The 141,068-nt window shown below is 46.1% G+C and overlaps 4 protein-coding genes, 1 long non-coding RNA gene and 2 pseudogenes across 22 annotated transcripts; 3 read left to right on the forward strand and 4 right to left on the reverse strand.

Annotated features, from left to right (window-relative positions):
• The first annotated feature begins 18,809 nt into the window (after positions 1-18,809).
• Positions 18,810-19,379, forward strand: LOC118657887 (annotated as a pseudogene).
• Positions 19,380-35,556: 16,177 nt separating this feature from the next.
• On the reverse strand, positions 35,557-41,418 carry LOC118659003. The gene is made up of 4 exons (XR_004968426.1): positions 40,982-41,418; positions 40,264-40,605; positions 37,977-38,063; positions 35,557-36,220 (listed from the first exon to the last, which is right to left on the reverse strand). It is a non-coding gene; the product is annotated as an uncharacterized LOC118659003 (long non-coding RNA).
• GNPDA1 (glucosamine-6-phosphate deaminase 1) lies at positions 39,132-49,059 on the forward strand. 5 transcript variants are annotated; one of them, XM_036314932.1, is made up of 7 exons: positions 39,132-39,404; positions 40,248-40,406; positions 41,410-41,511; positions 42,949-43,131; positions 44,100-44,284; positions 46,415-46,589; positions 47,244-49,059. In XM_036314932.1, exons 2-7 carry the CDS (start codon positions 40,283-40,285, stop codon positions 47,342-47,344), a joined length of 870 nt encoding a protein of 289 aa, XP_036170825.1. In that variant the 5' UTR covers positions 39,132-39,404; positions 40,248-40,282; the 3' UTR covers positions 47,345-49,059. The 5 variants fall into 5 exon arrangements, with proteins under 5 accessions (XP_036170825.1, XP_036170826.1, XP_036170827.1 ...); XM_036314933.1 differs by having other exon boundaries at positions 40,277-40,406; XM_036314934.1 differs by lacking the exon at positions 39,132-39,404 and adding an exon at positions 39,860-39,956.
• RNF14 (ring finger protein 14) lies at positions 45,748-74,642 on the reverse strand. Of its 13 annotated transcripts, none has more exons than XR_004968425.1 (10): positions 70,706-70,878; positions 69,134-69,303; positions 67,478-67,629; positions 64,178-64,705; positions 62,124-62,352; positions 58,186-58,358; positions 56,233-56,363; positions 54,595-54,690; positions 48,809-48,867; positions 45,748-46,453 (listed from the first exon to the last, which is right to left on the reverse strand). XR_004968425.1 is itself a non-coding variant. In XM_036314922.1 (10 exons), the coding sequence occupies exons 4-10, from the start codon at positions 69,285-69,287 to the stop codon at positions 54,630-54,632; spliced, it is 1,428 nt and encodes a 475-aa protein (XP_036170815.1). In that variant the 5' UTR covers positions 69,288-69,303; positions 70,706-70,878; positions 73,413-73,500; positions 74,305-74,642; the 3' UTR covers positions 53,226-54,629. The 13 variants fall into 13 exon arrangements, 11 of the variants coding, with proteins under 11 accessions (XP_036170820.1, XP_036170819.1, XP_036170815.1 ...); XR_004968424.1 differs by having other exon boundaries at positions 46,423-46,558; XM_036314922.1 differs by lacking the exons at positions 45,748-46,453; positions 48,809-48,867 and adding exons at positions 73,413-73,500; positions 74,305-74,642 and having other exon boundaries at positions 53,226-54,690.
• On the reverse strand, positions 71,384-72,551 carry LOC118659002 (annotated as a pseudogene).
• A 9,649-nt stretch (positions 74,643-84,291) lies between the features above and the next one.
• Positions 84,292-99,196, forward strand: PCDH12 (protocadherin 12). Its single transcript, XM_036314096.1, has 4 exons — positions 84,292-87,488; positions 90,628-90,725; positions 92,838-92,989; positions 97,130-99,196. The coding sequence occupies exons 1-4, from the start codon at positions 84,609-84,611 to the stop codon at positions 97,600-97,602; spliced, it is 3,603 nt and encodes a 1,200-aa protein (XP_036169989.1). The 5' UTR covers positions 84,292-84,608; the 3' UTR covers positions 97,603-99,196.
• Positions 99,197-100,815: 1,619 nt separating this feature from the next.
• DELE1 (DAP3 binding cell death enhancer 1) lies at positions 100,816-115,581 on the reverse strand. 2 transcript variants are annotated; one of them, XM_036314098.1, is made up of 13 exons: positions 115,404-115,581; positions 114,304-114,418; positions 114,083-114,206; positions 111,523-111,670; positions 110,443-110,604; positions 110,099-110,187; positions 109,901-109,997; positions 106,855-106,997; positions 105,636-105,794; positions 105,451-105,543; positions 104,623-104,782; positions 103,865-104,098; positions 100,816-102,925 (listed from the first exon to the last, which is right to left on the reverse strand). In XM_036314098.1, the coding sequence occupies exons 1-12, from the start codon at positions 115,432-115,434 to the stop codon at positions 103,866-103,868; spliced, it is 1,554 nt and encodes a 517-aa protein (XP_036169991.1). In that variant the 5' UTR covers positions 115,435-115,581; the 3' UTR covers positions 100,816-102,925; position 103,865. The 2 variants fall into 2 exon arrangements, with proteins under 2 accessions (XP_036169991.1, XP_036169990.1); XM_036314097.1 differs by having other exon boundaries at positions 104,617-104,782.
• Positions 115,582-141,068: the final 25,487 nt, after the last annotated feature.

A 141,068-nucleotide genomic window follows, 5' to 3' on the forward strand; every position in this document is an offset into this window, starting at 1 on the left:
AGTAAAGCAAACTTTCAACCAATCCTGTTAGATAGCAAATGAGCAAGCAATTTCTCCTACAAGGAGACACACAGTAGCTCTTGGCAGGGAGGCCCTGGAAGACTGAAATCTCCATTTGCCAGGCACAGCATAAATAAGAGAATTTTCCGGAGCTATTCTGATAACAAATATAAATTTTAAAACATGCAGAATATTTTATCCTTTAAAGGACCACATATAGTCAGATTTCCACAAGGCAAGAGTAAGTAAATTACGAGTTAGGGGTAAGAGTCACACCTCAATCATATAACACCCCACAGCTCTTCACTGTTTGGAAAAGTGTGAAATGTGCAAGTTTCCAGAGAAATAACCCAGCTGGTTTCAAAAGGGCTAGAGACCCTGCTAATCATTTAATGCCTTACCTCATGCGAGAAACACAGGAAAGTCATTGCCAGGCTACAGGATTTTCTCAAACCATTTTTATTCATTCATTCTTTTATTTATTCAACTAAAATAAATTCAGGGCCTACTACATGCCAGTCTCAGTTCTAGGCATCAGTGACACATGAAGCAAACAAAGACCACCTGTTGTCAGAGAATTTACATTTTAGCAACTACTTTCAATTCACCAATAGAAAGAACCCAAGTCCACTTCAGTTTGTAGTTTAACAGAATGAAATACCCTTTTGGGTTAGTACTCAGATTTTCCTGTGTTGATTCATGCTCTCAGCAAATATTTACTGCGTAACTACTGGGCTACTCTGGAATAATACAAGTGTGCGAAGACGGGGATCATGCCTTCATGCAGCTCTCTGTGTAGCTGGAAACAAAACATTTATAGAAAAAAAAACCCACAATTCTGCAAGGCATCAAATGAGCAAGGCAAACAGAATGCTGTGAAAGTTCTGCTTCGTGGAGGAGGTATTAGGTGGCACTTCAATTAGGATTTAAAGGATTGAGCATGATTTGCACATGTAAATGAGAGGAGGGCGGGCATACTAGGATGATGGACAGTCTGTAACTGATCAAGAGTAACTGATCTCATTTTCTAATATACATGTTGGTAAAACAAGATTATAAAAGCTGCTGAGGACCGTGTCTCCCCAATAATCATATGTAGAAGCTCTAATCCCCAGAGAGATGGTATTCGGAGGTGGGGCTCTGGGGAAGTAATGAGGGTGGAGACCTCATATGGTGATTGGTGCCCTTATAAGAGTCATGAGAAAGATTCTCTCCACCAAGCGAGGCTACAGCAAGAAGACACCATCTATAAACCGAGAGAAGGGCTCTCACCAGAACCCCGATTTTGGACTTACAACCTCCAGAACTGAAAGAAATAAATGTTTGTTGTTTATGCCGCCCCGTCTGTGGTATCTTGTTATGCAGCTCAGATGACCCAAGACAAAAGCAAAGACTTCAACTTGCTTTAAAACTTCTTTATCTAAATGAAGCTTTAGAGTAGCTATCGTTCTCACCTGAACTGAACACTCAAGGTCAAACTACAATGAAAAGTCAAAAGAGTGAAAATTCCTTTTATTTCACAGGCCCACTGTGGAACTGGCTGCTAGAATTATTGTGTTGCAAATAATTCTGAGACTGCATTCAGGTTCAGCAGGAAAGGGCCAGGATTCAGAAGTGGTGGTTGATTTATCCACCATTCCTGCGTTCAGGTCCCATATCTCCGAATTGTAGAGTGAGGAATGCTCCATCTTAGGGGTTGTGAAACTGGGCATGATCCCATGCACCGAAAGGTTGCTGGTTTGATTCCCCATCAGGGCACATGCTCAGGTTTTGGGCTCAATCCCTGGTGCAGGGGTGTGCAGGAGGCAGCTGATCCATGTTTCTCTCTCTCTCTCCTGCTCCCTTCCTTTTTCTCTAAAAATCAATTTAAAAATCTTAAAATTAAATAAAGAATGGAACTGTCCTTGTTGAAATAGGACCCTTCTCACTCATCATGAGGCACTTGGAGCACAGCCTGAAACATCACTGCGTTATGAGACGATGGCTTTCTGTGTTGCAAGAAGAACAGCATGTAATAATTTATTCATATTAAATTCCGTAAGAGGGATGATTGCAGAAACTGAGATCCAAAGAGGTTGAGGGCTAAGCCCCAGGTTCATGGCAGATGGTGTGTGATGAAGTCAAGAACCAGAAGCCAGGCTCTAACGCATCACTGCAAACCGCCCCACCGGTTTGGCTCAGTGGATAGAGCGTCAGTCTGCGGACTGAAGGGTCCCAGGTTTGATTTCGGTCAAGGGCATGTACTTTGATTGTGGGCACATCCCCAGTGGGGGGTGTATAGGAGGCAGCTGATCGATGTTTCTAACTCTCTATCCCTCTCCCTTCCTCTCTGTAAAAAATCAATAAAATATATTAAAAAAAAAAAAAAGAAAGAAAGAAAGAGCCAGAAGCCAGGCCTCCACCCTCTTACTTGGGTGTTACCCGTCTCTAACTCTGCAGCTCCATCAGAGCTCGTCATGCCCTGAACACCTAACACCGGGGACTTCCAAAGAAGAGAGCATTGAAATAAACTCAAGGAAGGGGGGAGTGCTGCCTCTCTGTCTGAAACTCTGCCTCACTCTGCCTTCAGCTACATATCATTTCCACAAGCCCTTTGTCAGTGACACATTAGAGGCCTGCAACCCGGAGCAGCTCAGGGCTCCTGCTCAGACTCAAGTTTCCTTCTCACTTTATGAGCCGTGGCAACCTGAGCTTGCCCCCGGCTCCTCTTTCCGCAGCTATGTCCAAGGAGAGCCTGCCAGCTCTGCCTGCCTGGAGCACGGGTGGAGTTACAAAGGCTGACACAGGCTGGTCACAATGAGTCCCTACATAAGGAATTTACAAATCACAAAGCATGTCTATCGTCCCACCAAGCCCATCCCACTCATCACCACCATCACGTCTAGCCTGAACCACAGCGGCTGCCTCCCCTCCCACTCTGGCTTCACCGTGATCCCTTCCATTTTCCACACTGTAGGCAGAGATCTTTGAATAATGCAAATCTGCCTGGCTGGTGTGGCTCAGTGGTTGAGTATTGACCCATGAACCAGGAGGTCACTGGTTTGATTCCTGGACAGGAAACACGCCTAGGTTGCTGGCTTGATCCCCAGTAGGGGGCGTGCAGGAGGCAGCACATCAATGATGTTTCTCTCTCATCAATGTTTATATCTCTCTGTCCCTCTCCCTTCCTCTCTCTCTAAAAAAATAAAAATATATTTTTAAAAAATAATAATTCAAATCTGATTGGGTCACTCCTTTGCTTAAAACCTTCAATAGCTTCCCACTGTTGTGAGCACTGGCTTGTGAGAAAAGGTGTGGGTGTGTGCGCATACACTCTCACAAAGGAGGGCTACAGTATTTAAACTGGCCCGTGACATTAGTACAGGCTCCACCTGCTCCACAGAGGGCGTATTTATTTATTCCTTTACATTTATGTAGGTTCTGCCTCGCTCCACAAAGGAATTGGAGTGGCTGTGTACATTTATGTTTCCTGGGGAGGCAACAACAGGAAGCTTTCTCAGCTATTTTCTGGAAACTTCATCCCGTGGTATGAGCCAACTACAGTACAGAATAATAATAAATGAGTGTTTTATTATCCTAAAACCCCCAAAAGGAAACTAAGGGACGAGATGCCTGCAGAGGTGCTCTGTGGCAGCATCAGGATGACTTCTGGATCACCGAAAGGGCCTTCCGAGGCGCCTTAGGAGAAACTGAGTCATCACCCAAGCCTACGTGTCAATATCATAGCAGTGGCGCCTAGATCCCTAAATCAAGGGAAAGTCCCCCAACCATGTTATTAGAATTTAGAAAAGCGCCCTTTCTAATAGAGTTCCCTTGGTGGCCTAATCTTATTTTTTATTTTTAAAAAAGTACTTATTTTAAATAATGCAACACACATTTCAAAATTCCAAGGGTACGGAGTGCCTATAATAAAGGCTCCACCCCGTCCCTATCTTCGAGCCACCATGTTGCTCTCTCCAGAAGCAATCACCATTACTAGGTCCTGGAAACATGCATACATAAGTCTGCATGGTCACAGTGTTTATTTTCATTCAAATAGTGGAATTCTTTTCACAATGTCCTGTGCCTTGCTTCCCTCCCCCACCCCCCACCTTGCTTTTTCAGTCACCGGTTTATCTTGAGACCCAGCCTCATTACCCGTGACGATCGGGAACTGTGACGGGGCTGAATGCTCCTGATTTTTCAGGGGCGTGACAGACGTGGCTGCAGCTAAACTGCACCTTGGGGCTGGGGAGCTGGGCTGACCGTGGAGCGCATCACCTGGAGAAGGGCAGCTCTGGCGCCAACAGGGCAGGGCGGGCTGACCTGGGGTCAGACAATCAGCCTGAGCCTCCCTCTGCACATCACTCAGGGACACCCTTATTTTTAGAGCTTTTAAATCATTTTTAATGACACAGGAAACACACAAATATATTCCCGCTGGGGGAAAAAAGTCAAACAATACAGTTGAAGTAAAAGCCCATCTGACTCCCCAAACCCACATCCACTCTACCCAGAAGTACCCACTGTGGCCAATTTGGTATTTTGTGTGTTTTGAGCCTTTTTTTTTTTTTTTTTTTTTTTTTTTTTTGGTGGGGAAGGTTGGTTTTGTTCTGTTTTCCTATACAGGGACATATTCAATGTACTCCACAGCTTACTTCCCTCATTTAACATTTTGTCTTGGCCTTATTTCCATTGCAGGGTATGTAGATCTACTCATTCTTTGTAACCACCACATTATGATGCTATTGTAGGGATGTGGCATTGTTTATGTAAGGACTAGGGGCCGGGTGTATGAATTTGTGCACGGGTGGGGTCCTGATGAGGCTCAGGGGAGGGGGGCCAGGACTTGATCAGCCCTCCAGGCAGGTGGTGGGGCACCCTTGCTGGCTTGGGATCCGGATCCGTCCCTCTGATGTTCCCGCCAGTTGTCAGGAGCTACCTGGCCACCGCTTTTATATCCTTTCTTCCTTGTGGAGCGTCTAGGGAGGGGAAGTGGCTGCAGTGTCTGAGGCCAACTTCCAGGAGGCCAGTGGTGCTGTGGGGATTGTGCCGGCGGTGCTAGTCTGTTGGTGCCTGGCCTGTTCTCTGGAGATTGGACCTGCAGGACTACTGAGGGAGGGAGTGGCTGCTGATGGGCTGGTGGGCCGCTGGGACGGGCCTATCAGCTGAGTGCTCCCACTGTGGGAGCACACTGACCAGCAGGGGGCAGCTCCCGTGTTGAGTGTCTGCCCCCTGCTGGTCAGTGCGTGTCATAGTGACCGGCTTTCTGTTCGTTCAGTCGTAATGGTCACTTAGGCTTTTATATATATAGATTTCCTCTTGATGGACATTTAAGTTGTTCCTAATTTTTTGTTCTTACACTCAGTGCTATATGTGAAAACTCTGCACAGGAGAAATAATTTCTCTAAGACAGAGAAGAGTAATGTTGCAAGTAAAGGGTATGCACATTTAAAATTTGAAGATACTTCCAATTTATCCTCTAAAAAGAAAGCTCCGGATCTCCACTAGGCAGTGACACTGTGAGTTGTACAAGATTGCTGTTTTATCCATGCAGACTGTGACTTGAAACTGATGTAGGGCTCACCCAAGCACAAAGAGGCATGCAAACCCACAGGACAATGCAAACGCTAAAACAATAAAAAAGCACCACTTGCACTGTCATCAGGATCAGGGGCAGAGGACAGCCAACATACAGGGGGAGAGCAGCCCCCTCCTTGCTCCTCTCTCCTCCTCTCTGGATGAATAAAGCAATATGGAAACATGGGAGGAAGGGAGGCAGGACTTCAGATGGAGTGATGCAGACATAATGAATATTTGCTCTAAGACTTCAGGAGGGAGGCTGCCATCAACAGACCCTTTGAGCAAACTGCCGATGGCTGACCCAGACAGAATTCTTCATTCCACAGGGTTTCTTTCTGGGGGTGCTGTGCTCCTCAGATTGTGATGCAATTAAATCATGAGTGGTCTGATTTCCTCAAGTTCTCCAGTCTTCACCCATTGCCCATCCTTCAACATCCAAATAAAATGGCTTCTTTCCCCATTTCACACCCCGTGGCAAGGCCAGCTCCCTCCCGAGGACTGCTGCAGATCCCAGGGTAGCTTATGTACTGCCCTGTTTATTGCCTTCCCAGTCTCTCTGTTCATATGTGTACTGTCTGATCACTTTCTGCTCCTGTCCTGTTCTTTTTATTTTTAATATATTTTTATTGATCTGAGAGAGAACGGGAGGGAAAGAGAGATAGAAACATCAATGATGAGAGAGAATCATTGATCCGCTGCCTCCTGCACGCCCCACACAAGGAACCAAGTTCATAGGTTGACACTCAACCACTGAGCTACGCCGGCCAGGCCCTGTCCTGTTCTTGAATGTGCGATCGGCCTCTGTTCTCACCTCTGGGACGTGCTCATCATTGCCGCTGCTATTCCTTCTTTAGTTTCCCAAACACCAACGATTTTACTGAGGGTTGTGGGTAAAGGAGAGGGGTCGTAGCACAGTGTGGAACGAGAAACAGATTACAAGTCCCAGGCAGCACTCTTCTGAAAACTCCTTGATCACTGTATCCTGGCAGGGGCCACTGGCTGAGCTTCTCATGGTAACTTGCTAGGTCACCTCCTCTCTCCCAAGGTCCTTCTGCCATCTCCCCAAACCTTTCCCAATTCCACTGTCCAGGGGACAGTTTCTATTATTTATTCTTATTTGTGCCAGCTATTGAACTCTCTTGGTTTTGCAGAGTGGTTAACAGGCTTCATATGTTCAGATCCAGGCTCTGCCACATGTTTCCTGTGTGATCTTTGGCAAGTTACTTAGCTTCTCTGAGCTCCAGTTTCTTAATATGAAGGGGTTACCTTAGAATGTGTTTAAAGTACCCGATATGTTAGTTCCTATCATGTGCAAGAGGATATTGTTCATGCTGGGAAAGACCCCGCAAGGTGTGCACCTCTCAAAAGAACAGCTACTGCCCTAAGTGAGTTCCGCCACCACCCTAGGACACTTAGCAACTGGTTTTTAAAATGATTATTTTCTTCCACATGAGTGTGTTGTAAGAAAGCTTCCTTTTAGCTTAACTCCTCAGAAGTGTTGCTTACAAAATGCTTTAGTCCTCAGTGGTGTCATGATGGCCATGAAAGAGGCTCTGGAACAACGTAAATAAGCTCCACCCAGGCCGCAGAGCTGAGATTCCGTGCAGTTGCTCCCCTTCGCACCCTCGGACACTTAGGAGTCATCCTTTCGCTTTTCTCCCACCCACAGCCCCCAGCCAGCCCTTTGGGGTTTACCTGCAAATTCTCTATCTCCATCCCCATGTCCCAGGCCAGGCCACCATCAGCTCCTACCTGGGCACTGTACCAGTCTCCTCGCTGGTCCCCCTGCCTCCACTCTCACTTCCCTACAGCCCATCGTCCACCAGACCAGCAGAGTCATGCAAAAACATGCCAGGTCACTTCCCTCTCCTGCTTAAAACCTGTCGGTGCTTCCGGTTGCCTTCAGAGTAGCATGCAGGCTCCACGGCAAGGCCAAAGGGGTTCTGTCTGATCCCTGCTGCTTCTGCAGCTCCCTCCTCTCTGCCCTCACAACTCACCTCCGTTCTCCTCCTCTAAACGCCAGGCCCCACCCATGTGAGCCTTTGCACTGGCTCTTCCCTGGAACAGTCCTCACTCCAGAAGCAACTCCACGGCTGCTTCTCAGCTTGCCAGTCTCCGTGCAGAAAGACTTCCCTGCCACTCACTATAAGTGGCCCACCGCCACCAATTTCCCTGGATGATACCACCCTGCTTATTGCCTTCCCAGTTTCTATTCACATGTGTACCGTCTGCGCCCCACAAAGCAGTGAGCTCTGTGCCAGCAGGTGCTTTGTCCGTCTTATTCCCTGTTCTGGCCCTAGAACCTTGCACAGCAGGTACACAGTATACACTTGTTAAATGAATGAACGAACAAATGACTACATCAACGAGGAAAATGAAGAAGAAACGCCCAGGGCAACTTGTGATCGAAAGAGATGCTCCAAGGGAGGGTCCCAAGGAAGCTACCTGTCCGTAGAGGAGCCTGGTCCTCATGGTGAGACAGGAGTAGAGGGAGCCAGGAGTGACAGCCCTGAGGTCCCCTTGGCCTCCTGAGATGGCAGAGGGAACGTCTCCTCATCACTCAGAAATGCCATGAGCACCACAGCAAAGGGACAGAGCTATTGCTTCCAACGCTGAATTCCACGGAGCCACTGCCTTCCTCCCGCCAGAGAGCCCACCGAGTTGCCATAGCAACAAAGGACTGCGCCAGAGTCCAAATAGGGATGTCTGTATCTCCCAGCACTTCTGGGAGGGCAGAGGGCAGGAGGGGGGTTGGCCCATAGCTGTGTCCTTGCTCTGTCTGCCTCAGGCCTGCCTGCTCTCTCTGAGCAGAGCGCCCTCCCCTGCTCCTCCTCCCCTCACTGAACATCTGAGGGAGCAGCACTCCCTTCAGAGTCTTCTCCATTGTTTCCTCTCTCCTGCTGTGGAAGGAGAGGGAGAGGAGCCGGTGGCCTCATCTTTGTATCCTGTCCAGGCCCACAGATTGGCCAGAAGAACAAAGGAGAAGGATTCTCTGATGGCTTACAGCTCTCAAGACTGCCTTACAAATGTTTTCTCTCTGAACGCCGCGTTGTTAATCTAACTGGTCAGCTCCTGGAGTTTTTTAGCCTCTGTTGGCTGCCTTTTTGGTCCCCCTAAATTTAGCAAAACATGGCTTTCCTCCCCAGAAGCTGAACCCTTTGAGGAAGCAGCTATGAAACAGTTGTGTTATTTGTCAAAACAATGACAATAGCATCTAGCACTCACTAAGTGAGTGTGCGGCATGTATCACTTCTCACAATCCTTTCAACTGCCTGGGGGGAAATGTCTTCATGGTCCCTCCGTACATGTAAGGACACAGGCTCATCGTTCCTGGGGTCACAGAGTGGCTCAGAGGCCTGCTGCCATTTGGACACTGCACCCTCAGACTTGGACACCCATGCCATGGCCACCGCTCTACATTGGGAGGCACAAACAGCAACAGGGAATGGCACCTGTAACTTCCCCGGCCCAGCCAGCCCCTTGGTCCTCATGTGGTCCTTTCCGGGTCATGGTGGCCAGCAGTTGGCTCTGGCCCCACGTCGCATCATCTCCACAGGGATCTGACAGCAGCTCCCTCAGTGAAGGAACAAAGGCATCTCTTTTAGCCCCTTCTTTAGAAACCTTGACTACTTGCTGCATAAGCGGCTGCTTGGATTGGCTGCTACCATGGCAACTGACTGCTGATCTCTGTCCAATTATGTCAGCACAGACCGAAGGGCCTCTGTGTCCATTTCCTGCCCCAGCTTGCCAACCCAGCCCTTCTGACCTCCGGGCAGCTTTGATTGCCTAGGCTTTCTAATTACAGCTGCTTTTCCGTTCCCTGGTCCTGCCTGAAACCTTGGTAATCTGCATTGAACTTCTTCTCCCAACAGTCCATTTGTCCCACCAGGGCCCCTTGCTCTTTATCTGTGGTTTCTGAAGCACTGGTTGTGTATCCAGGCTTGCCCCCAGTATACTTTCGCACCCTGGTCGGCAGATAGCTTGGACACAAAAATTTCAAGCATCCTGGGATTAGTATTAGGCACTGTAATCTTTCTGCTGCAATTGTGACCTTGTAGGGGGTCTATAGTGCCCTAATTTCAAGCCTGATTTCTTCGTTCATACATTTATTCATTCACTGATTCATGAGCACCTGCTATGTCGCAGGTTCTAGGGTTACCACAGTAAATAAGAGAGTGGAACTTTGCATTTTCCTGGGGAAGAAGGGTAAACAGATCAGCAAACAAATATATATAATTTTGGTAGTGGTAAGTGTGAAGATACAGGAGCTAAGAAGCTTTAATCCTCGGGATGGCCTATCCCTCTGTCCTCGTCTAAACTCCCACCTCCAGAGGGAGGGGTATACAGATGATGGGGATGAGGAGACGGTGCATGGTGTCCAGGGGGCACTCTTAGATGCAAAGGGCAAAGACCAAACTTAGGGAAGAGTGTTCTTTAGGCAATGCTGCTGCTGGGGGCCTGAGGCCTGGAAGTCATCAGGACACCCTCACCATCTCCTCCCTCTCTCAGGCCACCAGCTTCCTTCTCCTAGTTGTGGCTTTCCCTACCAAATGGAAAGTGTAGCTTTACTTTCCATAGCCTCAGTCATGGAAGGCAGCCTGACCTCAAGCATTCCTCCATTCCAAGACCAAAACTCCAAGGGAAGAGAAGAGTTGGCCCTGATCAGAGGTCCCCAGGCCTGGGCTAATGAGAGACGGCCAAGGATGGGTCAGAGTTCTAACAAAAAGGCTCCCTATCAGTTAGCTCCCTATGGTTGGGAAGGTGGGTGAGACCCATCTGGGTGTGTGCCCCTCAGTCCCTCCCCCTCCCCCGACCCCTACTCCTACTTCCCCACTTTCATGGTCTCCATTCTGTGCCTGAGAGGCAGCTTTGTGCCAGTGCCCCAGTTTATTCCCAATTCTTAAGGTCACCTTCTGTTCTGGGGGCTTCTACCCACTCTATGCATGCCCTCAAGTCACCACCACCACTAGCTGTTGTGTACAGCAGGTTTTTCTGAAGGCTTGGGGGTGACAGATAGGGGACACCCTGTCGCTCAGAACTAACTTGAACTCCATCCATAGAATCAATTCTCACTGTCTTCTATCCTTAGTGCTCAGACTGATATCACATCGTTTCCTTCTCTCCTTGACCGCTCCCCCAGTACTGGCAGCAGGCACCTTGAAATTCCTGTTTATTTCCCATGTAGAGCTATTCCGCTTTTCGGCTTCCACTCGAATCAAATTCCTGAACCTACTCTGGCCTAAAAACACACTTAGATGCTTTGCTGAGCCAAAGACTCTTATATCTGAGCCTACAAAGGACAGGAGCTTTGGAACTGAAATTACTGGTCTAACTTATCCACTATCAAATTCTCAGGGCTCCCCTTTACACCAAGCAGAGCAAGGGCAGGAGGTGGGAGTGGATGGGGTCATGCATTTTATCAGATTTGGCTGCAGGATAAAGTGCTGTCACCTCAGTGCTGAGCTCTTGCAGGTGTGACTGGGAAACATACACATGGTACATCGCCTTTGAGGTTAGACGGGGTTGCATGCTCGGATCCCTTGGACTTCCTTTGAAGGGTAGACTCAGCAAGTCATACACTAACCCAACACTTTGGGGGTGATACAGAGGAAGAAAGAACAGCTATCCAACTGTAGAGGTCAGGGATGCCTCAGCAAGGAACACAAAATCTATTTCAGAGAAGAGAAAGAGTAGCAGGACCCCTCCCTCCCACTGTCAGTTATATTTTCCAGCTGAAAAAGTTCAAGTCCGTGCCTGCCCTTTTCACTCTCAGTGCTGTGGGGATCAGCAAATGCTAGAATTCTAACCGAGAGATTTCTTCTAAACCTAGCTATTGGGTTGGTGAAGATTCGAGGTGAAGGCCTCTGGAGAGCTGTGCCCTTACATGTTTCCAGCTGCCTGCAGCTATTTCTGTGAACAATCAGAGCTCTCTTTGTGGCCTTGACAAACCTGTTTGGGGGCAGACTGCCCACAAGGACACTCATGCACAGTTCTCGCGTCTTGTTGTCAAGGCCGTTTTTAACTTTAGGGAGGGATGGCAGGCAGTGGTGGGAGAGACAAACTGCCCATTCTGCTCTGTCCTCTTTTCCCCAACGATTTCATATGAGAATTACCAAAATCTCGGTGCTCATTCCTGAGGAGTCTGGTTCCTTCTCATTAACTCAGGGTTCCTGGAGTCTGGACTTATTAATGGACTCCTTCTGACCTTGTGGTTATGAGCAAACTGCAGGCTGCTTCTGCAAATAATTTTACTTTGGATCTAGGGACTGGGCTACATGGTTGTTGAGATTCCTTCCCCTTCTTATAAGAGGGAAGCAACCGGTGTAGGGGCATGAGAATGGGCCAGGAACCAGGTAACTTTGGGGATCTAGTCCTAGCTCTGATGAAGTCCAACTCTGAGCAAATCCCTCACATCTCAGAACCTTGCTCTTCTTATCTGTTAGCTCTATTGTTTGACAGGGGTAGTTTCCTAACCCATCACTAATCTCTACCATATGTTTTGTCATACCTGTACTGTTATATAATGTTTGTTTTTTTATTGAATTGCCTTTTCAACTTGGCTTTATACTAAGCAATATATCCACGGAATCAGATAATAATGTGCTAGTTTTGTTTCTCTACTATTCATTAAAACAAATAGTTATTTGTAATCATACTCATCTGTAAAACTCCTGAGACCATCCTGAGTACCATACATACCACCCTTTGGGAAACAGTGGGTTAGAGCATCACTTCGGCTCCCAAATATTTCTTCACTCCTACTGTGGAATTCTAATAATCCTAAGAGGTAAAGCAATTTCAGATAAATATATATATATATATATATATTTCCTGAGCCAACAGCCAACATGAAGCTTGAAACAAAATGGTTGTGTTTTGACTTTTTCTCTTCCATCAACTTCCAGGCCCAATTCTGACCCCAATTTCCCACCCACTGCTCTTCCCTCAGCATCTCAGAATTTCACATGGTCTACTGAAGGCCTCATCCCAAACTACCCTAGGCCTGCACCTGTATCAGACTGTCAAACCTCAGAGGGAAGGCAGGGGAAGGTAGGAGGATGGGTAAGAGATCAACCAAAGGACTTATATGCACGCATAGAAGCAAAACCAATGGACATAGACAGTAGGGGGAAAAGGGCATTTGCTGGGGGTTGGGAGTGGCCGGGGAGAGGTCAATGGGGGAAAAAGGATACCTATGTAATGCTTTAAACAATAAAGAATTTAATTTTTAAAAAATCACCCAATGATATTCTGAAGTTCTGTGCATTGCACTGTACATAAATTTTACCTAAGTTAAAAAAATACAAAACTAAAAAAGGTATGTTCTAGCCCCACCCCATTCCTACTGAATCAGAATCTCCAGTGGTAGAATCTGAAAAAGTCCCCACCTTCTTCTGACACACAGCCAGGGTGGGGAACTTTGGCTCCTCAGAGAGCTTTAGCTGACTCCCTCATAGTTTACCAGATTTAAGAAAATTATAAAGCAGCTACTAGAACGAAAGATTGTGTAACAGCTATTGCTTATTGAACACTTATTCTGTTCTCAAATTCTTCCAATAACCCAGCAAAGTAGATACTATTTTCTCCACTTGCCAGATTTTTTTAAAAACTGAGAGTAAGACATTTGCCCAAATCAGACAGCTGGGAAGTAGCAAAAGTCCTTAGCCCAAGCCTTCTATACTATAACTATCTCATTCTTTCCACCATGCATTCGTTTCTTTCATTCGTTCATTCGTTCATTCATTCATTCATTCACTGAAACAATCAAAAACAATTAAGAATTGCCTGTCTTCTTGGAGCCTGGCCCAGGGAGCAGGCCCTCTGCTGGGCGTTTTGCCACACCACCTCCCTGAGAAGACGGAGGAGTGATGGGCGAGGGAGATGAAGTCTGTGAGGCAGCATTTTCCTTTGCTTTGTAGACTTGGGGAGGAAATGGGATCCCGGGCCTCTTTTGATTTTAATTATTCAGGTGGCTTGGGGAAAGGCAGGAGGTTTATGGTTATATAAGCATAACTAAAGGAAGCCTCTGTTGCTTGCTTTGGGAACTTTCCAGAAGCTAACACCAATAGCAAATCATGTTAAAAATGGGTTAAAATCATTATCAGATTATGAATAATTCACAAGGCACCCCCTGTTACCCATTACATTTGCTCTACATAATTGCTTCCTGGAAATCTGCTCCCAGTGCAGAGAATTGGGACTATGCATGAAACGGAATATTTCTGCCCTTGACAAGGAAATTCAAACAAAATTGTGACTTAGTTTCAGTCCATTGCTGCCTGTCCCCTTTGAGTTGCTAAGACTGGTCCTTTGCTCCAGAAAATAACTGAGCAAGCAAAAAAGGGTCTCGTTCCTTGGAAAGGGAGGTCAGCCCCAGCTCCCATCCATACCAGGCAGTGCCCATGCCCTGGATGTTGTGGAGGGTTCAGGGCCAGAGGAGGGATGCCTGTGGGGAACCAGAGTCAAAATGTACTCTGGATGGTACAAGATAAAGATGGGAATGGCCAGACAACGAGAGTAATCTTTTTAAAAAAAATTCAGATGTAATCCATGCTTTCTAATGTATACAAGTCACTTTCCCCCAGCCCATTAATCTACTTCTGTTTGCCTTTTATGGGTGTTTCACATAAACAGAATCATGCAATTTGTTGCCTTTTGTGACTGCCATTTAGCATCATATTTTCAGAGTTCATCCATGTTGTAGCATGAACGAGAATTGCACTCCTTTCTATTGTTAAATAATATTCCATCGCATGGATACACCGTATTGTGCTGACTCATGCATCAGTTAACGGAAATGGGGTTGCTCCCCTTTTTTCGCTATTATGAAGAATACTGCCAACACCATTTGTGTATGGGTTTTGTGTGGACATATGTTTTCAGTTCTCTAAGGTTTCAATTCCACCTAGGAGTGGAATTGCTGGGTCATAAGGCATCTGTTCAATTTTTTGAGGAGGTGTCAAACTGTTTTCCACAGTGGCTGTACCATCTCACATCCCCACCAGCAATGCACCAGGGTTCTGCCCTTTTCTAGCAATAGCTCCTTTCTCTGGCAATACCCTTGCTTTATCTCCTCAAAATGTATCTGTTCTCTGTACCATTCACAGCTAATCTGGCTTCATGTGTCATCCCTCTGGACAACACGTTCACAATTTAAGAAGCGCTTCCTGGAGATACACTAATACATTATTCAGGACACTTTCAAATTCTAACTGTCTGAAGAAAAAGAGGAGTTATTTACTTACGTAGCTGAGAAGATAGTGGGGTAGTTTACAGATGTAAGGGGGAGATTATGGGAACCAAGGCTTCAAGGTGAATCTCTTGCCCTCTCACTCTCACCACCCCCACCTTTCCGAATTTCCCTCTTGTTTCTTTTCTTCGGTGCCCTCTTTCCACGATACTCTCTCCATCTCTCATCTCTGTAGCCTCTGCTGGGCCTCATTTAACATCAGGTTCTTTCCAAGTGCAAGAATATGGGGCTACCAGCAGCTCAGACTGACATCCTCCCAGCTTAGTGGCTTAGGTCTAGGGACAGGAACCCTCTCTGTCCCAGCATCAGGTATGTCATGCCCATTCCTGGGTCAATCACATGTTCAGGAAAACGAAGTCCAAAGGTGGGTCCACACTGGCTCCCACAGAAGAAGGGAATGGATGTACAAAGCCAGGGGGTGGGAGGGACAGGCTAGGCAACGGAACATAATCATATTTCAAAGGGGAAGTTCTAGCCCGGCTAGTGTGGCTCAGTAGCTGAGTGTCAACCTATGAACCAGGAGATCACGGTTCGATTCCCAGTCAGGGCACATGCCTGGGTTGTGGGCTCGATCCCCAGTGGGGTACGTGCAGGAGGCAGCCAATCTATGATTCTCTCTCATCCTTGATGTTTCTATCTCTCTCCCTCCCTTCTCTGAAATCAATAAAATTATATTTTTTAAAACACACACAAAGGGAAAGCTCTAGCGTTTGAGATTTCCACCATCATGGCAGACACATAGAAGGATACAGTGGGGCAAGAGGGACCTGAAAAAGACCCCATAGCTTTCTCTGTCTGTGTCTGGAGCCAGCCCTGCTCTGGACAGTTTCCTGGGGTAACAGAAGATACCGAGTCCCTGGGAAACCAACAGGCGTGTCACACACTGTAAGGCCACACGCATCACTGCAGCACACGTGGAGGCCGGGCAGGCCCACGCCTGACCTGATGACTGCCTCCTTTGTCATTTCACTGTGTGCAATTTTAATTTTTCTAAATGAGTGGAACTGAATCTTTCTCAGAAAACGGAGAAACAACTTCAGTAATTGAAAGCATTTTCTATTTTACTTTCAGTGGCTTCTAAAATTTGAGAAGGGCTCTCAAGGGACTTTCAAACCTCCCCAAGAAGGTTAAACAAACAGCTATTAGAACCTACACGTTGAAAAGAAGAAAATGAGCTGAATCCTCAGATGTCAGAGCAGAAGGAGCGTGTGGGACCACCTGGTCCCCCCACTCATTTTATAGAAGGGGCAACTGAGGCCCAGAGGTTGCAGGGCCTATCTGGTCATGTAGATAAGAGCAGGGCTGGCCCAGACAGGCGTGGCTCAATGGTTGGGCATCTACCCAGGAACCAAGAGGTCACTGGTTCTATTCCCAATCAGGGCACATGCCCGGGTTGCGGGCTGGAGGCCTGTAGGAGGCAGCTGATTGGTGTTTCTCTCCCAATGGTGTTACTATCTCTCTCTTGTCCCCTTCCTTCCTTTCTGAAATCAATTAAAAAAATTTTTTTTAAAGAGGCAGGCTGGCACTAAATCCAGATCTCCCAGCCCATGCCCTTTTTTCTTGACTAGGCTTCTTGTCTGCACAAACTTTGATTTAAAAAATACAGTTCCAGATGCATAGTAAGGGCACAGAAGGAGGTGCCGTACAGATGCAAATACTCCAGTTTTGACTCACTTCCTTGGGCACTGCAGGATCCCGCTCTGCGCCCTGGGGAGGATTCTTGCTGAAATCAGCACTGCTTGGGCCATAACAAGCTGTGAGTCACACACTGCACAGGAAGCATCTTAATGAGGTTTCTGAGTGAGAGAGAATTCTTAAGGGGGCGGAACAGAAAAAGGTGCAGACATTTTTGTAACTGAAATAAAGAGCGGAAATCAACAGATTCGACCTGAGTACTGACAATGTGTAATGTTCTGTGGGCAGTACAAAGACATTTCAGACACAATCTTCTTCTTGCCCACTTACAATCCAGTTACCCAGGAGAGGACATATACTCCTGGCACGTGTTTAAGAGCCTATTTTTTAAAAAATATATATTTCTTTATTGATTTCAGAGAGGAAGGGAGAGGGAGAGATAAAAACATCAATGATAAAAGAGAATCATTGATTGGCTGCCTCCTGCACACCCCCTACTGGCCGGAATCGAACCTGGGACCCTTCAGTCCGAAGGCCGATGCTCAATCTACTGAGCCAAACCCGCTGGCTACAGCTATTTTTTTTTTTTGCATTCAATTGAAAGGGCATTTGACACGAGTTTAGTTCTTGTCTGTCTTATAAATTATAAATATTTCTCTCCAGCTTTCAGCTTTTTAAAAAATATTTTTTTATTGATTTCAGATAGGAAGGGAGAGGGAAAGGTAGAAACATCAATGAGAGAGAATCATTGATTGGCTGCCTCCTGATGGGGATTGAGCCCACAACCTGGGCATGTATCCTTGACTGGAATCGAACCCGGGACCCTTCAGTTTGTAGGCTGATGCTCTATCCACTGAGCCAAACCAACTAGGGCCAGCTTTCATCTATTGACTTGTTTTTCTCTTCTGAAGTTTTTAATTTTCATGTGATCATATCTATCAATTATTTCCTTTGTGTTGCTTAAGCTTTGATGTCATGATTCAATATTCTTTTCTACTAGAGAATATCATCAGCCTATCTAATAATAGACAAATAGGGTAATTAGCCGTACCTCTGTTATGCTTCCCATTGGCTAATCAGGGTGATATGCAAATTAACTGCCAACCAAGATGGCGGCCAGCAGCCACGCAGCTGAAACGAGCAGGAGGTTTGCTTGCTTCAGTGAAGGAGGAAGCCAAGGGTCCCCAGCTCTGAGCTCTGAAAGCAACAATGTTTCAATTATAGAAGCTAAACAAACCCCAGATACCTGCTTTCGGCCTCAGAGCTGGAGAGAGCAGGACAGCAACGTTTCAATTATAGAAGCCAAACAAACCCCAGGTACCTGCTTTCAGCCAGCCATGGCCTCAGAGCTAGAGCCAGGCCTCAGAGCTGGAGCTGGCTCTCAGCTCCAGTGACAGCTATAGAAGGTAAATAAATCCCAGAATAAATTTTAAAAAAAGAAAAAAAAAAGAGGCTGGGAGCTTCAGTCATCTGCCAGCCTGAAAACGGCCCTCAGCCCCTCACCCAGACTGGCCAGGCACCCCAGTGGGGACCCTGACCCTGAAGGGGGTGTGACCAGCTGCAAACAGCCATCAGCCCCTCACCCAGGCTGGCCAGGCACCCAAGCAGGACCCCCACCCTGATCCTGGACACCCTTCAGGGCAAACCAGCCAGCCCCCACCCGTGCACCAGGCCTCTATCCTATATAGTAAACGGGTAATATGGAAACTGACCCTAACAGCAGAACGAGTGGGAATGACTGGTCACTATGACACACACTGACCACCAGGGGGTAGACGCTCAATGCAGAAGCTGCCCTCTGGTGGTCAGGGCGCTCTCACATGGGAGGAGCTCTGCTCAGCCACAAGCCAGGCTGATGGCTGCCAGTACAGCGGTGGTGGTGGGAGCCTCTCCTGCCTCCTCAGCAGCACTAAGGATGTCTGACTGCAGCTTAGGTCTGCTCCCCACTGTCAAGTGGACATCCCCCAAGGGCTGCCGGGCTGCCAGAGGGATGTCTGATTGCCATCTTAGGCCCAATCCCCTGGGGAGCAGGCCTAAGTCAGCAAATGGTCGTCCCCCGAGGGGTCCCAGACTGCGAGAGGGCACAGGCCGGGCTGAGGGATTCTCTCCCCCCCCCCCCCCCAGTGCACAAATTTTTGTGCACCGGGCCTCTAGTTTATTATAAAACCACAAACCTTCCCTTAAAAGCTTGAGTTTGCAATAACTTGAACATGACAGAATCAAGAACAGTTGCTCCCAGAGTTTCTAAGGGTCACGTCTGCGAGTCAGGATTCCCGGGACTGGTGGGGGTTGGGTCAGGGAGTGAAGGTGGCACCATGCAAGGCCGGCTGCTGGTGGGAAGAGCTGGCTGTGGGGATTTCTAATGTGCCTCTGCCAGCTTACTCATACTTTAAACCTACAGATCCAGAGACAAAGCCCAGAGGGAATGGAGCCTGAAGGCATCATCGAGAGTGACTAGAATGAGATTGCTGACAGCTTTAATGACAGGGACCTCTCCAAGCTCCTCCCCAGTGGCACCTCCACCTATGATTTTGAAAAACCCTCTGCCATCCAGCAGCAAGCCATTTTTCCTGGTATCAAGGCTACAGAAGGTAGTCACGGCTTTAGGAGATTACATGGGTGCCTGCCATGCCTGCTTTGGGGTACCAACATGCATGCTGAGGTGCAGAAGCTGCAGATGGAAGTTCCCCATATCATCATCGGAACCCCAGGCCGTGTTTGATACGCTTACCCGCTTAACCACAGATACCCGTCTCCCAAATACATCAAGATGTTTGTCCTGGATGAAGCTGATAAAACGTTAAACCGTGGATTCAAGGACCAGATCTATGACACATTCCGAAAGCTCAACAGCAACACCCAGGGGCGATGCTGGCCCAAGACTTCACTGTCTGCCATGCACGGAGATATGGACCAGAGGAACGAGAAGTGATTGTGATAGAGTTCCGCTCCGGCTCTAGCAGAGTATTTATCACCACTGACCTGCTGGCCAAAGGCATTGATGTGCAGCAGGTTTCTTTCGTCATCAACTATGACCTACCCACCAACAGGGAAAACTATGTCCATAGAATCAGTCAGGGGTGGACGTTTTGGCTGTAAGGGTGCGGCTATTAATATGGTGACAGAAGAAGACAAGAGGACTCTTCGAGACATCGAGACCTTCTATTACACCTCCATTGAGGAGATGTCCCTCAGTGTTGCTGACCTCCTCTGAGAGGGGCTGACCTGCCTCCTCACTCCAGCCAGGGTTCAGTCGTTGGGGGACTGAGGAGGAGCAGGAGGGAGTAGGGAAGGGAGCCAAGGGATAGACATCTTGTCGTTTTATTTCTTTTGTCTTTTCCTTTGACTAAATGTCACTTTTTGAGGCAAAGAAGTAACAGTGAACATTTTAGATATTCTTTTCTTTGGGGTAGACTCGGCACCATCTCTTCTCTTAAAAACACTAATCTACTTCCTTGACTTAGTAAACCCCCAAACTCCACAGGCTCTCCCTGCTCCAGCCAACTTCCTCTGAAAATGATCCAAGGGGCCATAATGTCACTCAACCTCATTTACCAGACCAAATCTGGAGGGAGAACCCCTGAGTTAGGTGGCGCAGGGGATTGTACCCAAGTGTGGGGAGGAACAGGGAGAAAAATAGTAGCTATTTTTACATTTTTTTGTATAGTGTTCATTGATTTAGGAAACAAACTCAAAATTCTGAATAAAATTACTTGGAAACTGAAAAAAAAAAAAAAAAAAAGATGAACAGCTGGCCCCATATCTATTCTACTTCAATTTCATCTGAATTTTCTTCTAATACTTTTGTACACTCAAATATTAAACCATATGGAATTTATGTTGGTGTACAATGTGAGGTAGGGATCTAGGTTTCTGTGGTTTTGTTATTTTTTCCAAATGGTTAATCAGTTATCACAACAACTTAATGGCTAATAGTCCTCTTCACTCCCAGTAATATTTTATAGAGGTGCAGACTGGGAAAAAGGAGGCTGGGTTGTTGTTTTAAAATATGTGCATAATCCATGACACTTCCCTTTAAAAGGTGGGATCTAATCCCCTCCCCTTGAGTGTTGACTGGACTTAATAACTTCTAGTGAATACCCAAGAGTAAGGGGATCGATTAAATGATGGCATATCCATAAAATGGAACATTATTTAGCTTTGAAAAAACTATGCTGTAGATGAATACTCACAGATATGAAAAGATGGTGATGGTAAATTACTTAGAAAAAATTTATTGTAGTATGTATAATACCATTCGTATGCACACTGATAAATATATAGATGGATATACATATATATCAAACACTAACAGTAGCTGACTTGAGATTATGGGTATTTTTTTTCTTCATGTTGTCTATATGTATGTTCTACACATCAGCTGGGTGGGTATCTGTTACCTTGTAGAGAAAACAATGGTAAGAATTATTTTCAATTCAAAACGTGATTGCCTCTCTACTAGATGGCTGAAATAAAAAAGACTACGATACGAAGCGCTGGTAAGAATATGGAGCCACTGGGACCTCATCTATGGCAGAAAGGACGTAAATTGTTACAACTGCTTTGGGAAACAGGGTGGGCAGTATTACCAAAGAAAAACATACTCTATCCCATGGCCCAGGGTCATGGCATATACCCAGTTCCTTTCCTGAGTGTATACCAATAGAAATGAGTGTTTATGTACATACACCAAAATACACGTACGAAAGCATTCATTATTGCCTTACTAACAAAAGTCCAACACTGGAAAAACACCAGTGTTCATCAGCAACAGAATGGGGAAAATAAATTGTTACCACAGAATATCACAGAGCAGTGAAAAAGAACAAATGACTACAACATGCTATAATATGGATGAATTTCACAGATTTAACATTGAGCGAAAAAAAGTCTAATACAAAAAAAGCACATACTATATTATTCCATCTACATAAAGGTCAAAAACAGGCCAAGTGAACTGTGGTAGGCAGTTAGACAGATGTGAGCAGAACAAGGACGATGGGCCAGGTACAAAAGGTCACCAGGGCAGAAAGCCGCAGGTGCCTAGCCAGGGACAACTGTAGGGTGGGACCTCACCCCCAGGGTGACCTTTCCTCCCCTAGGATATGAACGGTCATGGGTTTGAAGCCCTGACTTTTCCTCCCTAGAGATAACATCTAGGCCTCAGTTGTATTTCCGCTCCTGGCCCAGAAAAGCAGCAAAACCAGACAAGCAATGCCAAGGCTGACCTCAGGACCAACTGCATTGAATAACGACCCTTGCCCTGGCCCTCTGCCCTGTCACCGACCAATCAATCAGTGGAGATCGGACTCTGAAAGGACACACCCGGAAAGCTGCTGAATAGTCTGTTGAGATCTTCCCCTAGGACCTCCCCTAAAATCTCCACCCTTAAACCCCTTAAGACCCAGCACATGCCAGTGCCTTTCCCTTCCCCGCCTTCTCCACCTGGCACATAACCATTACCTTCCTCACTCCCAAGCTCTACGTGCCCTTCTTTTGCCTCTACAACTTGTTTCCTCAGCCCATTGCTTCTAAAAATTACTCTACCTTTGTGATTTTCCAAATAAATGTTCTCTTATAGTTTGAGTCTTGGCTCTGAATTCTTTCCTACGCAGAACTCAAGTACCAAGGTTGCCGAACCCAGGTCTGAATTGACCCCACCGGTCTAACACCTGGTGCTATTCCCACCGCTCACAACAAGCCTAGGATGACAGAGATCAGAATAGGGTCACCTTTAGGGATGGTACTGATGGGAATGCTCTATACCAGCACTATCCAAAAGAAATACAATGCAAGCTGCACATGTCATTTAAAATTTCCTAGTAGCTATTTAAAAACCTAAAGAGAAACAGGTGAAATGAAGTTTAACGATATGTTTTCATTGAATGCAATAAACCCAAAATATATGTATATTTATTTATTTTTTTAAAATATATTTTTATTGATTTTTTACAGAGAGGAAGGGAGAGGGATAGAGAGTTAGAAACATCGATCAGCTGCCTCCTGCACACCTCCTACTGGAAATGTGCCTGCAACCAAGGTACATGCCCTTGACCGGAATCGAACCTGGGATCTTTCAGTCCGCAGGCCAATGCTCTATCCACTGAGCAAAACCGGTTAGGGCAATATATGTATATTTAACCATTATTTTAAAATTATCAATGAATGATTCCTTTTATTTTTTGTACTAAGTTGTCAGGAGTGTATTTTACACTTACAGCACACCTCAGTTCCAACTAGCCACACTGCAATTGCCTGGTAGCCATACGGTGGCTGGAAGCTACTGTGCTAAGCAGCACAGTATCTTGATCTGAGTGGTGTATACTTACATAACAATTCATCAAGCTGTACATTTAAGATCTAAAAGTTATACATCAATACAAGAAATGTAAAACAAATTTTTAGCCCTGGTGGATGTGGTTCAGTTGGTTGAGCACCTTTCCATGCATCAAAGGTCACCGGCTCAATTCCCTGTCGGAGCACATGCCCATGCCCAGGTTGTGGGCTCGGTCCCCACTACGGGGTGTGCAGGAGTCAGCTGATTGATGCTTCTCGCATCAATGCTTCTCTTTCCCTTCCTTTCTCTCTAAAAATCAATACAAACATATTTTTAAGAAGTGTTTAAATAAACATTTTTATCAAAAGGGCTAGGAGACATATCAAGTAAAGAAAAGCTGCCTGTGGCTCTTCAGCTCAGCTGACAAGCTGCTTGGAGCAGAGGACACTGTTCAGAGTCTCAAGGTCACCTCTCAAGTCAGCTGACTTGCCTGCACTACAGAGTCTTGCCCCGGGGTGTGGCGGAGCAGAGTGCAACCAGCTCCGCTGAAAAGAGGAGAAACAGAAACTTGAGGAGGATATGCAAGTGCTAATAGGAGCGTGGGGTGATTTTAAAAGTTAAAACACAGCGCCTTCTAACTGTGTTTGCCCCACTGAAGAGAACGCTCGGGGACTCATGCAGAAGGCAGGCAGGTGAGATCCCAACTCCCTGCCAAAAAGGTCCTCACGGCCCCAGCTGACCTGTGTTCCACTCAAGCCTGAGAATCCACCTCCGTAAATTTACTCTGAGCACCATAATTTAGGCCTGTGTTCCAAGGTGGGGCACATGTACCTGATGGTTTCAGTATACGCCAGGGTATCGTCCTTGAAAAAATGTGTTTCTAAGTCCGTTGCTAGTGTCTGAGTTTGAATGGGTATCTGTGGCTGAGTTTGTAGCAAAGTGTTTTACACGCATGGATTCCCTTCTTCCCAAATGCCCCGGAGCCTCCTCTTCATCCCCCAGCCAGGCACAGGCTCAGGCCCTGCCTCCTCTGTGGGCAACACCAAGGCAGACCGGGTTGGTAAATGCAACCTGCAATAGTAGTAGAGTCAGAAATAAACAAACGCAGAAAGGAGGGAAGGGAAGGTCAGCCAAGAGGATAAACAAACAGGCTGCACTTCTCTCAATCCAGTCCACACTAAATTAGATACAAAAAAATCAGTGCCTCAAATCCAAATGTGAAGTGATTCATATGAATTTCATCACTGAACTTCACAAGGGGAATGGGTCTTTGTGCGGAGTGACATACAAAGGAGCACCTCTCTGCCTTCCCCACAATGGAACAGCAGCAGCCAAGGCCAGAAGAAATAAGAAGAGTGAGGGGGCTGGAAAGATGGTAGGTCCTGAGGGAGTAGCCTTCTGGGAGCAGGAACGTGTCTGGGGTGGGGAGAAGCAGGAAGAGTGATTCCTCCCCCGTCACGTTCCCCAGAGGTGGAGCCTTAGCACAGTCATGTAATAGTAAGATGGTGTTAATAAGTCAAGTGCATTCAGGATGAAAGTTATGGAGGGAAGACATGCGAGAACAAACTCAGGAACCCCCCTAAAAAGACAGCCATCCATGAGGTACTTTTAAAAAATATATTTTTAAATTTATTTTAGAGAGAAAGGGAGAGGGAGAGAGAGAGAAACATCAATGATGAGAGAGAATCATTGATCAGGTGCCTTTTGCATGCCCCACACTGGGGATCAAGCCTGCAACCCCACATATGCCCTGACTGGGAATCGAACTATGACCTCCTGATTCAAAGGTCGATGCTCAACCACTGAGCAATGCCGGCTGGGCTCAAGAGGCACTTTTTCACCAGACTTTCTTCCTCCCCTGACAGTGACTCCAGCCCTGCCCCTGACTCCTTCCAAACATCTTATATAATAAAAGCCTACTATGTAAATCGACCAAACCACCGAACAACCAGTTGCTATCATGCGCACTGATCACCAGAAGCAGATGCTCAACGCAGGAGCTGCCCCCAGCCCACAGGCCCCACCTGGCGGTGGCGATGGGGGGCAGGGACAGCAAGTAGGTGGTGCTGGGCCAGCCAAGGCAGGTGCCAACAGGGCCCCCCTGATCGCCCTGCCGGTTGCCCTACAGATTGGCCCTGATAGCCGGCCAGGCCTAGGGACCCTACCCATGCATGAATTTCATGCACTGGGCCTCTAGTACTAGAATAAAACTATAGCTCTTCACCAGGAAATGCTAAATGCAGGTTCATGAGCACTATCTCCAGAGATATGGCCTCAGCAGGCCTGGGGTGGGGCCAGGAATCTGCATTTTGACCCAGCTGCCCATGACGGCAGTGATGCAATGGCTGGAGCCCACACTCTGAGCCCTTCTGACTACCCTCAGTGGCAGAGACTCTCTTGGGCTCTCCCCAAATTCCTCTCCAACCTCCTCCCTAAATTCCTGAGATTATGAACAGAAAAGTTGGGGGTGGTGGTGACATTTACCCCATGACAATATGATTCTTCCTTTCCCAAAATAATTTGCTAAGAGATGCTTTTATTTTTTTTTAGGTGCTTGTCTTTATGTGTTTGTTTGCCACACTAAGCATATGGGAGAGGTTTGGCAGATGGCATTCAGGGGAGAGATGGAGAGCCTTTTAAAGCCACTGGCAAACTGAACATCCCTGAGCAATGAAGGTAAAGGAGAATTGGAAGCTAAAGTTACAGAGAGAATAGGAGTTGATTTACATACTTTTCAAGAACACTTCCTTTTATAACTGCAATAATAGTGACTCATGAGACTCATGAACCAGACCCTGTGCCGAGTGCTTTCTTCCTTAATTCATTAAAAATATATTTACACATGAACAAGTACATAAATAAACAAGCACAAAAATATAATCAGAGGCCGCATCTATAGATGGCCGATCAGTCAAGCAGTGTAGCCTTGTGGTTTAGCACAGGAGCTGTAGACAGCCTCACGTTCAAGTCTGGCTCTGTCATTCATCCACTGCGTGACCTTAGCAAGAAACATTCCTGGGCGGGCCTCAGTTTTCTCATTTGTCAAATAAGGGAGCATGTAGCTCATGGAGCTGTTCTGTGGATTGAATGAGATGATACATACAGAGTTCTTAGCACAGTCCTACATATAGTAAAACTGCTAACGAGTGTTTTCAATGGTTGTTATTATTACTGTCAGAGTAGAGTGTGAGTCCTCTGTCCTGAAGTGGGGTGAGTTGATTCTATAGCCACTTCTGACTTCACACGTCCCTACAAAGAGCCAAAGAAATCAGGGGTGGGGTTGGGGGTTGGGGCAGGCAGCTGCCAGGCCAGCATAATCACTGAGGTGTCGTCCAGAGCTGGGAGCAACCTGCCTCCAGCATTCATTATGCTGGCTGACTCTCCAGGACAGAGAGTATGTCCTAGAAACTGCAAAGATTTATAAAATAGGCATGAGGTCGTTTTAAGAATTAAATGAGGTCATAGACAAACAGTACCTGGCTCATGGACAGTATTCAATCATTATTAGTCATCATTATTATCTATAATTTTATAAGACATTTGCTGTAGTGTCTCTAAAAATATGGCCTCATCCTATACAATAAAAGGATAATATGCAAATAGACTGAACGGCAGAACAACTGAACAACCAAAGTGTAATATGCTAATTATATGCTAAGGCTGCTCAACTGCTTGCTATGACATGCACTGACCACCAGGGGGAAGATGCTTTGACTGGTAGGTTAGCTTGCTGATGGAGTCCAGCCAATGGGGACTGAGGGAGATGGGCCGGGCACTCCCTGGAGCCCACCCGTGGTCCTTCCCCAGCCTGATTGTGCACCAGTAGGGTCCCTCAGCCTGGCCTGCACCCTCTCACAATCTGGGATCCCTCGGAGATGTCGAAGAGCCGGTTTCAGTCTGATCCTGCAGGTCAATCCCCTTGGGAAGGTGACAGACACAGGGCTCATAGCTGTGAGTGCTGCTGTGGCAGCCCGAGCCTCTCCCAATCGGGACTGATTGGGCACGAGTCCGCAGCAGGCACAGTGGGGCCGGGATGAGCGGAAGCAGCCGGTAGGAGCTGCAGTCGGCGTTAGACTGCGGGTTTCAGACCGATCCCTGCAGGCCAGCCAGAGGGACCCCACCTGTGCACGAATTAGTGCACCAGGACGCTTGTCTATAATAATAAAAGTGTAATATGTTAATTAGACTGGACAACTGAATGACCTTCCAGACGAAGTGCGGCAGTGGCAGGGGCTGAGGCAGAGGCAGTTAGGGGCGATCAGGCAGGCAGGCGAGTGGTTAGAGGCAATCAGGCAGGCAGGCCAGTGGTTAGGAGGCAGCAGTCCCAGATTGCAAGAGGGATGTCCGACTGCCAGTTTAGGCCCGATCCTATCAGGCCTAAACCAGCAGTTGGACATCCCCTGAGAAGTCCTGATTGTGAGAGGGTGCAGGCCAGGCTAAAGGACCTCCCTCTCCCCGTGCATGAATTTCATGCACCGGGCCTGTAGTTAATAATAATTAGCATTAATTGAGCACCACTCCAAGAGCCATCTCTTGGGTCTGGGTGCCCGATACTTTCACCTTTTCCTGATGGCAGCAGTCTTCTTTCCTTTGGGGAACTTCAGCCCCCCATCCTACGGCCTGGCAGTGCTGCCAATCACAGACTTCTAATCCAGCCCCTGGCAGTCCCGGTAAAGCCTAATTAGCCAGAGGCCACCATGGCCAAGCCTGCAGTCTGGAGTCTGATCTTGACTTGATACAGCGAGGCGGGGCATTCCAGAGGACCCATGGAAGGAGGGCAGCTCTTTTGTAAATGTTGGGTTCCAGCTCAAGAACTGAGTGGGGTCTCAGTGAAGCAGCAATCACTTCTGGTCTGGCTGCTCTTTTAGAGTGGGGATTGAGAAAAACAGAGATTAACTACAGATTGAGTGTTGCCATGAGGTGAGGACAGCTGAGCAGTTGGTTATCCCAGTGATAGATGAGAACAGCAAAGCAGGCCTTTGCTTTTGTCCTAGATCAGAAAGCAGTAGTCACCCAACCGGGGGTCCTCGTGACACTTCACAGCTGCTGCATGGCTTCGGGAGAACGTCAGTTATGTACGTGTTCATATGTCTCCTGTGGCTTTGCAGCTGGCCTTAACTTCCCTCTCCTCCAAGCTGGCTTTTTTCTTTTGCAGTCCAAGCTAACTTCCACTTCTGGTCCCAGACTGGGTTGGGCTCTTTCAGCCCCAATTGTGACTTTGTACAAAGATACCCTTCTTCAAGACACTTGACTATGATTTGCTAAAAAACTGTTATAATGAAATTTCCAACCTCTGATGACCTCGACATAAAGGTACCACTCCCACCACCCCACCCTAGAGTTGTGCAAAGCCCAGCCTGTAATTATAGGCAGCACCCTACCACACATGCCCTGAGCTGGGGCAATTAGGTGGGAGACAAAGGTCAGAGCAGAGACATCTAAGGCACAATGCCAGGGGAGCCAGAGCGAAAGGCCAAAGGCATGGTGCTGAGATGCCTCCTGGCCTCTTCACCGCGCCTCCCGGAGGACCCATTGATGAGCTGTTCTTTCAATTCTGAGAGCTACCCCAATGTTTTTCCAGTACACGAAGCCACTCAATTTCTGCTGCTTGTTACCCCAGAACTCTAAGTGCCATATCTCTTTCTGCAGGCCTTGTATTGGTGACTGGGGAGGAGAGGAATATGATGCAGGCCCGCCTGACTGTACTCACTAACTACTTGTGATTAAAGGGAGTGATTAGTCTCATGACAAAAAAGATTCTTCCCTTTGCAGAATAATTTACTCCTTGGTCCTCATTTCCTTTCCCAGCCCCTCATTCTGTAAACTCCATGATAGCTCACCCTACCCCAGCGCCTGGTCCACAATAAGCCCTCAACACTCACAGAATGAATGAATGAATGAATGAATGAATGAATGGTATGATCATCTCCATTTCTCCAGATAAGAAAACTGAGCCTCAAGAGGCTTATCCTGTAGCTAGCCTCACACATGCAATCAACAGAGATTCAAAACCAGGTCAGCCTGTATGTTCTCTCTACTACACCACACCATGTTTCTTTTATGTGCCTTAGAAAGGAGCACTCCTTTTCTTAGATAGGAGAAAGCCAAGGTGCCAAAGAAAGATTCCAATATCAAAATACCACATTCCAATTTGGTGGGCCCTCAAAAGATAAACACAGAATTACCATATGACCCAGCAATTCCACTCCTGGGTATATACCTCAATGACGTGGAAACAGATACTCAAGCAAGTACATGCACATGCATATTCACAGCAGCATTTTGGCAAAAGCCAAAAGGTGGAAACAGCCCAAAATGTCCACCATTGCATGAATGATAAACACACTGTGGTATATGCATGCAATGGAATGTTATTCAGCCATAAAAAGCAAAATAGTACTGATATACGTTACAATGTGAATAAACCTCAAAAACACTATACTAAGTGCAAGAAGCCAGACACAAAGGAATCATATTGTATGGTTCCGTTTATATGAAATATTCAGAATAGGTAAGTCCAGAAGCAGAACACAGATTTGGTTACCAGGGGTTGGAGGGAAGAGGAAGTGGAGAAACTGCTTCCTGGGTAGGGAGTCTCCTTATGGAGCGATGAAAGCTTTGAATTAAATAGAGGTGGCGTCACATAGCATCGTGAGTGTACTAAATGCCCCTCATTTTTTCAGTTTGAGATGGTTATTTTTGTCATATGAATTTCATCTCCATTTTAAATAACACATTCCAGGAGCTCTGTGGGCACTCGGAAACACCAAATGTCCTTGACACCTCTCCCAGCCCCAGGCACACAGTAGGTATGCAGTGAATGCTTGATGCTTTCCATTGGTTTTGAGGCTGTGCTAGAGAAGCTCTCTTTTGGAGAGAATACGATCAAATGCCTAGAAGTACAGACAGCTCGGGTTCAAACCCCAGATCAGCCACTGCCATGATCTTGGGTGAATTCTGCTAGTTTTCTCATCAGTAAAACTGGAATAACTGTGCCTATCTCAGAGCCTTGTTCTAAGCACGGAGATTGTTATGCATGCAAAGCACTTGAACAGCCCCTAGGACACAATACATAGTCAGTATTTGCTGCTATAACAATGGTGATTATCTGCTACAGTGGGTTCCAACGCTCTCAGCGCCTCTATTTTCAAAAGTTTTTGTCATACTGTCTCCCTGTAGTACATTTTGTGCTGCAGAGATCTGTTTTGCTGGGAAAGAAGCTATTATATTCAAAGTGGACTGACTTGCAAATGAGGAGACCTCCAGCGATGAAAGTTCAAGGACACTCTGGAGGACCCTTCTTGGTTTTTATTTCTCTTAGCAGCAGAGAGCTCCCGGGAACTGAACTCAATGCAGAGTAGCTCAGAGTGGTTCCTGTTCCCTTCGGCTGCTTGTGCAATTTAGTGCATTTCTTGTGAGGTCTTTTCTCCGTTATTTGCTATGTGGGGCGGCACTGCTCCCCTCACAGCCCCAGGCTATTTCCTGTGCCCTGTGATGTGGAGGAGACTTGCGATGTGGGAAACATTCCGCACAGCTGGCCGGCCAGCTCAGAGGCCCACCCTGGTGCAGAAGGGTCACCGGCTCAGAAATCATCCTGCCCCTCCCCCACCACACACACACATATCAAGCTTGTACCCCTTGTCACTGCCCAGTTCACACATTGGATTTTTAGTATTTATTTATTTATTATTATTTTGGGGGTTAATCCTCACCCAAGGATATTTTTCCATTGATCTTTCCAGAGAGAGTGGAAGAGGGAAAGACAGAGAGAAACATTGATGATGTGAGAGATTGGTTGCCTCATGCACAAGCCCTGACCAGAGCCCAGGCCAGGGAGGAGCCTGCAACCGAGGTACATGCCCTTGACCAGAATCAAACCTGGTCCGCAGGCCAATGCTCTATCCCCTGAGCCAAACCAGCTAGGGGCACACATTGGATTTTTAAAAATCATGTTTTAAAATAATTAAACTTGTTTATATAGGTAATGCATTCACAAAGGATGTAGTGGAGAGAAGCCACAGGCTGACCGGGTTTGAAGCCCTGTTGATAAAGTGTGCATAGGCTGGTTGCAAGCCTCTTTTAGGCTGTTTCCTTATCCATGCCGTGTAAGGGAAGATGCTCTCTGCTCCCCGTCCCCAAAGAGATCATCGCAACTGCTTCTTGAATGTCCTTCCAGAGATGGTTTATGCATATGGGAACAAATACTTGTTCCTACTGCCATGACCCCATGCAAACTTTAGAATAAATGATACTATACATGGCGTTCTGCATCTCGCTTTTTTAAAACCTATCTATTAGTTCACAGAGCTCCAACTCCTTTTCAATGGCTATGTTTTACTCCATTTCATAGGCACAAAACTACATCAAACCAGCTCATGACTGACGGATACTTAGGCTGTTGCCAATGTTTGTATTTAACAAGCAGGGCTGCAGTGACTGCACTTCCTTCTGCTACGGGTGGGGCTTCCTCCCTTTCCCCTTGCACTTTCCCACAGGGGCGCCTATGTATACAGGACGTGTCCTGTATTTTGTCCTGCATTCTGTACTGACTAATAGTTCGTATTCAGCTGCCCACCCCCCAAAAAATTACAAAATGCATATGAGCAATTTCCTCCACAGTAATTGGTACTTAGTCACTTACCTAGCAACACTAGCTGAAAAGCATTTCTGCACAAATAAAGACCTAGGCCACTTCTTCTCAACCTTCCTAATGCCGCGACCCTTTAATACAGTTCCTCATGTTGTGGTGACCCCTAATTTCATTGTTACAAATTGAACATCATTAAAGCATAGTGATTAATCACAAAAACAATATGTAATTATATATGTGTTTTCTGATGGTCTTAGGCGACCCCTGTGAAAGGGTCGTTCGACCCCCAAAGGGGTCGCGACCCACAGGTTGAGAACTGCTGACCTAGAGGATTCCTTACAGTTTCCTTCTGGTTTGGCGAAGGGAAGTACAAAAGGGCAGACTGGGAATTAAAGGGACTTATTTTCATATTCAAGAAAGGAAAACACTGTTCTTTGAAAAACCAAGTTCTGAACAGCAACCACCCTTAGTTAATAAGAAATAACTTACGATTTTTGTTCTGAAAATCAGCCAATCAGCAATACTCTCACCCTAGTTAATGCTTCTGAAAGTGAGCAAATCCATGGCAGAACCTAGTTTCTGACAGTCAGCCAATCAGTGACAGCCCCCACATCTAGACACAGCCAATCAGCAAGCGCCTCACTCCAGGACTGTGCTTGAAGTCAGCCAGTTAAAGGCAGCCTTGCCCCAGAGATGCACTGACACAGCTGAAAGGCCTTACATCCCTTCTGAAAGTCCACCAGCCCCTGCGCCAGGCCCAGGTTTCCCCAAACCTTGCCTTAAACCAGTTCTGGCTTTGTGGGAGAGACTTTGCCTTAAAAGTACAGTTCTCACTTTCAGACAAACAGGAAGTTCACCTTCTTTGCATCAGATGTCAAGTTCAATTTAATGAATTTGGAGCCCTTTCAACAATTATGAGTTCAGACTTGTGATAGATGCACTGTTGCCATTGTGAGATTATCAAATTCAATCTCTTTGATCCTTACAATGGTTTCTATTATATATTTACTGTATATTTGAACCCCAAATACTAAAAAGCAAGCAAAAATTTCATGCTGAATTTTCTGAGCAGCGAACATTAAATGAGGAAAAATTCCATTTGAAGCTTTCTATAGTATGCAAGTGTTCATTTAACGTAAAAGATGGAAAATCAGATATAAACCAGCATACGATGCATGAGCTAAGCATAAAAGATGCATGAGTTCCTCAAGTAGTCCTAAGAAAAGTGATAACCTAACACTTTTTTTGATGAAGAGAAATTCAGATTAAGAAGATAAAATAATTGTAGCAGAAATGTAATGGACTTCCCCACTCTATATCATCCTCAGTCTTTCAGCTCAAATAACTGTTTGGCTCAGCTGGTGTGTCTCAGTGGTTGAGCGTCGACTTATGAACCAGGAGGTCACAGTTTGGTTCCCAGTCAGGGCACATGTCCAGGATGCAGGCTCAATCCCCAGTGGGGGGCGCACAGGAGGCAGCCAACCAACGATTCTCTCTCATCACTGATGTTTCTATCTCTCTATTCCTCTCCTTTCCTCTCTGAAATCAGTAACAATATATTAAAATAAAATAACTATTTGAATGTCTACTACCAGAAGTGTTTTCTGGCTCCAAAATTGCAAGCACATTTTCAAAAACGTAATAGCTCCATTTATTATTACAAAGATTATCAAAGATCTAAATGTCTCACCTTTTTATGGCATAGCCACAATGCAGGTAATCACAATGCAGAAACAACTCTTCCTTTGTGCAGTATTTTTCTTTGTCTTTTTTTATATTTTTATCGATCTCAGAGAGGAAGGACACAGAGATAGAAACATCAATGATGAGAGAAACAGTGATTGGCTGCTTCCTGCATGCTCCCCACTGGGGACTGAGCTGGCAACCCTGCATGTGACCTCCTGACTCATAGGTCGATGCTCAACCACTGAACCACACCGGCTGGGCTGTGCAATATTTTTCTTATGAAAAACGTTTGCTTATGAGGCTATTGGGAGAATTTTTTTTCCAGATGAAACTTCAGAAACAGTAGCAAATTTTTGCAGAAACTCTGTTATTACTTGTTAATGATAAACACACGCCAAAAACAAAAGGACACAAAACACTTTTGGAGATGATGTATGTCTATCTTGATTGTGGTGACGGTTCACAGATGTATGCATATGCCCAAACTTAATCAAATTACACATTAAATATATGCAGTTTGCATATATAAAAAAGAGTTAATTTGAAATTTTTTACTACTTAGTTGGAGATAATACAACTTTTGATGAATGTCTGCATAAGGGTACAGTGTTCATTCAAAGTTGAAGCAAAGCATGGATAACTATGGAAGGTGTTGCTTGACCTGCCTACATTCTGCATAATGCTGCTCAATAGTATCTGATTGTGGCGAGCCGGCACGGCCATGGCACGCTCAGCCCCAGGGTGCCTTATGTGCCGTGCCAGCTCAGCCAGGTTCGGTGAGCCTGAGAGGGGGTGGTGAAGGATTAAGAAAGGATAGACAAGAGAATAAAAGCTGGGTCTGGCTGGGACGCTGTCCTCTCTGATGGAGAGCCTCTTTGATGGAGAGCCAGCGACAGCGCCACAGACTACAAGCTGTGTCTTTATTCGATAGCCAGATTCCACGAGGCAAAGTAAGGGCGTGGTCAAGATGTTTACAACATTCTCGTGGGTTTCGATCCTATTCAGCTACATACACCTGAACTCTATCAAGCCCATATCACTCAGACACCTGGGGCCACGTGTTCGGACCATAGGTTCAAGCTTACAACCATAGCTGTTGGCTATAATTGTGCTGGGAGGGCTCTGCCCTCCAAGCTGGGACTTGCACGTGGCCATGAGAGGACTGTGCTCTCTCATTAGTCCAAGGCTTGAACCTATCCAAACACTGTAGCCGCTCTCCACATCTGATGTCGTTTCTCTTGAGACTGAAGTAACTGTCATGAAAGTGTTCTCCTACTTCAGCATTTACACTGTTCTAACTGAGCAATGTAAGGATTTTGGTGGTTTTGTTGGTGTTCAGTATTCTTTATTTCCCTCATATTCAAAGGCCATTGACTCTAACAAATGTCATCGGCTCTGGCCAGGTAGCTCAGTTGGTTAGTGCATCATCCCAATACACCAAAGTTGAGGGTTCAATCCCCGATCAGGGCACATACAAGAATCAGCTATGCCCTGATCAGTGTGGTTCAGTTGGTTGGAGCATTGACCCAGACATTGAAAGGTTGCAGGTTTGATTCCAGGTCAGGGCACATATCCAGGTTGTGGGTTTGATCCCCAGTCAGGGCAGGTAAGGGAGGCAACTGATCAATGTTTCTCTCTCATGTTGGTGTTTCTCTCTCTCTCTCTCCCTTTCCCTTCCTCTCTCGCAAAAAATAAAATAAATAAAATAAATAAATAAATTTTAAAAAATCAACCAATAAATACATAAATAAGTGAAACAAATCAATCTTTCTTTCCCTCTCTCAAATCAGTAAAAAATGTCATTAAGAGAATCCTCCGTTTATATGAAATACTGACATTATACTTTAATTCTAAAGAAAAGGATCCCAAAATTCTGGTTGACTTTTGAAATACTACATTGGATAAAGTCTACTTATTTCTTATTCATCTTTCAATATCAATTTAGCAATAAGACGACACAAAATGAGAGAAAAGCAAACAGTGTCACTGAAGTACTCCATTGCTTAAAGAACTTGTTAAATATGTTAAAGAATTAATGAAAAGTTTATCCCTTTTATTAGCAAGCTGTTCTTAAGAGGGACAGTCTATATAAACAGGAAAATAAATCACAGGTCAAAGTGGATAATTACTGTACCACTTGCTATGACTCTTTTGAAATGAATTTCATCCATTGAAATTTTTTATTATTTTACCTGGATGTTACTCAGTACTCTTTCAGCACGGGGACAGGTGGAATCATCATGTGTAGCACTGAAGACTCAGGGAAAGCCTTGGCAGGAGATTCCAGAAGCAGGGGGAGGGCAGCACAATGTGGGGGCGTGGGGGTGAGGAGTGGAGTGTCTCTGGTGGGTCAGAGGTAGGGGTTGAATCCCCAGCCTATCATCCACTCCCCATGTGGAATTTTTCTGAATATAATGTTACAGAAAACCGGAGAAGAACCAAGCAACGCTTAGAGAGATGGAGTTACATTTATTATTATTATGCGCGGGCTCAGAGGAAAATGTCTCTCAAATTCTGGGCGAAATCACACAGGAAGTTTCCTGTATTTATACTATTTTACCTTCTTTGTCTCCTAAATATGGGGTTTTTCCAGTTCCCTTTGCAAGTTCTTAAAGGGCCCTATGTGCTGGGACTTTGAGACCTCAACCAAAGGCTTGGCCTGAAGCCAGCACCGATAACTTCATCTGGAGAAGGTTTAATGGCCTCTCTGAAATGGGAGTAGTCTTATTTTCCTTATTATTTAAGCCAGCAAGTATTTACAGAAGCCAGAAATAGCAGGGTTAAAATTTCAAACAGCAGTTTTTATAAAAGATGCTTGCTTTAGTATTAGAGACCTATTGCTGCTAACCAAATATTATATAAGTTATCAGCTTAAAAAAAATACAGATTTTTTAAATCTCATAACTTCTGTGGGTCAGGAATTCAGGAGCAACCAAGCTGAGTGATTTGGGTTCGGTGTGTCTCAGGAGATTTTCCTCAGGACACTGACCAGGCCTGCAGTCATCTCACGGCCGTGACCGGGGCTGCTACCCACTGCCGGGGTGGCTGACTCCCGTGGCTGTAGGGAGATCTCATTTTCTTGCCACATGTGCTTTTTCCACTTTTCTCAGGAAGAAAAGTATTTTCTCAGAAGCCGTCCTTTTAATTCCTTGTCAGAACTAAGTTACCTGGCCTCCCGAGGTGAGAGGCAGGGAGCGTATGCGGCTGTCCAGCGTCTACCCTGGAAGCAAGGGAGAAGGAAGGCTGTACCTGGCTGTTGGGTTAGTGTCTTCCATGACTACCCTGCCCTGAACCAATCATGGCCAGCGGCATGGAAGCCTCTAATCCAGCGGTTCTCAACCTTCTGGCCCTTTAAATACAGTTCCTCATGCTGTGACCCAACCATAAAATTATTTTCGTTGCTACTTCATAACTGTAATGTTGCTACTGTTATGAATCGTGATGTAAATATCTGATATGCAGGATGGTCTTAGGGGACCCCTGTGAAAGGGTCGTTCGACCGCCAAAGGGGTCGCGACCCACAGGTTGAGAACCGCTGCTCTAATTGGTAGGGCCAGGTTTATCAAACTCACATGAACCAAGCAGGATTTGGGGGGGAAGGAGCAGGATGTTTGAGCAAAGCAAGAGCGTATTAGAGAGCACAAAAACATCCATCCACACAGCGGTGCAGGGAGTTCTGAGACAGGCTAATACGCCAGGACGAGGGGAACAGGGACACTGAGGGAGAGTTAAACAGCCAAGCAGTTAACAGCCGTCTAGCAAATCGAAAAATCCTATCTTCTGTGACCAAGGACACTTATGAAAAGATCTGTAGTTGACTGGATTTTTTTCTGGCTCCTTTTTCCTGCCTAATAATCAGTTATTTCTTTTATAGTTTTCACCTGGCACACACATGACAGCAGAGTGGAAACAAATCACAAATAAGAGTGTACCAAAATAATCGAAATTGTTTTCATTTTGTAAAAACAAACAAACAAAATGAGTAAATGGTTTACAGTTCTCCTTAACCAGAGAATAAATAGCTTAAATCGTGCTTTTCAGGGAGATATATAGCAGAAATCCAATTAGTGCCATTTGCCAGCCACATCCAAGGACAGAAGAAGTTAAGGGAATAAATCTCATTTTGGCACCTCAGCATAAAACTGATGAATATTCTATTGAGATCCTCCCCTAAACTTTCAGCCTTTAAACCCCCTGAGAAAACAAAGATCCCAGCATGGGCTCTTCCTCCCAGGAGCATGCCTGTGCCTTTCCCCCTCTTCTTCCCCACAGGCACGCACCCTCTAAACTCTGAGGGACCCCACAAGGCTTGCAATCAGGGAGCAGTGGGCAGCGGCAGCTCGTCCAGGGCTAACCCCCTGAACCTGTCCTCAAGGACCCTTTTCTCCGACTTCTTAGTGAACCAAAGCAGCCCAGCCTAGTCCCTCTCCTGTTGTTTCTTCTATCCTAGGCCCTTCCTGTTTCACTGTCCCCAGCTTCAATAAATATCCTCTAAAAATGACCTGGACTTGTAATGTGAAATCTTTCCTGCACGAAGTCAAGAAGGTACACACTACCAGCTGGCCTCGGCAGACCCACTCAGGGCCAGGTCCTCTTTCCAGTAACAGTTCCACTGTGTGGATGAACTCATGATTCTTCAAATTAGTCAGTCAATTTTAGTTCTGAAAAAAGGGGACGGGAGTCCCGATGGGTGTGGGTAATAGTTTAAATCCAGGCATGGAGTGGGAGGAGTGTGAAAGGGGCAGGAAGTCAGGGTGGAGAGCATTTCAGGGTTAGAGAATGGGCTGTAAGGAGAGTAAGAGGAAATAAGATTTAATCACGGCTAGCCATGAATGCCAAGCTATGCTGACATTTCATTTAATACACACAACAGCCACATGAGGTCAGTTTTCCTTAAGTCCCTCTAAACTCCCATGTTCCATCCAGGTAAGAAAATAAGAGCTGGGGAAGGGGCGTCTTTTGCTGGAGTCACTCACCCGAGAAGTGGAGATGGGCTAGACCAGAATTCAAACCCAGGTCTCTCTGTTTCGTCCCCAGGCTGACCTCACAGATTCCAGATTTCCCTACAGACAGGAACATGCCCTATTAAAGTCACATGAAGTCACTCCTCCTGGAAAGATCTGGAAGCAGCTGCTGCATTCCAGCCCATGTTATCTGATGTGTTTGAAGACTAGAGCTGGAACCTCACTGTGAGACATCTGCAATCCTCATGCTGAGATGAGATTTCGGACTGAATTAAAAACAAGCTATACCAAGGCCCTGGCCAGGTGGCTCGGCTGGTTAGAGCATCAGCCCTAGATGCCAAGGTTCGATCCCTGGTAAGGGCACAGACAAGAATGTATGTCAGGGCATGTACAGGAATCAACCAATGAATGCGTAAATAAGTGAAACAACAGATTGATGTTTCCCTCCCTCCCACCCTTCCTCTCTCTCTCTCTCTCTCTCTCTCAACACACACACACACACACACACACACACACACACACACACACACACACACACACAAAACTATACGAACTCTGACGCCAAAGAACAAGTCCCTTCAACTGTAAAAGGCCCCACAGCCCTGTCTCTGCAGGGTCTCCCCAGGTTAAACCACCTCAGTGAAGCTGTTCTGCAGCAGCTGGGCCCAGGGGAGGGGTCAGCCCAGGGCTGTCCACACAGAGCAGCCGCCTAGCTGAGTGTGGAGGCCCGGGTATATTCCCATGTCTGTAAAACAGCATGTAAGTATACTCAAGGAAAAACAGTTTAGACTGGTGGGGAGACCAGGGACCCCCCTTTTTCTCTACTATGCCTTGGGCTTAAAAAAAAAAAGCAGAAAAGAACCAATTACATTTAAAACAACATCATTAGGGGGTCCCCCCATGTATACACATACATTTTTTGATAGCTCAATGATGTTTCTTTTTGTATTTAACCCATTGGAATGAATAATTATTCAACGTGTGTATACATTTCGGGCGGACACCCTGTAGTTGTAATATCTAGGTAAGTGACATAAAAAAAACAAAACAAAACAAAACAAAACAACACAAAGAAACTGAAGGCAAAGCCGGGCCCAACCCAGGAAACCCTAAGGAATGACTGCTCTTCCTCCCCCACCCTCACCGCCCAGCCGCAGCCCGGGGCGTGAACAGCATTCCTGGGAGCCGGCACCTGAGCCTCCAAGTCCCCCCTCGCGCACAGAGCCCGTCTCCGAGCCCCTTCCCGCGCACAGGCCTGCACGAGAAGAGGGGGTGCGTGACCCCCAAAGGCCAGGAGTCAGCCCTTGAGGTGCGGCCGCACTGAGCCCGCCCTGCGGAGCCGGCTCGGGGGGCTGCGGCGGCACCGCGTGACCGCGGCCACGTGACCGCGCGGGGCGGGCCGCCAGCGCCGCAGCTGCTCGTGCGGCGGGAGGTGCCGGCGTAAGTGGGGAGCGGGGCGGCGAGGACCTCCTCGCGGGCGGGGGCGGGCGGGCTTCCGGGCGCGGCCCTGTCCTCCGACACCCCGAGCCGGGACCCCAGCGACCGGCTCGGACGCCCTCCTCGGCGCGGCTGGCGGGCAGTGGGTCGCCTTCGGGGTGGGGGGAACCCTCCTGTACCCCACCAGGGCCGAGGCGGTCACTTCCGCCTCGGGCCTCCCACTCTGGGCGCAGTGCGGGGGAGCGAGTGCCCTCCTGGAACGGTTACCTCTCCCGTGTGCGCTTGGGCGGAAACTGAAGAGCCACAGGCAAGGCCGGCGGGTGGGAGAGAACCGGTCTCCCCAGCAAAGCGCACGGCCCCACCTGCCTGGTGACCCACGAGGAACCGCTGGCCCCTGCAGTTACTGGGGAGCCTGTGGGCAGAGAAGACCCAGCGGGTGGGGGTGGGGGGTGGGGCATGGGTCGAGGGTCGAGCTACAAGGTCCGAGCCAACATACTGAGTACTGTGGTTACACGTATTCCCTTCGTTAGTATTCGCCATCGTGAAGTTGGTCAGGTAGGTACTTATGTTCCCATTTTCACGTAAGAGAAAACAGGCTCAGAGACTCTGGGTCCTTAGACCGAGGTCCTGGTAAAGGAAGTAATTGAGACTAGAACCCAGGTCTGTGCCACAGCGGCGCCTCCTGGTGGGTGATGGCGGCACTGGGCCCAGCTGTCAGTTCCTGTGAACTGAGAGTTAGTGCTTCCTCTTCCCGGCTCAGCCGCCTGGGGACCAGGTGTTGCTGCGTGAGAGGGGCTGCTCCTCTAAGCCAAACACCCGCATCCCTTTCTCCCCGCCCCTTGTTAGCGAGTCCTTTTCTCACCTGCCCCCTGCAGAACACGATGAAGCTCATCATCCTGGACCACTATTCTCAGGCCAGTGAGTGGGCCGCCAAGTACATCAGGAACCGCATCATCCAGTTTCACCCCGGACCAGACAAGTACTTCACCTTGGGGCTCCCCACCGGTGCGTTGTGCGATGGAGAGGGGGCCGTGCGTTGCGGAGTGCGGGGAGAGTAGGGGATCTTAGGGAGCCAGGGGACTTGGAGGAGGACTCTGCGGTACCGGTGCTATGAGCGAACAACTCCCCTGCCTCCTGGACACACAAAACAGAGGACCCAGCTTCCTTTGTAGGTGGTTGGGTTGCTGCCTGCTCCTGAAGACTCCTGGAGCAGGGAGAACTTGGTTTTTGGCTACATCCTAAGTCAGCCCTGTTAGCGTGGGTTCCTTCCCAGGATTAAGTCCCAGCGCCATAAGGCAGACATTTTATGTAATAAATGAATTTCTTTTCTGTGCATCTGGAGTGCTACCATCTAGTCCCACCTCCCAGTCCATTCCTTTGGGAAAAATCAGAATGTTGCCTTTATAGGAAGATATTTTGATCCCAGCTCCTCCAAACAAATATCCAGATTCTTTCTTTCAGAAGCGGTCCTCCTGCCTTTTTTATGTGTTTTATGACTCGCTCTTTAATGAGACTCAACCTGGGAGTTTGCTGCTCCTCAGGGAAGTCTTCTCTGAACCCTCAGGCTGGCCTGTGCTTACCCGTCACAGCTGGAATTACTGCTTCTTGTCCCCACTCTGAGATAGTCTTCCAGGGTGGCTGCTATATCCCTCGCGTCTCTGCATCCCCATCACGAGCCCCTGTGCCTTACACGGAGTAGTTGCTCAGAGAATGTCATGTTAGTAATTAAGTCTGATGTTCACTCAGCTACTAATCACAGTCATTTCAGTCATCAGTGAGCTGCACGCTGGGGATTTAGCAGTGGACAAAACAGACACAGCTCTGCCTCTCTGGGGCTTACAGTCTAGTGGGGAACTAGGCAGTAAACAAGCATGACATGCAACATTTGGGTAGGAATTCAGATCTGACTTGTTTGAAGCAGCCCTGACTCATTTCTGGGTGCCCTCTGGGCTTCCAGGGGTGGGGGTGAGGGGCTGAAGGGTGTTCATGGCTGTGCCCTCTCTTGTAGGGAGCACCCCACTTGGCTGCTACAAGAAGCTGATTGAGTACTATAAGAATGGAGACCTGTCCTTCAAATATGTGAAGACCTTCAACATGGACGAGTATGTGGGTGAGTCTTGCCCTTTCAGTCCTTATCTGATTCCAGGAGAGTCCGAACTCCCCCTCGCAGGCTGGAGAGGAATTCGGAGTGTCAGGAAACCAGTGACATTTGGTGCTAGGCTCAGCTACTGATACCTATCTCTTCCAGGCCTTGGTTTACTCAGCTATAAAATGGGGCCAATAAAACTGACCTCATAGGTTGTAAGCATTAAATGATATCACAGATGTGGAAGCCTCTTATTTAGAGCAAGCACTTAGTAAATATTCTAGTATTTTCTCCTGTGCCTCCTCCCCAACTCCATGCCCTTTCTTTTTAGAACAAATGACTGGAAATGGGATCATGGCCGGGGGTGTCCCTGTATCTGTCTGGACTTTCTCTCCAGTGTTCCTCCTCTAGCGCCCCTTGCTGCCAGGTACACTGGGAGGGGAGATGAGACTGGTGTCTTTTCCGCTACTGAAAAGCTACAGCACCTTGGTCTCTGTCACCTCCTTCCATGCCCGACCATCCCCCCCTATAATTTTGTAATGGTTTCACTTTAAACATTGTTTTTAAATTGTAGCAAAATACACATAACATAAAAGGTACCATCATAGCCATTTTTATGTGTTCAGTAGTGTTAAGCACAGTCATATTGTTGTGCGACCAATCTCAGCTCTTTTCATTTTGCAAAACTGAAACTCTATACCCCTTAAACACCAACTCCCTATTTCCCACTCCTGCAGCCCCCGGCAATCACCATTTTACTCTACGAATTTGACTACTGTAGGTACCTCATATAATGAATCATACAGTATTTGTCTTTTTGTGACTGGCTTATTTCATTTAACATCATGCTGTTGAGGTTCACCATGTTGTAGCATGTGTCAGAATTTCCTTCCTTTTTAAGGCTCACTGTAAACATTCTTGATGTTTAGCATTAAGCATTAAATATTCACTTGAAACATGCTTTTTCTTCTTGACTGAAAAGAACCTTCTGGGAAGCCCTGAGATAATTCTCCCTAACCACCTGGTATTCAAGTGGGGGGTTCAGGCTGAGCAGGGTATAACGAGGGGAGTGGTGGGGTTAGGCACAGGGTGAGGGGTGTGCATGCTTCCTTTCCCGGATAGGTATAGCTTCACCCCCAGGTAGCTAAGCCACCTCCAGAAGCCCAGATTAACTCTGGCCTCCAGCCTAAGGTTATTCTCCCATGAAAAGGAGATCAAAATGAGGAGATTCCTCAGGCCTCTGGGGTGTAGCTACTCTGGCCCAATCCTGTAGTCATAGGTGGAGGTGGTGGGTAGACAGAGACATCAGCTCAGCTTATCCCGAGGGGGGGAGGGTCGGAGGGCTGGTGGCCAGGGTTCCCTGAGAGCATCTCTGGGGGCCTGGGGATAGCCTGGCCTCCTCCCCGAGAGGAAGGCTCTGGCTCCGCCTGGGCATGACTGAGTGTGGCCGCGGCCCCACAGGTCTTCCTCGAGAGCACCCAGAGAGTTACCACTCCTTTATGTGGAACAACTTCTTCAAGCACATTGACATCCACCCGGAAAACACCCACATTCTGGATGGGAATGCAGCCGACCTGCAGGCTGAGTGCGACGCCTTTGAAGAGAAGATCCAGGCTGCAGGCGGGATTGAGCTGTTTGTTGGAGGTGAGCTTGACAGGTGGCTAGGCCAGACCCAGCAGTTAGACACATGCGGTCTCAAACAGCTTCTTCTCTGCTAGTGACTGTAGGAGCCACTCATGACTCTGAGGAGGCAGGGAAGGCAGAGTGGGACCCCTAGCCCCCTGCCCTGGTTCTACTGCTCAGCAGCTGTGTGACACTGGATGTCTCCTCTTTCTGCACGTCAGTGCCTTGTCAGTAGAATGAGGGTTTGAATTTGGACTCTTGAGATTTTGTTGCCCAAAGTTTTATAGCTCAGTCATGGGACTTACCTAAAATCACATGTAGTCCCAGGCTACACTCAGCCCCTGCACGCTGTAGACAGCCAAGTGAACTCCAGGGAAGTTTTGTGATTTGCCCAAGGTTAGCTGGCCAGAGTGGTGGAGACAAGGCAGGCACCAAGGGTGTCCTCGTCTCAGATTCGTGCCTTTGTTCTTACCCTGGGCTGCCCTCTTACATTTCCACGTGTTGCCAGCTCCAGAGTCACCCACAGGGGTGTGAAGTTGGACTGCCTTTTACTGCTCTGGATTTAACTCTATTCAAGATGGGGAGGAAGAGGCCAGGAGCGCTCATATTCTGAGATTATATAAAGTTGGCAGCCCCTGTCCAGGCCCTGTGTGTTTTATTCACTGTGACTCCCCTGGTAGCAGGACCCCTGACTATTAGCAGGAGAGAGAGAGAAAGAGAGGTTACACTTCAATGACCTGGGAGGAAGAAGCTATTTGGAGTCCCCGTTTCCTAGCTTTCTGAGGATGGAAGCAGTTAACAATGGCAGTGTGCGCCCTAGAAAGAAAAGGGTGGGAGACGGAGAGGGAAGGATCACGTGCTTAGGTACCTGCCCAGGAGGAAAGGGACATGGTTTTCGAGTTTTGTGGACCCCGGATGGGGGAGGAGAGAGCGTCCCCCCCTGCAATCTGAGGCCCTGGCACTGATAGGCTGCCCTCTCCCCTGGGCAGGCATTGGCCCCGACGGACACATTGCCTTCAATGAACCGGGCTCCAGTCTGGTATCCAGGACCCGTGTGAAGACGCTGGCCATGGACACCATCCTGGCCAATGCTAGGTTCTTCGATGGAGACCTTGCCAAGGTGCCCACCATGGCCCTGACGGTGGGTGTGGGCACTGTCATGGATGCCAGAGAGGTAAGGGTGCAAGGGGTCCACAGGCCTTCACTGGGGACTGGACTGGTCTGGTTTCAAAAATTTAACTCTACAGGTACCACCTAGATACATTTGTATTAAAAATGAAGACATTATGAGGATAAAATCCCAACTGACCCTTATCAGTGTTCCTCCTTCCTCTTTGGAGGGAACCATTGTTCCCCGTGTGAGGACTGCCCAGGAGACGGCAGGCTCCCTGGCCTGTGTATGTACCCCTTTCGAGCTGCTCACAGAGAGGAGCCCAGCAGTACTGCTGTCTGAGTATGAATTTGCACCTGCCCAGGTCCCAAGGTGGACCCTCTGGTTCCCTGCAGTTGGGGGACACTGTTTGAAGGAAGCTCCTATAGGTCCAGGATGTTGGTGGTTATAGCCCTGAGTTTGGGGATTCATAAATGTGGGAAACATAAGTGTCCTAAACTGAATTTAGTAAGTTTTTTTCCTAGAAAGTTGGGTAACATTTTTTTGTGTGTGTGGCTCTAATTTCCTACTGTCTTTCGTTAGAATTTTAGAAGCATTTTTTCTTCCTGGATTATATTTAGTGGGAAGCAGACACAGACATTTTAACTTTAAGCTTCTTTGCCTAGGCCTGTAAACAAATATCTAAGTCCAAAATGAACTCTTGTGAAAGGTGCAATGGCGCCAAAAGTCTTGTGGGTAGCTTCAAGTCAGTACCTAGGGGCACTCTGCTGTACTTGGCCTTGTGGCTTGCAAACCTCCCTGTCGTGTTAGTGAATGCTAATCTGAGAAAGAGCCTGGGCTGGATATCAGGAAATTCTCTCTTCTAAAATTAGATCTGGAATCCTGAACAAAGAGCTATATTTCCTCTATGCCTCTGTTTTCTCACCTTTTAAGGAATAGTAGCCCTGGCTGGTGTGGCTCAGTTGGTTGAGCATTATCCTCTGTACCAAAGGGTTGCTGGTTCTATTCCTGGTCAGGGTACATGCCCAGGTCTCAGGTTCAGTCCCCGGGAAGCAGCTGATCAATGTTTCTCTCTCACATCCATATTTCTCTCTCTTCCTTCCTCTCTAAAATCAATAAAAACGTATTTAAAAAGAAAAAAGAAAGGAACAGTAAATCCTGTTCATAATTCCATGGTGCAAAAGAATTACAAAGGAAATCCACAGAGCTGAGTTCTTTATGATCACTGTCCACTACTTCCTTTCTTGGTATTTCAGCTGTTGAAGGGAGTCTGTGCCTTTGTTTCATTTAAACCAGCGGTTCTCAACCCGTGGGTCGCGACCCCTTTGGGGGTCGAACGACCCTTTCACAGGGGTCGCCTAAGACCATCGGAAAACACATATATAATTACATACTGTTTTTGTGATTAATCATTATGCTTTAATTATGTTCAATTTGTAACAATGAAAATACATCCTGCATATCAGATATTTACATTACAATTCATAACAGTAGCAAAATTACAGTTATGAAGTAGCAACGAAAATAATTTTATGGTTGGGGGTCACCACAACATGAGGAACTGTATTAAAGGGTCACGGCATTAGGAAGGTTGAGAACCACTGATTTAAACAAAATGCATTACCCCAAGTCACATTAGTAGGTCTAATATTCGGAACTAATAGTGACCAGATTAAATGGCAGCTGTGACCTCACCATACAGATGACTCTCAGCATTGTTTCCAAGGCCCCCTGAGAGATCGGGACTCATCTTTTTGTGACTGTGAAAACTCACAAAACCTAGGACCTCCTAGAACCCAGTATCAAAACTGTTGGGATAAGCGTGGGCCTTTGTAGGGCACATCTGTTCACAGGGCACTTGCAGCCACCATCAAAGGTGCCAGGAGACACTATGGAGTGGTGGTTAAGAACATGCACTTAGGGTCAGAAATGACCTGGGGCAAGTCACTTAGCCCTGGCCCCAACCCCAGCCCATTTCCTGACAGGACAAGGAGTAATGATGCTCCCTACTCAGGCAACTTGTGTGATAGCCTAGGGGGAGCCCAGAGCGGTGTGCTGCATTCTGAAGACTTGCAATGGAATATAGAACAGTAGTCCTTACAGCGGTTTGGGGCGGCCACACGAGAGTTCAGGCGCCTGGACTTCAGGTTTTGCTGCTCCTCCTCTGTCATGGGCTTGTTCTCTGATCCCCAGGTGATGATCCTCATCACAGGTGCTCACAAGGCGTTTGCTCTGTACAAAGCCATTGAGGAGGGAGTGAACCATATGTGGACCGTGTCCGCCTTCCAGCAGCATCCCCGCACCGTGTTTGTGTGCGATGAGGATGCCACCCTGGAGCTGAAAGTGAAGACCGTGAAGTATTTCAAAGGTGAGGGAGGGGTAGGCTTGGGAGTAGGTGGCCAAGTTCAGGATATGCCTAGCTTTCATGCTCTGGACATTTTAATCAAATCCGATTTTAATAAAAATCAAACGCTGTTTCAGAATACACAGTCATTTCTCTTCCATCCATAACTGTGAGGGTCCATTTCTGGAGGCTGGTTTACTCGGAGGAGGAGGAGAGAATGAAAAGTTGTAGTCCAGGGCTGTGTGATGATCTCCGCAGGACTACTGAGCCTCAGGCTGTCTGTCTTCCCTGCTCTCACACAGGCCTTTCCCTGTAGAAAAGGCACTGAACTGTCCTGAGGCTCTTGTTCTTTTACTTTAAAAGGACACACTGCTTTAAGCAAACTTGTATGAAAATCCTTTTACTGAGCAAATTAGGAATTTGTTCTTTGCTGAAAAGATTCTTTTAATGGCCAACTCTCCTGGAGATTGGGTTTACAAAAGTCCTGTGGATTCCAGCATTTATTGGGAATAACAATTTCTTTCCTATTCTTAGTGTGTTTATCATTTGGAGCCACACAGAAAGCATGAATTGGTATCAGTTCTAGGACAAAATTTGAGAGCTCCTGTATTACTGGTGACAGTTGTGGAACTCTGCCTCTACCTCCATTAACTACTTTGTTTTTTATTTTTTTTGTAGGTTTAATGCTTGTTCATAACAAGTTGGTGGACCCCTTGTACAGTATCAAAGAGAAAGAAACAGAGAAAAGCCAGTCTTCTAAGAAACCATACAGTGACTAACCTGTGCTAATCCTAGTGCCAGGCACCTCACCGGGACAGGCAGGTCTTTCTGGAAATTGTCTTGGGGAAGGAATTGTGTTTTTTTCATCCAGTACGATTACTCTGGATAAATGGTTGAACTTAACTGTTCTTGGCTCTGCAGTGTGGAGCCTATTCATGGAGTTTAGCTATAGCAGAAATGACTTGTCTGTAACTTATTAATCAGAAAAAAAATCACTCCATATTTTGATGTCTGCTCTACACAGATTAGGGTTTCGGCTTTGTGTTCTGCCTGACACTGTTCACACGTACAACACACTCCTGTCAGGAATCTCTGGATCATTATGTGCAGATTCTCGGCTGGGGAAACAGGCTTGTGGTATTGGACAAACCCTCTTTGGAGAGGCTTCAGAGCCCCCTTGAGCCGGCTGCCCCTTATTTGAGAATCACTGCTCCAGGTGAAGGGACAAACTCTCAATGGCTAAAGTCAGCATGAGGCAGTCCCTCTGGTTAGTAACAAGTGCCATGGAGAGAAAACTGCCCCTTACTTTCTTTCCTCAGTTTCTCTCTCTCTCTCTCTCTCTCTCTCTCTCTCTCTCTCTCTCTCTCTCACTCAGTTGGCCTTTCCATGAACCCTGAGGACTCCTTGGGGGAGAACTTAGGAGGAGAGGGCTAAAGAGAAGGCTTTGCTGATAAGCTCAGAGCCTTGAGAGGCTCAGCAACGTCCAACTCCTCTCCCTCAGGGACCCTCCAGCACCTGAGGAAGGCGAAAAAGGCGGAAACCCTTTTCCCACCAGAGCCCTGTGTTTTTGTTCCAAGGCCTCCCTGTGGCACCCCCTTTTACATACTCATTAATAGTAGAAGGTCCCCTGGGGCAATAGACGCTGGCATGGTTTCAATGTGTTCAGCCAAGGAGCTAGGGGCTGGACAGGCAGCTCAATGGTGAGTTTAGTCACAACACGAGTGACATGCTCTCCTGCTTCCCTAGGAGCTGAGTGCCAAGACAATATACAAATGCTTCTAAGGCTGCCTTTCCCCACCTAACTGCCCTTCTCATCTCTCGGGTTCATGTTGTGTGCTCTGATGTTTCTAGAACGTCAGGAAATAGAATCCCTTTGTCCCTTTATCCTTTACCCCTGCTCACAAGATGAGTCTATTGCTGTCTTCCTTTTACCCTCTTACACCTCCTCCCCCCACCTTTGTGCCTGTTTCAAGCTGCTGCCGCCTGTTTCTCATGATCTTTGAAAGCCAGCTCAAGCCTGTTTGGTACCAGCATTTTGTCTTTTTGTATGTGATTGTGCTGTCATTCTGTTTTAAGTTGATAGATCAGTAGGCTTGTTTACAATGTTGTATTTTCTATTAAATCCAATGTTTTCAAATTGGTCATTTATGGACTTCCACCACCCCCACTCCCCCAAAGGTTAGAAGATGGTCTGGGTTCATATATATTTTGGGAATAGCTGGTGAACAAAGCTTTATACTCACTCCTCACAACAGCTCTGCAGGAAGTCACAATCATAGCAACTGCTGATCTTTTTCATTTACTGGCAGAAAAGAAAGTATGTCATAAAAGTGAGCTGAAAAGCACCTGTGTGAAAAATGGTAGGAATGAAAAGTTGAGCAATAAATTGTTCATGTTCTAACTGTACTTGGGATCCAAACAAGGATACAGCTGTTAAAAACAATAAGGCAGATCTGTGACCAGGAGGATATAAAAATAAAAACTGCATGGTATGGAAAATAGGTTTAGTTTTTTTTGTTTGTTTTTAAAGTTAAAAATCAATATAATGGCATATCTTAGGTCAATATAACTGAAGTATAAGTAGAAGTTGGAAGAAGGGTTTAATTTTTATCAGTTATATTGACATATAATTTATGTGCTGGGTGGGATTAATTTTTAAGAAGGTATGTTATAGAAAAAATATATTAGAATGAAACGAAAAAGGATTTAGTGACAACAGCCAAACTGGAGATGTCTGTGTGAACTCAGGACCTTAAAAAGCTCTGTCTTGCCCAACTGGCGTGGTTGAGCATTGACCTATGAACCAGGAGGTCACAGTCTGATTCCCAGTCAGGGCACATGCCCAGGTTACGGGCTAGAATCCCCCGTGGGGAGTGTGCAGGAGGCAGCAAATCAATGATTCTCTCATTATTGATGTTTCTCTCTATCTCCCTCTCTGAAATCAATAAAAATATATTAAAAAAAAATATCTTTCCCAGGCCTGTGTTTCCTTGTGGCTCAACAGCAGCGTCATCCTGCTTCAACCAGTTCTTCTGTGGATTCTGGGCCAGCCTGGGCCTCTGATAGACACAGGGCTTCTTGGACAGAAGCTAATCACATGATTTGGGCAGGGATCACAGTGGGCCTGGAATGTCTTGTTGCCATAAAACAAAGGTGCTTTCAAAAATGAGGCAGTAGCCCTGCCAGGATGGCTCCGTGGTTGAGCATGGATCTATGAACCAAGAAGTTGATTTGGGTCAGGGAACATGCCCAGGTTGCAGGCAGCTGATCAATGTTTCTCTCTCATAGGTGTTTCTATCTTTCCATCCCTCTTCCTTACCCTCTGTAAAATGAATAAAAACATTTAAAATAAATAAAAAAATGCAGTATTGAGAGGACGAAGCAGCCTGTTAAATGGGCCTTCAAAGGCCAGGTTGTGACGGTTTGATCAATAAATATTTAATATAGCTAAGTAGAAAGAGTCGAGTCTGAAACCCCAAGTCCGATACTCAGAAAGGAAAAAGATTAAGTATACATGGAGAGCTGTATTTCAGGAAGAGTGGGTAGAATGTGTTTCAAGTGATAAGTGGCAGCACGTTCACACAAATGTGTCACCTCTTCTATTAAATTTGTCGTTTACAAAGTAGAGGTGGATACAAGAGCCTGGCCCACTCTTCCCCTCCAGAATGGCTTAACCCCGTACTTCCTCAGACCTCTGCTCAAATGTCCTTTATCAAAGAGATTTTCCTTGGCCCTCCAACATTAATAGCAATCCCAGTTCTCTCCCCCCCACTGCTCTATTTCTCAAACCTCTACCACCTGGCATGATTTTGTTTCCCACTAAATGTAAGCTTCATGAAAGCAGACTCTAAATCAGGGGTGGGCAAACTTTTTGACTCGAGGGCCACAATGGGTTCTTAAACTGGACCGGAGGGCCGGAACAAAAGCATGGATGGAGTGTTTGTGTGAACTAATATAAATTCAAAGTAAACATCATTACATAAAAGGGTACGGTCTTTTTTTTTTTAGTTTTATTCATTTCAGAAGTTTTATTCATTTCGAACGGGCCGGATCCGGCCTGCGGGCCGTAGTTTGCCCACGGCTGCTCTAAATGCTGCTCTATCCTGTCCCTATCAGTGCCTTGGTTTCTAGAAGACACCCATTATTTGTTGTAAGCCTGACAGTTACCCCCAAGAGTAGTGATCATATACAATAACCAGGGGAAATAACAGCATATTATATGATAATGGATTAGCAAACTGGTCTATTGAAGATATAAATTTGCAAATTTGATGCCTCTTTCCTGGGAATCAAAACCCTTACTATGATGAGATGCATAAGTTTCCAATAAGATATTGTGACAATGCTGAGATCCTCTGGCTCAGAGAAATACGGGAATCCTCGGAATTGTGCAAGATTAGACTGTGGGTGCTGAAAGTTATCATGAACATTTGTTAAGAACATCATCAAAGCCATTTTTCTGACTCAAAACCCTAAGACTGGTATGCTGGCTGACTTTCTTATTCAGCCAAAGTTCAAGGACCTGACTATTTGGCTACTCTTTCCAGAGGGTCCCACAATGTCACAACTTCTCCATCCTCCTTAGGAGCTGCATCATGGTACAGCTATAAGTTAGTTTCTTCAGTGGCTGCCAACAAGTACTTCTATCAAGAATGCCACCTTCCTATACAGTGGTTCTCAACCTTCTGGCCCTTTAAATACAGTTCCTCATGTTGTGACCCAACCATAAAATTCTTTTCATTGCTACTGCATAACTGTAATGTTGCTACTGTTATGAATCGTAAAGATCTGATATGCAGGATGGTCTTAGGCGACCCCTGTGAAAGGATCATTCGACCGCCAAAGGGGTCACGACCCACAGATTGAGAACCGCTGCTATATAACAATTGGATGTCAGCTGGTTCAAATATAGTTTTAAGTGGCCTTACAGTATTTGGTAATACTCCTGTTCCTGCCTTGCTGCTATTATTAAACTAGAGGCCTAGTGCACAAAATTCGTTCAGGGATGGGGTGTGTGTGTGTGTGTCCCTCAGCCTGGCCTATGCCCTCTCGCAGTCCTGGACCCCTGACTACTGGCTTAGGCCCGATCCCTAAGTTGGCAGTCGAGGATCCCTCTCACAGTGGGGATCCCTCTCGCAGTCTGGGACCCCTCACTCCTTCCTGCCCGCCTGCTCGCTATGCCTTACTGCTCAGCTAGCTGCACCTTAGCGCTGCTGCGGAGGCGGGAGAGGTTCCCACCGCTGCCACTGTGCTTGCCAGACGTGAACCGGGCTTCTGGCTGAGCGGCGCTCCCTCTGTGGGATCGCACTGACCAGCAGGGAAGCTCCTGCACTGAGCATCTGCCCCCTGGTGGTCAGTGCATATAATAGTGAATCAGTTGTTCTGCTGTTGGGTCGATTTGCATATTAGGGTTTTATTATCTAGGATGTCATTTTACTCACCAATGTGTATAACAGACTATAATGAAACACAATGAGGAAAATTTAAATCCCAGACATAAAACAAATGCTACTAGTCTTAACCATTTACTGAATTTTTATAACATGGCAACTGCTGCCACCTGCTGGTGATGCTTATGGCAAAATTACTACTTAGTGGGATCTCCAAAATTCCTGCCAAAATTTTTAAATTCCTTTCCAAAGCAGGCAGCCACATGAATGGCTTTATGATGACCATATCTGATTAATTCTCTTAACAACAAAAATGTAAGTATATTAATGTCTAATGTAAACTAGAACCCTCTGTAACTAAAAAATGACCTGCTGTTAATGCTATAGGTCTGGGAATGTTGCCCTGAGGGAATGTGGCTGCCAAGTCTTTTCTCCATCATTCTTTTCAACAGGAAGGGATGTATATTTATTTTAAGTTAAAAACATTACTTAAGCCGAAACCGGTTTGGCTCAGTGGATAGAGCGTCGGCCTGCGGATTGAAAGGTCCCAGGTTCGAATCCGGTCAAGTGCATGTACCTGGGTTGCGGGCACAACCCAGTAGGAGATGTGCAGGAGGCAGCTGATCGATGTTTCTCTCTCATCGATGTTTCTAACTCTCTCTCTCTCTCTCCCTTCCTCTCTGTAAAAAATCAATAAAAAATATATTTAAAAAAAAAACACATTACTTAAGAAAATAAGTGGGACAAGATGCATCTCAACTGACAAAGGCAGGCTCTTAACTTTGTTCAATCACAAGCTTAAAATGTCACAAAACCTCTATTTTGACTTAAAAAGTCATTTAGTAACTTAATTTCATATATCAGTTCTACATCCAAACCTTTTACATCAAATCAAGAGATGTGGCTTCTTCAAACTAGCGCTGGGCAGGATGAACTGACAGTCTGCAAAGGGACCCTCTGCTCTCTCTCACCGAAAGAAATCATGAGGTTCATGTCAATTTATGGTAAATCTCAGTCCACTTGTAAAAGTGGCCTTCATGAAATTAAGTTATGTACAACACTCTTTGTTCATGTATTTTCTTGATATACCATCCTTTAACAAGGTAATTTATTTCTAGGGCATTCAGGGGGTTACCCCAATTTTCATTATAATCAGAGACAAAAGTACTCTACCCAAAACTTCACCATCTTAAAAATGGCTTATAACTCATGCCTCAAAAATAAGTCTTTATAAGCCTTTGGCGACAGAACACGTATCATCAAACTCTGCTCTAATTATAAGACAATTTTTAAGTTACTTTTATTTTTAAGATTAAGCATCCTCATTGACAATCCAGAAATAGTCACTGCTGACTCTTTGGATACACACACATAAAATGGTTAAAAATGATTCCCCAATTTTCAGTGACAAGGTAGGAAAAAACATTTTCATAGCTGCAGCTGAATTCTGCCCTTTTCAAAAAAATCTTATTTTGCTACCAAACCAAAAGGAAAGACAATTTTTCAAAAAGCCAACAAAACCCTGAAATAGGGATCTAGGCAAGCCAAAATTATCCTCCAAAACGGTGCTGTTGCAAAAAACAGGTGGGAAACCAAACTCCCAAAGCACATTAGAGAAGACCTATAGAAAGAATTTAGAAAGTTAGGACTGAACTACAGTAGTGTGGAGTTCAAAAAGCACATAATTGGAAGCTCAGCTTGTTCAGCTTGGGAATGAATATATTAGGCTTCCTCTTATTCCAGCAACAGAAATAAAAATAGGAGCCGATGGAGTTGATATTAAAATTGTCCTTACCAACAGAAGGCTGGGTGAGGTAAAAGAGAGAATGTAGAATGAAGGTGGCAAAGACAAAGTTGTTTTGAATCTAGGCTCTACTGCTCAGGAAAGCTGAACAGCGCTGAAATTCTTCTGAGCCAGTGTCATTAAATAACAAATTCGGCTCAGCATCAGTGAACTATATACCACCTGCTATATCTGTGACCCACATTATTTGTGGTATTATAGAATATTTTTTAAATTATAAATTTCTATTCTGAAAAGCAGTATCAGGTGACCCACATTATTTGTGGTATTATAGAATATTTTTTAAATTATAAATTTCTATTCTTAAAAGCAGATCAAAATGGCACTGGGCCATCCAATCGGCTATAAAGGGTTCCCTCCAAAAAGAACTCAGCAGAAATTTAGGTTGGAAGGAATGTAACATGGAGTAAGATCAGGCTCTTTGTACAATTTTAATAAGGCTTCTAACCACCCCAGCCGTAAGGAGACTCCCTCAGAAGTTTAAAGGGATGATTCTCAGAGATAAAAAGGTCTGTAAGTTGAACTCTTGACCCCTTCTCCTTACCTAAAGCTTGGGGAAAAAAATAAATATTTAAATTTTTAACTATTCAGAGTTTCGGGAACATAATAATATTTAATATTCCTTAGTTTTCATTTTCTGAACCTTTGGCTTATAATTTTCTCCATTATGTTACACTGACAAATGTATGAATGTGCCGTAGTCAGTAGTGCCACATGAAAATGTAAACCTCATTCTCCTCATCTTCTACATTGGAAGCGTGAATGAATGGTAACCCTAAATATCCTGCAAATATCCTGAGTTACTCTGTATACTCAGCAAAAGATCAGGGCAAACCATTTCACTTCCATGTCTTGAGCAGGAGGAATGAACTAGTCTTCTTCAATCTCATCTTCCCAAATATCTTCATCAACATCCACAGCATAGAACAACCTGGAAGCATATAATAAGGTGTAATTTTATAAACTTGAAAGAAACTATAATTTATTTCCTTGTCTCAAAAATACTTTCTGTACTCCTCAGATAACATCTTTATCTTTTCCTCTCCTTTAATCTTCCACTGAGAAGGACTAAAATATGGTCCCTCTGAACAGCTAGCTGCCTTAAAGCTTATTAGAATAGCCCTTTTAGGATCCAGACACTCTCTAGGGCCAGGGATAAGTAATGGAAGATGAGTGTCACAAAACTGATACTCAATGCATACAATATGTGGAATAAGCCAAGACTGGGGAAATCAAGCAATCTAGAAGTTAAACTCTTTTGAGACACTATAATTTTATTACATGCGAATCACTCCATTCTATCTTCATGGTCCATGCACTCTCCATTTTTAGTATGTTTTATAGTTACCAACTTGTCTTCCTTTCCTTATGTTATCTCTCTCTCTTCCTTCCTCTCTGAAATCAATAAAAATATATTTTAAAAAAAAGAAATAGATGTTTAAAAAAGAGAGGCTTAAGAGACAGAACCAAATAAAATGACTGAACTTGATTAGATCCTGTTTCAATAAAACAACTTTAAAAGATATTTTTAGGGATAACTGGAAGGTTCTTAATAAGTTTATTAGCTGATAATATGCCATTGTCATTAATCTGTTTGAGACTTTTCATTGATTTTTTTAGAAAGGAAGGGAGAGGGATAAAAACATTGATGTGAGAGTGAAACTTGATGCTCCCTGCTGGGGATCAAGCCTACAACCTGGGCATGTGCCCCGAATGGGAACTGAACCAGCAATCTTTCAGTGTAGAGGATGACACCCAACCAACTGAGCCACACCGTCCAGGTCTCATTAATTTTTTTAAAGTATTCTTATATAGAAGAATTTTCTTAGGCCATACACATGGAAGCATTTAGAGATGAAGCATCCTATCTCCAACTTAGGGTCAAGTACTTCAGCAAAAAAGTTAGAGAACAAACATTAGAAAGTTTTAATTAAAAAAGAGAGAGAACAGGTCCAGCCAGTGCGGTCCAGTGGTTGAGCATCGACCCATGAACCAAAAGGTCATCAGTTCAATTCCCAGTCTGGGCACATGCTGGGTTTCTAGCTCCATCCCCAGAAGGGGGCATACAGGAGGCAGCCAATAGATGTTTCACTCTCACATCTAAGTTTCTCTCTCTCCCTTCCTCTCTCTAAAAATCAATAAAAACATATTTTTTAAAAAAAGAGAATATGGCAAAACACTCTCAATTAATAATTTTGGTGGACGTTATCCTACTATTCAGTCTTATCCTTTCAACTTTTCTATTTAAAATTTTTTACTATAAAAAGCTGAGGAGGACAAAAAGGAAGTTTTCCAGGTGGCATATTTTCATCATAAACCTCATTTGCAAGAAAATAATATAAAAATTCACATATGTGGGAAGTGTGTAAGAGAGTTCTCTAATAAGCAAAGCACCAAGTCAAACACTGGATCTGTGGTCTGCAAATGAAGGGCCAAAAACTGCTGCTGAGCCTGGGGAACTCTGTGTACATACCGGTTAAAACACAGGGAAGCAGGATCAGTGAAATGTTTATAAGGGTTTGCTCTAGAGAGAGAACCCATGCAAATCCAACAGAAATATTGCATACAACCAGTACATGTCATCTTGTTACATCCATCTAATTTCTGGTGGGAAAGACAGAAAGAGAAAAATATCAAGGCTATAAAAGCAAAAGAGGAATGCACATGCCAAAAAGATTCAGTATAACATTCTCCTACCGGTGGTTCTCAACCTGTGGGTCGCGACCCCTTTGGCGGTCGAACGACCCTTTCACAGGGGTCACCTAAGACCATCCTGCATATCAGATATTTACATTACGATTCATAACAGTAGCAACATTATAGTTACGAAGTAGCAACGGAAATAATTTTATGGTTGGGTCACAACATGAGGAACTGTATTTAAAGGGCCAGAAGGTTGAGAACCACTGTCCTTGTCCTAGTCCCTTTCCTCATACAGAGCTGAACACTATGGTAGGTAACACACTGATAGCTAGTTAATGCCAGCTCTTTTGCATTACAGGTGAAACAGGAAATATTTAGCAGGCTTTCCTACAACTAGATACTTAGCAAGTTTTCTTCTGATAACTCTAGATACAAACCAAATGCACTATATTGTAACCAGAAAATGTAGTTAGATTAATTAAAATGTTTGGATTTAATATATGTGATTTTAAACATTTTACATAAATCTAAAAAACATTTGGTATCAAGTCCTCCACTTTATCATAGGGCTGAGATACACAGAAGTAGTTAAATTGGTTAAATATAATGTCAGTTTCCTTAATGGAGTATTTAGGGAATGACCACCAGGTTCAGTTCAGATATACAGTAGTACCCCCTTATCTGCAGTTTTGCTACTCATGCTTAACCCATGGTCCAAAAATACAGAGTGGGGCAAAAGTAGGTTTATAGTTGTGAGTATGCAAAACAGTTTATTTTTGTATTATTCATTAATTATTGTATTATTTTCCGTATGAACAACTGTAAACCTACTTTTGCCTCACCCTGTATTATATGGAAAACTTCAGAAATGAACAATTCATGTTTTACATTGTACACCATTCTGAGTAGTGAGATGAAACCTTGCGCCATCTCAACCAGGGCGTGAATCTTTCCTTCTCATTAGCCTGTTTCCATATCGCAGCACTCATATTCAAGTAACCATAGCCTAACACTACATCACAATCCTATATAATTCACCTCATTTTGTATCACTGCACATCATCTCAAGAGTGAACACAGTACAGTAATATATATTTTGATGTAAAAAGATCACATTCACATAACTTTATTATAGTATAATTATTCTATTAGTTATTGTTGTTAATCTCTTACTGTACCTAATTTATAAATTAAACTTCATCATGGGTATGTTTGTATGTTTTGGAAAAATACATAATACATATATAGGGTTTAGTATCATCCTCAGGTATCTATTGGAGTCTTGGAACATATCCCCCACAGATTCAAGAGGACTACTGTAATGGATTGACACAGTAGAATCAAATACAAAGATATATTTTGATTTTAAAACATATTAAGATTTTTGTCAAGAAGCAATAGATTTATATACATTTGGGAAAATGTGCCCATTTCTTAAGCATATACTTGTTAAACAGGTGTGTTCAATTCCAGGATAAAAAGTTCTGAGAAGAAGTCAGGCTTGATTTTTTAAAAATCACATAGATGAGTTAAGAGTTGATTCTGGCTCTAGGATGGCTTCCCATTCAATTTTAAGGGGGGGATATAATGTGAGAACAGCTGTCACTGTATGAAAGCACTTTGAAAAGGGACATCTACACACATTTAAAATAGATGACAATATTAAGTCGTTAATTTACAACTTCCAAGTAAGAGGGTTTAATAAATACCAAAATGTTTTTAATTAGTCATAAAATTAATAGGCTTCTTGAGATGATCGTAACATGCCTGTGAGTCTGTTTACCTCTATGGGAGTCCCACAATTTGGGCAGTTCTTTGAGTTCTTTTCTAGCCACTCTTTACTTTCCATTTCTTCCAGTGCCTTCTGAATCACCCTCTTACCATACCTCTGTTCCAGAAATCTTTTATTGTCCTCATCTGCTTGCAGGTACTCATTTTGTAAGTCTATTAATTTCTCTAGAAAGTGAAATGGAAAATTAACTTTTATATAACTTTGCAATGCTGATTAAAAACTATTAAAAATGGCTATAACCTTTGACTACTCAATAATGCTACCTCTGGGACTTTATCATAATCCAAAGTAAAGTTATATGCATGGAAATGCACATAACAATGGCAAACAAATTAAATGTCCAAGGAAATAATTATGTGCGAAAGAGTCATTTGTGACATAATATTGTTATTAAAAACTTATAGTTAGGATGGCTACAGCTCAATTAAAATACTCATTACAGAATCCAGAAAAAAAGCATATTTAGGTTATGACTAGGTAAAGTTAGACATGCACAAATAACAAAGAACAAAAAGGAATCCTCCAACTAGAAAAGTTGAATTTGGTAAAGGTGGTAGAATAATAGGTTATCTTTTCCTTTTGATTTTGACTTATTAATGTTGATATGTTTATACAATTAGTGGTGTACAGTTAAGGACTGACTTATCTAAAAAACGCAAAGGTTGAAACAGACACTGATTTTCCACTAACTCAGCATCATTCACCATCTATATACAGTGGGGCCTTGACTTACGAGTGTCCTGACTAACGAGTTTTTCGAGATACGAGCCCTCTCTCGGCCGATTTTTTGCTTTGAGTTGCGAGCTAAAATTCGGGTTACGAGCCAGCTTCAGATACCCCACTGCTAGCTGGCGCAGCGAACCTCACAGTGAACGCCACATCAGCCCAGCATCACGTGTCTCACTCGTTCACTTCTTGATTTGACATACGAGTAATTTGAGTTACGAGCTCCGTCACGGAATGAATTAAACTCATAAGTCAAGGCCCCACTGTATATATAAAAGCCTAAGCGACAGACAGGCCGACAGGCCCACTGGCCGACTGGCTGGTAGCTATGACGCACTCTGACCACCAGGAGGCAGACGCTCAGTGCAGGAGCTGCAGAGTGACAGCAACTTTGCAGAGTGCCCTCTTGCACTCTGGGAACCCTCAGAGGATGTCGGACTGCTGGGCGAGGGACACCACCAGTGCACAAATCCATGCACCAGGCCTCTAGTTTGATAATAACAAGGTTTATCAAATAAACAAAAGCACCTTTGGCTTAAGGGCAAAGGCGGTTTAATTTGGTATATTAAAAAAAAGTCAGTGAATAAAATTTATCACTCACAGCTACTAAAAAGTTCCTCCTGACACCTTTTCCCTTGATACTCTTCACTCTGATTTCTATTTATCACTTAAATGAATAGGCAGCCATTCCCAAAGCCTTTACTTATACACAAAAGGCTTTTGTTCATAATCCTAATATCTTAATTTTTCAACAGGATCAAGACTCTCAACAATGTTAATTATTTTGTGTTCCTAGGTATATTAAGGACAAAGGTTATTGCTCTAATGTTCTCAAAATAATAAAAATGCTAGTATTTCATATATTTTATACGGTAAAATCTAACATCTATCTATCTATCTATCTATATATATATATATATATATATATATATAGAGAGAGAGAGAGAGAGAGAGAGAGAGAGAGAGAGAGAGAGGAAATCAGATGCCAAATTTTACTGAAGCCCCTAAGTCTACCTTCCATTTTTTCCTCAAGTGCTGTGAAACACGTGAAATGTACTTTAGCCTCTCAATGCTAAGGTTACAGAAATCTAATAAATGGCTTATAATTATGCTGTGGTGAGTTCTTCAACCCATCTACTGGACCACTTCAAGACTCTGCTGTAGGCAATGGCAGCACCTACTCATTCTCCTCAAGGTACTTTCTTGAAGATAATAACACTCTAACAGTGCCAACTAGTAACTATAATAATAATAACAGCATTAATAATTACCACTTTGCCCTAGTTGGTTTGGCTCAGTGGATAGAACATCAGCCTGTGGACTGAAGGGTCCTGGGTTCAATTCCGGTCAAGGGCACCAAAAATCCTATATGATAAGGAGCTAATATGCAAACAGTTGTCACACCCTCACGCCATAAGGGCTCAGACACTCAACACTGGGAAGAGAAAAATGGGGACCAGCCAGACACAAATGAGCTTGTGAGAGAGGAATGAGGACCAGCCAGGCTGCAGCCCGGGAGAGGGACAAGCCACCCGCCCCACGGTCCCGGGTGCCAGTGGCTGCGGCTGCGCCTTCGGCCCAGGAGAGGGACAAGCTGCCCGCCCCACGGTCTCCATGGTCCACATGGTCCTGGGCGCCAGCGGCTGTGCCTGCGGTCCAGGAGAGAGACAAACCACCCGCTCTGTGGTCCCGGGTGCCTGCGGTTGCAACCCAGGCGAAGCCGCCCATCCACAGTCCCCTGCGGCTGCAGCCGACCTGGGCAAAGCCGGCCCGGGTCCTGGGTGCCTGCGGCTGGCCAGAGGGAGGGAAGCCCGGGTCCCGGGTGCCTGCGACCAGCTGGAGGAGGGAATCCTGGGTCCCAGGTGCAGGGCAAGGCAGAGGCAGTTAGGGGCGATCAGGCCAGCAGGAGAACAGTTAGGGGTGATCAGGCAGGTGAGCAGTTAGGAGCCAGCAGTCCCGGATTGTGAGAGGCAGCTGGACATCCTCCGAGGGGTCCCAGATTGGAGAGGGTGCAGGCCAGGCTGAAGGGCCTCCCCACCCCCCGCACACACACCCCCTCCCTCCACATGAAATTCGTGCACCAGGCCTCTAGTAAATAAATAAAACTAGTTACCACTTTGCCTTTTACATGTACTGGCCCATTGTTCTCAAAATTATCTATGGTGAAGGACTAGTTTTTTTCCCCTACTCTGTCAAGGACCAATACTTTTATTTATTTTTTAAAATATATTTGTATTGATTTTAGATAGGAAGGGAGAAATAGAGAGAGAGAAACATCAATGGTGAGAGAGAATCATTGACCAGCTGCCTCCTGCACACCCAGGGCATGTGCCCTGACTGGTAATCAAACTATGACTTCCTGGTTCATAGGTCGATGCTCAGCCACTAAGTCACACTAGCTGGGCAAGGACCAATACTTTTGAAAAATACAATCAAATGAATTTCTTCCTTACAACAATCCTAAAGTAGCTATTATCATCATCCCTGTTAGTTTGAGAAAGACCAAGTCCATTTAAATGAGAGTCCAGTTAAATCTATGTCAAAGGCCTGCCTTCTCAATCCTTATCTAGATCAGAAATGGCAAACAGATTATATATCTTGTGTCTACTTCAATAGAGGATGGCTTTCTGAAGTGCTGTGTTCAGGAAGATTCTGAGGCCTCCCTGACCTCAATGAGAAAACACTTGATGACTGATCAGACATATGTGCCATGGAAACAAGAGTGACAGCTATGCATCTGCCAGCCAGAACAGACATTATTTCACGTCCATAGATAAAAATGACCTTGCCATTCCTTCCCTGGACTGTTGTCCCCTGATATCTGCATGACTTGTTTCCTTAATTCCTCCAAGTCTTTACTCAAATCACTTTGCCATTGAGGCTTCCCCCTGGCTTTCCAAAGTAAAATCCCAAGCTCCTTCCCCTTCAGAACATTTAATATCCTATCTCTGCTTTATTTTTTTTCCTCCTTAGCACTTACTATCATCTGATATTTTTTACATGTTGTTTGCCTGTCTCCTCCACTAGAATGTAAGTTTCATGAAGGCATTTGATCACTAATATATCCACCAAAGTGAGGACAGTATCTAACACAAAAGTTTCTGTTGAATAAATACTTCCAAATGGAAAACTCAAGTTATGAGTTTGGGGGTTTTTGGTGGGGGATGGGGGACAAGAGAACTGAGTTCATTGATACAACTTACCTGCCGTGAGCTTACATGGAGAGACGCCGTGGTAGGTCAATCTGCATAAGGTACAGAAGGCAAAATTGCAGCTGGAGCAGATGCCCATGGTGCAGCCAGGCTCCTGCATCACAGGCAGCTGGCAGCATGGGCGGGGGCAGTACACCACATCTGCCATCAGGTCCAAGGTGGACTGGAGAAGCAGCCGATCGTAACGGGCAAATAACTCTGCTTCTACTAGCTCTTTGACCTGGAGTAAAATATTTTAAAACACAGAGGTTTGACAATTTCCCAACCAGTTCTGTTCCTGAGGATAAACTTAGGCTGCTGGGGCAAATCAGATGCACATAAATGAAACCCCTCTACCTCACTTCAAGATCAAAACAAGCCCAGCTGGGGTGGCTCTGTGGTTGAATGTTGACCAATGAACCAGGGGTCACGGTTTGATCCCAGCTCAGAGCACATGCCTAGGTTGTGGGCTCAATCCCCAGTAGGGGCATGCAGGAGACAGCCTATCCATGATTCTCTCTCTTCACTGATGTTTCTCTCTCTCTCCCCCTCTCACTTCCTCCCTCTCTGAAATCAATAAAAATATATTAAAAAAAAAAAAAGATCTAACCAAGTATGGCAAGTCTGTATCTTGACTGAGATGGTGGTTACATGGACCTACACATTTGTCAAAACTAAGCAAACTGGCCCTGGCCGGGTAGTTCAGTTGGTTAGAGCACTGTCCCGATACGCTAAGGTTGCAGGTTTGATCTCTGGTTAGGGTACATACAAGAATCAACCAATGAATGCATAAATAACTGGAACAACAACTGATGTTTCTCTCTCGCTCCCTTCCTCTTTCTCTAAAAATCAATACATTAAAAAAAAAACAAAAAAAAAACTAAGCAAACTGTACACTTTAAATAGGTACATTTATGCCTCCATAAATTTAATTTTTTAAAATCACACCAAGCTGCCAAAACCGGTTTGGCTCAGTGGATAGAGCATCGGCCTGCGGACTGAAAGGTCCCAGGTTCGATTCCGGTCAGGGGCATGTACCTGGGTTGCGGGCACATCCCCAGTAGGAGATGTGCTGGAGGCAGCTGATCGATGTTTCTCTCTCATCGATGTTTCTAACTCTCTATCTCTCTCCCTTCCTCCCTGTAAAAAATCAATAAAAATATATTAAAAAAAAAAAAAATCACACCAAGCAAGCTGTCCTTATGTTACAGTCTATTAATGATTCGGTTAACCATTCCAAGGGATACCCCTTCAGATCCCAACCTCACACAAAGACAGGCAGTGATTCTCCAAGGTTGATGGCATTCTAGTAAATATACAAAATAAGTCACCAGAATTACTTTACACCTTTTCAACATTCCTCCCTGCTGAGGACTGCCCATTCTGAGGCCAGCAAAGAAAGCATTTATGTATGCTTAAATGGTAAAAACCATAGCATTCTTTTAATTCTCACCCGAGGAGTGAGGATATTTTTTTCCATTGAGTTTTAGAGATGGTAGAAGGGAGGAGGGAAGGGGAGAAAGATAGGAGAGAAAAACATCAATGTGAGAGTGACACATCAATTGGTTGCCTCCCATGTGTGCCCTGACCAGGGGTAAGGATTGAATCTGCAACCCAGGTACACTCCAGGGCTGACGCTCCAATCATTGAGTAACGTTGGCCAGGGCAAGGCCATAGCATTCTTTTTTTAAAACTCCTTTCTTTTATTTTTTAAAAATATATTTGTATTGATTTCAGAGAGGAATGGGAGGGAGAGACACAAACATCAATGATGAGAGAAAGCCATTGATCTGCTGCTTCCTGCACGCCCCATACTAGGGATAGAGCCCACAACCTGGGCATGTGCCCTGACCAGGATTAAACCCTGACTTTCTGGTTCATAGGTTGACGCTCAACCTCTGAGCCACGCAGGCTAGGCAAGACCAGAGTATTATTGATGGATACAGTGAAACAACTTGTGGGCTGGCTCCAAGAACTCAGAATGCCCTGATGAGCCCTAGCAAGGAAGTTCCTGAGATGTCTCCCTCTGTGAAATGAAATTAGGATGCAGCTGTCGGTAAAGTTACCTGACCAGGAGTAGCCACTGAAGGGCACTTGGGTTCTGGGCAGTTGAGGCATTTAACTTGGCCATCTTTGATCTGGATTTCAAAGTAGTCTTTCAGACAGGCTTTGCAGTACACATGTCTGCACTCCAAGAAGTGCATGCATTCACTACCCAGCTTCTCACAGAAACAGATATTGCACAGAAACAATTTACTATTAAAGCATTTTATCTGCTGAGCTTGATCAAAGTCCAAGATTTCCTGGATCAGACTGGACAACGATTCCACATCCTGCACGGCTCTCTCATCCACAACTTCTTCTTGGTCTACAGCAGATCCAGCTGCTCCTCTACAATCTAGCTCTGTGTTGCCAGAGGCTTGAGCCGTCCTTCTCTGCAATTTTTTCTGAGAACCGATCTTGAGCTCGAAAGGAGAGACAATATTCAGGTACCCTAGGGTCTCTTCCTTAAGAAACTGCATCCAGGCAAACAGGACCACATTGCCACGGTGTTCTTCCCACAAGTTGTCTAAGTGCTTGCAGAGAGCAGACAGCTAGGAAAAAACACACAAGGATGCAGTGAGTTTGGAAAGATCATGATGCTTTCAACTCCTGATTTCCCTTGAAACTTTAAGTTAGGCTCTCACACTTCCTAAAATGATTTTTTTTTCCCACTGCTGTGATACACTGTGCTATAAAACAGCACCAATATTCATTCTTATTGGATCACTTCTTAAATTATTCAGCAACATGAGCCATAGTAGAAGACAAAGTCAGAAGCTAGAGGAAGTACCATGAAAACAAGAGAGATGGTATGACTGAACATGCAGAACTAGGTTTACATATGCTCCGCTGAATGGAGGACTTTCTCTGTTCTTTAACTGTCCTTTGTGTTAATATTGCTATACCTCAGGTAGGAGAAAGAGATCCAGTTCTAAAATTAACTGTTTCTATTCCTGTCGAGCCTTAGCCCTGTAGATACCCTGCAATAATAGTTAGAAAGAGAACAGTTTAAAGGTTTTAAATTAATTCTTCCAAATCCTATCAAAAAGTCAACTCATGAAAAGATCAGTAACAGGATCCAACCTCAGAGCCCTTGTTACTCAGATTTACAAGCTGGTTTTAACTAAGCAATCTGGGCTTATGCCAGAACCTGGTTAATGGGGGCAGACAGACTGATATTGAACCTGGACATGATTACAAGCCTGCAATGTGGTTTGGCTGCCATAGGGAAAATTCACACTTTCTAAGGTAAGCAACCAAAGTTTAAACTATTTCAACTTTTCTACCTTAGAAGTAGTCTGTTTTATTTGAATGACAAATATAAGAGGACTCTCTATTAGAAATGTGAAATACTTGTAAGCAGAACTCAGGAATTACAAGCAGGTTTTCTTTTTAGGCAAACAAAAAAATTAAGTCTTCAGATGCAAATAAATTTTGTAAATTTAAATAACAAGTGAACAGGACTACATTTTCTGTTCCTTGCTGCTCACTCAACCCTACACAGGCATGAACTAAAACCACTAGTGATTTTCCACATTTACATGAATATGCTTATAAGATCAACCACACTTTAGAAACCTGTTGAAAGCTGTAAAATGGAGTAAACACTAAAAGGGAAGCTTTGAGTTTTGTTTGAGCAAAATCCAATGAAGAAGCCATTCTCTTCCATCCTCTTTTCTCCAGCCCCTTCTCAAAAGAGGCATCAGGGATATACATAAATGTGAGAAAGGGGAGATAGAAAGAGGAAAAGAGAAAAAGAGAGACTGTGCATGTATATATATTGGGAGAGGAATAATGGAAACTATAAGAAAACTAAGCCTATTTCCCTTCTGTTTACCAACCCCAATTCAGTGAAAGACAGGTCCATGTGTCAACTTCACTATCAACAGGTGAAATTCATAATGCCAAGGAATCAGGGCCCAGCAACAAACAAGAACTGAACCAAGAAGGAGTATAAAAGATGAGTTAAATGTCAATTACATACACAAAATTTTTATTTGATAGAAAATCCTACTGTAATTTTAGCTATATAACATAAAATAATGAACAACTCTCCTCTCCTACACCCTCCAAAGCTAGCATTAAGTAGATTCTATTTGACTGAATCTGAAACTACCTACAGCCACACACCCTACTAATCTGTCCTTGTGTGGTACGTGTGTGTGTGTGTGCATATGCATACACACGCATGGATATAAAATATCAGGAGTTCTCTTGAAAAATGGGACTATAAATATCTAAATAATTTAGTCAACTATCAGTGATCTAAATGTCAAATAGCCTTTAATATTGGGAAGTGGGCAAATAATTCACTGTCTAGCATGTATTGCCTCTGGCACAGCTATTAGAATGTAAGGTAATACTCCTTTTTATTCTATGTGTATTATCTTTTTTTAAGTTTAATTTTGTTTTTAAAGCTCAATTTTATAAAAGCACTCTTATCTAAAGATTAGACTATTGGGGCAGGGAGAAGGGAGGGAATGAAAAATACATGATCCAAAAGGAAAAACTGACAAGCTGTTCCTTAAGGTCAATAACTCTGACAGCTTTTGTCTTAATATACATCAATCTATCAATCTTCATCATGACTTCCAGAAAAGCAGCTGCTATTAATCCATTATCTACCTCAGAACACTCTATATTAGCTTCAAGTCATCTTTATGTCTCAATCACAAGTTAAGGTTGTTACTAGAAAGGGTTATATAATCTAGAGGAAGTTACTGCTCAGAATATAAGGTCTCCAGCCTTCATGAGCTATCTACAGGAATCGTATACATTTCTATTTGGGTGTAATCATATCGTGTGAGAGACCAGTCAACAATTATTTGTTCTTATTATTCAGAGCTTTAAAAATAAAAGCACTTATTATGTTTATTTAAGAAATGTGTTTATTCTAACTATAATAGATCAATTTTAGTCCTCCTAATTACAATTAAATCTTTCTTTTAAGGAATGGATAAGAAACTAAGAAAAAAAAGAGTAATTCCAACATCTAAGGAAAATGAGGAGAAACTTATTGTTTCATCACAATACAGAGTAAATGGGAAAATAGCAAAAAAAGAAAAGAAACAATATACTTGATTAGAAATTACTCCTATTGCAATTCATAATGATTAATAATTTTAATACTGCCATTTCTTTCTAAAGCACCAAACATTTTCAACCCATTAACATTAGGATTCATGAAGGCAAGGGGAAAAAATTACAAAATCCAAAGCCATCTGTTCTCCATGCATTGAAGTCAAGATCAAGGTAGTCTTCAATTAAAGTTGATTTTTTAAGTTTCTAAAAATGGATAAGAGAAATTAAGTTTCGGGTCTAACCTGAGTTGGTGACAGCCATTTGCCACTAAGTGTGAATGAAGGTGGGGAGGAGGATGGATAATCTGGTGGCAGTTCAAAGTTCAGCACAAGTGGAGGCAGAAAGCAAATGGTGTATTCAAAGCCACTATTCTGGAGACACTCATTTGAATTGCCTGAACCAAAAACAAAGATTAGAAAGGATCAGTTGGTCAATACTTGAGTGTCCATTACTGTTGAGCAGTGCTCAAGAAAGACTTAATGTTTTTGTTGAGGGGATTAAAAACCCTCCCCCAAAGCACTTTCTAGTTCCTAATTTTAACTTCTTAGCCGCCACTTTAAAAAAAAAAAATCTTGTAAGCCCTTGAAAAATCTACTAAGCACCATGAAATTTATAATGATGATACACAACTTACTCTTGTATTCATTTTTGAGTACAATTCCTAACAGTAAAGAGCAAGTAATACACAATGTTTTCTTTTGTTATTGTTTTACAGTAGATGATTAAAAACACAATCTAGAGAAAGGCATGTTTATTCCTATCAAAGAGCCATGACCTACTTAGATCAGCATGTATCAACTACCCATGAATCATAGTTGGGACAATTTGTTCCAACATAATGATCTCAGGCTTGAGGACAAGATACAGCACACAACACAAAGTTTCATTTTACATTATCACACTTTCTTTTCTCAATGCCTTTATAATAGAAATATTTGAGAAAGTGTGTATCAAAGTCTCCTGTAAATGTTTGTATCAAATAAAGCAGTTTTTTGTTTTTCTGAAGCAAAGGGCCACAGAGCAATAGCACATGTCGCATGTTTATAGTAGTTTAAATCAACGGTCGCCAACTGGTGGTCTGTGAGGTCCAAAAGGTTGGTGACCACTGGTTTAAGGAAACCTTTGGAGCAGCGGTCGCCAACTGGTGGTCTGCGGACACTGGTGGTCCATGAGGTCTGAAAGGCTGGTGACCGCTGGCTTAAATAATTCTGGAAAACAAATAGTATTAACCACCACCATGATACTTTAAAGCTTCCAAATGTTTTCACATACATTATTTAATTTCCTCTTTTATTATCTCTATTTAATAGCCCATGAGTCGTGGCTGATAAACTGCTAGTTAGAAGATTAGAATGCATGAATATGAAGATAATATCCTAAATTCAATGGTCAAAAGGTGGAATCAAACTGAAAACTGTTTACCTCCCAGTTCAATTTTCACTTAAAACAGAAACATGCACTAAATCTGTAATAATACCACTTATCACTGATGCTTAAAAACACAAGGTGATAAATAATTTAGGTTTCAAACTCATAGATAGAGCGACAGACTAACAGTTGTCAGAGTGGAGGGAGGAAGGGGGGCTGGTTGAAAAAGATGAAGGGATTAAGCAGTATAAATTGATAGTTACAGAAGAGTCACAGAGATGTAGATTACAACATAGGGAATATAGGTAACAACAGCAATAACTATGTATGGGACCAACTGGGTACGTGAAGCATTCGGGGGACCACTCTGTAAAGTACATGGTATTCTAACCACTTTGCTGTACATCTGAAACCAATATAGAATAATACTAAATGTAGACTGTAATTGAAAAACAAATAATTTAAGTTTCACTAAGAAATTGAGAATAATCTTTATTTAGAAAAATCAGCTTAAGAGAACATTAACTAACCGCTCACAAATATCTTGAAATTTTGTGGCAAGTCCAAATAGATCCTTGTTTCTCCACCTTGGACAGACTCTGCTTTTCTAAATTCATCTCCATCATAAATACTCGCCAGGGCCAGCAATTCATCCTCCTGGGCTTCTCGGTCTTCTGCCGACATTTAATTTTCTGAGGAGCTAAAGACAATTACATCAGTTAAGAACAGGAAAGGCTGAGTTTGGAAAAGTCTAGTAGCACACACACATACACACAAAAATTCCTCAGAAAGAAGTGCAAAGAATAAATCAATATTCTCACTATTCTGCTAAACTAAAAAAATGACAGGCATGTCTAATATTCTAGTAGCTTTGCAATAATAACAGCCTTTTTTCCAAAAAGAATGACTTTGGTGCTTCTAACTGCTGACTTTATCAGTTAATATAACTAATTCAGGGGAAAAAGCATAATGTAAAAAAATTTTTTAAGGACAAATCCCAAATTAGTTTGGCTTGTCCACTAAACCTAGCAACATGCCCTGCCCACAAAAGAAGTCAAAGTATATTTGATATACTTTTAAAAAATAAATGAATTTTTTAAATCCACAGGAATCTCTAAGGCAGGTTTTCTCAACCTCAGCACTATTGACATGGGAATAAATAATTCTATGTTGTGAGATGCTGTCCTCTGTATAGGATGTTGTAACAGTAACCCTGGCTTCAACCAACTAGATACCAATAGCATGCCTTTCCCTCAAGAGTTGTAACAATAAAAATAAAAAGTTAAAAAAAAGAGTTGTAACAATCAAAAATATCTGGACACCCTAACCGGGTTGGCTGAGTGGATAGAGCATTGGCCTGAGGATTGAAGGGTCCCGGGTTTGATTCCAATCAATGGCACATGCCTGGATTGTGGGCCGCTCCCCAGTAGGGGGCATGCCGGAGGCAGCTGATCAATGATTCTCATCATTGATGTTTCTATCTCTCTCTCCCTCTCCCTTCCTCTCTGAAATCAATAGCCAGATATTCTGAAGGGACAAAATTACTCACAGTTTAGAAAACCCTGTTCTAGAAATGTCATAGGCACAGATACTATATAAGAGAATTAGGTAACTAAGGAAGCAGCAAAGTAACATTAAATTTTGGAAATACCAAATTTTGTCAAATCAAGTTTAAGATTTATCATTATTTTAGGTAACACAAATATGCTACAATTAAAGTATGAATCAATGCTTTTTAATCACAGCAACTAAAATATGAACCAAAATTTCAGATAATTTAAATGTAAAAAAATATGAATGAGAATCTATGAAAATAGCTTAATCAAAACAACAAAAATTTACCATTCTGTCAATTAAAATATTGGGACTATAATTGCATTTGCAAATATTCTCCCTCTTAACAAAAAATTTTCTTATTGAAATGTATAAAACTAAGTTAGGACATGGCATTTCAGATTATAAGAGGTGACACTACAAAATTTAGACAAATTCATTTAAAATAATGCCACTTTCAAAAAATAATTGCTCCAACATATGAAAATGGTTCTGCTTATGCTGCAGCCCTAAGACAATGACATGTTCCATTTGAGGTCAGTCAGTACCTGTTAATAATAACAAGAAAAGAATATGAACACTGCAGTCTATTTCAGTTCAGAGTCTGGAATTCATGCAAATATCCCATTTATTCTCCAGATGGTGGAGATGAGACTGCTGAAGTTGGATAAGAGGCCAAGATGTGGAACTCATACTAGATATACTATAGAAATCCTGCCATCTACAGAAAAAACACACAAAAGATGGTGTTAGCACCCTCTCCAAATTTAAATTCTGAATTTCCATTATTGCCACTTAAATCAAACACACAGTCAATCCTAATCTGCAGCTGAATACTACTCTCCCAGAACAGCCTGAGTCACAAGGTTAAAGGGGCATTTTCGTGTATCCAGCAGAGAGAGGTCTTATCTGACATTTTCAGCCTTGGGAGGAGCTGAAAAGGACCACCAAGGTAGTGAGACAAGTCTTATCTTACTGATTTCAGACCTGGGAGGAGTGAGAAAGACCGTCAAGGTCATGAGAGGAGAGTACATCACAAAACCCTTGAAAAACATCTAGTTTTTGTTTCTTTCTTCTTCTGCTGCTTCTGTTCCTTCATTTCCTATCCCCCTCCAGTTTTTCCTCTCCCTGCTAATGAATTAATCCTGCAAAGGGACACTCCACATTAGGTAATGTAAGCATGACAGTAGGATATTTAAAAGCACTTACACACATGCACACAGGCAAACTTTTTAAAAGAAACTGTTTATTTTCTGTCAACCTTATTTCCATTCTGTTAAGAGTTTGTGGAAGAACAGCTTAAGACCATTCAGGAGTTGTTCCTACCCATCCAGTGGCCTGAGCAGTGGTGGCTGCAGACCAGCCTTCAGTGGCAAGCTGAGTGCTCGTCTTCAGTAGGAAACTGCTGAATAGGCAGAGGGCACCTACACGCCTTCAGACCAGTCTGGGACCTCAGGTTGAGCAGCAGTGAAGTCGGGAGCTGGAACAGCCCATTCACTCTGAAATTTCTCGTGGGTCACAGCCTTTCAGCAGCGGCCTGCTCTTCCTTTTCAATCTCTTGAGGATCTCTGCAGAAGTAAAAATCAGGCATGACCTCCCATGGGTGTTCACGGGAGGTGGTGCCATGCATGCGCAGAACTTCCCGGGCCAGCATCCACCGTGAGACCCACTGAGTTAGCCCGCTGGTTGTTGCAAGGGGGGGCAATGTCCACATAGTACAGAGGAGAATCTGTGTTACCCAGAGCAATGGTGGGCAGGTTAACGTAAGGCGCCTCTGTGAGAGGCTGGTGGTCAGCCTGGGGATCAGAAGTCTTGGCTCCAAAGGCTGCTTGGATGTGGTTAGTGAAGGTTCCAGGAGTGAAGTGCCCAGAAATAGGAGTGGGTCCAATGGCAGCCGCAAACTTCAGCAGAGCTCACTGGCCAGTGTTGCTGGATGATATGACACTGACATCAGCGGGGTTTTCAATGGTGACAATGGCATGAGCTGCCAGCAAAAGCTTCTCCCAGGTTCTCTTCAGATTTATGATGCAAATGTCATCACTTTCCCTTTAGTAGATGCACTGTTCCATTTGGAAGTCAAGATTGGTGCCACCTCAGTGGGTTCCTGCTGCAAGGAATTTGAGGACATCCTCCTCCTTCATTTGCAGGAAACCAAGGGCTCTGGACAGTGTGAAAGTTTCCCTTTAAGTTGCATGGGAATCAAGAGCAATGCTGTATGGGCTCCCTCAAGGTAGCGAGGAAAAGACTAAGTTCACTCTAAATACTTTAGAGACCTAGCTGGTTTGGCTCAGTGGATAGAGCATCAGACTGCAGACTGAATGGTCCCAGGTTTGATTCTGGTCAGGGCACATGCCCAGGTTGTGGGCTCGATCCCCAGTTGGGGGCGTGCAGGAGGCAGCCGGTCAGTGATTCTCTCTCATCACTGATGTTTCTATCTCTCTCTCTCTCCCTTCCTCTCTGAAATCAATAAAAATATATTTAAAAAATAAAATAAATAAAAAATAAATGCTTTAGAGCCAGGCTTCTGAGCTGGGAGTGGGAGTGAGGGTAAAGGGAGGGGTAGCCCATAGATGAGTTATGGAGAATCCTATGAACACCCCAAAATTATGCAAAAGTATGATATGAAACCATAATTTTAAAAAGATTTTCAGATGTATGACTCTCAAATAAGCTATAAATGAAATTCAGAATCAATTTACATTTATTGAACACCTACGATGTACTGTATTAAGTCCTTTCAAATGACCTTATTTAATTTTAAACAATTTTACCAGATGTAGTAATTAAGCTTAACATAATTAAGCTGTTTCTTCCTACTTAAATATTTATAAGTGGGGTGAGAGATGAATTTATAGTTTATAGTTTCTGGTTTTAGGTTAGTTTTCTCCATAATGTCTGCACATTAGAGCCACCTGAGCAATTAAATCAGCTATCAGTGATCTTATGTGCCGCCAGGATTGAGATCTACTCCCATCAACCGTTCCTCATGATCTACCCCACCACACCCCAGCTTCTGAAGCTGCCTTGGGGGTCCCAGTCCTTTAATTCAGGTCGCTGACCTACATTTCCCTCTGATTCTATCTACTTAGCCTTCCAGACCCACCTCCAAAGCCCCTACTCTATGTAGAAATTTCTAATTAGATGTCATGCCTGTCTAAAAATCCAGCAAACTTTTTTAATGTAACTTTCCTATGACACTGTCTGGGGGGGCTAACGCCCGCCTTGCATGACAATAGTTCGCACTTTCTCACCTACCAGACTGCGTAAGTTCCTTAAGGGTGAGAATCACGTCCTGTGCGTGTGTGTACTGTTCTCAGCATCTGGCAGTGCCTTGCAGTAGACACTGGAAAAAATTGGAAGTGCACTGGAGTGAGATGCAGTGTGCTGAGACGGGGAGCCAGCGTCATACAGCTCAGTAACTGCTCTGCCACGTCCCACTAGAAGCTGGAGGTTGGGTTGGTGTCACAGGAACAGCAAGAACACAGAGGAAATGGGGACGAAAACTTTGCTTGAGGTGATGGGCCCACGATGCAGTGTGCAGATGATGTTTTATTGAGCTGGACACCTGAAACCTGTATGTCAACCCCAATAAATTCGATTTAAAAAAAGAATGTCAATTTTGAGTTATGCCAATAACTCAAAAACAACAATAACCCAAACCAGCAAGAACAGTTAATACTTGGTGAGCTCTTACCGTGCGTAAGCCCTTTAAATGCATTAACTCCTGCTAGAGTCCCACAGCCCAGGAAGCAAGTGCTATCACTATTTCCATTACACAGATGAGAAAAATTGGCATTTTAGGTCCTTTTCCGGCCCAAGGCCATACAGCTCATTAATACGTAACTAAATCTGGATTCAGCCCACCCTGTTTCTTCACCGGTAACACAGGACCCAGAATAAATCCTGGCGCAATCAGACAAGAGATAATCCCAGGGTGACATTAGTTCTGGCAAACTGGGAACCGCTACCCTGCGGAGGGCAGCCCCTCCTCCGCGGTTCCCTGCGGCCCGGGAAAATCTCCTCCCTCTCCCGGGCCACACCCGGGGACTCCGGAGCCGGGGTCAGCCCGGCTCCGAGCCCGCACGCCGCCGCCGGCGCCTCCACCGCTCGCCAGCCCGCGTGCAGAGTCGTAGTCCGGGCGACTCACCTACACCCGGGAGCAGGCCCAAGCCGCGCTCGCTGCCCCGCGCCGGGACACAGGGCGCAGTGCGGCCGCACGAGGTCCCGCGGAAGCCGGCGCTGGACCCTCCGGTCTTTCCGCGCCCTGGGGCGGGGCGCGGTCTTAGCCGGGCCGGACTGGGGGCGCCCCGTCCGGTGTCTGCGGGGGGCTGAAGCCCACTGAGTTGCCCCGGCCCGGCCGCCCTTCTCGGTCTCGCGTGCACCGAGCGCTGGCCCCACCGTTCCTTCCGGCGAGCCGACCGTGCCCGGCCCGAAGGTTCCGCCCTCCGCCCTAGCCCGAGGCCCCTCCAAGCCTCTCTCCCGACCGGTCCGGAGACGCCCGGCTCCACCTGCGCACCGCCTCTTCCGCCTTCGGAGCTGTCAGCTGAGCCAGGTGGATCCGGCTGGGGCGGCCCGGCGTGAGGACCACTCTGCGCAGCCGCGGCGTCCGCCCAGGCCCCTCGGCCGCCCCCCGCAGGCGGAAGGCTGCGCTGCAGGCGGGACCACCGTCACTCCTACCCGTGCCGGGCAGAAGTACTCCGCGTGCCAAGAAGTCGATAGAAAGGCGGATCTGAGACCCCGTGCCCAGCGGGCTCCTTTCAGTGGTTCTGGGATAGGGCCCGGGAATTAGGATTTGTACCAATCCCAGAGGGGATCGCGAGGCGGCGGTGTACGTGAGGCAGGCACTCCCGTAACAATCCTAGACTTGCTCCTCCAGGGAGACTTAAGCAAGCGTCCTTGCCCTCCTCGGATCCCAGCTACCTTCTTTAGAAATGCTGCCCATCTTCCTGGCACCTCCAAGATGGAAGTATTCACTCATTGTTCATTTTATAACAATAATAACTGTAGGAGACAGGCCTCTGTGTAGAATTATTCGGCAGCATAGTCAACCGTTAGAAAAGAAACAGCCTGTGGGCAGCGGGTTACTGAATCTCTCCAGGGCAAACGGGATGGGGGAAGAGGGGGAATGGAAAGGATATGAGAACGAAGAGAAGAACTGTGCCCATGACCAATAGCACATTTCCCAGGAAGATCCGCCTAGAGTCTAGGGCCCCTAGACAAAAGGAGGTGGAGACGATTAGAAAAGGCCCTAGTCCGTTTTTTTAAATAACCCAATTGGAGACAGTAAGACCTAGGCGATGTATGGGGCGAGACTGTTAATTCCTTAGTCTTCAGCCAATGAGGAGCGTCTCTCCCACCATAGAGTTAAATTGCCTGTGATCACTGCTCTGTGTGTGTCTGCCTGCCCACAGGCACCAGCTCTCCAGAACGTAGTTTTTGTCATGCTTTATGTCTTCGAGTCCAGTTATTTGAATTCAGACAGGTGAGACTTTCTCACAATAACTACTGAGCAATTAGGATGCTTCAAACACTGTGCTAAGTGCTTTATGAACATTGTCTGTCTTCACTATAACCTTACGATTTAGGTACTATTTGTTATTCCCACTTCATAAATGAGGAAACTGAAATTTAGGTTCAAGAACTTACCAAGGGGCACATGATTATTCAGGGACTGAGCAAGAATTAAAATTACATTTCTCCTGCCTCATGCCATATACAAAAATTAACTCAAAAAGGATCAAAGACCTATTTGTGAGAGTTAAACTAAGTATAAAACTCTTAGGAGGAAGTGTAGGAATAAATCTTCATGAACTTGGATTAGGCAATAGTTTATTAGACATAACACCAAAGCACATGCAACAAAAGAAAAATAAGTTGGATTCACCAAAATTAAAAACTTTTATGCTAAAAAAAAAAAAAACACCAACCCACTATCAACAAAGTAAAAATACAATCCACAGAAGAAAATATTTGCAAACGATATATCTGATAAACATCTAATATCCAGAATACATAAAGAACTCCTACCACTGAGATCAACCAAAGGACTTGTATGCATGCATATAAGCATAACCAATGGACATAAGACACTGGGGGGTAGGGGAGGCCAGGGGATTGTCAAGGGCGGGGGAAAAAAAGGGACACATATGTAATACCCTTTGTAAGACTGTAAGCAATAAAAGAAAAGAAAAAAAAAAAGAACTCCTACCACTCAACAATAAAAAGACAAATAAATCAATTTAAAAATGGGCAAAGGATCTGAGTAGCAATTTATCCAAAGAAGATATACAAATGGACAGTAAGTACATGAAAAGATGCTTAACATCATTAATCATCAGGGAAATGCAAATCAAAACCACAATGAGAAATGACTTCACATTCACTAGACTGGCTATAATACAAAGACAGGTAAAAAAAGTTTTGATGAGTATGTGGAGCAATTGGAACCCTCATCATTGCTGGTGGGAATGTAAGAATTGTGTAGCTGCTTTGGGAAATAATCTGATAGTTCCCCCAAAAGTTAAACATATAGATATAATAAGACCTACTCCTAGATATACACAAGAGAATTTAAAACATTTGTTCCCACAAAAACCTGTACATAAAGGTATAATTATATTTATATATATTTATTTGTATACTAGAGGCCTGGTGCACGAATTCGTGCATGGGTAGGGTCCCTCAGCCTGGCCGGCGATCAGGGCCAATCGGGGCCGGCCAGAGGGAGGGACCATGGGAGATTGGCTGGCTGTGGGAGATGGGCTGTGGGAGCACACTGACCACCAGGGGTCAGCTCCTGTGTTGAGCATCTGCCCCCTGATGGTCAGTGCGCATCATAGTGACTGGTTGGTCAACCGGTTGTAATGGTTGCTTAGGCTTTTATATACATAGATAGTGTCAACAGTATTCACAATAGCCAAAAGGTAGAAACAACTCAAATGTTCATTAATGGATAAGTGGGTAAACAAAATGTGGTATACTGGTATCTATATGATGGAATATTACTCAGCTATAAAAAGTAACTAAGTACTGATACATGCTACAGCCTGAATGAACCTTGAAAACATTATGTGAAGTGAAAGAAGTCAGACACTAAAGACCACATAGTGTATGATTTCATGTACATATATGAAAAGTTCAGAATAGACAAGTCCTTATAGACAGAAAGTAGATTAGTGGTTGCCAGGGGCTGAGGCAGGAGGACATGAGAAGTGACTGTAAACGGAGATGAAGTTTCTTTTTGAGGGTGAAAATATTGTGGAATTTGATAGTGGTGATGGTTGCACAACTTTGTGAATATACTAGAAACCACTAGACAGTGTACTTTTAAATGGTGAATTTTATGTGAATTGTATCTCAATAATTTAGGTACAGGGCACATTTAAGTGGGATGTTGAGATGTTGGTTCTTGCTTCTGGGACCTGCTCTTGGTCTAATGATCTGCTATGGCCATCTTGAAATTCTTAATAATTTTCAAAAAAGAGGCTCTACATTTTCATTTTGCACTGGGCTTCAGAGATGTGAGATGATGGAGTTGAAGGCTAGGAGAGGATGGGGTGTGTGACCTTGGCCAGAGGTCAAGACCCAAGGCATGGGGTAGAGAAGCAGGAGTGAGTCACAGACTATGTCTGATACCTGCAGGTACTATGTTGGGGTCAGCAGGCCTCCATGGATGCCTGCACTTGTTCTCATCCATTGCTGGCATCCCCGGGAGACAGCCTCGTTTTCAATGGCCATCACTCACAAGCACTGCTGAAACAAGCCTTGGCATGGAGAGGGGCACCAGTGTGGAAGGGAAAGCCCTGCCCCAACTCTGGGAGAGGAATGGAGGGTGGTGAGCCCACCCCAGTACAGAAGTGTCACTGACTTCCTGCTAGTCTCCTGTCGCTGTGTATCCGCTCACCCTCTAGATCTTAAAAGTTTTACTATTATCACATGAGAATCTGAACAATTGGTTTTTCTTTCTTTCTTTAAAAAAAGCTATTACATTAAAAGAACAATTATAAATGACTATCAGAGTGCTACTCATGTCCCAGGTTCTGCTCTAAATGCTGTGCATTGTCTAAGCTAAACCGTGCAGCAGCCCTATAACATAGTTACCAACATCAACATCCCTATTTTAAAGCGAAGGAAACTGATCACAGAGAAATGACGTGACTTGCCGCTGGCACACCGATGGTAAATTACGGAGCCAAGCTTTGAACTGGGCAATTGGAGTTGAGAGCCCACATCATTAACCCCGAGGCTATGCTTACATCTAGTTAATACTTTGCTCAAGGAAAGTGGTCAGCGAGGTTTATAAAGAGAAATAGCCAGATCGCCTCCTGCCCAGCTTCCTGGTCAGTGCAGCTCAAACAGTACCGCAGGTCATCCCAGGGTTATATAAAAACAGATGCCTAAAAAGGCTTGAGGTGGCTGACAGTATAAAATGTTTTCTGTGCTTCTGAAGCAAGTAAAATTTGATTTACAGTAATAGGCACAGAATGATCATGTTTATACTTGCAACCTGGCATTTTATTATTATTCCCCTGAATAACAGTGAAAAGAGTTTTGTAACCCCAAGGTAACACGGCTCTGTAAGAAGGAAAGAGGGGTGAGATTTAGCAGCGGCTGCCATCATAAATCAGTGTGCGGTTGCTTCTCTCCGAGCTCCAGGCTCAACTCCTGGCTGTCAAAAACTAATAAAGGGAAGCCCCATGAGAATTAATGTAACGAAGGGAAGACTCGTTTTCCTTCCTGCAAGACTTACCTTGCTGAAGCAAGGAGAGAATTAGGTTGATTAGATTCTCTGTGAAGAAAGAAAAACAAACCAGTGGTTTGGAGGAGGAAAAATGTGGGTCAACTTCAGCTACTTCCCTTGCCAAAAGAAATATATATATATATCCTTATAAATGCTGAATTCCACCAAATAAATGAGAGCCTGGATGACTGAATAAATTAATGAGTGAGTGTGATCCAGGCTTCCTCCAGGGTGGTTCTTACAGTCTGAGAACAGTTCGATCCTGGATCACCAGAAATGCTGAAAACATAACAAGGCCAATCAACACAGTCAGCCTCTGAATATTCATGCACAGATGATGCTCCCAGTCAATATGTTTGATCTTTGTGTTTACTCATAGATGTTCAAATTCACTGAGCAAACCAAAATTCTGAAACAAAACAAAAAGCAAGCCACACACAGAAAAACAGAAAAGAAGCCTGTGTTGAGAGCTTATTATTTCTAGATAGGGCTGTCAGATAAAAATACTGATATTAAAAAAAATTCATTGTTTATCTGATCTAAATTTATTTATTTATTTGTTTGTTTACTATTGACTTCAGAGAGAGGAAGGGAGAGGGGGAGAGAGTTAGAAACTTCAATGTCAACTGTAATTGAAAATTAAAAACTTTTAAATTAAAAAATAAAATCAAAGAATGCAAAAAAACAAACAAACCATCAATGATGAGAGAATGATTGATTGGCTGCCTCCTATATGCCCTCTACTGGGCATTGATCCTGCAACCTGGGCATATGCCCTGACTGGGAATGGAACCATGACCTCCTGGTTCATGGATCAATGCTCAACCACTGAGCCACACTGGCCAGACTATCTGATCCAATTTTAACGAGGCGCCATGTTTTTTATTTGTTACATCTAGCAACCCATTTCTGGGCTAATAACCCTATGCAGAAGAGAGGGCTGAGGACAGAATCTGGGGACCATGCCCACACCTGGGAGTCAGAAGCAAGGAAACCCAAAGGAGGAATCAGAGAAACAGACAGAATCTGGAGGGAGAACTAGGTGTGCACAGAGCTTCTGCTGAGCAGCGACACAGGCCCGGGGCCGTGATGGGGACCAAGGGGATGCTCAGTAAGAAAGGCCTAATGGCTGTCGAGTTCGGTCCTTACAAAGTTGCTGGTGCTTCTAAGAAGTTCTAAATCAGTGGTTCTCTATGAGGTTGGGGTGGAGATGGGTGTGTGTTGGAATGACCTACTGCATATCAGACTGAAAATCTACATGCTGGAAATAGCCCACTTCCCCTCTGCAGGTTGGGAAGAGAGACATAATATATGAGCAACACTTATCAACTCAGAATGTATGTGGTCCAATTTGGGGGCTGTGTTGTGGTTACTAAAGCACAAAATAAATTATATATCTTTTATTGAAAACCATAAAGGAGACCCCTAATTTATAACAATTCATTTGAAAGTCCTCATCTTCAATCCTTGCTGTTCTCTAGTGCACCCTCCTCCATGATTTCCTTCAGCATGCCCCTTCTCCATCTACTTTTCCTTTCGTTAAGTAGATCAATTAGACTTCTTTTCCAACAAAAAGGTCCAACTTCCCCAACCCTGTCCCAAATCATCTGCAAGATGAAGCCTTTTTGAAGAGGGGAAAATGGAGCTGACAATTATAAAATTCTCTTTGGCAGGCTGGGAAAGGGAAAACTATGCATTTTCTTGCTGTGTCCCTGGTATTTTGAAAAACTTTCCAAATGATTCTAATATCTAGCTCCCTTTGTGTCTTAACCTGGACAGAAACCCTTTCTATTTCTTGAAAAGTCCTATTTCTGAGAAAATTTCTCTCTGCAAATTGCATCCTTCTTTCTGCCCTGGACCCAGAAAGAGGTGCCACTGTGTGAGAGTGGACATCTGTCATCTGTGCCTACAAAGACCACAGAGTGCCATGCCGCCAGCGGGTGACCCTGAACATCTACCTGAATCTCATGTCAAGATTCCTGGCTAGACTGCTCTAACTTCAACAAGATCTTGTTAAAAGAAAAAGAGGCAGACTTACGAGGTCCAGTCACCTTCCCAACTGGAATGAGCCTGAGGACAAAGCTCCCAGCCTCATCAAAGCTGCCTCGGCGGTTGTGATTATGGCAGCCGCTGGGCAGATTCACAAGGAGCCTGGGGTGGGCAGGCAGCCCAGCAGGACATTCGTGGTGTGGGACATGAGCCGAGCCTTCCAGCTGACCTGTGAATCCCCCAACGGGCAGAGTCCCACTCTACTGATCTGGCTCCTCAAGGTTTCCTAGGACTCCAGGTGTTTTAAAAAGATCCTCTGACCCCTGCCCTTCCCACTTTACCCTCCAACCCCTCTCCATGACGAAGGACTTGTGTGAACAACCTCAAGTCTTGTCGTGAGCAAGGCCTCCAAGTACCAACCCCAATTCTACCCCCTTTAAACAAAACTCAACTTGAGGGAGGCTCAGTTGTTTTAAACCTATTTTCAAAACTCAGGGTAATGACCACAGGCCTCCAGGCCAACTAGCCCTGACCAACTCCACTGACAGCTCCGTTCACACCCTGCCATGTGGCTGCCAATGATCAACTGACCCTTGTAGCCAGAAAGGAGGAGAGAGAATTACTAAAGGGGATCTCATTCCCAGAGGAAATTGCCTTTAAAAAGGCTGGGGCCTTGTTTGCTGGCTTTGGATTCTTAAAGGGTTGTCTTAGCTTCATGCCCCCAATGTTAATAAAATAAACAAAAACAATAAAACTACCTGTGAAATCCAAATTCAAACTTTCTTGTGACCAGTGAGTCCATTTTTGGCATCCATGGTCTTAGTCAAGGCGACACGCACACATACACACACACACAGAGCACATATATAACAATGTCAAGAACATAAATGTTAACACCTATAAAACTGTGAGTTCACTCCTCCTGTAGGCATTGGGTCACATTAGGTTTCCCACTGAGACTAATGGTTGTTGTCTTGTGTCTCCCTGTGCAGCACAGGTCTGGAGCTGTGGATATCTGTGAACACCGGGCACCCACCTTTCTGCCTCTGTGCCTTTTCCTCTGCTTTTGGCCACCAGATGGCATTCTGGAAACATTCTCAGCCCCAGAGTTTCTGCACCGCGGCTTCCCTGCGGTTTACTCCCCACAGGCCTTTCTCCCTCCCTCTTCTCTATTCCCTTCCAATCCATTTTCCAGAGTGCAGCTGGAGGGGCTTTCTGCAGGGCAAATGTGTGTGATCTCGGGCAACTTACCTAACCTCTCCACTCAGGTTCTTCACCCAATGGCGTGGCTGTGAGGGTGGCATGAGATGATGTCGGCCATTGAAGCTCAGGGAGCCCTGGGAAATGACTTTCCAAGTGAAGGGAGAAACGCAAGACCATCTTCCCCACTTGCATATGAGGCATAAAACCTGGTAAACACACACACACACACACACACACACACACACACACACACACACACCAGCCTCCTGTATGGAGAGCTTTCTCTGTACCAGGCACGGTGCCAAGGCCGTATGTGCATCATCTCATTAAATCCTTACCCCAAACTCATGAGATGGGTCACGGCCACACTCTACAGAGAAGGAAACTGAGGCCCAGAGAGGTTAAGTGACTTGTGAATGTCTCTCTCCAAGCGAGGGAGCGTTCTGTATGTCTCCAGAGCCATGCCGTAGGAGAGGCCCCTTGCTCTGGCTGACAGGCTTCGTTCGGTAAGATGGTTGGGAAATCTCCAGAAGTAGATATGGGGTGAAGGAGAGGGTGTGGGAAAGAAACACAGAAGGGAGGGGAGGGAGTGGAGGTGGGGCTTAACCTAGGGCAGTCCCTTAGCCATCCCTGTCCTAATGACCACAGGCCTCCAGGCCAAAGGCCCTGATTGGAGTCACTTGTGTTGCATCTCTGGTCTCAAGGACTCAGCTGCAAACACGCATCTAGGGAAAGCTGGCCCTTAAGCCCCACTACTTCAAATGCTTTATAAGCCTCTGGACCAGGGGTCCTCAAACTACGGCCCGCGGGCCACATGCAAATACAAATATTGTATTTGTTCCCGTTTTGTTTTTTTACTTCAAAATAAGGTATGTGCAGTGTGCATAGGAATTTGTTCATAGTTTTTTTAAAACTATAGTCCGGCCCTCCAACGGTCTGAGGGACAGTGAACTGGCCCCCTGTTTAAAAAGTTTGAGGACCCCTGCAGTCTGGACTCAACCTCAAGGTAGGGTGTAAGCATGGGAGAGGGCTGGAAACAGCAAACTGAGAAGCAGCAAGCCGCCTCAAAGGCCACCCAAACAAACTGCCCACTCACTTCCTTCCTGAGTCTTGCCTCTGCGAGGAGGGGAATGGGAGGGAGGGCATACCTTAGTCCTGAAGGGGTAGCAAGGGAGTTATCATTCAGGGGACTCTGCCATAAACAGCAGTGGGGAGAGAATTGGAGGGAGGGAAAGAGGGAGGAGGGTAAGGGAGAGGGAAAAGTCTAAAACTTATAAGACACAGGAGCTGGAGGCTGGGGGATTCCCCAGACAGGGGCTCAGACTGGACCAGATGCAGAGAACAATGGGCTTGTAGGCTGGGAAGCAGGAAGGGAAGCGGGTAGGAGGCCACATGGTCAGGCCAGGGAGATCCTGGTACTTCAGGAGCCAAGGCCGGGAGCACTCCCATGGGTCCCTGTGGGCAGGGACTGCCCCAAGGCCAGTGCCAGAGTCAGCCACAAGTGGGCGGAGCTGTGCAGATCATAACACCCTCCACTAATAATAACGTCATTACCTGTGCTTCAGGCCAAGCGTAGGCCCTGCGTGCATTATTTCATTTCATCCTCACAGTTTCCTGCTGCAGGGCTACTATTCTTATTCCCATTCACACTCTTAAAAGGGAGTGGAAACCCAGACAGGCCCGGTGACTTGTTCCACATGACCCAGCTGGTAAGCTGCAGAGTCAGAATTTGAACCCAGGCAGTTTGATTGTAATGGCCACGCTCATAATCACAGGTGTTTCTCATGCGACAAAAACGGGTGATCAGGACAGAGTCAAGATTAAAGATGGATGAGTGTAGGGAATAGATCAGAATGGGAAAGGGATAATGGGGAGACGCCGGACACAAAGAGACAAACAAGGAAGGGAAGAGACAGGGATCATGGTGTTGCCCAGGAGGGGCCTCAGGCCCTGGGCGACAGGCAGGGGCTCTGTTTCCCTCAGCGGTCACCTCACTGCAGGGGCAACACCTTCCCATCCGCCTGGTCCCCGGAGTCCCTGCCGCATCCTCCTCAGCGGCAAGCCCCTGGGCTTCACAGGAAGCGTGCTCTCTTTCTCTAATTGGCATTGAAACACACAGCCCTCCCTTTTCCTGTAGGTGGGGTTTCCATAGGAAAAAGCTGCTTCTCTGTTTCCCCAGCATAGCAACTGTTTGGAAGTTAGCTCCCTACATCCTGCTCTACTGGGTCAAGTCCCTCTTGGCCCGGCTCTTGCCCATCGTTGGCTCTACTGGACCAACGGGTACCGCTGGCGATCTTACTTCATCGGTGCAGAGCCCTCTAGGATCTCTTCAGATGAAAATGGCCTTGCCTGGGAATCCTGCTCGTTCTATCATCATCTAATTATGGGACAAAGCTGTGCCAGCAGGTCTGGGGGCAGGAGAACAGGGCTAATCAAGCCCCCCCCAGAAACACTGGAGGACTTCCCAGCCTTTGAAGAACTCTAGCAGTTTCTGAATCTAACCCATTCTGGTGGTAAGCATGATGCAACTTCTCCGACTTTTGCTGGGGCTTTTGGGGCCAGGTGGCTACTTGTTCCCTTCAGGGGATTGTCAGGAGGTGGCCACTCTCACTGTGAAATACCAAGTGTCAGAGGAAGTGCCGTCTGGCACGGTGATAGGGAAGCTGTCCCAGGCACTGGGCTGGGAGGAGAGGCATAGGCAAGCGGGCGCTGCTTTCCAGGTCCTGCAGCTGCCTCAGGAGCTCCCCATCCAGGTGGACTCTGAAGACGGCTTGCTCCGCACAGTGAGGCGGCTGGACCGAGAGCAGCTTTGCCGGCAGCGGGATCCCTGCCTGGTTGCCTTTGACGTGCTTGCCAAAGGGGACTTGGCTCTGATCCACGTGGAGATCCAGGTGCTGGATATCAATGATCACCAGCCACAGTTTCCCAAAGGCAAGCAGGAGCTGGAAATCTCTGAGAGTGCCTCTCTGAGCACCCGGATCCCCCTGGACAGAGCTTTGGACCCGGACACTGGCCCCAACACCCTGCACTCCTATTCCCTGTCACCCAGTGAGCACTTTGCCCTGGATGTCATCGTGGGGCCTGATGAGACCAAACACGCGGAGCTGGTGGTGGTGAAGGAGCTGGACCGGGAAATCCACTCGTTTTTTGATCTGGTGTTAACTGCCTATGACAGTGGGAGCCCCCCCAAGTCAGGCACCAGCCTGATCAAAGTCAACGTCCTGGACTCCAATGACAACAGCCCTGTGTTTGCTGAGAGCTCCCTGGCGCTAGAGATCCAAGAAGATGCTGCCCCTGGTACTCTCCTCATAAACTTGACTGCCACAGACCCTGACCAAGGCCCCAACGGGGAGGTGGAGTTCTTCTTCAGCAAGCACGTGCCTCCAGAGGTGCTGGACACCTTCAGCATCGATGCCAAAACCGGCCAGGTGATTCTGCGTCAACCCCTTGACTATGAGAAGAATCCTGCCTATGAGGTGGATGTCCAAGCCAGGGACCTGGGTCCCAATCCCATCCCAGCCCATTGCAAAGTCCTCATCAAGGTTCTGGATGTCAATGACAATGCCCCAAGCATCCACATCACATGGGCCTCCCAGCCGCTGCTAGTGTCAGAAGCTCTTCCCAAGGACAGTTTCATTGCTCTCATCATGGCGAACGACTTGGACTCAGGAAACAATGGTCTGGTCCACTGTTGGCTGAGCCAAGAGCTGGGCCACTTCCGGCTGAAAAGGACCAATGGCAACACATACATGCTGCTAACCAACGCCACGCTGGACAGAGAGCAGTGGCCCAAATATAGCCTCACCCTGTTGGCCCAAGACCAAGGACCCCAGCCCTTATCGGCCGAGAAACAGCTCAGCATTCAGATCAGTGATGTCAACGACAATGCACCTGTGTTTGAGAAGAGCAGGTATGAGGTCTCCACTAGGGAAAACAACCTACCCTCTCTTCACCTCATTACCATCAAAGCTCATGATGCGGACTTGGGCGTTAATGGACAAATCTCATACCGCATCCAGGACTCCCCAGTTTCTCACTTGGTAGCCATTGACTCAGACACAGGAGAGGTCATTGCTCAGAGGTCACTGGACTATGAAGAGATGGCCAGCTTTGAGTTCCATGTGGTCGCAGAGGACAGGGGACAGCCCCAGCTCTCATCCAGCATCTCTGTGTGGGTCAGCCTCCTGGATGCCAACGATAATGCCCCAGAGGTGATTCATCCCCTACTCAGCGATGGAAAAGCCAGCCTCTCAGTGCTGGTAAATGGCTCCACAGGCCATCTTCTGGTGCCCATTGATACTCCCAATGCCCTGGGTCTGGCAGGCACTGACATGGCACCACTGGCCACCCACAGCTCCCAGCCATTCCTTTTGGTGACCATTGTAGCGAGAGATGCAGACTCAGGGGCAAATGGAGAGGTGTTCTACAGCATTCGGAGTGGGAATGAAGCCCGCCTCTTTGTCCTCAGCCCCCACCTGGGGCAGCTGTTCATCAACATCACCAATGCCAGCAGCCTCATTGGGAGGGAGTGGGAGCTGGAGATAGTGGTAGAAGACTGTGGCAGCCCCTCCTTGCAGACCCAAGCCCTGTTGAGGATCTTGTTTGTCACCAGTGTCGACCACCTGAAGGACTCCGCCCGTGCTCCTGGGGCCCTCAGCACATCAGTGCTGACGGTGATTTGCCTGGTCGTCCTGCTGGCCATCTTTGGGTTGATCTTGGCTCTGATCATGTCCATATGCCGGACAGAGAAGAGGGACAACAGGGCCTATAACTGTAGGGAGGCTGAATCCACCTACCGCAACCAGCCCAAGAGACCCCAGAAACACATTCAGAAGGCAGACATCCACCTCGTGCCTGTGCTCAGAGGCCAGGTGGACGAGCCTGGTGAAGTGGGGCAGCCCCTCAAGGATGTGAGCAAGGAAGCGATGATGGAAGCAGGCTGGGACCCCTGCCTGCAGGCCCCCTTTCACCTCACACCCACCCTGTACAGGACCCTTCGTAACCAAGGCAACCAGGGAGCCCTGGCTGAGAGCCGAGAGGTACTGCAGGACACAGTCAACCTCCTTTTCAACCATCCCAGGCAGAGGAACGCGTCCCGGGAGAACCTGAACCTTCCTGAGCCCCAGCCTGCACTGGGCCAGGCCCGCTCGAGGCCCCTGAAGGTGGCAGGCAGCCCCACAGGGAAGCCTCCTGGAGACCAGGGCAGCGAGGAAGCCCCGTTGAGCTCACCAGCCTCCTCTGCAACCCTGAGGCGGCAGCGGAATCTCAATGGCAAAGTGGCCGCTGAAAAAGAATCAGGCCCCCGTCAGATCCTGCGGAGCCTGGTCCGGCTGTCCGTGGCTGCCTTCGCGGAGCGGAACCCTATAGAGGAGCTCACTGTGGATTCATCTCCTGTTCAGGTACAGCTCCCTCTCTCTGGTCACCCCAGGATCACTACTAACAGCATCAGACACCACCATTACCCTCACAATCCTCCTATTCATTCCTTAGGCTCACTGGGCACTTTATGATGTATTGAGGGCATAGCTTTGGGGTCAAAGAATTTAGCTGTGTGATTCTAGACAAATTACTTCCTGTCTCTGAGCCTTATTTTTCCCATCTGTAAAACAGGAATGACTATAAGAGCATCTACCTCACAGAGTTGTCCTGAGGATTTCATCAGTTAATTCCTATACAGCACTTGCTCAGGAAGCCTGGCATAAGTAGACACACAGCGAAGGTAGGGATCAAGAATAAAAGCTTTGGAGCAAGGCTGCCTGGGTTCAAGTGCTGGCTCCCCCTCTTTCTAGCTGTGAACCACAAGGAAGTTACTCAGCTTCTCTGTTGAAGATGTCCATGTTAATAGCACCCATCTCCTAAGTTTGCTTGAAGATAAAATGAGGGCGCTCTGGTGTCTGGCACGAAGCTAGCACTCAGCAAATGATTACAATAACTTCTGCAAAGCTCTTTCCATCTCCACCTGGGCAACCTCCCTGTGAAGCAGGCTGGCAGGGGCATCATTGCTCCCAGGCTCAGGGGCTGCATATCACTTGTTCAATATGCAGAGCTTGCCGGCAGGTCTGCAGGATGGGACAGTGAATGTAACCTTGGAACTTGGGAGTCAGGCAGATCTGGGCTCAAATTTCAGCATAGCCACGTAGGAACTGGGCAGCTCTGGGCAAGGCCTTTCATATCGGAGCCTCATTTTCATCATCTATAAAGTGGGGACTGTATGCCAAACTTACCCTGTGTCTACCTCCCAGGGGTCTGAGGACTAAGTGGGATGATAAATGGCCAAGTGTCTAGATACCTGGGACTTATTAGACACAAATGGGAGACGTTTTCAGAGATGCTGCCTGATACCACACTCCTATCTGCTTCTCTGCACCCCAGATAATTTTCCCTGTGCCAGGCTATTTATCCAAAGCACACTTCTGTTTGGCCAGGCCATCATCTGAGGCTTCCTGTGGAGCAAGGACACAGCTTCCTTCCCCTCATTTCCCTCCACCCCCTTCAGGAAGCCACCTGGAGAGGGCCCAGCTGCTTTCTTAGGAGTCCTGCCCTGAGCTCTATGTAGCCCCAGAGGTTGCCCAGAGCCATTCACTCATTCATTCATTCATTCATTCATCAAATCCTTACTGAATGAGCTCTTTGTGCCAAAAACTGGTTGATAGTAAATAGAGACAGCAGAGAGCAGGCACTGTGGGTGGCCCCACTGGGGTGATGGAAAGAAGGCTGCCCATCTGGGATCAACTTGAGGGTAAGAGGCAGGTTGCCTAACGCTGCCTTTCCAGCAGCACAGTGGCACAGTGGAGTCAGATCCAAGTTCAAATTCCAGACTACCACTAACTGCTGTGTAGCCCCTGGTGGGCCTCAGGTTTCACACCTGCAAAATGGGTGTCATGGTATCTCTTCCCTTGAGTTATTGTAAGAATTAAATGAGATTATATATAACTTGACAGTTATTAAGTGCTTATCATAAGATCGATTAAGAAGTGATTTATATACTTTTACACATTTAATCCTATAACCACAACCACTGTATGACCTGGATCTCATTATTATTCCCTTTTTTACTGCTGAGGAAACTGAGGCTCACAATGTTCATAGGTGGGAACCCGAGACCAACGAGCTCCAGAGTCTAGGCTCTGACTGTGAAGTGACCTTCAATGACAGTGCTCAGCTCAGGGTATGGCACTTGGGGAGAGTCCCTGAAGTACAGGCTGTCATTCGGGAAAAGGGTGGCACATGCCTTAGGAGGTGGGATCTGCCTGGAGGCAGGCAATGGGACGCTGACCCTCATGGAAACCCCCGTCCTGGCCACCTTCCCTTCCAACTCTCCTCTGAGGCTGGCACTTTCTGTCTTGAACTGCTCAGGGAGGAATGGGGGTGGGCTCAGGAGGCAGAGGCCTTGTTTCTAGGAGGAACAACCCAAACTCCTTGCATTCATGGAGCATTCTAAACTTTCAAGCCATCTAATTAATCCCGAAAACCCATGAAAAGTCTGGGTGGGTATTTCTAGCTCCACCTTAGAGATGGAAGGTCTGAGTAGGTCTGAAAACCTACTTGACATTACACAAGCTAGAAATGACCTTGAACTGGGACTCAGCCTGCCAAGACTTGGTCTGTTGCCTTCTCCATTGTAAGGCCCTGCAGGGTCTGGCCCTGGCATCCTTCCCAACTTCTGCCCCACTCTCCAACCATCTTTCAGTGTGCAGTGCCTTCTGTCTGGAATGCCCTTCACCATTGGCCCAGACCCTCACCCTCTCTCCACCTGCCAAACTCCTATGGAGCCTTCCGGTTTCAGCAGAGGTGCCTAGCATGTAGTATGAACGCAATAAACATTTGTAGAAATAAGTATTCCAACTCCTCCCATTTCACCCCACAGCTTCCTATTTGCTCCAAGATGGGTGAGGGGCCCTCCTCTGCTCCCACAGACCCCCATCCTTTCTTAACCCAGTGCAACCCCCTGTAGTAACTGCTGTGCCCTGTCTCCTCTGACAGACTATGAGCTTGCTTCAGGGCAGACATTGGCATAGACAAACTTACTAAATACCTGTTGAATGAATGAAAGCATGAATCAATGAATGATTAAATGACACCATTTTTGCCTTCTCTACAACATAGTCTTATATCTGGCCTACAAAAATTGGCTGAGCGCTTGAATACTGCTGAAGGCAGGAAATAACTGTTTAAGATAATCCTGATCAAAGTAATAATGAATTTATGGTCAGGAAATGCCTTTTTCACCCCTAGCCCTGCCGATTCCAACAGGGGCAGGTCACTTGGGGAGATGAGAGGGGACTAGCCCAGATGGTCCCGATTCTCTCCCTCAGGCACCCAGGTCCTGGCGTGACAAAGGCAAAGTAGGGAACCTGCCCGTACAGGTCCCTGCCTCTCTCACTGTTCACCACCCACCATCCCCCGTCTGATCACACAATCATCTGAAACTGGAGGAAAGACTATAAAAAGAAAGCGCCGGCATTGAGGGAAACATCCGGCGAGGAAGTGTGCTGGGTCGGAATTGTGTGGAGTCAACAGATTTTTCCTGTCTTGTAGCAAATCTCCCAGCTGCTGTCCTTGCTGCATCAGGGCCAATTCCAGCCCAAACCAAACCACCGGGGAAATAAATACTCGGCCAAGCCCTGCGGAGGCAGGTAAGCACACGTAGCCCCCACAGGCTTCTCCAGCCCCCCTCACCCCTGCAGTCTGTGATCTTAAGGAAGAGTGATCACAACCCAGACCCACTCCCCTGGGACAGTGCCTTGGACAGCATCCATCCCCCCACCCCAGGCCACTTGGTCCTGGAGCCACTGTATTTATAGTATTTACAGGACAGGGTCACTAGGGAAATGACTTCATCCTGAGGCTCTGGTTATCTGTCCTCTGATTGCAGAGGTGCTGGGCTAAGGACTTTCAATCTGTAACTTTCAGCTTTCTTTCGCTTGACCCTTAAACATAATATGAAGGCCCCTGGCTAAGGACATGGATATGTGGGTGTGTTCCTTTAGGCTGTCCTAGAATTAAAGAGACGTCAAGACATCTAACTCCTTGTTACAGATGGAGACATTGAGGCTCTAACTAGTTGGGTTCAACCCAGTTATGTAAACTTGAGCAAGTCAAATAAATCTCCAAGGCCTAGTTTCTCATCTTTAAACTGAAGGTCACCACAATTCCTTGTAGTGATGGGGTAAGGATTTAATGATCAAATGTATTCTAAGCCCATAGCCCAGTGCCAAGCACATAGTAGGTCCACAAGCAATGGTAAGTCCTTTCCTCTTAAAGTGACTTTGTTCAAGGTCATATAGCCAGTGAGTGGCACCTGACTCCTGGTTCAGTGCTCTTGCTGTGACAACTTGTAGCTGCTTCTTCCGTTTTGTCAAAGGGAGTGAAAGGTAGTGAAAGGTAGTGCAGGGCAGAGGTGAGCACTCCAGAGTCAGAGCAGTCTAAATTTGAATTCTCACTTTATCACTTAATCCATGCGGAGCTTGTGCAAGCTGCATAATCTTCACAAGTCTTGGTTTTCTCATTTGTAAACTGAGAATGATAACAAGAGAACCCTTACAGATGTGGAAGGTTTAATGAAAAGGTGCATATACCCTGCAAAGCTTAAGGCAGCGGTTCTCAACCTGTGGGTCGCGACCCCTTTGGCGGTCGAACGACCCTTTCACAGGGGTCGCCTAAGACCATCCTGCATATCAGATATTTACATGACGATTCATAACAGTAGCAACATTACAGTTATGAAGTAGCAACAAAAATAATTTTATGGTTGCGTCACAACATGAGGAACTGTATTTAAAGGGCCAGAAGGTTGAGAACCACTGGCAAGGCATGACTCAGAGTAATTTCTCAGTAACATGAATTGCTGTCATTGTTACTTGCCACCTCCCTGCTGATCTCTCCATGCAGTAGAAATAGCCACTGGAAAAAGAAAAAAAAAGAAAAGACCCCTCTCTCTCCTGACCTTAAAGCCCCTCAGGGAGCCTTCCACCTGCTGGATGATGAGGGGCCTGCCCTGTTCCCCCATGCCAGGAAGTCTGAGGAACTGGCCTCCCCCAGGTGATAAGAAGGGTCTATGGAGGGAGAAGCCAGGGAGGAGGCAGTAGGAGGGTGAAATGGGATAGTAGATTCTGAATAGCTTTTGGATGCCTCGCTTTAGCTGGACATGCTCTTCTGGTCTACAATTTGGCCTCAAATAGGGAGGAAGGAACATTCAATCACGAAATCCACAAAGTATTAAGTACCTACTATGCACTGAGCCCTGTTCTGAGCACAGATAAATATCCCTGCCCTCACTGGAGCTCATACTTTGATGGAAGGATGAGTGGGTGAATGGATGGGTGGATGGATGGATGGTAGATGACCGCATTGATTCAATTGAAGTTACTAAACTCCTACTCTGTGCCAGGCAATGTGAAGGAATGGGAGGGACAATAGTGAGTAATCACATCTATGCAGTCATGGTCACTTTTGTTTGCTGAATGCTTACAATGTGCCAGGCCTGGTGTTAAGCTCTTTACATAAACCTTTCATGTTACAACGTCTCACCATGCCCCAAGAAGTGAATGTTACAGACGCAGAGTAGGCAGGAGAGATGGGATCGAGTCACTCAGGTCGGTCTGACTCTGAAGGCTGGACTATGTGTATCCAGGTCCCGATGTGGACGAATGAATGCTGGCATGAATAGAAGAATGTGCAACGAGCTAGAATGAATGAACCTAGGTTTGAACTTTCTCACTTGGGGGCTGGGTTGGTTTCCTTTGCAGGAGTGTAATCCCAGACACAGATGGCCCCGGTGCCAGGGCTGGTGGCCAGGCAGAACCAGACCAGGAAGAAGGACCCTTGGACCTTGAAGAGGACCTCTCTGTGAAGCAGCTGCTAGAAGAAGAGCTGTCAAGCCTGCTGGACCCCCACAAAGGTAGGGACTCCCCAGGATGACCCCACTCTCCTTCTACTCCACACACAGTCTGCTTACACGCTCAGGCTTCGGAGTTCCGCTCCAATCACTGCAGGGAAACAGCCATCCCGTTTCTGGGGAGGAACATCAGCATTTTACTTCTCCTGGCGCTTCAGAGGCCTTCGTTTGTTTAACGATCAGATTCCACTCTGATTGTTCATTTTACAGATCATCGTAAGAATAGTGGACAATTACTGAGTTCTTGGTGTGCCAGGTACAGGACACGTCTTATACACATGATCTCATTTAAGCTTCCAAACCATCCTTGGTTCTTGAGGTAGGTATTATGAGCTCCAGCTTGATTATGAGCACTCTCATGAGAAAACTGAGGCTCAGAGAGGTAACGGCTTGTCCAGTCACCTGGCTCATTAGCGATTGAAAGTGAGTCAACCTAGGCCTGCCTTCCACCAAGAGGCCTCCCCTCACCTCCTGAACCACTTTTTAGAATTTCTTTGGTGTGTTTAAATATCCTTTTACCCTGAGAACGGAATCACCTCATTCATGTGCTAACATTTCTTACTGAAACAAAAATATTTTTTTTCTGGAGAAACAATTAGTTTTGAAAATAGATACCAAAGATGAAGTTTAATTAAAGAGTCTGCTAGCTGACCCCTCTGCTGTGGACAGCCGTCAGCCCCCTTTAGGTAACACCTACAGATCCAACTGTCCCTAAGCTGTGGTTTTGTTTCTGTGGTAACAAGCTGCTTCTCATCTGGACATCCCCTGTGTGCTCCCTCCGGCAGCAAACATGCTGAAGGCATGGCAGGCACTTCCTTTTCCTTGGTGAACAGAAATAAGGCTAACATTTATAGAGTGCTTTCTATGTGCTAGACCCTGTCCTAGGTGCCTCATGAGGAACTCTGACGAGATACGGACTATTCATTATCCCCAGCTCATAGAGGAAAAATCTGAGGGGCAGGGGTGTTAAATAATGTTCCCAAGGTTGTGCCGCCCATGGTTATTAATACCACTGTGGCTCTACATTAAAATTAAGTAAAATGAAATCTAATTAAAATTAAGTACATGTAAAATGAAAAATTCAGTGCCTCAGTCATACCAGCCACATTTCAAGCGCTCACCAGCCACATATGGTTAATGGATATTGCTTTGGACAGCACATATATGCAAAGTTTTATAGGACTGTATTGTCTAGAACAGGGGTGGGCAAACTTTTTGACTCGAGGGCCACAATGGGTTCTTAAACTGGACCGGAGGGCCGGAACAAAAGCATGGATGGAGTGTTTGTGTGAACTAATATAAATTCAAAGTAAACATCATTACATAAAAGGGTACAGTCTTTTTTTTTTTAGTTTTATTCATTTCAAATGGGCCGGATCCGGCCCGCAGGCCGTAGTTTGCCCACGGCTGGTCTAGAATGTAGAACTGTGAAGCCCAGTATAGCAGCCACTAGCCACATGTGGAAATGTCTAGTCTGAACTGAGATGGGACATAAATATAAAATGCACTTCAGATTTTGAACAGTTATTGTAAAAAGTAATTTATAATATCCCAATATTAAAAATATTGATTAAAAAATATTGGTTATGTGATAAAATGATAGTAATTATAAAATATTTTATGAATTTCACTTTTTCTTTTTACTTTTTAAAATGTGGCAAATAGAAAATTTAAAATGACCTCTGTAGCTCACAGTCGATCTCTATTGGGCAGTATGGGACTGGAACCTGTGGGCTCGGTTCCCACGTGGTCCTGCTTTCCCACAGCACAGAGGGCAAGCACAGCGGGGATGAAGAGGGCGGCAGGGATTAAAAAAAAAAAAAAAAAAAAAAGCCCGAGCTACTCATCTGAATGCTCACAGCAACCCAACAAGATGAGTACTGCCATTTCACCACTTTATGAGAGAAAAAGGCTCAGAGAGGTTAAGCAATTGCCCCAAGGTCACACTGCTCACAAGCAGCAAAGCAGGGAAATCAAACCCAGGTCGGCCCAGCACCCACCCTCCACAGAGTAAATTCACCATCGCTTTTCAGCCATTCACACCCACACCAGTGATTTTCTCATTCCAAGCTTCATTCCTTCGGAAGCTCTCTGACCCTGGTACAAGGAAAGGCCTAATTCCGTAACGCCAAGAGTTCCAACCTTATTACTCCAGAGTCGCAGGGAACTAAGGTTTACATTTCCCAAATGCTGAGGGTTAATATTTGTTCATTCAATCATTCAGTGAATGTTCTCTAAGTCCCAGGCGTGGGCTGGACCAGTTGGGAAGTGGCCTGACCCTGCCTCACAGGCTGCACAGTCCCATGCTCACTTGGTGAGATGAGACTCGTTTATATCAATATAAAAAACAATTAGCTGTATTTTGAAATAACTTTTCCAAATTACACAAGCAATATTTAGTTAATGTAGAAAAATGTAGATAAAAAGAAATCACTTCTGCCCAGGCTAATTTCAGTTAATCCTTTGGCAAATCTCCTTTCAGGCTTTTATGCTATGCACAGATTTTATTTGCTTTTGATTTTTTTTTCCTTTTTGTTGATTTATTGGGGTAACTGGTTAATAAAATTATATAGGTTTTAGGTGTACAATTCTATAACACATCATCTATATATTGCATTGTGTGTTCACACCACCAAGTCGCGTCTCCTTCCATCACCATTTATTCCCCCTTTACCCTCATCTACCTCCTTCACCCCCTTTCCCTCTGCTAATCACCATACTGGTGTCTGTGTCTGAGTTGCTGTTGTTTTCTTAATCCCTTCACCTTTTCCAACCCCACTCACTCCTCTCTGAGAACTGTCAGTCTGTTTTCGGTCTGAGTGTCTCCACTTTGTTTGTTAGTTTATTTTGTTCATTAGATTCCACATATCAGTGAAATCATACGGTGCTCGTCTTCTCTGACTGGCTTATTTCACTTAGCATAATACTCTCTGGGTCCATCCATGCTGCTTTCTTATCCAGTCATCTATTGATGGGCACCTGGGCCACTTCCAAATCTTGGCTATTGAAAATAATGTTTCAAATGAACAAAGGGGTGCATATTTGTTTGAATTAGTGTTTTGAGTTTCTTTAGATATAATCCCCGAAGTGGAATCACTGGGTCATAAGGCAGTTCTATTTTTAATGTCCATCCTGCTTTCCAAAGTGGCTTCTCCCATTTGCATTCCACCAACAATATGCACAAATTTTAAAGCAGCTCACTTTAGGCAAACACTAAATACATGTTAAAGTAGATGTTGTGCCTCTTTTTTATTGAAAGACACAGTTTCTTTAACTACATTTCTTAAAGACAGTCTTTCCTCTGCTTGGCCTCTACCATCAGGCCTGGGACTAGTTTTTGAGACAGGAAAAGAAGTGATGGTAGCAGTGGGTTCCAGGAGACAGTTTTTCACTGCCCCATCCCTTTCCTTGGACAGCCCTTAGAGAACCAGCCCCCCACCCCCAGCCTAATTCTCAGCAGAGGCCACAGATGGGCCCCTGGAGCATCCAGGGGGAGGAAGGGCCAGCTCTTCAGAGTGGATAGCAGTGCAGTCACAGGGGGCTTCAGAGTCATCAGACCCAGGGTCAAATTTGGATTTAGTTGCCTAGTACATATGTGTTTTAACTTCTTAGAACTTTACAGTTTTCTCATCTATAAAATGGGATAATACTCTGGATTTCAAAGGTTGTGTGGAGGTTACAGGAGATAATGATGTAAATTGTTTGGCACAGGAGTACTTAGTAAGTAGTCACTATTATGGTACAGACAGAAGGCAGCCCCAAGGCAGGAACTCCAGCCTTGGCCAAGAAAAGGGATTTTCCCCCATTCAGGGTGCGCCTGGCTATAATGAGTGGGTGAAAGACACCTAGACCTGAAACACGCCACCCACCCAGACGTCATTTAAAAACAGGCCAATTCTAATTGTAGGCCTTCCTCCTGCCTCCTCCTCTCTCAGTTCATGAGCGTCAGTCAGCGGCCTTCCTGCCCAGTGAGCTTCCCTGTCAGGGCCTCTTCCTTCCTGTCCCCCTCTGGCTAACCCGTCTGTCCTCTGCCATTTCCCTTCCCTCCTTTGTTCAGTGCCCTTGCCCTGCCCACACCCCACCCTCAACCGCTCTGCCCTTCCGTGGGCTCAGCCCTCACTATGTCCTCTCCTCCCCCTGCAGGCCTGGCCCTGGACCGACTAAGCGCCCCAGACCCGGCCTGGATGGCGAGGCTCTCTTTGCCCCTTGCCACCAACTACCGTGACAACGTGTTCTCCCCGGACACTGCGGCCTTGGAGGAGCCGAGGACCTTCCAGACGTTCGGCAAGGGGTCGGGGCCAGAGCTGAGCCCGACAGGCACACGGCTGGCCAGCACCTTCCTCTCGGAGATGAGCTCGCTGTTGGAGATGCTGCTGGAGCCGCGGGCCAGTGTGCCCGTGGAGGCTGCCTCCGAGGTGCTGCGGCGGCTCTCGGTCTGCGGGAGGACCCTCAGTCTAGACCTGGCCACCAGTGGGGCCACAGGCACGGACGTCCAGGGGAACCCAGGTGGAAAGAAGGGGACCGAGGGCAGGACCAGGACCAGCAGCAGCAACAGCAGGGGCCTTTGGATCCAGGAACCAGGGGCCCCGGGAGATGTTAGGGAGTCCCGGCCCTGAGGGCCCTCGGACATGTTCTGGTTTCTAATATTGTTGAACTCACTGAGCAGAAGTGGCTCGAGAACTTTAGGGTGACTGATGTTGTCCCACGGAGGGGACAGGAGCCCAAGGACTAACAGCTGGCTGACCAAAGCAGACCCTTGTTAGGAGCTGGCTCTGCCTCTGAATTTCCTGGAGGATGGAGAGTGAGTGGCTGAGATAAGTGTTTGCTGGCAAAACACAGGTAGAGCACAGAGGGCTGGTCCTCGGGCGGAACAGGTGCCACGGAGTGTCTGTCATGAGCAGGAAAGAATAGCCTTGTTGCATCCTGGAGGGTAGGGGGCTGCATCCTGGGGTGCCAGGCAAAGCTCTCTGACCTTCTAATAAAGGAAAAGCAGTGGCTTGTTTGCCTGTTTACACCCCTCAGGAGGGATGAATAACAGAGTAATAGTTCTTTGTCCTCCAGTCTGTCAAGTGGGTCAGGCTGGGCCTGGACAGGAACGGGGCACGTTTGGTGCAGTGTTAGGTACGCAACGAAGGACATGTGTACTCTTGACCCCACTCCTCTAGTGCTGCATTATCAAATAATCCGCTTCTCAGCTGGAAAATTAGGGCTACGAAAAGCATGACTATTTATAGAGCATTTACATGAGCCAGGCACCAGGCTTACAATAGAATTTAATTAATAATTTCTCAACAACTCTGAGAGGGAGGTGTTATTATCCCCATCTCACAGACAAGGATATGAGCCGTGGAGAGGCTGGTGTCTTGCCCAAGATCAAGCAGAGAGCAGAGGCAGTGCTAGAACTCAGAGCCACGTTTGTCCAACACCAAAACCCATGCCCTTGACCTTGACACTACACTGCCAGCCACGAAAAGGAACGGAAAAGCCCCCAGAGGTGAGCTCTTGTCGGTAGCGGACTTGCCTGAGCTCCCCTCCAGAAACATGGCTGAAGCGTATTTCCAAAGCCGCGCAGGCCTGCACGTCTAACCACCAAGCCCAAAGTGAAGGGGATTGATCTGCCCTGACGCAGGCCTGGGTCTCTGCAGAATCCTGTCCTTTCCCAGGGAGCAGCCCTTCAGAAACCACCACTCGTAGGGAAATCTTTGTCACAGCAGGTTTGGGCCTGTGAATTCAGGCACGGGAGGAGAGTGTGTGAACCGGCTCCATGAAATCGATAGTGACAGCAGCAAACCTTCCAGGGGAGGAGGGAGTGAAGAAACAGCAAATATCTTCCTAAGGCTCAGCCTTATCATTCTCTTGGAAATTTCCAAGCTATCATTCAGCTAGCTTCTCCATAGCGTGGGGATTTCCTGGACACTGAAGGCAAAAATTCCTCCTTTTTCCTCCTTTGGAGCTCAGTGCTCATGTTCACTGTCCTTCATCCTCCTAACTAGGGCTAATGATGCCAAGCGTACTTAGAATACAGTGTGGCATCAGTATTCCATTGTCCTATTTTACAGATGAGGAAACTGAGCCCCAAAAGCTAAGTGTTTCAGGAGCCGGGTCTCTGATCACCTCAGCCAAGACAAAGTGATCTCCTTACAAGATCTCCTTACAGTCTGACCAGCCAGGTGCCTGGCACAAAGCAACATATGATGAATACCCACTGAATGAATGAATGAATGAATGAAATAAAAATGCTTCAGAGCTCCCTTTTATCTATATTGGCGCTCCAGATAAAGCTCTACTAGGACCAAAAAAAAAAAGGTTCCATATGTAAAAGCAAGCCTGAAAACCATAGCACCAGACAGGCTGGCCTCCCATTTACCAGTGGCTTTTCAGTACAGAGCTGATGTTGGGAGGGCGGACAGAAGAGATGGGGGAGTGGTGACCTGAGGAACCTTGAAGCATGGTTGGCAACTAGAGCATTGGATATACTGGATCACTGCCTCCTTCCTGTTCAAAAGTCCTAAATCTGTAGACCTTGGACCTCCCACCTCCACTTCCCTGAATTCTAGGCAAAACTTTGTGTATAGGCATTTTCCTAAGTAGAAGACAAACAAAATTCTCATCAGATTCTCAAAGGAACAGGTGACCTATAAAAGGTTATGCGGCACTGCTCTAAGTCACGATCTAAACCTCCACAGACATGGGTAATTTTGGTTATCAGGAGTTTGAACATTTTATAGCAAGGAAATGGCAGGACAGAAAAGACTGACTGGCCCAAAGTCACGTGGCCGGTTTGTGGCAGGGCTGGGATTGAGGATGATGTTCGTTCTAATATATCAAGGGTTCTTAACCTGGGACCCGTGGGTGGGCTTCAGGATCTATGAACCTGCTGAATCGCTCATAAGATTGGGCAGTGCATTTTGCTACGGGAAGGAGTCAGTGCGTTCATCAGATTCTCAGAGGGCCAGGGACCTAAGTAAGGTTAAGGACCACGGCAGTCCTCTAGTTGGTCCTCAGTTTGCCTTTCCTGCAAAGCCTGGAGAACTCCTGAGTAGAGCTATTCTGAGGCACCAGCCTTTGCTCAGGGCGGGGGGGTGTGACCCCCTCCTAGCACGCTAATACCAGACAATATATGTGGGGACAGAACTGAGTGGGCTGAACAGGAAGGTCACAGAAACTTGTTGACGTCAGCTGAGATGTCAAAGCTGAGACTGGACATGCTCAGAACAGTTTCCCAAGATGGGCTCTGTCCCCTGGGAGACTGAGGGAGCAGGCGAGCCAGCAAGCACTCATTTAAAAGTCGTCTTAATTTGGAAAGTGCAGTTTTTTATCAACAGTCAGCCGATCTCCAGCACCAGGAGTGGAATGCAGTGCTCACTCTGAGCCTGGGGCAGCTCAGAGATTGACGGGTGGCCTCCCTTCCCTGCCTGTCACCTGACTTCAGCTTGGTAGCTCACTGACCCTACCTCTTCTGGCTGAAACAAGAGTGAGATGGTAACCACCACCCTTGGGAGGCTGGGGAGAACCACACCTCAAAAAGGAGAAGACAGGAGTGGAGAGGCTCAGCTGGGCACGGAAAGTGTTCCTAGAAAATAGGTCGGCATTTTTCAGCCCTACTAAGTATTGGGTACACGGTAGTGGGTAAGGCAAGGAGGGAGGCATGATCAGAAGCACTCAGTCAACAAACATTCTGTATCTGTTGAGAAATTACTATGCATTAACATCAGTACTGGAGGGGGTGTTACATAGAATCAATCTCTTCAACAAATATTTTAAGCACCTACTAGGTGTGGGGTAGGCTTGGTGTTGGGTGGAGAAGGGGCAATGCACAGAATCACTCATTCACTGAATAAATGTTTAATGAGCATTGTATTAACCAAAGACATAATGAGCCAAACAGCCTTATTCCCACTGTAGTATCAGGGCTCTCTGAAAATAGTATCTCCGGATAAGGAAACCGAGGCAGCAGAGCCTCCCACGAAGGTCTCATTGCTGAGGGCACCAGGCCCTGAGCCTCCGGTCACCCAGCATGCTGACCCAGGCTGGCCCTGCTGGCAGGGGCCACCTCCCTGTCCTCCCCCCACATTTCCTTTCAGGGCCCTGACAATGAGTCATTAGTAAAGGAATTTTAATGGCAAAAGCACACAGATCTGGGTCTGTGGACAAGACCATCCCCTGGGGCTGTGTGGAGACCGCAGTGACTGAACAGCCAAGGATTTCTGGTCCCTTGAAAACATCTCTCTCACGACTTTCCCATCCTTCCCTCTCCACAGCGAGAGCTTAAAAATATCCCACCTCTACGCTTGGCACCTCAAATGGAACCAGTACTTAATTTGTAACGACTAAGGGGGAAGGAGGGTAGCATCTGGCCATCACCACACGACACCCAGTGTCCCTGGACAGTCTGAACTGCCCCTTGGCCCAGGCATGGTCAGGAGGCAGCAGTAATCAGAGAACCAGAAATGCTAACAGAAAGGGAAGAGGCTGGCTCCCCGAGCAGTGACTTTCCACAGAGGTGCCCCTCAGAGGCTCATGGGCGATCTGCAGGGTGCCGCTCTGTGCTCAGCTCCACGAGGGAAGCATCGGGTTAACCACGCTCTGTACTGCAGGGCTTCTTGGAACCCTGAATATGCTGATGTGCTTTGTGAATCTATAAAAAGGGGACGTCTAGTGCAGTACTTCCCAAACTTATTTGACCACAGAAACCTTTTTTTTTTTTTTGCAGAGAGATTACTGCACGGCACAGCTTAAAACCCTGAGCTTTAACCAATGCGTGCATGGAGCCCCTACCTGCACGGCCCCGTGCTAAGTGCTGAGGATGCTGGAATCAAAGGAAGACAAGGCCCCTGTCCCACGGTAGGCCAGGGCGAGGCCAGTGTGTAGGGCAGCCCTGGAAAGGCAGCAGGGGCAGGGGAGGCAGTGGGGCTAGAGGAAGCTTAGGGCTCCAGCAATGACAGGAAAGTGACAGGACCACTAGAGGTTGGGGCAGGGGGGAGCAGCAGGGAGGGAAATGTGGACACTCCCCTCAACTCTTCCCACCTTTGAACTGGCCGAGCTGGTGGTCTTTCCCATCTGAACAGTCACTAGGGGTTTTGGACGTCAGTCCCTCCCACACCCGACTCTCAACCACATCTATGCTATTGAACTTGGGCTCACATCCAGAAACCAGGGCACAGCTATTCACAAATTCAGTAATTGAAGTCATTAGCGTTGACTCAGAAACCATTTTTTTCTAAGTCTCTCTCTTAGAGAAGCTTTTAAGACCCTTTAAATTGGTTAATGGAAAGTTTAGAGACGAGAATGGAGCCTAGGCTGTCAGTTCCCCGTCCCCGTCTCCCTGGCTCTCCCCAACACACTCAAGGGCAGAGTGATGAGATAATCCCATATCAGCTTTATTAAGCTCCATGCATTTCTGGCACACCCTTTGCAAGCAAAGGCCACTCAAACTCCACACTCTCCTGCTCCAAGAGTCCGGGTACTCGATCTCCATTCACTCCCTCACACCCACAGGACGATAAAAACACTTCCACGTAAAATTACAGTGTGAACAGCACAGAGAGCCCTGGACCAGGAGTCAGGAGGTCTGGCACCCCTCCTGGCCTGGTGACTCATCAAGCCACGTAAACACATATGCCTCCTCAGGTCCTGTCCACAGTGCAATGCCCGCACCAGCCCTGCGGAGTCGCAGGGCAGACACCATTGCTCTTGGTCTACAGCAGAGGGACAAGGCGGTGAGTCAAGCTACTCACTGCTTCAAGGTGACGTGGCCATGCACAGTGACATGGCCAGAACCTGGGCCTCCACACACTCTCCTCCTCCTTACTGTGCTGGGGCAGGTACTTGAGGTTCTTTGGGAAGGTGGGTGGATGACTGGCCTCTTCTTTGGGACTCAAGTTGTGGTATCTCTCTGAGAGCCCACAGGCTCCATCTTTAGGGCTGAAGTGAGAAGGTCTGAAAAAAGTCAAACAGATACATCAGGGATTTAGGCAAGAAAACTCCTCACTTCCCAACCAGACACTCATGAATCCGTTGGAGAGGAACAAAAGCGAACTGATTCAGTGTTCCCCGCGTTTTAGCTGCTCATGGAACCACCTCAGGACTTTTGCCACCTCTCTGGATCTGTGTTCCCTTCTACGCAATGTCACAACGCTTTCCTTGAACAGGATTCACTGTTCTTAATGTCTGTGAAACTATATGCTAGTCACATTGTTACATGATATATTAAATATACACTAAAATAAAAACTATCAATTTGAGTACCACCTAACATCCTCTTGTGAACCACCAGAGGCACACATATCAGATGCTGGCAAAAATATGATGTCGTCTTGCCCTGGCCGGCGTGGCTCGGTGATTAGAGCACAGGCAGCACTTGCGTGCGTGTGCGCGTGTGTGCGCCAACCAATGGATGTGTCTTTGTGACATCAATGTCTCTCTCTCTCCCCCCTCCCTTCCACTCTCTCTAAAAATCAATGGAAAAAATATCCTCACTCCTCTGGTGAGGATTAATTGAAGGAAAAAAAAGATATAGTCTAAGCTTGAGGAAACTATGGGGAGGGAGAAGGTAACTGATTTGCTCCAAGACAAAGGCTAAGGTGAGGACCTGGGTCTCCGGAGCACTCAGTGCCGTTTTCCACACGTCACTGAATGAATCCTTTTTGTGCACAGACCAGAAATGCCTGTGATTTATCCACTGCTCATCTGCGAGGCTACCAACTGAGGGGAAAGGTCAACGTCACTTATTAGCCATGCACTTGAAATTGCTTGAGAACTTGGCTCCCACTTGATTTCCACCCTGGAAAGGCACACTGACCCCTATCTTTATTGCCATCCAACTTCCTCCCTGCCCTCCCCCCTGCACCTGTGAGAGGTACCAGTGACTGATCTCACCTTAGCCAAAACCCAGTCTGACGAGACTCCTTTCCAAGGAGTGTGGGGGGACAGCCATATTGGGGGCCTTGGGGCTGGCTCTGAGATGGCCACTTCTACAGAGGAGGCCAAGGTTCCCTGTGCTCCAGGCATGTGGGAGGCGCGAGGCTCCTGCCAGCAGGGTGTTCAGGCTGCAGAGGGAGGGACTGGAGAAGGACTTCAACCCTGTGACTGCCAGGTCTTTGGGCCCCGAGGCTGCGAGGAGAGGTGAGAGTAACTCTTACTCATGCTGTATTCTTGGACTCCTATTTTGGAGCAAGGAATTCTGAAAGACTTGGTTCCCCCGGCACTGTTAACCCACCCAGCCCGAGTGACTCATGGGCGAGCAGGGCTCTCGGAGCCCTCGCAGGGTAATCAGGGTGCCGAGGCAGCCTCAGGACATTGTCGCTCCTGGAAAATCACCAGGGCAGTTGCCGTTTATTTAATACCTACCGTGTGCCAGCCTTGCTGAGCCCTTTACAGTCATCTCATTTAACCCTTACAACTACTGGGTGAGCCAAGTACTGCTAGTACCTCAAAGTCAAAGGTGAAGAAACCGAGGCTCGAGGACATGGAGCCCAAGCTCAGTGACAGCACAGGGGCCAGAACAGGTCTGTCTGACTCGAAAAGCTGTGCTCTTACCCAACCACTGGGGCAGGAAAGAGCAAGGAGACCAAGAGCTATTGCCACCCCCTTCTCTGACGGGGAGGGGCCCTGTGGGCTTTGACCGGCACCTGCACCTGCTGCCTCCATGGACAAGAGGGTCCGCAGCCTCTCCCGGGCGGGCTCATTCCCCAGAGCCGCTGACTGCTGGTAACATCGCACAGCCTCTCCCAGGCTCCTCTGCACACCAAGGCCCTTCTCATAGCAAATTCCCAAGTGGTACCTGCTCTGTGAGTCCTAAAAGAGAAAACGACAGACACACAGATACACACTGCTTGCTTTCATCCATGAAACAAACGCTAGGCCATGCTGCCTGGATGCCAATGCCCCCGGTTCACAGACTCCAGACACCAGACACCCTCCAGCAACAGCTCGGGGTCTTCACTTCACGTGTCTTCTGGATCCCCTGGATTACAACACGTGTAACGACGCACCTTCTGTCTGTACAACTTACAACATGCTTTCACACCTGTTATCTTAGTCAGCTTTTGATCCTCATGACAACCCTGTGAACTAGGAGATAGGCAGGCATTACTGTCCCAATTTCAGAGATGAGGCAACAGGTTTGGATTGATAAGCGACCAGCTCAGTAGTGCACTGGTTAATGTGTAACACCTGGCTCTGCGGGAGAAAAAGCCCTGTTCTGTAGCATTCAGCAATTTCCATGGTGCAAATACTCTGACCATGGTTGATTTTACATATAACAGCTCTCACAGGCTGGTCTGAGCCAGCTCAGCACACCACTGGACGTGCGCAGGTCACACGCAAATCAGCAAGAGCTTGAAGCCGGCCCAATTCTCCTATCAGAAAGTCCCCTAAACAAAACAGAACTCAGTCCCAGCTCCAAAGTCCTCTCCTTTATCAGAGTGGGTCCCCAACATGCCTGGAGAGTGGAGATCTCATACCCCATTGTTGGCAGCAAGACAAAGATACTGCACAGCTCTCTGCTCGTCCAAGTAGGGCTCCTTGGTGAAAAGCACCCCGAGGAAAGCTTGGGCCTGTGGTCAAGAAGGAAGGAAAACATATTTTGGTTGCTGCCAGACCCCACCCACCCCAGGTGCCCGGGAGAGGCTCCACCCATGGCAAGCACCTCTCTCAAGCCTGAGTCTGCAGCCTGCTTCAGCATGAACACTGCCCTCTGCCGCTCAGGGTCCCACGAGGGGGTTGGGCCTTGTAGCAGGCACCTGGCGTAGCGGTACTGAGCCAGGCTGTGGCCCTGGCTGGCAGCCAGCTGGTAACAAAGGACCGCCTGAGGCAAAGGGAGAAACACCGTCACTGCAAGCAGCTTTTTCTTTGATTGAAATTTTTAAATGATATTTTAATTAAATATACATCAGGATTACGGATTAGTCAGAAAATGCAGATAAGCCAAAGAAAAATTTAAATACAGATACAACGAAAAATAGAAACATACAATCCCAAGAAATCCTGCCTCCTAAAGATCATTCTGTTAACATCTCAGTGTACAGCCTTGCAGATTTCTTCATATATATGCTTACATATGTACACATATATACTATATATATTTACACACATAAATACGTGTCTAGAGGGAGAGAGAGAACTACATTCACTATTTTGTGACCTATTTTTTCATATAACAATACACCATGAATGTCTTGCCCAGACAATACATATAGATCTAGCACATTATTTTTAAGGCCCACAGAGATGTTATTAACCAATTCTCTACTGAGGAAACTTCAGGTTGCTTCCCTTTTCTTTGCTATCATATACAATTTTAAGAAATACATTCTTGTATATAACATCTTTCTGTACTTTTTTAAAAAATATATCTTATTGATTTTTTACAGAGAGGAAGGGAGAGGGATAGAGAGTTAGAAACAACGAGAGAGAAACATCAATCAGCTGCCCCTACACACCTCCCACTGGGGATGTGCCCGCAACCAAGGTACATGCCCTTGACCAGAATCAAACCCAGGACCCTTCAGTCCGTAGGCCGACGCTCTATCCACTGAGCCAAACTGGTCAGGGCTATCTCGCTGTTTTAGAACTAATTAACCCACTCACCACAATAATACTCTAGGCCCTGAGGGTATAGCTGCAAAGAAGAAAGACCAGGGCCCGACCTACCTGAATTTGGCATCTGAATTCCTAGAAGTTAGAGCTTTGTAAAAATGTTTCCCGCAAAAAAGAAAGGGGGGGGGGGGTTTAAAAAACAAATGTTTCCCGCACAGGTGGGAGAGAGACTGGACTTCCCCACACCCTGCCCACTGCTCACTTCCGGAGGTCACTCTGGGCCTTGTGGCACAGGGGATGGGTCTGGGGACAGGAGAGGAGGTTGGTACCTTGCCAAGGTCCCTGGAGGTGCCTCTGCCATACTCATGACACAAGCCCTCGTTGTACTGTGCTTTGCTGTAGCCACGCTCTGCTGCTTTCTGGAAGTAGGAAAAGGCGGCCGTGTGGTTCCCAGTCCTCCCGTTCTCTGTCCCTGTAAGAAAGCACAGGACGTACCCACTCACAGCCCCCCTGGGAGCTTCCCCGCATCCTCGGCCAGGTACCCACAAGCTTCTTCCTTCCTCTTTGGTGCCGGACATTTGCATGTATTTCCATTCTCCGAATATTTCACTGGTTTGCCATACACATCAGTGGGCTCTACCCTCCTCTACACCATCCTCCTCTTGGCAACAGGATACGGATTTCCCTTTGGGACTAGCCCTCCCCCCCAGTGCTGTCAATCAACGTGTCTCCTCTCTTCCCAACCAATGAGAATCTCCCTCAGAAATCTGACTCCTGATCTCTTTGTGACAGGTGAGAAACAGCTTTTGCAGTTTATTCTGAGGACAGCACTTTGAAGGCACTATAGGTACTGCCCCCTGGGTCCACGGGCTTCCCTGATGCCTGTCCGTTCTGAGGCTCGGCAGGTCAGCAGGTCTCAATAGACTCCTGTTGTGTTTTAAGTTAGCCAGAGTGGGTTTAGGCTGTTTGTGACCAACACAACCTCACACAGCTGATACTGTTACTGTTGCTTTATGACAGCACTGTGAGAGACAATATAAGAGAGCAAAGACCTGAACTCAGGTGTGTCCAAAGCCCAGGTTCTTTTATCCTCCAAAGAAAAAGGAAAACAGGAGAGGGGCTGGGCACAGCCAATTCTCAACTCTAAGCCTTTGCTCAAGCTGTTTCTCCTGCCTGGGATATCTTTTTCTGCCTCCACCATCTGGCCTTCGCATCCTGTTTCTGCTCTAGAACCTGCAGACCACACTCAGGCTTGAAACACTTTTTTGGCACTTACTTAATATACAAGTTTTTTTCTCCGAACTAAAATGTTTCAAGAGTATAAGCCCTGTCTCCTCAATTAGACTAAAATCCTGGAGGCAGATGCAGAAAAAGAATGCAAAAGAAATAACTTTGCATAGGGTGAAAGCTCTATACAAATGCAAAATATGATTATGGCTTATGCTCCTTTTGTGTTCTGTCACAGTGCTTAGCACATGCTGAATAAATGAATATATGAATGAAGGAATGGGGAAGAAAATTCTCAGAAGAGACTGTCTGCCCATCAGAATCACAAAAAGCTAATGAGGCAGAAGCCAGGTTGCATTCAGCCGGCAGTGAACTGAAGTCGCCTCCCTGCTGCCTGAAAACTCTCCCACCAGGATTCACAGAGTGCTCCTGTCCTTGAGAAGGCTCAGAGGGCAAAGGATCCCACCGTCCCCATTCCTCACACTGGCTCTACCAACATACCCAGATCCATCTACCCTTCTCAGTCTCCTCTGCCTCTAACCTAGACCAAGCCACCATCACATTTTGCTTAGTCATCAGCAACAGTTCAACCAGGTCTCCTGTTCCCTTCTCTGGCATCCCTTTAATCCACATCTGTCTATAGAACTGCCAGAGAGATCTTTAAAAAAGTAACTCAGATCATGTGACTGCCCTTCTTCCTGCACCAGTGTAAAACCCTCTAATGCAGCGGTTCTCAACCTTGGCTGCACATTAGAATCACCTGGGAATCTTTTTAAAATTCTGATTTCTGGGCCTCATCCTCCAGAAATTCTGTTTCGTTGTTACTAATGTTGTGGCCCCAACCCCATAACAAAGATACAGAATTTCCAGAGGATGAGGCCCAGAAATCAGGATTTTAAAAAGATTCCCAGGAGATTCTAATGTGCAGCCAAGGTTGAGAACCACTGCTCTAATGGCTTCCTGTCTTAGCAAATCCACACTGTACCATGCCTCAGAAAAGCTCACCTGATCTGGCCCCTGCCAGCTTCTCTGACTTCATTCTCCCTATGATCTCTAAGCTCCAGACACACTTACTTTTCTTTTGTTCCTCAAAAAGCAAAATCAGTCCTGCCTCAGGACCTTTGCAGTTGTTGTTGCTTCTACTTGAAAAGCTGTTTCTCCAGAAGGAAACAAGACTGGCTTGTTTTTGTTAATCAGGTCTCAGCTCAAGGATCTCCCATCAGTGAGGCCTTCCAAATTAAACGTTCCTTGCCCAAATTATGAACACACTCCCCTGTTTAATTTTGGTCATAACATTTATCACCATCTGAATTCTCTTTATCTGTTTGCCAATGTATTGTGTTTTCTCTCCTTCAACTCACATGTTAGTTCCACGAGAGTAAAGGCTTTGATTATCAAACACTAGATCCCCAACACCTAAAATACAGCTGAGGAAAAGGTGAATGCTCCATAAATTTGTTCTGAATGAATCCCAGCCTCTCACTCACCTGCCTACTAGACTCCAATAGATGCTGCTTGGGAGTCTGGGTCTCCGCATTAGAAGGCCTGAAACTTAAGACAAGTCACTATGGAAACCAGGACACATGGTGGACAGGCATCTGCAGTCTCCAGATGAGGGTAAGAAGTTCTTACTCATGCACTTGAGGGCCTGCTCCAAACCTCAGGAGCCTGTTCCTGCCTATATGTGGCAGAGCATGCAAGGTGTTCTCCAAGATTTATTTCCTCCTTCTTAATAGTAGGCATACGGCTATTCAGCTAAAGACTACATTTCCCACTCTCCTCTGTGATGAGGGTGGCCGTAAGCCTACATTCTGGGCAATGATTTGTGCAGCTTCTCAGTCATGTCCTTAACGGGAAGGAGTGGCCCTTTGCTTTCCCATCTTCCCCCCTCCAGCTGGCTAGAATATGGCAGGACTTAGAATAGCCAACTAGGACCTCAAGATAGGAGCCAGTTTGAAGCATGGCAAACATGTTTGAATGAGAATGGGTCCGTGACGCCACAATGCCCCCATGCTAGATTTGTTTTCCTACCTGGGAGAAAAGAAACTCTCTGATTTAAACCAATCCCTACCGTGACTCTATCTGACCTTCTCCATACCCTTCCCGTTTTCCCATCTGCCTGCCTCGAGGGAGGGTCCACCTAGTTACCTAGGAAGTTGAAAGCGATGGAAACACTGAGCTGGAAGAGTTGCTGAATGGAAGTCACAGCCTCCTCGAGGGAAAGCGTTTTTGATTTATCTTGTTCCTGGGAAGAAATACAAAGACTCACCATGGGGGAGTTCACTGGGATTGCCACCTGCCCAGAGCAATGTTAGAAAGATCCAGTGGCCAAATTCTGGACAATACCTGCTTTTCACCAGTGGGCTGAGGCTGGGCTGGTTTTGCCTGGGAGCTGAAGCTACTGCTGGCATGCAGGAAGCTGACATCACTGGGATCTGCAAGGGAAAAGGCCAACAACCAGCCAGGGCAAAGGAGAAAGTAATTTCTCCTTTTCTCCCACTTTCCCAGTCTCCCAGCCCCTCCAGCCAGCACCACTGCCAGGAACCACAATAACCGTGAACTACCTCAGGAAGCCTGGGGCCTCACAGGAATGACAAGTCCCTTCCCTGGCATATACAACAAGAAATGTTCATCAGTCCGACTCCCCACCCCGCCCTGCCTTCTGCTGATTCTAGGAGGCAGGGACATACCTTCCTCAAGGGGCTCCTGAGGATCAGCTGCTCTCAAGGATCCGTGTGAGGAGGGGCTCTTGGGCTGAGCGGAGGGTTCTTCCTGGCCCAGCCCGGGTTCCCTGAGGCCAGTGTGCCTGGGAGCTGGGCTGTCAGGGCTGGGGAGAATGTGCCTCCGCAACGCTGGAAGAGCCGGCGACAGCAGTCACATCAGGAGGGGATCAGTACAGTGAGCTCGGGGAAGTTTTGGGGACCAAAGGAAGAACCTGGAAACTCTTGTGACACCTCCTTCACAGACCTCCTCCTCCATTTCCTTTGCTTGCTTCCCTCTGCATGGGTTTAGAGGGGCCCACATTTACGCTGACCTCCTGCCTGAAGCATAAATCACTCTTCTGCTTTAATCTTCCAGTGGCAAGGAGGCATCTACTTTATTTATTCATTGTTGCAGCCCAGCACCTAACACTTTGTTGATGATAATACCGATAATGATGGTACCATAACAATAAGGGCAAGAATTTAATACTGAGCACTTCCTATGTGTCTATGTGTCAGGCACATATGACCTTGACATATATTAATTCATTTAGTCCTCCCAAGAAACCTATTATTACCCCTTTTTATAGATGAAGAAACTGAGGCATAGGGAAGTTTAAAATGACTTGTCCAGGGACCCAAGACTAGTAAACAGCAGCTCTGGGGCTTGAACCCCAACAGTCTGACTCCAGAGCCTTAACCAATTGGCTTCGTTGCCTCTGTACCCCGTTACATAATAATTACTCAATAAAGATTCATTTATTAATGAATGACTGAGCAGAGAATGACCTAACTGGCTCAGGGGTAGACAGGAAGCCACACCCAGGATCTACAGTCTACTGCACCCCAGTGGGGCTCCCTCCATGGAAGGTGATGGGAGGACATTGGAGGGTAGGTGTGGCCCACACCCTGGGTGGATGGAACTTCCTCACATTCTCCTTCCTCTGACTTCAGATAGGAAAGGCAAGGAGCTGCTGATGGCTCTTTTCCTGAGGTGTGTCCAGAGATGCTTCCTGGCCCAGAGAAACTCCCAGCCCAGCCCTCCTGTCCCCGGGACTGAGAACTCACAGGAGCACGGATGCCACAGGGGAGATGAGAGGAAACAGTCCAGGGGACCGCGCCAAGAGCCGTGCTCCGCTCGCCGAGGTCCTGCTGGCAGCGATGCCTGGAAGTGGATCTGCCTTGCCAGCTGCAGGGCCAGCACAGCCAGAGTGCCCTGGGAAAGACAGTCCATCAGGGACACAGCTGTCACCAGTCAGCCCGTACAGTCCTAGCCTGCAGCTCAAACACCACTTCGAGAAGCTTTTCCTGACCCCTAGTGGGGGCAGCTTCCACTCCACACTCTCACAGCACCCAACTTCCCCTGGGGAGCCCTGATCGTACTGGTACCTAAGCAATCATCTCTACAATTATTCCACTAAGGTCTGACTCTCCTGTTAGTCTTAAAGCACCACGAGGGCAGCAGGAACCATGTCTGTTTTCCTCACCAATGGATCCCCGGCACCTAGTAGGGTGCTAAGATATACATGCTGAATAAACGCATGAGCGAGTCACTGAATAAATAGTCTAAGCAGGCAAAAAGATAATGTGGTAAGTTGGGGCTTTGCCACAAATGCAGGGACAGGTCAGTGTTCCCCACCAGGCTCACTCTCCTTCTCTAACCTGGCACAACTCTTCCCTTCCCCTCGCCTGACGAAGCCACCCCACCACACACATCTTCACAGGTGCAGGCTTGTTCAAAGTGTCTCTTCTTCAATAGGTCTGCAGAACTCCTGAGCCAGCTCCTACCCAGTGCCGCTTGGTTTTCCCTCCCCCTTCCTATATACTGAAAGGGACACCCAAATACTTAGTGTTGCAACAGGAACTGGGCACAATGACAAACAAGACAGACACAGTTTCTGCTCCAGTCGAGTTTATCATATTCATTGATGGAGAAAGACAAAAACCCAAATACACAGAGAAAGAACTACAAATTATGCTACAGGAAACAAATCAGGGTTTACACGGAGTGTAAGGAATCAGGGAAACCCTCTCTATTGAGGTGACGTGTGAGCTGAGGCCAGAAAAAAGAGAAGGTGCTGGCATTGTCAATAACAGGGTTATGTACCAGGCACTGAGGAAAGCTTGTGCTCAGGCCCTTTCACGCGGGCAGCAGTGACAGGGCTGAGGGATGGCATCAGGACACCTGGGATCCAGGTCCAGTTTCCAAAAAGACTCTGGGGGATCACCCTAGGGTTTGGATCAGCCGTGGGCAAACTACGGCCCGTTTGAAATGAATAAAACTAAAAAAAAAAAAAAAAAGACTGTACCCTTTTATGTAATGATGTTTACTTTGAATTTATATTAGTTCACACAAACACTCCATCCATGCTTTTGTTCCGGCCCTCCGGTCCAGTTTAAGAACCCATTGTGGCCCTCGAGTCAAAAAGATTGCCCACCCCTGATTTGGATCTTTGGCAAAATGGGAAAATGCTTGCCCTGGCCGGTGTGGCTTAGCTGGTTGAGCGTCCTCCTATGCATCAAAAGGTTGCCAGTTTGATTCCCAGTCAGGGCACATGTCCAGGCTGCAGGCTTGGTTCCCAGTTTGTATGTGTACCAGAGGCAACCAATCGATGATGCTCTCCCACATCAATGTTTCTCTCTCTTCCTCTCTCTCTCTCTCAAAAAACTAAAAAATCAGTAAAATCTTTTTTTTTTTTTTTAAGGGAAAATGCTTCCCTCTCCAAAGTGTGTTATGCCTCTAGTCCACAGCTTCCCAGACAGAAGTACCCCTGTCATGGGAGACACTCCAGGCTCAGCTCTGCTGATGACACCCATTTACAGATGAGACAACTGAGACTCAGCGAGGTGAAGTCATCTGCCAAAGTACACAGCATTAAAGTGATAGGGATGAGATGTGACAGACACAAGAAGGATGTGTGTGCCAACTTCATTCAAAATACCTTAAAAGAACAACCTGTAAGGCAAAGACTCTGCTCTGCTAGATTGAGCATCTGATTTTATAGATCAAATTCAACAAATATTTATTCAGCAACTGTTATGGGCCAGGATCTGTACTAGGTGCTTCTACAAGCCATACTAGGTGCAGCAACCAAGCTATGGAGCATGGCAGGTAGGAGTATGAACTCCAGAGTAAAATCTGGCTCCTCTACTTAAGAGCTGTGTGACCTTAAGCATGTTACCTAAAGCTTCAGAGCCTAAGTTTCCTCATCTGTAAAATGGAGATATTTCCCTTACAAAACTTTCATAAGGATTAAACAAGATAAGGCACAGATAATACTTTACATTAATAAAGAAAATATTAGCTATTTAGCATTATTTATTGTAAGCTCCATGAAGGCAACAATCATATCTACCTTGTTCTCCACTATTTCCCTAGTGCCTACCAAAAATGCTTGGCTCAGAGGAGTTAAATAGAAGTTTACTGAATAAAAGGAGGAATAAACACATGGAGGGCAGGGGATGGGGAGTGTGGCTCTATATCCCCAAATATGCTCCAAAGTCACGAGTTACTCAATATGTGAGTGTGGGCACAATGATGCCCTAGCTCCTGTTTCTAGACTATACGTCCATGCAGGATCATTCTCACCCACACTGAGGGGTAAGGACAGGACTAAGGAAGCCTTACCCACGATACGGCATCCCACAAGGTGTTTGGGGAGACACGGCCAGACATCCACTGAAAGGCATCCTTCCATCCATGGGACCGGGGGCCCCTGCTTGTGCCTGGACCTGGGCCATGGGAATCTGACCTAGATGATGTAATGGTGGTCATTAAGTCTGTTCCAGGTAAGAGGGGGGGGGGGGGGGCCAGGAGAGGAGACGAGTGAGGGGATGGCGGTATCTCACCTGTCAAAGCTTGGCACAGAGACCAGCAGAGTCGAGGAGGTAGCTTGAGACCCATCTGGGCTGGTGGGCTTGGGGGTCACCCCCCGGAGTCCAGGCCCAAGCAGACGGGAAAGAGCTGTGCAGAGCAACAAAAACCAGTCACCTCCATATAAACAGAATTGAGGCAATGGCAGGCCCACCCATCTTCCCTTTGATACTTGGAACCCCAGCCCAGGAACCCAGGGATCTCTGGCATCTGACTCTGCAAAGGTTCTTAAAGGATACATGTGGGAATTTTTTGCCTAATACAGATTCTAGGGTGCCACCCCAGAACCAATAAGCCAGATTGTTCTGGGTGGGGCATCTATATTTTGTTGCCCCTGGCAATTCTGATGCCCTCCTAGGGTTGACAACCACTGCTCTACAATGACCAAGCATTCATACACATATTGAACCCTAGCTCAATATTTGGAGCAGTTTCTAAATCCCGCCTTTTCCTCAGCTCTGCCTATGCCACTGGCCTCTACACCAGTGGTTCTCAACCTTCCTAATGCCGCGACCCTTTAATACAGTTCCTCATGTTGTGGTGACCCCCAACCATAAAATTATTTTCGTTGCTACTCCATAACTGTAATTTTGCTGCTGTTATGAATCGTAACGTAAACATCTGATATGCGGGATGTATTTTCATTGTTACAAATTGAACATAATTAAAGCATAGTGATTAATCACAAAAACAATATGTAATTATATATGTGTTTTCCGATGGTCTTAGGCGACCCCTGTGAAAGGGTCGTTCGACCCCCCCCCCAAAGGGGTCGCGACCCACAGGTTGAGAACCACTGCTCTACACCTTTTATTGACTCCACCCACCACCTTGTTATTTGGCTCCTCCCCCTTGAATAGCCACACCCATCTCCTTGGCTCTAAGCTCCACCCTCTTCCCCACTAGCCCCACCGACCCCTCAAATTCCATCCCTTCGTCCCCGGGTGTGCAGCCCCGCCCCTCCAGGCCCCGCCTTCCCCCGCTCCAGCCTGGTCCGCTGTAGCTTTGGCTCGGCCCTCCCTCCTGCCCCCCCTCCCGCTCGAGCCTCCGCTGCCTCAGCTCCCACGCCCCTCACTTCTGCTCCGGAGTCCCGGGAGGCGCCACATGTCGCCGCCGACACCAGAGGCTCGCAGCCGGAAAAGCGAGGCCAAACCGCGGGACAGCGGCTACGGCGGCCGCTGCAGCGCCCTCCGGGCGGCGGAACCCGAGGAAGCCCCCAGCCGGCCAATGAGAAAGGGGCCGGGCCGGAAGGACGGCGCTGGGCGAACGGAAGTGGGGTGGAGGCGGGTTTGGGGGAGCGGGGGTGAAGTGCGGCAAGGGCGCGGCCACGTGGGCTGTGCTGGCACGAGCCAGGGGGGAACGCGGAGGCGGGTGCTCGCGGCTGGCAGGCTGAGCCGCCCGAGAAGCGGGACTAGAGCGGCCTCGGTGGCGCCAGAGGCTCTTGCAGAACACCGTAGAGACGCGAAAGGGGAGCAGCCTTCCTCCGGCCGCGATGCTGGAGGAGGTGGGAGTAGCGAGAAGAACCTTAGGGTCTCAGGTGGGAAGGCCGTAGTCCAGGCTCCCGGTCCAAGGCCCTCGGCCTGGAGAGGCGGGCCGGGCCGACGGGGTAGGCGGTGAGGAACTGCACAGGCAGGCCCTGATGCCGGGGTCCCAGCTCTGGCTCGGCTTTTGTTTCACCGCGTAGCCTCTGGCCAACCCCCTCCACTGTCTGGGCACCAGCCTTCGTAATGAGAGGGCCAGAAAGTGGTCTGGTCCTAACTGGTTTAGCAGGAACAACTTGGGTTGCTGTTTTTAAACACCTAAGAGAGACCTAGCTGGTTTGGCTCAACGGATAGAGAGAGCCTCGGCCTGCGGACTAAAGGGTCCCGGTTCCATTCTGGTCAAGGGCACATGCCGCGGTTGCGGGCTCAATCCCCAGTAGGGGGCGTGCAGGAGGCAGGCGGTCAATGATTCTCTCTCATCATTGATGTTTCTATCTCTCCCCTCTTCCTTCCTCTTTGAAATCAATAAAAGTATATTTAGAAAATAAAATACCTAAGAGAGAACCCCCCGCCCCGCTATACAAACACCTGTTGCTAATCAGAGCCCTCATCCTCAGACCCAGCCAGTGCCACTGATGTGTGTTCTTTTGCTGGGAAAAGCACGGCTCCTCCTCCACTGCACTTGAATCCATAAAATAAAGCAGCTCAAATTCAAATATAAGGGGTGTAGATTTCCTCCTCCTTTTCCCCAGGTGCCTGACTTCTGGGTAGGTGGAAGTCTCCACCTGGGGTAAAAGAGTACTGGGGGGTACCTACTTTTAGACACAGGCAATTAATACAACCAGACTGATATATTCATATGTTCAATTTTTGAGCCATATGTCAGCCACCATCCTAGAATCAGAAGACAGAGTAAAGAGCATTTGTGGCCTCCAGGAACACATGGTCTGTTGTTGTAAGTGTGGCCTCTGGAGTTCCACAAATGGTTTGAATTCCAGCTTTCTTGCCTGCTAGCTATGTGTTCTTGGGCAGTTTCCTTAACCACTTTAAGCCTCAGATTCTTTATCTATAAAATAGGGAAAATACTATCTCATGCAATTGTGAGGCTTAAGTAAAATAGTACGTTTAAGGTGTTTATCATAGTTCCTGGCACACAGTAAGAGCCTTGTAAGTGTAAGTTGCTCTTAATTGTACTGGGGGAGGTGAGTAGGCAAAACAGATAGATATTTTCCAATAGTGAAAAATAGATATTTTCCACTGGGTTATGGGATACCAGGAAAAGATTCTGAAAAGTAGTTGCCTTTGAGCTAGGCCTTTAAACTATGAGTTTGCCAGCCAATCAATGATTCTCATCATTGATGTTTCTATCTCCCTCTACCTTCCTCTCTGAAATGAATAAAAACATATTTTTTAAAAAAGAGTTTGCCAGGTGGAGAAAGGCATTGCAAGCAGAAGAAACAATAAATAGACTCAGACATGTGAATATTAGGGAACTATTCAGAAATATCCTTGCTTTGGGATTTGGGGCAACCACTTTTCATATACCTTGTGTTGCTGCCTCAAAATAAAATATGCATGCTGGTTCGGCTCTGCCCCTCCTGGGACTTTCACGTTCTTTTTCCACTCGGCCTGTCTTGCAGTTTATTTTATTCTTCAAGGTTCAGCCACATGTAGCGCTTCCGTGACAACTCCCCAACTCTTGGAGCCCTCACTGCTCTCCACTTTTCCCAGTTTCTCTAGCACTTCATTTCTTACCACACAATGTAGCAGTAATTACATGTTGCCCTGTTATTTACCTCATTCGTGTAAGTCTAGTCTCTCTAGTTCTCTCCCTCAGGGCAGGGATGGCATTTTCCCATTTTGTGTCCCATATTGGGCTTGACATAAACTGTCCGCAGAAGATGTTCAAACAATGCCTGTTGACTCGACACCTTGCACTGCTATGATTACAGACATAGAACAGCAGCCCCCAACCATCGGATTTATTGATTCTAGGGTAAATGTATTCACTCCACATATACTATCATAGAGGGTCCTCCGTGTTTGAGGCTAGTTGAAGTTTTTTGAAGATAAGGTGTCTGTTCCCGTATGTAAAATGGCCTGATGACATCTCGTGTCCCTAGAAGTCTGAGAACACTAACAGACCACCTGTTTGAGGGTAGATGGCGAGGGCCGCTGGAGTCCTCGCTGACACACCAGATCACCTGTGGAGTGTGGCCCAGAGGAGCACCATCAAGGACAGCAGCTTTGTACCCTGGCCTTTAGTTTTGCCTGAACTTCAGGCCAACCCATCAGCCATTCTCTTCTCCCAAGATTGCTCTGTGTTGGCTTGTGGCCCAAAGTCAATTTGACTCAATCCCTCTACGAAGGTAAGTGAACGTACTACTCAGATGTCCACTTAACTATCTTTTGTTGATGCCATTGTGTACCCACCACAGTGAGGGTTCTAGACATTTGTTTTGGCAGACATTCTTAATTTGCACTAATCCATTATCTGAGAGCTGATTGCGTGCTGGAGAGTATCCTGAGTATACAACGGTTTTTAAAAAAAATGAGTGTAGTCCCTGCCCTCACAGAGAAAATAGTCTAGCAGGGCAAGCAAACTCAGTAGACAATTAAAATACAGAATGGTGTTTTAGTTATTGCAGCATAACAGACTCCAAAATTTTGTGGCTTTAATCAGTCATTATCTTGCACAGTTCTGTGAATTGACTGGACTCGGCTGGCAATTCTGCTGGTCTCACTGGGGGTCTCTCATGAGACTGCTGTCAGGCGGCAGCTGAGGCTGGAGTCATATGAAGGCTCGCCTGGGACATTGGAAAGGCTGAGCCTCTGCCATGTTCCACGTGGCCTCTCCAGCTGGGTAGCTGAGCTTCCAAAACGGTGGCTCAGAACTTCCTAAAAGTACAAAAGTGGAAGCTGCCAGGCTCCCTAAGGCTTAGGCCTGGAACCTGCACAGCTTCACTTCTGCACTCTGCATTAAAGCAATTCACAGGATCAGCCCACAGTCGGTGTGGGAGGGGAAAACTCAGGGGCTTGAATAGTGGTTAAGAACTTAGCAAGTGCGTTAGTGGGAAAGTGCGGGGTGCTATGGAAACACGAGGAGAGGCTCATAACCTAGGAATGGAAATCCAAGGAAGACTCTGAAGGCAGCAACATCTGAACTCATGAGCCTAAAGATGAGGACTGGAAACTAGCCAGATGAAGAAGGGGAAGGGAAAACAGTTCTGGCTGGTGCAAGTGCCCAGGAAGGCAAAGAGAGTACAATTGTAGATCAGTGTGGTTGTTGAAGGACTGGTAAGGATATAGAATAGTGATAGCCCGTTAGTTAGTCAGGAGAGGTAAATGGGGCCAGGTCATAAAGTCTTACAAACCTCCTAAGATGTCTGGGCTCTGTCCTGAGGGGATGGCACATCAAGGAAGGGAGCGTGATTAGGCTGGAGGGATCCTGAAAAGGTTATTGGCTGCTGAGTGGGCGATGGATTGAAGGGATTAAGCCCTTATTTTCACCATGTCCCTTCTAGCCAGTGACCTCACCGTCACTGAGAAGGCTGAGTCATCCCCTCAGCATTGCTGTCGGTTGTTTTTGCTTTTAACTAGTGGGACTTTTTATCATAAAAAAAATGCAAGCTCCTTTGTACAAGTTTGTTTTCTCGTTTTGAAATGAACATTTTAAATGTTCTGGACATGTGGTTGGTCAAGTGGTCAAACGATTCATACCTAAGTGTGAAGTGAATTAAGGAGAGCAGGGAGCATGCCAAGCTCAGTGGGTTTTACCCCTCAGTCAAGTAATGGTTGGTTAAGAGAGCACCTACTCTAGTAAAAAGTCAAACAGTACTACAAGGCTTATAAAAAAAATAGAGCAGACCCCTGCCATGGGCAGCTCTCCACTCTCTATTCCTACTCTCTAGAGGCAAACATTTCCAACTCTTTGAAGTTTCAGGAAGCAGCACAGCGGAGCACAGGTTCTAGAATGGGACTGTCTGGCATCCAACACTGCTCTCCCACTTACAGCTGGCTGATTAGCCAAGTGAATTATATCTTTTACCTAGGTTTCCTCATCTGGAAGATGGGAATGAGAATTGTACCCTTCTCATGAGTTAACATAAATTACCTGGCACGTGGTCAGTATATGATGATAATGAAGAAGGATCTAACTTGAGAGCAGCTGTGAGGACAGCTGTGGACTTTTAATTGCACACTGTGCAAATAAATGGAAGGCATGAATATGAGTTAGAGGAAATGACAAGAACAGAGACTCATTTGCAGAGGTCTGAGTCCCTTTGTTCTAAGGCCAAACGCCTCTGTTTGCTCTCAGTCCCATTCCCTTCCTGTCTCTTCCAGAACCCTGTCAATTTATCTTGTCTAATTATCCTAATCCTCATGCCAAAGCATACATCTCTCTACTAGTTTTTTCTTTCTATGAAATACACACAGGCCTTTCCTATCTTGGGGTGGGGGTGGGGGAGGGGGGTCCTTCATTTGATCGCCCTGCCTTTTTCAGCTACCATCCCGTTTCTATTGCCACATTTTTTAAGGTAACACACAAACTCTCTCCCATTCCTTCCAAACTCCTTTGCTTTCAGCTTTGTCTCCCAGCTCCCATCACTGTTTTTCTGACACAACTGTCACTAGGGTCATCGGGGCCACCTCATTGACCACCAGTGGGCCTTTGCTCAGTCAGCGTCCAGAGCACCTGACTCAGTTGACCATCTACTCCTTAAATCTCACATGCAAACCACCTCACCATCGTATTTCCTTATTCCTGTCAATTGTGCTATTTCCCTAAGCTACTCAGGAAAGAAACTTTGAACTCAGGGTTGGCTCAGCCCTCCCCCACATTAGTTTTGACTCTCGTTGGCAATATTAGAAACTCACTGACGCTAGCTCTTTAGGAAAGTTGTATCAGGATACGGAGGAGTAGGGGGACATTAATGGACCCCAAAGGGAAGCTGTGCAGCTGGAACCCAGGGAAGATCAGAACTGTAGACTCAGGAGCCAGTGAAGTGAGCCCTCTCTCTAGCTTTCCGTCTGCATTTCTTGAGATCTGTGCAGACATCCCAAAGGTGCCAGACACTCCCCCACACAGCTAGTCACCAGGTCCTTAAAAAATCGCATTTTCATCAGGCCCTTGAATCTGTCCCCTCTCCAGCTTCCCTCGTATGGTGTCTCCCATGTTTACCCCTTGATTGTTCTGTTTCTGTCATTGTGAAACCGAGGGTTCTTATGACTTAAATTTGGTTTTAAATTCCAGCTCTAGAAATCTTCTCTATATATTCCTCAGAGGTCTAGCCTTTCCCCTGGATCATCAGCAACCCCCGAGGCAGCAGGAGACAGTAGGCCTGAATAATGGTCGTGGGGTTGGGACCCCTAGCAGGCTGAAGATAACATCTTGACCTAAGTTATGTTTCAGTTCCAGAGTCCTGTGGCTCCCATGAAACCATGGGAACAGGCCTCAGGGCTGACCTCTAGACCTGGAGAAATGATTCATTACCCTTAGCTCACAGCCAACATGTTAACTTCCAGCAAGACACTGAACTCCTAACCCACCATGTCTTGTGATTTTGCCCTATTATACAACCTGTAACCTACACACCATTGGGAGTTCGGGCTTTTGAGCATTAGCTTCCTGTTCTCCTGGGTGGTGTCATTCATCAATAAAATAGCCAATATTTCTCCACTGCAATCCTCCAGTGTTTGGCTCTGTCTGGTGGTGGACAAGCTCTTTCTGTTCTGTAATAATTGCTTCTTCCGCCTCCCGACCCTGAGCATCAGCATTGCCCACCTTTCAGTTCTTTGTTGGTTGGTCTTTTCTTGAACTACCTTCTGTGTTGTTGACCCATAATGAGAGTAGAGTGGTTAAGAGCTTGGACTTCAGAGTCCTAATGGCCCGAGCTTGAATCTCCCACCCCTTTCTAGTTGTGTGAACTTGGGGAAAGTACTTGAATTTTTTCAGCCTCAATTTCTCATCCGTGAAATGGGGATAATATTGGTTCCTTCCCGACATGGTTGATGTGAGGATTCACTGAGCAAACACATGTAAAGTGCTTAGTTAGCACAGTGTTTGGCACACAGAAAGGACTCAATAAATGGTCACAATTATTAGCCTTGCCCTTGTTCTCTTACCTGAGTTCTAGTCTTGCATCACTGCTCTGACCTCAGACCCACCTGTCAGAATTCTCCGGGTACTGGTGGAAGATGCAGCTTTCTGAGAGCGGGAGGGTGGGATGACCTGAAAAAGAGGGGTGGTCTTGAATCCTTGAAGGAACGAACCCCCATCTAACCAGTCAGCCCTGTGCAAAGAAGACTCAGAACAGTCCCCTGTAAGCCTCCAAATCTTTTTGCTGGCTGAGTCCTGGAATCTGGGAGAGCAGGCTGGGCTGCCTTTACGAGAACAAATGAACCTAAAAAAAAAAAAAAAAAAGGCCCAGGGGTGGTCAGAGGAGATGTAGCAGGATCAGTAGAGCTTTGAGGTGGGTGTAAAAAGTGAGAGCGGCACCCTTAGGGCGCTGAGCCTCCCTCCAGCGCCGGGGATTTGGCAGCACAGAAGCCAGAGGCACTCCTGTTTTTAGCTGAGCTGCAGCCGGTCTCCTTTGCTGCCCAATGAGCATGCCTCATTAAGCTCAATGTGGGGGAAGCTTTCACCTGCCCCTCAGCCCTGCGCTCCCACCTCCCTCCCTCCCCGCTCCTGGGTGGCAGCATTCCTACCAGCAGGGATGTGGGGAGGGGTAGGCAGGGGTGTGGAGAGGGGCAGGCAGGGGTGTGGGGAGGGGCAGTCCCATTCTTGCCAGTTGAGAAAGGGGTTTGTGGGCTGGGATGTGAATGCAACCTTTAAAAAAGGGAGGTTAGCCTCACAGCTGTTGGCTAGGAGACAGCATGGTCAGGTAGTTAAGAACTCCGACTCTGAAGCAGAATGTGCCTGTGTTCGAATGTCACTTCCGCCATTACTGTCTTTGTGATTCTTGGCACGTTGTCTAACTTCTTTTTTCTTTCAGAGAGAGCAAGGGAGAGGGAGAGAGAGATAGAAACATCAATGACGAGAATCATTGATCAGCTGCCTCCTGCACACCCCCGACTGGGGATCGGGCCTGCAACACGGGCATGTGCTCTGATGGGGAATCGAACCGTAATCTCCACTCAAACACTGAGCCACTTGGACCGGGCTGTTTAACCTCTTGAAGCCTCCCTCTGTGCAATAGGGATGATCCTAGGCCTTTCTGATAGTGGTGAGTTTTAGTGTCATAATGCAGGTAAAGCATGACACTTAGTCCACCCATACCACCTAGAGCCAAGGGCCCTGGCCTTGCAGGAACAGCCATCCCCATCTCCCCCCCCCCCCCACCCTTATTGCTGTCTACACCCCATCTGTGTTGTCTTCTGTTTATATGTCTGTCTCTGCCCTTGGACTATGAACTCCATTAAGTCAGAGATAGAATTGTATGGCTCTGTGCCCTAGGCACCCAACACGTGACCTGGCACATAGATGAGCTTAATAAATACAGGTTTACCATGGGAAGGCACTGGTGAAATAATAGAGAAGACTCAAGATTCCCTCTGGTCTCAGGATCCCACCATCCACTCTGGGTCACTTACCACGAATAGAGGGCCTACGCCAGACACTGTCCTGGGGCCTGGGGATACCACAGTGGATGCAGTAAGAGGGCTCCTGGCCTCATGGAGTGGACTGTCCAGGGGGTGATGGACGTTAAACACATCACATTTATACATTTTAACTAGGAGCACTGCTAGCAAGGAGAAGCCCAGGCTGTTATGAGAAAATAGAACAGACTGCGCTTGGAGGAGGGCAGAATCAGGGAGAGTTTTCTGGATGATGTGACAAGTAAACTGAGGCCCAAAGAAAGAGCAGGCTGGCTAGAAGTGGAGGGTGGGAAAGAGCCTTCCAGGCAGAGAAAACAGCACATGCAAAGGTCCTGAGGCAGAAGGGACCTAGGCTGCTTGCTGGGTGGAAGACAAGGTTAATGCTGCTGGAGCCCAGTGGAGGGGGTCAGTGGCCTCTCCAAGTCCACGGAGTTGGGAGCTTGGGTTATGCAGAGCCTTGTAGGCTATAATAATTCGAGCTTTGATCCTAATGACAATAACTAACATTTATTCCATTTTATGTGTGTGTGCACTGTGCTAAGTATTTTACATGTGTGTTACCATTTACTTTTCACAACTCCCCTAGGAAGCTGGTGCTATTCCCACTGCACAAATACTGAAAACCTGGCTCGGAACTTAATTTGTTCAAGGTCAAACTGTTGGCAGTTGGCAGAGCTGGGTTTGAACCCAGACATCGGATCCAGAGCCGCCCAATTAACCCTTGGGTGGCCCAGCCTAAGAGCTAAGTCTTTGATCTGCGCTGCAAGTTCCTCATGGCCTAGGTTCCTCTTTCACACCCTGTCCCAGGTCCTTCTGACCGGAATTGGGGGAACTCACGCAGAGGTTCTCTCTGGCCAAATGAGGGCGGGGTGGGGTGGGGGTGGGGCGCCAACTGCAGGCGCTGCAGCTCCGGAAGGGATCGCCCCAGCCGCCCCCCGCCCACACCGCGGCCGCAGTGCAGTGGGCGCTGGGTGTGCGCGCTCACACAGCCGCGGCAGCTGTGAGATCTGGAGGTAATGGACCCCGAGAGCCTGCGGGGCGGAGAGGGGGGCGCCCCTCGGCGTCCGGCAGGGGGCTCTCTCCCCCCGCTGTCCCCTGGCAGAGCGCCGCAGCCCCGCCGCCGGGATCACGTTCCCTCCAGCGTTCATTTCTGATTAAAAATGACTATTTTTTTTTAAATGGGCTTAATTCTTTCTTTCTGTCCTCTCCCAGGGCCAGAAAGAGGCAGAAAGCGACACCGAGAATCCATTCCAAACGAGCAGCCAAGGGGAGCTGCGGCAGCTCCCAGATGTTGGTGTTTTGTTTTTTGACATAAATCTTTGCACTCATATGGGAGTTTTCATTGATTCATGTTCCCATCTGCTGAATTTCCTTTTATTTATTTAATATGGCTTTTTGGGGAAATCTTGCTCCGAAGCTCTGGAGGAGCATAAACTGTGCAACCGCCGCCCCCCCCCCCCCCCCCCCCGCACCCCGGCTGCTGGGGGAAGGGAGTCAGCGGCGCGCTGCAGAGGAGGCTGCTCCGAGTCCCCGAGTCCCTGCAAGGGGCGGGCGGGGGCAGGCGCCTAACACCCCCGCCTGAGGCCAGCCCGAGGCTGTAAACCCGAGAAGAATCAGCATGAGCCTAGGCACATTGCGTCTCTGTTCGTTTCTCTTCCTGCCCGCTCACACCCTGCATTTCCTTCACACTGAAACACACCCACCCTGGTTCAACAGTTTAGAAACCAGGAAACACCGAACACTGGATGTGGGCATTAAACATGTTAGAGGATCTCCTCTTCCCCGAACTCATCCCTCAGGCCCCCCTGCCCCCCCCACCAGTGAATCAGGATAATGAAGAGCTTCAACTGCAGAGTCAGACGGCCTTCGTGTGAATCCTGACTGTATTTCCTCCAGTGCATTCTTGAGCAAGTTAACTTCTAGGGGCCTCAGATTCCCCATCTGTAAAATGGAGAGAATTATTATTTCTTTCTCAGATGCAGGCACGTATCACCCATGAGGAAAGTGAGACTGGGTAGTTACCAGATTTGCCCAACTAAGAGCCAGGACACACTCCTGGGTCTTTTCTGATCCTTATCCTATCTCCACCCCCACCTCTTGTCCAGCTGCTCCTCCAGGTTTCCCAGGATATGCCATCTGCTGGCAGAAAGAAGGAGCTGCCCTCTTTTCCACGAGGCAGAAGAAAAGACTAGAAGTTAGTGGTTCAGAATGTCTGACCAAAATCCACTTAACCTTGGCACATAGGCTCAGGTTTGGAAGGGATCCAGAGGTCATCTCATCTGGTCTCCTACGTCGTCCTTGCAGGCTTCCCTGACAGGTGCAGGGAACTCACCCCCTTACACGGCAGCCCCTTCTACCTGAGGCTACCTCTGGCTATTAAGAGACCCATGGAACGGGACCATGTGAATGCGAGAAATCATGATTTCCACAGACCAAGCCCCTGAAGACCTATCCTGGCTAATGCCCAAGGCTGTATCTCTAGTCCTGAGTAGACGAGGGATTCCTCAAAGTGGGAGGTGATTCCATCACACATATATCGAATGCACATTCATTCTCTCCCTATGTAGATCCCATCCAGCCCAAGCTGTACTGCGTGGGACTCTCCTTGCAGAGCAGGATAGGGCTGCATATCCGGGACTCTGATTGGGTTCTAGCCTCACCCTGTTGGTGCACATGCCCTTCACCCTATGTTCCAGGTGCACTGTCTTCTGGAACTCCCATGCATGGTAAGTGATATGATGTCTCAGCATGTCCTCAGTGTCTTATAGGACAGTGATGGCGAACCTTTTGAGCTTGGCGTGTCAGCATTTTGAAAAACCCTAACTTAACTCTGGTGCCGTGTCACATAGAGAAATTTTTTGATATCTGCAACCATAGTAAAACAAAGACTTATATTTTTGATATTTATTTTATATATTTAAATGCCATTTAACAAAGAAAAATCAACCAAAAAAATGAGTTCGCGTGTCACCTCTGACACGCGTGTCATAGGTTCGCCATCACTGTTATAGGAAGTAAGCCCTCAAAATATGTTTATTGAAGATAATCAGATGGTATGGGAGGGCACTTCTGCTCACTTTGCCTGACAACCACCTCGAATGAAACCAGTGCCTTCTTGAACCTTGAGATTGCCAGGAGAGAAAAGAAGGGGGAAATTATTTGAAACAAGACCTGAAAATAATAGAAGGGGAGAGGCAATACACTGCAGTGAGATGGATAATTAGCCACCAAAATCCATCCTTAGCTTCTTCTACGGTAGCAGAATTGAGCTGGGATGGCAGGTGACTAAAGAGATGACGTGCACCACTTTCATGCCAGGTTCTTTGAACCTTACACATATATAAACCCTGACACATGCTTCCCCCTTTTCACCAGCTGGATCTCAAACATGCCAGCAATCTGGCCATAACCATGTACCCCATGACAAGGCCTAGAGTGACCTTGATTTCTTAATGACTATGTGGAACAGAACAGCCTGCTGATCTGAAACTCTCTCTTCAGACCATTACATGAGAGAGAACTAGACATTCACATTTTTTAAGCTCCTGAGTTATGACTGGCTTTCTAGTTACAGCAATTGAGTATACTCGAATTAAAACAGAGCGTAGGTAGTGAGCTGGTTAAGAGCCTGGGCTTCAGCCCAGCCTGCGTGGCTCAGTGGTTGAGCGTGGAGCCATGAACCAGGAGGCCCGGGTTGTGGGTTCAATCCCCAATGTGGGGTGTGCAAGAGGCAGCCGATCAATGATTTTCTCTCATCATTGATATTTCTATCTCTCTCTACCTCTCCCTTCCTCTCTGAAATCAATAAAAATATATATATTTTAAAAAGAGCCTGGGAGCCCTGATCGGTTTGGCTCAGTGGATAGAGCATCGGCCTGCGTACTGAAGGGTCCCGGGTTCGATTCCAGTCAAGGGCATGTACTTTGGTTGTGGGCACATCCCAGTAGGGGGTGTGCAGGAGGCAGCTGATCGATGTTTCTCTCTCATCAATGTTTCTAACTCTCTATCCCTTTCCCTTCCTCGCTGTAAAAAATCAATAAAATATATATTTTTTAAAAAAGAGCCTGGGCTTCAAAGTCAGGTTGACTTGGCGTACACTCTAGCTCCCCACTTAGAGCTGGTGGCCCTGGGGTACTCATGAACACTCCTAAGCCTCCGTTTCCTCATCAGTAAAATGAGAGGGATCAATACAACACTTACGATGACCACTTTGAAAGGCAATCTTTGGGATTGTCCATTAAAGCTGAAGATACTCATAGTCTTAATGCAGCAATTGCAGCAATTCCTTTACAAATTATACACCCGAGAGAATTATGGGCGCGCCCACCAGAACTCATGTACAAGAATGTTGGGATGTCCAAAAAGGGAGAAAGCCCCAATACCCATCTGTAATGGAAGTATACATTGTGGTATTCCAGACAATGGAATGTACATCAATGAACAGCAATTAATTTCAGACACATAAAACAACATAAATGAATTCCACAAGGACTCATGCTAAAAAAAAAAAACCCTCAAAAGAATATATGTTGTAGTATTCCATTCATATATAGTTAAAATATATATTGCCCTAACCGGTTTGGCTCAGTGGATAGAGCGTCAGCCTGTGGACTGAAGGGTCCCAGGTTTGATTCCGGTCAAAGGCATGTACCTTGGTTGCGGGCACATCCCCAGCAGGCGGTGTGCAGGAGGCAGCTGATCGATGTTTCTCTCTCATCGATGTTTCTAACTCTATCCCTCACCCTTCCTCTCTGTGAAAAAAATCAATAAAATATATTTTAAAAATATATATAATACTAACCTATATCTGGTATAATTTAGGAATCTATACATGGTTAATAAAACTATAAAGAAAAGCAAGGGAATACTTATCACAGATATATGTAATAATATGTAATATATTAATGTTATAGTGACAAGTATGTGTTTTAGACATTTTCTGTATATCTGTTACATTTCACAACTGAGTTTATAAAATCACTTACCTACACAGACCTTGTAATATAGAAACCCACATCTGAAACCTATATGTTCATGTTGAACAATGTCACCTCAATAAATATAATTTAAAAATAAAACAAAATACCACTTATCTGGAAGTGTTGTGTAAGAACTGAATGGGGTCACACAGGTAAAGCACTAAAGCTCCCTTGCCTGGTGTATAGAACATACTCAGTGGAAGTGACTCTTGTAATGCCGAGGGAAAGATGTAGGGCCTTGGAGAAGGCCGCATGATCAAATTAAGAAAAGGGTCTATTTTTCCTTCGAAGTACGTTGGCTTCCTACTTTTATGCTACCCTGTGTGCAAATGTAAATGTGGAGGAGGGGGTTGATTTAGGGATAACTGACTGTTGCACGCTTAGTATAGAGTGGAAACTTCACTTGCCCCCTCGTGGAGGACACAAAGGGGAGGGGGACTCTACGGGGCCTGGACGAGGAGGGTAAGAGCAGTGAGAAGGAAAGTACACCTGTGCAGGCCCCATGGGAGGTCCAGGCATGAGGCTCCTCAGGATGTCTCCCCCACGCCCTCTGGGCTGTGTCATGCTCCCTGCAGTATGGATGAGGCCTTAGAAGTCAGCACAGGTGACAGTAGCATGGCCCAGGCCCAGCTCAGTGACAGTGAGGGAAGTCATTCTGCTGACTCTGTGCTCTAAGGCACCGTGGAAACAGCCAAGATTAAGAGCAGTCACCCAGCCAAATGGTGCTGGGATACACTAGGCGGCCAGGAAAACCTGGCCAGAGTTTTCTAGCTAGGAGACGCCAACAGAGGTGTGCACCTCTGATGCCATGTCTGAGGGTCTCAGAACTGAGACTGCTGTGCCCAGGCTTGACCATGAGCTTCCTAGATGTGCCTCCTTAAGGAAGCCCAGTTTGGGATCCTGGGGAAGCTTCCCTTCCCAACCAGAGTGTGCTATTTCCACACTGGGGGCTGATACACTTCTCCATGGGGGTGGCGGGGAGGGGAGTCATGGAGAGAAGGGAAGCTAAACCTTGGACCTGCCATCAGGACTATGGGTTCTTGGACTAGAGACTCCTTAGGATTTTCCTCTTTTACTCTGACCCCATCTGGTTAATCCAGTTCAGTAATTCCACTCTCCCCATATCTGCTGAGGACATGTAATGTCCAGGTGCTTTTCTAAATGCTGGGGATAGCCCGGCTGGTGTGGCTCAGTGGTTGAGTGTTGACCCAGGAACCAAAAGGTCACCGGTTCGGTTGCTGGTTCGATTCTGGTCAGGGAACATGCCTGGGTTACAGGCTCGATCCCCAGTGGGGGCCGTGCAGGAGGCAACCAATTGATGACTTCCTTTCTCATCAATGTTTCTATCTCCCTATCCCTCTTCCTTTCTCTCTCTCTAAAAATCAATTTAAAAATATATTTTAAAGACAGAACCTGGAAAATATTAGAGATGGCGGCATAGGTAAACACCGGAGATTGCTACCTCACACAACCACTTCAAAAACATAGCTAAAAGACGGAATGGACAATATCCAGAACCACAGGAAGGCTGGCTGAGTGGAAATTCTACAACTAGAAGGAAAGAGAAAAGCATACCGAGACTCAGAGGAGGTGCGGTGCAGGAGTAAAATACAAAGGTGCGAAGGTGCATGCGGAGAGGGCTGGCGGCTGAGGTCACAATTGTCTTTTTCAATCGGGAAGGAGTCTCAGGCTCTGAGCTCCAGTTCCAGGCGAGTCTCTCCCCAGACTCATACGGGAGAAACGGGACTGTCTGGCATTGGTCAGAACTCGAGGGCAGCTTTCTCTCGGAGGTACTTGAAGCGATTGCTGGGACACTGAGAAGCAGGGCCTCTGAGGACAGGACTGAGAGCAGCCATACTGCTCGCTCTACCCACCCTGTTGATCCCCTGGGGCTCCGCCCCGCCCAAGCCGTGCATGGAGGCTTTTGCATATGAAAGGCCCGGCCCTTTGTAATCTGAAAATTACTTAACAAACTGCAGCTGCCCAAGGCCCCAGGGCAACTTGCATTGCTTTACAGCTGGCTTCTGCAGGGTAGCCTCAGACAGAGGCTAGCTTAGCACCTCCTTAGATCCAAGAGCCAGTGTACCCAGTGGTCAGAGTGGGACCATCCAATTATAACTCCGCAGATCCATAAGGGACACACTCAGGGGACAGACTCAGTGAGCACCAAAGCCCCACTGAAGCAAGTCATGCTCCATAAGGGTGTCTTCAGCACAGAAGTTCTCCCACCGTAGACACAGCTGATTCTCACAGCCAATTGGCCTGGAGGTCAAATCCTCCCAGTGTTACCTACAACAATCAAGGCTTAACTACAACAAGACTGTGCACAAGGCCCACAAGGGGGTGCACCAAGAGTGTCTACCTCAGGTAATTGGGGAGGCTGAGCCACCAAGCCCTAGGGGACACTTAGCACAGAAAACCATTGTATCAACACAGGGAAGCATAAAAAATGCCAAGACAAAGAAACAGGACACAAATGGAGGAAAGCAAACTACTGGATATAGAGTTCAAAACCACACTTTTAAGGTTTTTCAAGAACTTTCTAGAAACCGCCAATAAATGTAGTGAGATCCTCAAGAAATCTAATGAGACCCTCGAGGTTGTGATAAAGGACCAACTAGAAATTAAGCATACACTGACTGAAATAAAGAATATTATACAGACTCCCAACAGCAGACCAGAGGATCACAAGAATCAAGTCAAAGATTTGAAATATGAAGAAGCAAAAAGCACCCAACTGGAAAAGCAAAATGAAAAAAGAATCCAAAAATACGAAGATAGTGTAAGGAGCCTCTGGGACAGCTTCAAGCGTACCAACATCAGAATTATAGGGGTGTCAGAAGATGAGAGAGAGCAAGATATTGAAAACCTATTTGAAGAAATAATGACAGAAAACTTCCCCTACCTGGTGAAAGAAATAGACTTCCAAGTCCAGGAAGCGCAGAGAACCCCAAACAAAAGGAATCCAAAGAGGACCACACCAAGACACATCATAATTAAAATGCCAAGAGCAAAAGACAAAGAGAGAATCTTAAAAGCAGCAAGAGAAAGAAACTCAGTTACCTACAAGGGAATACCCATACGACTGTCAGCGGATTTCTCAACAGAAACTTTGCAGGCCAGAAGGGAATGGCAAGAAATATTCAAAGTGATGAATACCAAGAACCTACAACCAAGATTACCTTATCCAGCAAAGCTATCATTCAGAATTGAAGGTCAGATAAAGAGCTTCACAGATAAGGAAAAGCTAAAGGAGTTCATCACCACCAAACCAGGATTATATGAAATGCTGAAAGGTATCCTTTAAGAAGAGGAAGAGGAAGAAAAAGGTAAAGATACAGATTATGAACAACAAATACACATCTATCAACAAGTGAATCTAAAAATCAAGTGAATAAATAATCTGATGAACAGAATGAACTGGTGATTATAATAGAATCAGGGACATAGAAAGGGAATGGACTGACTATTCTTGGGGGGGAAAGGGGTGTGGGGGATGCGGGAAGAGACTGGACAAAAATCGTGCACCTATGGATGAGGACAGTGGGTGGGGAGTGAGGGCTGAGGGTGGGGTGGGAACTGGGAGGAGGGGAATTATGAGGGGGAAAAAGAGGAACAAATGTAATAATCTGAACACTAAAGATTTAATTTAAAAAATATTTTTTAAAATAATAATAAAAAATAAATGCTGGGGATATTATGATGAATAAAGAAGATGACCTGGGCCCTGCCCTCAAGGAGGTTACAGTCTAGGGGAGAAGAAGTGCAGGATAAATAATTTCAGTGGTGAGGTATGTTACAAAAGGGGAGGCTCAGAAATCTATGGGAGAGGGTCAACAGGAGGTTTAACACAGTTTAATGATGTTTCTCAATACAGGGTCCCTGGGCCACCTGCATCAAAGGCATCTGGGCCTTGGACCAGATGTACTGAGTCAAAGGCTCTGATGGTGGGGCCTGCTATTTTTTAAAAATTGAAGTAAAATTTGCATAGCATATAATTAGCTACTTAAAAGTGTGCACTTCAATGGCATTTAGGATATTTGCAATGTTGTTCAGTCGTCATGTCTATCTAAAGGATGTCCCAAAATTCACGCAAGAAGTAATTTTGATAGAAAACACAGGTTTATAATTAAAAATTGTAAATTTTTTATTGATTCATAAAGTATATAGTCTAGGGTTATGTATGGATAGCATATTGGGTAAATGGCCTCCATGGCTTTGCTGGCACATACGCACTCTTTTGTTGAAAATTTCCATGACCATTTTGCATAAATGTGGCTGAATTTCCTTGATCACCAAAACGGGAAATTACACGACCAGGAAATGACTCATGCAGTAATTGAATTGTTTCTTGGGCTGAAATTGTCGCATTTGGGGTTCAGAAAATCCACAAGTGATTGTTGAGAAACAAATGCATCCAAAACCTGTCACTGGTGCGGATTTTGGGCTGGAGGCATCATCGGACCATTCTTCCTCGAAAATGCGGCTGCTCAGGCAATAACAGTTAATGGTGCTCGCTATCGCGACATGATAATCCAGTTTTTTGTGCCTAAATTGCAAGATATGGATGTGGACGACATGTGGTTTCAACAAGACGGTGCCACATGCCATACAGCCCGAGAAACAATTCAATTACTGCATGAGTCATTTCCTGGTCGTGTAATTTCTCGTTTTGGTGATCAGAATTGGCCGCCCAGAGCATGCGATTTAATGCCATTGGACTTTTTTCTTTGGGGTTTTTTGAAGTCTAAGGTTTATGCCAACAAGCCCATGACCACCCATGCCTTGAAGGAGGAAATTGAGTGCTGTATCAATGAAATTCAGCTACATTTATGCAAACGGTCATGGAAAATTTCAACAAAAAAAGTGCATATGTGCCAACAAAGCCGTGGAGGCCATTTACCCAATATGCTATTCCATACATAACCCTAGACTGTATACTTTATGAATCAATAAAAAATTTACAATTTTTAATTATAAACCTGTGATTTCTAACAAAATTACTTCTTGTGTGAATTTTGGGACACCCTTTAGTTCCAAAACATTTTCATCATCTCAAAAAGAAAACACCCATCAAGCAGTAACTCCCCCCTAACTTATCTCTTGACAACCACTAACCTGCCTTCTGTCTCTCTGGATTTACCTATCCTGGACATTTCATATGAATGTAATCATATATGACTTTTTGTGTCTGCCTTCTTTTGCTTAACATAATGTTTTAGAGGTGCATTCATATATGTTGTAGCATATATCAGTACTTCATTTCTTCTTATTGATGGATAATATTCCATTATTGTATCACATTTTGTTTACCTATTCCTCCATCAACAGAGATTTGGGTTGTTTCCACCTTTTGGCCATTGCTAATATTGCTGCTATGAATATTCATGCACAAGTATTTCTTTGAGTACTTGTTCTCAATTCTCTTGGGTATACACCTAGGAGTGGAATTGCTGAGTCATAAGGTAATTTTGTTTAACTTTTTAAGGAGCTGTCAAATTGTTTTCCACAGTGGCTGCACCATTTTATTTTACATGCTGATTAGGAATGTGCAAGGGCTCCAATGTTGCCACGTCTTTGCCAACACTTGTTATTTTCCTTTTAAAAATTTTATCATAGCCATTTGAGTGGGTGTAAAGTGGTATCTCATGGTGGTTCTGATTTGCATTTCCTAATGACTATGAAGTTGGGTATCTTTTCATGTACTTATTGGCTATTTGCATCTCTTTTTTGGAGAAATGTCTATCCAAGTCCTTTACCTATTTTTCAATGGTGTTATATGTTTTTTGTCATTGAGTTGCAAGGGTTCTTTATGTATTCTGGATATCAGAATCTTTTTCATATGCAATTTGCAAAGAAAGAAAGAAAGAAAGAAAGAAAGAAAGAAAGAAAGAAAGAAAGAAAGAAAGAGAGAAAAAGTGTTTTTTTACTTTCTTGATGGTGTCCTTTGATACACAAGTTTTTAATTTTGGTGAAGTCCAATTTATTCATTTTTTTCTTTTGTTTCTTGTGCTTTTGGTGTCATATTTAAGAAACCATTGTGAAAGCTATGGTCATGAAGATTTACCCTTATTTTTTTCTAAGAGATTTATAGTTTTCTCTTACATTTAGGTCTTTGATCCACATTGAGTTAATTTTTATATACAGTATGAGGTAGGGATTCAATTTTCTTCTTTCCCTTCTCCTTCCCCTTCCACTCTGCTTTCCCTTTATGCCCTTCTCCTTCTCCTTCTCCTTCTCCTTCTCCTTCTCCTTCTCCTTCTCCTTCTCCTTCTCCTTCTCCTTCTCCTTCTCCTTCTCTTTCTCCTTCTTCTTCAGCATGTGGATATCCAGTTGTTCTACTATTTGTTGAAGAGTATTCTGTTCCCATTGAATGGTCTTAGCACGCCTGTTGAATATCAACTGACCATAGATATATGAGTTTATTTCTGGACTCCCAATTCTATTCCATTAATCTATATGCCTATCTTTATGCTCGTATCACGCTATTTTGATTACTGTAGATTTGGAGTTAATTTCGAAATCAGAAAATGCGAGTCCACCAACTTTGTTGTTCAAGATTGTTTTGGCTAGTCTGAGTCCCTTGTAAATCTATACGCATTTTCAGGATCAGCTTTTTCATTTCTGCACTGTCAAAGGTCTAAAGGTAGGGCCCAGAAATATTCTGTTTTAAGAAACAGAAGTACACATAACATGAAATTTATCATCTTACCCATTTTAACTGCACAGTTCAATGGTGTTAAGTATATTCACATTGTTTTACAACCAATATCCAGAACTTTTTATCTTGCAAAGCTGAAATGCTATACCCATGAAACAACAACTCCCTGTTTCCCCTGGAACCGACCATTCTACTTTCAGTTTGTATGAATCTGACCGCTCTAGATACTTCCTTTGAACTATGGTGCTGGAGGAGAGCTCTACAGATCACCTGGACTGACAGAAAGACGAACAAGTGGGTCCCAGAGCAAATTGAGCCTGAAACATCGCCAGAGGCAAAAACGACAAAAACTGAAGTTGTCCTACTTCAGACACATTCCGAGAGGGCAGTGTTCTCCGGAAAAGACAGTAATGCTGGGGAAAGAGAAGGCAGCAGGAAAAGAGGAAGACCAAATATGAGGTGGATTGATCCCATGAGTCTTCAGGAGCTGAGCAGGGCTGTTGAGGACAGGACATTATGGACATCACCCATTCATAGGATCACCAGGAGTTAGAGTCAGCTCAATGGCATGTAACATACACAGATACCCCATCTAAGTGTTGTTTTGTGACTTGCTTATTTCACTTTGTATAATGTCCTCAAGTTTCATCCATGTTGTAGCACCTTCTGTATGCTTGCCAACACTTGTTATTTTTTGGTGGGTTCTTTTTTTAATCCTCACCTAAGGATATTTTTCCATTGATTTTTAGAGGGAGTAGAAGGAAGGGGGAGAGACACAGAGAGAGAAACATTGATGTGAGAGAGACACATAGACTGGTTGCCTCCTACACAAGCCCTGACCAGGGCCAGAGATAGCCTGCAACTGAGGTACATGCCCTTAACCAGAATCAAACCTGGGCTGATGCTTTATCCACTGAGCCAAACTGGGTAGGGCTCTGGGTGTTTTTGTTTGTTTATTAATAGTGTGAGCTGATATCTCACTGTGGTTTTGATTTGCATAGGAATCTGCTTTTTTAAAATAAACTTTTATTTTGGAACAATTTTTAGATTTGCAGAGAAGTTACAAAGATAGTACAGAGAGTTCCTGTATAACTCTCATTCATTTTCAGTTTCTCCGAATGTTATCATCTTATATTGCCATGGTACTTTGTCAAAACACACACACACACACACACACACACACACACACACACACAGTGACTCTTACATGTAAAGTTTGAGAGCCACTGATTTAGGAGTCAGGAAAGTCCTTCTTGGGAAATACATTTCAACATTACTTGCAAGATAAGTATAAGTGAATATAGGGAACAGGGTGTGATCCAGACAAAGGGAGCAAATTCTGCCAAAGCCTGGAAGTCATATAGAACTTGGAGCATTTGAGGATAATAAAAATGGCTATAATAGTAATTTATTGATACTTACCATATGCCAAGCATTGATAAGCACTTTAGAACATTACTTTATTTAATTTTTATAGCAATTCTATAAAATCGGAAATGTTATCGTCTCCAGTTTATAGATGAGGTAACCGAAAATTTCAAGTAACTTGCCCAAGGTCACTCAACTATAAAATGACAAAATCAGGATTTGAACTCAGATCTTTCTTTTCCAATTCCTTTTCTCCCACCAGGTTCTAGTCAAGTTTAACCATCTGCTTGCAGCAAGGAGCAAAACATAAAACATGTGCCTGCCTTGACCTCCTCCTTGTCTAAGTTTTCCCACTCTCTTTCGCAGGCTACTCATCCTTCAGGGCTCAGAGAGGCCTTCTCATTCCAAAGCTGTTCCTTACTATTTCTTATGCCTTCTCATTGAATTGATGGTTGTGTAAATACATGAATAGAAATAAGTCGCGTTAACAATTTGCAATTATATACTTATTTGTGTATTTATTTGTTTAATGTCTCTTTCTCTCTCTCACTATATAGCCAACCCACGTAGGTAAGGATCCAGACTGTTTGGTTCACCTAATACTAGTAGGTATGTACTGAGCATTTATTGAATAAATGAAGATAGAAACTCAATAAATAATTTTGTTTTTAACTTTTAAAAAATATATTTTTTTATTGATTTCAGAGAGGAAGGGAGAGGGAGAGAGACAGAAACATCAATGATGAGAGAGAATCATTGATCAGCTGCTTCCTGCATGCCCAACACTGGGGATTGAGCCCTCAACCCGGACATATGTCCTAACCAGGAATCGAACCATGACCTCCTGGTTCACAGGTAGATACTCAACCATTGAGCCATGCTGGCTGGGCTCAATAAACAATTTTTGGATGTTGAGTGAGTGATTTTGATTTTTGAGACAGAAGAAAATCAAATGGATTGTCAGATGTCATTTAAGACATTTGGATTCCCTCTCTCTAAAAAAAACTTCAGCCTCATGCCTCCAACTGTCAAACCCTGTAGAAAGTGCCAGTGGTTTTTATTCCTCAGAAATAGATATAAAAGACAACTTGGGCCCTAGCCGGTTTGGCTTAGTGGATAGAGTGTCGACCTGCAGACTGAAAGGTCCCAGGTTCAATTCCGGTCAAGGGCACATGCCTGGGTTGCAGGCTTGATCCCCAGTTGGGGGCATGCAGGAGGCAGCCAATCAATGATTCACTCTCATCATTGATGTTTCTATCTCTCTCTCTCTCCCTTCCTCTCTGAAATCAATAAAAATGTATTTAAAAAATAAAAGAGAACTTGGTCCTACTTAAGAAACATATCCTTCACTGTTGGGAAGTTCAAATCCTGAGACGGGGGTGAGAAGTCTCTATTCAAGAATATCATCAAGAAGAAAATAGAACAACACCCTAACAGCCTCAGATAGTCAACGGCAAGGTGGGAAGGGGCACAGCGACCTTCCCAGCCCTTTACTCACTCTGGGAGTTTGCTTTTCAGCAAAGCACGAGAGAGCTAGCAGAGTGGCCATGCTGCAGGTGAAGCATAATTGCTCCTATGTCCCCTGGCTCCCCCAGTGTTAAATTAGCTTTATGTCAATACCTCACTGGCAGTTGGGATGAATTATTGAAGCTCATTCACTGAAATGGGCCCAGGTTCTACTTGCTTTATGGAATGAAGTAGAATATGAGCATATTATTTCTGTTTGCCTTGTTGCAGTCAGTACATTTTCGGTCTGTTGTTAATATGAAGGGACTCAGCCCTGACCAGCAGATAACACCAACCTCTGCTTCTCATGAGATCAGCAGAGACAAGCAAAGGGGAAAAGCACACAAACAGGTGTGCTGGCCCCAAACTCACAGGGCTCTCAGTTAATACAATTTCCACTGTAGTCCCCAAGCACCAATTCATATACCCATAAGCACATGCAGTCAATATCCACACACATATATATCCTTGCATACATTCAAAAATTCAATAAAGGTATGCTCACCGGGGGCCCAGGAAGAAAAATATGGAGATGCCAATATTTTAAATAATAAGTTTTTAAAAGACTATGCAACTTTTTTTAAAAATATATTTTATTGATTTTTTACAGAGAGGAAGGGAGAGAGATACAGAGCCAGAAACATCGATGAGAGAGAAACATCGATCAGCTGCCTCCTGCACATCTCCCACTGGGGATATGCCCGCAACCCAGGTACATGCCCTTGACCAGAATCGAACCTGGGACCTCTCAGTCCGCAGGCCGACGCTCTATCCACTGAGCCAAACCAGCTTCAGCAAGGCTATGCAACTTTTAAAGCTTCTCCCCTTCCCTGTCCTTCAACACCAATGCTTTCCTAGCAGGCCTGGCTAGTTTGTCCCCCAACACTTGGCAGACAGAGATGATCTGGAATCTCTAAGGTACAAGGTAAGAAACCCAACTGCTGGGGGCTCCTATGTGTGCATGAGAGAACAGTTTTCCTTCTCTGCTCTCCCCATGAGATGGTGTATCTGTGGATTTAAGATATGTTTCTACTGTTGGCTCCTATGTCAAAATTATTAGTTATAGCTCTGCATTTATCCATACATGCATGCACTGACATTCACAGTCACAAGTTTGCATTAGGCTCTCTCTCTCTCTCTCTCTCTCTCTCTCTCTCTCTCTCTCTCTCTCTCTCTCTCTTACACACACACACACACACACACACACACACACACACACACACGCCTTCTGGCCACATGGTTGGTTTGGATGCTGCTGAGAAGGCCGCCTGACCCTATCCGTTGGGTCATATGCCTCTTGAAAATCCCACCATTAATTATTTATCTCTTTGGGAGTCCTTGTTAAGAATCAAATTCCTCTAGTCAAGGCAACACACCATAAAGTTATCATCTAACATTTTGGGAGAAACTCACTCTACCCAGGGCTCCTTCCTCTCCTGGCTGACTGATTCTTACTCATTCTTCAGGTCTGATCTGGCCTTCTCTGCCCCTCCCTTTTCCTCCAGATTAATAAGGGAGATTAAGTTACCCCATTATTCACTCTTATTACTCCGTTATTTCCCTTGTATGCACCTAAGTGATTATTTGTGTGATTTTATTTTTTAAATATATTTTTATTGATTTCAGAGGGGAAAGGAAAGGGAGAGAGAGATAGAAACATCAGTGATGAGAGATAATCATTGATCAGCTACCTCCTTCCACACCCCTACACTGGGGATTGAGCCCACAACCGGGCATGTGCCCTGACTGTGAATTGAACTGTGACCTCCTGGTTATAGGTTGATGCTCATCCCCTGAGCCACACTGGCTGGGCTAGTTCCATGATTTTATATGTATAGTTTGTGGTTCTGGTAGACTGAGCACTGCAGTTGGTTAAGGGCTACTTCCCTCTCAGCTCTTCACTGTACCTCCAGTGCATAGCACAGTGCCTGGTAATAACAGATATTCAATAACATTTAAATGAATGGAGGGTTTGGGGAGAGGAGCGAAGAAGGAGGGAAAGGGGCACCAGAAGTCAGAGCAGATGGTCCCAAACTGCTTTGATTTGGGCCTCTGAATATCACCAGTCTCTCCCTTCCTCACCTGCCAGGGAGACATCATGTCCCCCTTCCTGGGCAATACCAATGGAACAAGAGGGACAGCACTAGGACACAAGGGAACAGAGACTTCTCATCTGTAGAAAACAGGTTTGAGGAACATCCTGGCCTGGTCTGGCTCCCCACTTTCCCACAATGTGACTAAGAGCTCATATTTCTGGAGCAAGCCTTTCATGAGGAACCCTCTCTTCTAGATAATTCCTGGTAAGATGGAAGATGTTTGTTGCTGAGAATATATGGTATCAATAACAATAACAAAAATTCTATCAGCTATAAGGTTACTATATGCCAGATACTGGGCTAAACATTTTATACATATTTATATATAATTATATCAATTAATTATCAACCATCTTATGAGGTAAGTACACATTATTCCCATTTTACAGATGGGGAATAAGCTCAAAGATGTTGGCCCAAGGCCACACAACTAGAAAGCAACTGAGCCAGGGCAGGACTCTTGAGGCCACACTTTTACCCACTGGCATATACTACCTTCCATTTTAAGCCCATGAGGAGATGCTAGTCCACCCCTTATCCCTAGCCTTTCCTACTCACTCAGCAGATAGAAACTGATATCATTTGTGGACTGGGGATTTATTTGGGTCTTGGAAGCTGCCACTATTTCCTTGTCCTGGAAGCACCTGGACTGGGCTCTTGATTCCTAGAGTCAGAGAAGAGGAGATGCCAAAACATTTGGAATCACAGGAAGAAGCAGATACAGGCAGCTGGAAGGTGCCAGTTCCTCGATGTTCCCAACAGAACACTCCTGGGCTCAGGCTCTCCTGCTTGAGAGATGGGCCCACATTAATCTTCCCTCTGCACTTCTCTGCTCCCCGTGGTGATCCTGAGGGCTCATCACTGGTCTCGAGGCAGGTGACAGGTGAGCCACACAGGGCCACAAAAACCCAAAACCAGTCAGTGTGGGGAAGGAGCAGCCGCTGAGCATGGGCCCCCTTTTTTGGGACTGCACTCAGGGCCCCGGTTGTCTACAGCCCCTTCCAGGAAGTGAGCACTGTCTTGGACATTGGATCATGGTCTCTTCCCTGC

The sequence above is a fragment of the Myotis myotis genome, unplaced genomic scaffold (genome assembly GCF_014108235.1).
Source record: "Myotis myotis isolate mMyoMyo1 unplaced genomic scaffold, mMyoMyo1.p scaffold_m19_p_6, whole genome shotgun sequence".
Classification (NCBI taxonomy): domain Eukaryota; kingdom Metazoa; phylum Chordata; class Mammalia; order Chiroptera; family Vespertilionidae; genus Myotis; species Myotis myotis.

What these genes read in the sequence shown, in the direction of transcription:
- GNPDA1 (XM_036314931.1), top strand. Translation starts at nt 40,094, where the DNA reads ATGGCGGCACTGGGCCCAGCTGTCAGTTCCTGTGAACTGAGAGTTAGT. An exon ending in CAACATGGACGAGTATGTGG is followed by an intron (nt 41,512 to 42,948) that starts GTGAGTCTTGCC and finishes GCGGCCCCACAG; the next exon opens with GTCTTCCTCGAGAGCACCCA. An exon ending in CTGTCATGGATGCCAGAGAG is followed by an intron (nt 44,285 to 46,414) that starts GTAAGGGTGCAA and finishes TCTGATCCCCAG; the next exon opens with GTGATGATCCTCATCACAGG.
- RNF14 (XM_036314927.1), bottom strand. Translation starts at nt 69,287, where the DNA reads ATGTCGGCAGAAGACCGAGAAGCCCAGGAGGATGAATTGCTGGCCCTG. An exon ending in TTTCAAGATATTTGTGAGCG is followed by an intron (nt 67,630 to 69,133) that starts GTTAGTTAATGT and finishes TTTTTGGTTCAG; the next exon opens with GCAATTCAAATGAGTGTCTC. An exon ending in ATTGTGGGACTCCCATAGAG is followed by an intron (nt 56,364 to 58,185) that starts GTAAACAGACTC and finishes CTTTCCCACCAG; the next exon opens with AAATTAGATGGATGTAACAA.
- PCDH12 (XM_036314096.1), top strand. Translation starts at nt 84,609, where the DNA reads ATGATGCAACTTCTCCGACTTTTGCTGGGGCTTTTGGGGCCAGGTGGC. An exon ending in TGGATTCATCTCCTGTTCAG is followed by an intron (nt 87,489 to 90,627) that starts GTACAGCTCCCT and finishes CCTGTCTTGTAG; the next exon opens with CAAATCTCCCAGCTGCTGTC. An exon ending in CCTGCTGGACCCCCACAAAG is followed by an intron (nt 92,990 to 97,129) that starts GTAGGGACTCCC and finishes CTCCCCCTGCAG; the next exon opens with GCCTGGCCCTGGACCGACTA.
- DELE1 (XM_036314097.1), bottom strand. Translation starts at nt 115,434, where the DNA reads ATGTGGCGCCTCCCGGGACTCCGGAGCAGAA. An exon ending in CCTCCAGGGACCTTGGCAAG is followed by an intron (nt 105,795 to 106,854) that starts GTACCAACCTCC and finishes CCTTTGCCTCAG; the next exon opens with GCGGTCCTTTGTTACCAGCT. An exon ending in CAGACTCAGGCTTGAGAGAG is followed by an intron (nt 105,544 to 105,635) that starts GTGCTTGCCATG and finishes TCTTGACCACAG; the next exon opens with GCCCAAGCTTTCCTCGGGGT.